At 47.9% G+C, this 133,377-nt stretch overlaps 4 protein-coding genes, 1 long non-coding RNA gene and 1 other non-coding gene across 26 annotated transcripts; 4 read left to right on the plus strand and 2 right to left on the minus strand.

Moving 5' to 3' along the window:
* Positions 1 to 7,439: 7,439 nt before the first annotated feature.
* Positions 7,440 to 18,503, plus strand: ZNF19 (zinc finger protein 19). 7 transcript variants are annotated; one of them, XM_053606652.1, is made up of 5 exons: positions 7,440 to 7,591; positions 10,048 to 10,109; positions 13,226 to 13,377; positions 13,626 to 13,733; positions 16,567 to 18,502. In XM_053606652.1, the coding sequence occupies exons 3-5, from the start codon at positions 13,278 to 13,280 to the stop codon at positions 17,667 to 17,669; spliced, it is 1,311 nt and encodes a 436-aa protein (XP_053462627.1). In that variant the 5' UTR covers positions 7,440 to 7,591; positions 10,048 to 10,109; positions 13,226 to 13,277; the 3' UTR covers positions 17,670 to 18,502. The 7 variants fall into 7 exon arrangements, with proteins under 7 accessions (XP_053462627.1, XP_053462603.1, XP_053462629.1 ...); XM_053606628.1 differs by lacking the exon at positions 13,226 to 13,377 and adding an exon at positions 13,034 to 13,160 and having other exon boundaries at positions 16,567 to 18,501; XM_053606654.1 differs by lacking the exon at positions 13,226 to 13,377 and adding an exon at positions 13,034 to 13,160 and having other exon boundaries at positions 7,442 to 7,591; positions 10,048 to 10,073; positions 16,567 to 18,501.
* An 8,101-nt stretch (positions 18,504 to 26,604) lies between these two features.
* On the plus strand, positions 26,605 to 39,845 carry ZNF23 (zinc finger protein 23). 15 transcript variants are annotated; one of them, XM_053606733.1, is made up of 6 exons: positions 26,605 to 26,639; positions 32,804 to 32,865; positions 33,478 to 33,527; positions 35,106 to 35,232; positions 35,861 to 35,974; positions 37,578 to 39,845. In XM_053606733.1, the coding sequence occupies exons 3-6, from the start codon at positions 33,507 to 33,509 to the stop codon at positions 39,377 to 39,379; spliced, it is 2,064 nt and encodes a 687-aa protein (XP_053462708.1). In that variant the 5' UTR covers positions 26,605 to 26,639; positions 32,804 to 32,865; positions 33,478 to 33,506; the 3' UTR covers positions 39,380 to 39,845. The 15 variants fall into 15 exon arrangements, with proteins under 15 accessions (XP_053462708.1, XP_053462687.1, XP_053462744.1 ...); XM_053606712.1 differs by having other exon boundaries at positions 26,619 to 26,639; positions 33,438 to 33,527; XM_053606769.1 differs by lacking the exon at positions 26,605 to 26,639 and adding an exon at positions 26,667 to 27,125 and having other exon boundaries at positions 33,438 to 33,527; positions 35,056 to 35,232.
* Positions 39,846 to 53,349: 13,504 nt separating this feature from the next.
* Positions 53,350 to 56,490, plus strand: TLE7 (TLE family member 7). Its single transcript, XM_053556271.1, has 9 exons — positions 53,350 to 53,660; positions 53,781 to 53,803; positions 53,983 to 54,041; positions 54,572 to 54,784; positions 54,864 to 55,105; positions 55,298 to 55,439; positions 55,564 to 55,717; positions 56,085 to 56,158; positions 56,386 to 56,490. The coding sequence occupies exons 1-9, from the start codon at positions 53,350 to 53,352 to the stop codon at positions 56,488 to 56,490; spliced, it is 1,323 nt and encodes a 440-aa protein (XP_053412246.1).
* A 5,129-nt stretch (positions 56,491 to 61,619) lies between these two features.
* TRNAM-CAU (transfer RNA methionine (anticodon CAU)) lies at positions 61,620 to 61,692 on the minus strand. The gene has a single exon. It is a non-coding gene; the product is annotated as a tRNA-Met (tRNA).
* Positions 61,693 to 61,888: 196 nt separating this feature from the next.
* LOC128596936 (uncharacterized) lies at positions 61,889 to 74,912 on the plus strand. Its single transcript, XR_008383177.1, has 4 exons — positions 61,889 to 61,993; positions 70,504 to 70,675; positions 72,224 to 72,356; positions 74,776 to 74,912. It is a non-coding gene; the product is annotated as an uncharacterized LOC128596936 (long non-coding RNA).
* A 17,351-nt stretch (positions 74,913 to 92,263) lies between these two features.
* CALB2 (calbindin 2) lies at positions 92,264 to 121,386 on the minus strand. The gene is made up of 11 exons (XM_053606812.1): positions 121,219 to 121,386; positions 108,568 to 108,644; positions 105,775 to 105,864; positions 103,642 to 103,722; positions 98,636 to 98,692; positions 98,000 to 98,077; positions 97,476 to 97,531; positions 97,120 to 97,159; positions 96,836 to 96,889; positions 96,077 to 96,148; positions 92,264 to 92,899 (listed from the first exon to the last, which is right to left on the minus strand). Exons 1-11 carry the CDS (start codon positions 121,310 to 121,312, stop codon positions 92,783 to 92,785), a joined length of 816 nt encoding a protein of 271 aa, XP_053462787.1. The 5' UTR covers positions 121,313 to 121,386; the 3' UTR covers positions 92,264 to 92,782.
* Positions 121,387 to 133,377: the final 11,991 nt, after the last annotated feature.

Here is a 133,377-nt window from a genome sequence, read left to right on the forward strand (position 1 = left end):
GCTCCACCCCCTGTCAGACAAGCTGAGCTTCGTCTGTGTTTCCATCTGCTGCCCATCACTAGCATCCGTCTGAGCTCCACCCCCTGTCAGACAAGCTGAGCTTCGTCTGTGTTTCCATCTGCTCCCCATCACTAGCATCCCGGTCTGAGCTCCGCCCCCTGTCAGACAAGCTGAGCTTCGTCTGTGTTTCCATCTGCTCCCCATCACTAGCATCCCCGTCTGAGCTCCGCCCCCTGTCAGACAAGCTGAGCTTCGTCTGTGTTTTCATCTGCTCCCCATCACTAGCATCCGTCTGAGCTGCACCCCCTGTCAGACAAGCTGAGCTTCGTCTGTGTTTCCATCTGCTGCCCATCACTAGCATCCATCTGAGCTCCACCCCCTGTCAGACAAGCTGAGCTTCGTCTGTGTTTTCATCTGCTCCCCATCACTAGCATCCTGGTCTGAGCTCTGCCCCCTGTCAGACAAGCTGAGCGTCGTCTGTGTTTCCATCTGCTCCCCATCACTAGCATCCCCGTCTGAGCTCCGCCCCCTGTCAGACAAGCTGAGCGTCGTCTGTGTTTTCATCTGCTCCCCATCACTAGCATCCCGGTCTGAGCTCCACCCCCTGTCAGACAAGCTGAGCTTCGTCTGTGTTTCCATCTGCTCCCCATTACTAGCATCCCCGTCTGAGCTCCGCCCCGTCAGACAAGCTGAGCTTCATCTGTGTTTCCATCTGCTCCCCATCACTAGCATCCCGGTCTGAGCTCTGACCCCTGTCAGACAAGCTGAGCTTCGTCTGTGTTTCCATCTGCTCCCCATTACTAGCATCCCAGTCTGAGCTCCGCCCCGTCAGACAAGCTGAGCTTCATCTGTGTTTCCATCTGCTCCCCATCACTAGCGTCCGCCTGAGCTCCACCCCCTGTCAGACAAGCTGAGCTTCGTCTGTGTTTCCATCTGCTCCCCATCACTAGCATCCCCGTCTGAGCTCCGCCCCCTGTCAGACAAGCTGTAGCATTAGATTCTCACAGGAGCATGAACCCTCCTGTGAAATGTGCATGTGAGGGATCTAGGTTGTGAGCTCCTTCTGAGAATCTAATGCAGTGATTTTCTTTTCTTTCTTTTTGTTTTTGAGACAGAGTCTCACTTTGTTGCCCTTGGTAGAGTACCATGGCAACATCATAGCTCACAGCAACCTCCAACTCTTGGGCTCAAGTGATCCTCTTGCCTCAGTTTTTATATTTTTAGTAGAGATGGGGTCTTGCTCTTGCTCAGGTTTGTCTCAAACTTCTGAGCTCAGGCGATCCACTTGCTTCAGTCTCCCAGAGTGCTAGGATTACAGGCTTGAGTACCATGCCTGGCCCTAATGAAGTGATTTTAAAAGAAATTTTTTTTCCCCTAATGCAGTGATTTTCAACCAGTGTGCCATGAGAGGATTTTAGGTCTGCCATGAAAAATTTTAAAGATCATTAATTAAATTATTTTTGAAAGAAGTTCAAAGCATAGTAAGTATATTCTTTTTTCTTACTCTTTTTTATCAACATAATTCGTGCCGCAGAAGTTTAACTATAGGTTCAAGAGCACTCTGAGATAAAAAAAACACTGGTTGAAAAACACTGGTCTAATGCCTGATGATCTGAGGTGGAGATGTAATGCACTTGAATCATCTCTAAACCATCCCCTCCCCCCAATCTGTGGGAAAATTGTCTTCCATGAAACCAGTCCCTAGTGCTGAAAAGCTTAGGGATCACAAGGTGTATGTTACTGGTGCCAAGATAATTTCTACCATTGACTGGAGGTTACCTGTGGACTAAGGTCCTGTGCTAGAAGATCTATTTACATGTCATCAATAAGAAGACATGTAAGTTAATAATAATAATAATAGCATTGAATTAAAGAACAAGCATATCAAACTTCTGAAACATTTTTTAAACTTAACTGCTGTATATAAATATCCACACATTTGAGTATGTGCTTCTCTGTCATCATGGCAGGAATTGCAGGTTGGCTCAAAAAACACCCTTCCCATCCTCTCCTGTTAAAGAAGCAAGAAAGGGAAAAATTTGCCTTTTAGATCTCTCTGCTATGAGGAGTAGCATAATTATGTGACATAAGTTAGGCCATTAAGAACGTAAACTCTAGGCTGGGAGAGGTGGCTCACAGCTATAATCCTAGCACTTGGGAGGCCGAGGCGGTGGATTGCCTGAGCTTGCAGGTTCGAGACCAGCCTGAGCCGGAATGAGACCCCCGTCTCTAAAAATAGCCAAGCGTGGTGGTGGGTGCCTGTAGTCCCAGCTGCTTGGGATGCTGAGGCAAGAGAATTGTTTGAGCCCAAGAGTTTGAGGTTGCTGTGAGCTATGATGCCACAGTACTCTACTGAGGTAGAGTGAGTCTAGGGTACTGAGAGTCTGTCTCAAAAAAAAAAAAATGTAAGCTCTGTGAGGATAGGGTTTTTGTCTATTTTGTTCTTTTCTGGTTAAAACTCATCAAATTGTGGGCGGTGCCTGTGGCTCAAAGGGGTAGGGCGCCGGCCCCATATGCTGGAGGTGGCCGGGTTCAGACCCAGCCCTGGCCAAAAACTGCAAAAAAACAAACAAACAAAAAAAAACAACTCATCAAATTGTATGCTCTAAAAATGTCTAGTCTGTTGTATATTAATTTGATCTAAGCCAGTGGTTCTCAACCTCTGGGTCGTGACCCACAGGAACTGTATTAAAGGGCCGCAGCATTAGAAAGGTTGAGAACCACTGATCTAAATGATGTAAATAATTAAAGAGAAATTGTTAACAAAGTTAACAGGAAAATTACAAATTGGTAGGAAAAAATATTGACTGTGCAGGAAGTTGAGGTGAGGATACAGAGGCTAAGTAGGACCCTGTCCTTAAATTTTGGGTGAATTGCAGAGCTATCTGAAATTTATCCAGCTGACACTAGATGTCACCATTGTGCTATGTAAATGCAGCTGCCCTCAGGTGTATTATTTAATATTTAGGACAGGGTCAGCTCTTAAGTGGTTTAAGTGTTAATCTCGGGATATGGTCTGATTCGACAACGACAATGACAACACTAATAGTGTTCACAGAATTTTTCCCAACAAATAAGATAATTCTGCCTAGTATGAGACCAAATCAGCATACATCACTAAAGAAGTATGTGAAAACGATTCAAGCTACATTTGAAAAGACCCCAAATCAAATGTTTAAGATGAAGTAGGACATAACATTACAAATCACAAATAGATGCACACTTTGGATCTGCTCATGGAAAAGGCGAAAAAGGAAAGACCTCAGGAATAAACAGTCTCAAGAGCAAAGTAGCTCAGAACACTATCAAAGACAATCAAGTAACATCCGAAAAAGCAGGAGGGCAGTTAATTACTACTTCAAGATAACAGGCTTGGGGGAGAACAGAATGAAATGATACACTGAAAATCTGAATCAAGTTGGTAAAAAGCTTGAACAAAAACACAATAAATTCGTGGAATTGGAAAGCTTTGTGCTGAGTGAAAAGGGAGAAAAGAACAATACCAGAAACATTGTCTTTAGGAAACAAGTTGCCTGAACCCATATCAAATTCTCTCCGTGCTCACTAGTATCTTCAAGGAGCCAAACTCGCTTGCGGTTGTGGTTTATTCCCACCATCCAAATCTGTGCAAGATGGGAATCTTCCAAATGATGGGAGAAGGAAAAAGAAATGTAAAAGAACAACATAAAAAACTTGAAAATCTAAAAGAAAATGCTAACATACATGAAGCTCAGAACTAAAAACCAAGGTGGCACTTTGGTCCAAATCTTGGAGGGGAAAGGTATGTAATGAAATCTCCACAAGTGAATTGAACAAAAGCTCTCCCTCTTTTTTGGTGTTAATCAGACTCCAGAAATGAGGAGACAGATTGTGATCTCATTATGATGGTCTGAATGGTCATTGTATCATTTTTCTGGAAAAATCAGGAAGCTTGTCAAATTGTTTCTTCTCCATATTTAAAACCAACCCATGGATGGAATTTATCACAGTGATATTTCAGCTCTTTGCAGGAAGATGATACATATTCCAAATATTCACCCAGGGAGTGACTATTTCTTTCTCTAAAATTGTTGTTTGACCCTACTAAGTAGGTGGAGAAACCAAATACATTCCTTTGAGGAAAGTCGAATGCTACTTTAAACTGGTTTGGACTATTGCATGTCTAAAGGTTTTCTAGAGTGTTATTAAAGTCCTTTAGAACATTTTCATTTTATTCAAGAGTCACCTTAGTATAAAAAAAGGATGGTCTCTGTGGATAGGTCAAATCCTGGGGATAAATTATTTCAAATGATCAACTTGGAGTCAGAAAAAAACCATTTGGTAAATTTTTGTTCTAATACGCTTAGGTTTGTTTCTAGAGCTTCAGGGCCTAGTCTAAGGTCTTCAACCCTAACTTTGTAATAGAGGTTTTTATGAATATAAATGGAAGAGAGAGAAACTAATTCTTCTACTACTGCCTGATTTCATTTTTTATATTTAAGCCTTTGACTAACTTAAGAGTTTATTTAGCTCTGAAGAAGTGTTAGCTTTTAATTTCCATAACATTATAAAATTTACAATGAGCTTCCAAAGTTAATTTGGAAATTAATTTTGCAACTTAGAATCCTTACCTAGTAAATCAAAATCAGTTTCTTTCATAATGGAGCAATTCTGCTGTATGCTCATGAGCAAAACAGTGTAACAAACAGAATCATTACAATATTAATAAATACCAAATGAAATTTTTTTTTCTATTTTATATCTAGAATAGCATGTCTCCCCTGACCTTTGATCTGGTTGAGGGTGTTTATAACTAAAGAAATGGGCTTGGGTCTCAGTCTGAATTAGGGGTTTTCAAACTTGGCACTATTGTCATTTGGAACCTGACAATATTTTTTGTGGGGGGTGTCCTGTGCATTGTGGCATGTTTAGCTGTATCCCTGGGCCCCCCTGGATAATCCAGGAAACTCTTATTAAAGTCAGCTTATTAACAACCTTAATTCCACCTGCAGCCTCAATTTCTATTTGTCATGTAACCAAACATAGACATATTTAAGGGGAACACCATTCCTTTTGCCACAGGGAATATGGGGAATCATATATATGACTTCTGATGGTTATGAGGGGTATTTTTGGATGATGAAAATGTTCTAAAATTGATTGTGGTGATGGCTTGTGCAAGTCTGTGAATACGCTAAAACCTATTTAATTTTACACTTTCAATGGATGAATTTTATGGTATGTTAATTAAATTTCAATAAAAGCAGGTGTGTGTGTATATTCAAACATTTTCAAACCAGAACAATTGTAAGTCAGTATCAGTCAGTATCAGAAAACTGCCCATGTTTTATTTGTTTTTGTAAAATAAAATTTAAACTCAAAAAAAATTTTTTTCAAACCAAAGTCTGTGTTCTGTGGTTTGACCTTTGACGTAATTCATTCATCTTCTTGGCCTAGTTCCTCTAAATGGTTACCTCAGTAAATGGTTGTGCTTATACTAAGGGGTTATCTAAGGTTTGAGGATTCCTTTCTCACAGTACCTTCATTCCCGAAAAAAGCTCCTATTTCTGAATTCCTGATATCAGCTAACGGCATCTTTGTCAGGTTGTTGGCTTTCAAAGGAGCGTCCTGTCTTCTAAAATGTCAGGGTTTTAGGCAGCTACTTGGGTCCCTGGTTCTTGGATTGTTCTTGGTCTTAAAATGACCAGAAACCCCAAAGTAAGGCAAGTATGGAACAAAGCTTATTGAACAAGAGAAAGATAGGCCTACAGAGTAAGGAAGTTTATAAAGAAAGATACCTTCACCATAGATAGAGAATGGAACTCCATTGCTAAGACAAGCAGACAAAGAGGCAAAGAGGCAAGGGTTATGGCTGGCAGTTCTCTTTTATACCACTTGGGTCAGGCCTACCTTGGGGTTCAGAGGTAACCTTGGAATTATAGTCTTATTGCTAAGGGGACAGCAGGAGCCTCTCTGAGAACCCAAGGGGGCGGTGGACCATATGATAACCTTAAGGCTGTTTTAGGTTACCTTCAAGACTCTATTGCAGTGGTTCTCAACCTTCCTAATGCCTCAAACTTTAATACAGTTCCTCATGTTATTTTCTTCATGTTCCTCAAATTATTTTCGTTGTTCACTTCATGCAGTAGCAATGAAAATAATTTTATGGTTGGGGGTCAACACAACATGAGGTAATGTATTAACGGGCCTTCACATTAGGAAGGTTGAGAACCATTGCTCTGTTGTAACTGTTGTTAAAGAGTCTTCTATATCCTTTTGCAGTTGGCCCTAAGTTCTGATTGGTAGATTGGGAGGGTGAGTCTGTCTTTGCCAGGAGCAAACACTTGGGACAGAATTAAGATGGGAGGCACCAAAATGGAAGCCTGGGGGTCCTGCCCTTGCCCTCCTTCCAGGAGAGCTGTTCCTAGTTAAATACTTAACAAGTTCTTTCAAACTTCATGGTTATCATGGATTGCTCTGGCTCCCTCATATTCATTTTTAAAATGTGTGCTGTTTTCCTAAATAGTTCCTTGATATATCCCTCTTCAGTCCCAGTATTTCTTACTGTGCCTGGATCTTCACTTCTAAGGAGGACAGCTTTCTTGCCAAATGACCTCGTTGGCTTTCTGGTGACACGTGTGGACCCCTTCAAACTCAATTAAAATACACTTCTATAATTTTTAAAAACTAACTTGTGGTACAGAAATTTAAGTACATCCTTACCAGTATGCTAAAATGAAATGATGAGATCTGAAGGTGGGCCCAATCAAACCGTAATAATTTCAAATTAGTGATGAGAATGAAATCACATAGAGAAAATAAGATGGAGTCTGTCAGGCTAGGGCAGAAATGACACAACTGGTCTGGTCGGTTTAGGTCCCACCTGACTTCACCCCCTTTCTCCCATTCTTACTGTTTTGTAAATTTAGCTCCCACCCTAAAGATGCCTATCAGAGTTTAGATGGATTGATTTAGGAGACTAACTTTTGAATTGGAATGTTATTTTGGATCATGAATTATACCGATTATTATTTACTATGGATCATGGGTTCGGCTGATTATTGTTCAGGATAAGGGTTAACGTGGTCTTCACTTTGATCCACTGTAATTTTGAAAATGGAAGAGCAGAACAGTGCTGGAGAGATTACTCCCACTGTTCTCCAGAATCCCAGGCTTCTGACAAATTAAGTTTCGTGGACCAATCCCCCTCTCTGCATATTGGCTGACAGTGAGAGGCAACCGACTCTTCATTCCCTAACAAGAACTGCCATATTTTGAGAAGTACATCAACCTTAAGATGATATGAAAATACATGATTTCTGTTGGTGACAAAGTCACAGGTACAACGGGTAACATTGCAGTTTGTTGTCAACACAACGGAAGGAAATGCTAACTTTCACTTAGAAATGAGCAAAAACAATTACATACTTTCTTTTCCACTTAGGGTCTCTAAACATTCCGGCTTAAAAACCCAGGCTACGGGGAGCAAAGCCGGAGGACCACCGAGAGGAGCGCTCTGCATCCTAGAGGGGAAGCACGCGGCTCCGGGCAAGGCCGGGGTGGTGACGCACTTCCGGCCCCGCCGCGCCCATCGCGTTTCGCTTTTGCTGAGGTGAGCGTTGAGGGTGTGCAGTCCGCAAGTTTCTGCTAGGCTCGGACTTTTCTCCTTTGCCGAAGGCTGTTGGCTTCGCCCCTGAGGCCGCGGTGGGGCGAGTCAGTAGACATCTCCGGGTCCGGACAGCGAAGGCAGCTTGCGGGCCAGTCCCGCTCCCCGTTGGGCGCCTTGGGTCCCTCCCGCCCTGGCCATTTTGGGAAATGGAGACTGGCGTGTGGGCTGCTGGGTGGAACCGGACGCGCCGTGTGCAGGACGCAGCCGGAGAGCCCTTCTGTTCATTGGCCAAACAACTAGTTACTGAGCGGCTAGATGGTAGATTGTGTTTTAGGGTCCGGGGACGCTGCGGGGAGTGACAGTAGGCGCGGACCCCGGCCCAGGAGCTTTCAGTTTAATGGGAAAGTCGCCTGTTAGTCATATCTGATCATTTCACTCCACCTGCTCGTGACCTATTGTAAGTCGAAGACCAAGTCCTTGACTTGTGCAAGGTGTGGCTTTGTCCTTTGTGATTTCCGAAGCATCATCTTGCAGCAGCACCACCCCCCTTGGCGGTGGTACTACAGCCTTCTTAATCCTTCACTACTAGAACATGTTTTTTGCACATGCTGTTACTTTAGTAAAGGTTTCCTGTTTAACCTAATTTATACCCTTAAGCCTTCCCATCTCGGATAGTTTTCCTCCTGGCACTAATCACAGTTGTGATCTTGAAGTTATTTGTGGGAATCTTTGATGAATGCGTGTCTTTCTTTTAGACTAAGCTCCACGAGGGAAGGGATCATGCCTTTTTTTGGTCTCTCTTAACTGCATCTCCTGTGTTTCAAGAATGGCCTGCTGTGAAATATGTATGTGGGAAATATTTGTTGAATGGAGAAAGCACAAGTCAAAGTATTATGTAATCTCAAACTAGGATAAGTGGTATATAGGAAAAGGAGTACAGTGCTAGTGGAGAGTGTAACGGGACTTGACCTGGTCTGTGGAGACAGGTCATGATCTGAAGGTGAAGAGAGTATAGGTGCTGGGGAGCATGGCAGTCAGAGAATATCTGAGGTAGGAGAAGAGTAGTTCATACAGAAGAACCAGTAAGTATGGAGGTCCTGAATTAGCATAGTAGAGGAGGCTGAAAGAAAATCAGTATAGTTAAACTAACAAAGAAGGGTGGCACAAGATGAAGCTTACAGGAAACTGAGTCATCCACTGAGTCTCTTTGGGAAGATGGTGGACTTTTTGTAGAGTTTCACTGTTTAACAAGAATACAAAGTATCTGTAGGGGATGATATGGTTAAAATAACCCAGAGAGAGGTTTTGGCATGTTGAGGTGGCCTTTCAGGGTCCTTTACTGATCTGTGACTAATTATCACTGGGTTCTAAAACGGGACAATGAACAAAAGCAATGCCTGCCCACAGGTCCAAGTAAAGAAAAATTATTCTAAGATTCTTGATGTTTGTTTATCTTTTTAACTGGACACTATTGAACCTGCAAGATAGGGTTGTGTTTTTTTTTTGTTTATTTTTCCTTGAGACAGAGTCTCACTTTGTTGCCCTTGGTAGAGTGCCTTGGTGTCATAGCTCACAGCAGCTTAGAGTGCCGTAGTGTCATAGCTCACAGCAACCTCCAACTCTTGGGCTCAAGTGATTCTCTCACCTCAGCCTCCTGAGTAGCTGGGACTAAGGTGCCTGCCACAATGCCCTGTGGAGGTATTTTTGTTTGTTTTTTTTTTTGTTTTGTTTTTAATTTCCTTGGGTATTCTTAATCTATTCTTCCCGAAGATAGTTTTGTTTTGTTTTTTTTTTAATTTTCCTGGGTATTCTTATCTGTTCTTCCATATTAACCTTAAAATAACTTTGCCAGGTTCTAAAAGAAATCCTGTGGGGTACAACTGGGAACAATTTAATGTAGTTATTAAAAGCAAGGCCTTTAGAGTCTGGGAGATGTGGTGTGGAATCCAAGTTTGTCCATTCACCAGCAGAGTGATATTGACAGAGAAAATTATTCTCTTAGCCTCGTTTTCTCATTTGGGAAAAAGAAAAGAGTAGGAAGAACATTGTGATTACTGAATAAGAATATATTTTTCATCCAAAAACATACTTATTTCTAATTTTCAACCTGTTATTTTTCTCAGTAAAATTTCATTTTTAAAAATAGGTTTTGCTGCAAGTTTTTTGGTGGTGTTTGCTTATTTTGCTTTTGTTTTTGCCTGATGTTGGTGAGTACAGGCTTTGGTGACCTAAGGCAAGTTACTTATCCTTTCACCGTCTCTTTCCTTGGAATTTCAAACCTCATGGTATGGTATAGATTAAGTACTTTTGTTTTCCTCTTAAAAGGAAGTATTTATATATCACTTACCCAGTGGGCATTTAGTATGTGATTGCTTCTACTGTTATTCTCAAGTTTGTTGATTTAAGGGAGAACTTTTTACTGGGTGGAGCTCACTTGGATTCTCTATTTCTTCCCACAGCGCCTGCCTTTTATGAGGGAACCCAGGTAATGGCGGCCTTGCCCCTTAAAGCTCGACACCAGGTGAGCTGTTGATCCCTCAAGTCATCCTTACAGAGATCTGATTTGTAGAAAATGTGGCGGGAGGATGTTGGAGGTGATTTTGGCAGGTCTTAGAGCCAAAGCAGTAGGAAGACCCGTGTTGACTTCAGTAGGAGTGGATGCTAGGGAAAGAGCTGATAGTCACTGAGCAGCCAGACATAGGGCTAGTGAAGGTAGAGACAGGAGAGAGTGTTCTGGAAGCACTATAGCATCCAGTATGCTGAGGATCTCTGGGGGCCAGAAGGTACTCAGATTCAGTAGCTCCCAGCCACAGAGGGATTGGTGAGAATGAAGGACTCAGGCTGGTGATGAAGGGATCCTGGATATGGTGGAGTAATCAAGATCAGCAAGGGGATGATCCCCTTCCTGGGAAGGGGTAGCAGAGGGATGGCAGGAAGAAGACAAGAAAAGGGGGGCCTGTACCATTTGTTCTCCAGAAGAAAGAAGTTTGGGCATTATAGTCAGGGAGCACATATCCTTCTCGAGGTCAGGGCAGCTGGCTGAGCAAGGCAGTTGACTGTCATGGTAAAACCTATACTAGGCCAGGACACCCTGAAGTTAGGGAGTCCATTAAACCTCAGCGGCATGGTGACCTTGAATTCGTCACGTAACCTCTTTGCATCTTAACTGGCTTCATTTGTAAAGTGAACATAAGTACTTTGCATTTTGGGGCCAGGGAAATTTATTTCTTGAAGGTATTTCATTTTTTGAGACGAAGGAGTTGCTGGATATTGCTTTATCATTTCTTCCTTTCTGAGATTTTCTTATCCAGTAACTTAGCATCCATGAACCATATCCCAAGTCCCAATGCCAGATTCTCAACATCTGTCACGTTTTTCTACCTGACTGCCCGACTACTTCCTCTTCCTTTTAGCTCTGACCCTTGTCTGATTTTTCTGCAAGTCACTGACATCACTGTATCATGGCCTGATCCTTCAGTTTCTAGATTGCTGGTAATTGTTGGCTGTGTTCTCCCTGGATACCACTGTCAGCCACCAAGTCATATTGTTTCTGCCTATAATTTCTTCCACTTGTCCTGTCTTACATCACCTCCATTTAAGGTTTGTTATTCTTTGGGATTTTGCTTGCAGAGCTTCCCAGGTAGTTTCTCTCTGTACAGATGTGCATCTTCCTATGATTTTGTACTGGTCACCTGATAACCACTCAGTTTTCTGAGCCTTTTTATCCTCTAATCCAGGGTTTTCTAACTTTGGTGTGCATCAAAATAACTGGAGGGCTCATCAAACCATAGATTACTGTCAGCACTGGTCCTGAGAATTTGCCTTTCTAACAAGTTCCTAGTGGGGTTGCTCCTATTTCTGTGGTTGGGGACCACACTCTGAGAACCAGTGTTGTGTGGTTATTTATTCAGGAGTTGAACAGGTGAAGTTGTCAGCCTGGGCATAGGGTGGATTCATTGTGGGACGAGCCTGGAATTGGAGTTGTTCAAGTGTCCCCAGCTGTTGAACTAGTGTACTGATTGTACCATTGTGAGGAAGAATCATATTCCAGAAATATTTAGATGATAAAATTGGCAGGACTTGATTACTGACTGCTTGTCAGCAATAGTAGTGTCAGGGGTGAGAAAGTCTAAGATGAATCTCGAGTTTCTAGCATTGGAGACTGGGCTGAAATTGATATTGTTAATGAGTGAGGAGAATAATTGTCACTTACTGCGCTGATTAGTTTATATGAATTAGAAAGGGAGCCAGTTTGGGGGAAAATGAGTTTGGTGTTGGGACATTCAGAGGCTGAGGCAGTGCTGGGATGAAGGGGCAAGTGGAGATGTGCAGAATCACTGAGGGCCCAGGGAGCCGAGTTTGATACCAAAGTCTGAGGAGTGGATAGTGGTTCTCAACAAGATGCTAGAACTGTCTGGGAAGGTAGAGTTGGGGCCATCAGGAAGGGGAAGGAGTGGCTATTGAGACAGCATGAGGCTTGGTTGGCAGAAGCTATTACCAATTGTTTTGGAGGTAGAAGGATCAGCCCCGAGTAGGCGCCATGGCTCACACCTGTAATCCTAGCCCTCTGGAAGGCTGAGGCAAGAGGATAGCTTGAAGCCAGCCTGAGCAAGAATAAGATCCTGTCACTATAAAAAATAGAAAAATTAACCAGGCTTGGTAGCTCATGTTACTCAGGATATTGAGGCAGGAGGATCACTTCAGCCCAGGAGTTTGAGGTTGCTGTTTGCTATGATAATGCCACTGTACCCTTGCCTGGGCAACAGAGGAGGCTTCTGTCTCAATAATAAAAAATAAGTAAATAATAAGCCCCTAAAAGAGCTACCCAGCAGCAGGAATTAAATTACAGAAGCTTTTTGTCCTAGGAAGACCTGGCAAGAAGCAGAGTGGATGCCTCAGCTGGCTCTGAGCTGTCTCTGCTGGGTATTCTTGAGCACAGGCAGCACAGCCCCTTATTCAAGCATTGGTGTGGATTGGATGAGACAGCTGATCAGGGCAAACCATGCTCTGTTCTTGCTATGTGGGCATGATGTTTGGGACAGAGTGAGCACTTGTGGAACAGATGGATTGGCTGGGCACTTGGAGCAGCAAGGCCACTTGAAGCTAATTGCTCACTTTACAATGAAAGACTGAAAGTACAAGTATTTGCAGAATCAGAGATTTTTCTGTAGGATGTTTAACTAATGGGAGACTTTTTTCCAGGGTTTTCAAAATGTTAAGTTACATTTCATGACAAATTTTGCGTCCTAATGGAAGCTCTGCTGTAGAGAAGTTTCAGACTTTTGGTGGTAGAAATAGCCATGCCGAATATTCAGTTCTTTCACCTTCCTCATTACTCACCCTCGCAGCATCCTCACTCAGGCCCTTATTACTATCCCCTCTGCCCCACACTCTGGCCCGGAGCCAGAGGATTGGCTCTGGGGCAGCGGGAACCTATTGTTTTAGGAGTTGGTGACCTTCGAGGACGTGGCTGTGTACTTCACCCTGACAGAATGGGCTGGCCTTTCTCCTTCCCAGAGGGCCCTATACAGAAGTGTGATGTTGGAGAATTATGAGAATTTGACTACTGTGGGTAAGGTCATTTTCCTCCTGCAACTTAAATCTGTACTTTCTGGTTTCCTTCTTTTCCTTTTACAGGCTGGGGATGTGGTGTGGACTAGGAGGAATTGTCTCTGATGTTCTCCACTGAATGGCTTCTGCACTGAGGCTCAGTGACCAGCTTCAGAGATTGCAGGATAGGGAGAGGTCTTGGGTCAGTTTGATCTCAACGAAGGGATTTGCTATCTTTGGTGAGAGTGTGACTCCTTCCCTGTGTTTGCACATGCCTTGCAGAATCTCACTAACTTACTTACCCTCAAGTGGTTTTTTAGGAAACAGTCACAATGCTCAGTTTCCTATTGATCAAAGTCTCTTTGGCTTTCTCTAGTCCTGAGCTGCCTTCTGTGGGTCTTACACTTACTGAGACTCCTGGAGTGTTTCTTCTTTTGACACAGCAGATTACAGGACTGAAAGTTTGCCATTTTCTTGTCCTTTTCAGGATACCCAGTTCCCAAACCTGTACTGATCTCACTTCTGGAGGGAGGACCCTGGGGCCTGGAGGCACAGGTTGAACCCACTGCAGAGAGGACTAGGGACATCTGTAAAGGTAAGTGAGTCAGGTATAGACCAACAAGTGTAGAGCTTTATGGAGCACTGTACTTGTTTGAGCCTGGCGTCACTGCTTACAGCAACTTTAAACTCTCAGGCTTAAGCAATCCTCTTGCCTCAACCTCCCAAGTAGCTGGGACTACAGGTGCCTGCTACACCTGGCTATTTTTTGGTTATAGTTGTTGTTGTTTGGTGGGCCCAGGCTAGATTCGAACCCACCAGCTCTGGTGTATGTGGCTGGCGCCTTAGCTGTTTGAGCTACAGTCGCCAAGCCAAGAAAATGTATTCAGTGCTGTTGGGAATGGGAGGGAGAGTGTGGAGGTAAAATTGACCAGATCTTATTAAAGATTGGCCATAAAAGAGGAGATCTGAGTCAGATAACACTGGAAGTTGCAACTTGGGAGGAGCTTTTTAAATTGATAGGAATGCAGAGCTGAGTACAAGGTGTGAGGCTTTCAGAATAGGTGAGTGGATGGCTGGAGCAGACCGTGGAGAAGGTGGGTGTAGAGTCCGGTATAAAGGTCAGGTCTTGAAAGGGCACAGTAGCAGAGTTGGGTGTGAAGTGACCCCTCCCTCCTGGAGATTAAAAAAAAAAAGGGAGGGCTGAGTCTTTAATATTAAAAGATACTTAACTACAATGAGAGAGGGAAGAGAAAGTGGCCAATCAGGTGGTCAGAGGAGGGCCACTGAGAGTGAACAGAACAGTGAAACTGAAGGCAGAGGCAGGGGTTTCAGTGCAGATGGTTTGCTGAGAGCAGGTGAATGAAAGATAACAAAGGGGCAGAACTTTAGCCTAGCCAATGAAAGAAATACAGTAAACTGTAGAAATGTTTGTCAGTTTTCTAAATTTGACCCTGAGTGTGGATTATGTTTTGCAGCAAAACCCTGTGCACTCATATGTATGTACATTGGAAAGAGTATTCAGAAACAAAATTTACCTTTGGTGTTGGAGTACTTGCGAATCTATTCTATTCTATTTCTATTTCTATTCTATTCTAAAATGCTAGCATATTTTATTAAAAAATTGTTGTATAACAATAGCAGCACACTTTATCCATTTTATGATTAATACAGTTTGGAAAACACTAAGAAAAAAATTGGAAATGATGGGGTGATTGCTAAGTTCAAGTTTGTTTGAAGTTGTAAAGGAGGAGCTTGAAAATGAAGCAAAGAGATGGCTGCTAGGGCAGTATGTCAGAGGACATGGGTGGAGGTGGCATCAGGGGTGTTTGGAAAGCCTGAGACTTGAGAGGGCAGTTGGGGATCTGGGGATGGGAAATTGAAGGGAAAAAGGCACTAAACTTGGGCAGCCTTGGTTTCTTTCAGCAGGAAGGAGGTGACCGTGACTGGAGAGCTGGGGGCTCTACTGGAGTTTAGGGAGAAGTGGTTGGTAGGATGAACTGCTGCAGGGTTCCTGATCAAGGTGAATGGCAGAGTAGGGACAGCAGGGAAAATGGACTTTGGGGGTTATCTAATCCTCGGTCCTAATTTTATGACATTTGCACAGCCTGGTAGCCAGAGAGAGGAGGGGTGTGAGAACAGACCACCAGGTACTCTATTCTCTGATCACTCCTTTCAGACTGTTGGTTACTGTGTTTACTTCGGTCTTAGATCTTTCCTCTTCTCATGAATTTCTCCTGAGGTCCCTTACTTGTTTAACTCACATGCATAGAATTAACTTGATTAACCAGCAATGAGTCCCAGATAATCCAAATTAATGTTAGAACAAAGTCAGTCCAACACTGTGTATGAAATAGATTGGCTTGAACTTAGTTCACGTGTCATCTAATCTTTCGGAATGCAAATGCCATTATGTTGGGCTGCTCTTTGTCTCCTTTTTGCTAATATGTGAAAGAATGCTCAGCCGTCTTGGTGTGTTCTTCCCTTTTCAAATAGTGAGTCTAGGACAGTAGTTTCTCTGCATGTTCGAGGTTCAAACTTTGAGAGTCCGATGACAGGATGTAGCAATTATCAGCAGTTTTAGGGTAGTTCCTTGTCTCCTTAACCATAATCTTGTCTGTGAATTGCAGTTAAGACCTCTGCATGAGGGTGATGTCCTCTAAGCACTGCTGTGACTTTCTTTTGATTTAGTCCCAACCTAGGGCCCTTAATGCTCAGTGTCTTCAATCTTGTGGAATCTTTGCAGACTATGGCATGTTAAAAAGAATAGCCTGAGCAAGAGTGAGACCCCATTGCTAATAAAAATTAAAAAAAAAAAATTTTAATTTTTAAAAATTTTTTATGGGGGGAGCCTCTAGTCCCAGCCACTTGGGAGCCTGCGGCAGGGGATCATTAGAGCCCAGGAATTTGAGGTTGTTGTGAAATAGATAGATAGATACATATAACATACATACATACATACATATGTATAACATACATACGTACATACATAAATAAAATAAACAAAGAACAACAGTTTATTCTTTGCCTTTGCTTTCTGACTCTGTGTTTTACTTTCTGACTCTGAGCCTTGCCAGCCACAGTGTCACTAATTTTTCTTAAAGCCTGAGTCGTCTTTGGTATTTTGTAGGCCTTTAAGTACATAAATTTAAAAGACATTAGATCATACTTGGAATGACCAAAGGCATTCAGGTATTATAGTGGGAAAGCTTAGGAAGCACTCTGATGGTGCCGTGTGCATGGGTACCCTGTTCCACTGGGTTGTCGTCTGCCCATGTGATATTTGGCATTTTCACACTAACAGCCTTACCCCCCCAGCAGGCTGTTGTGGATATTGGAGTGTTAATTTTCAAAGCTACTTAATTTTTGATGCTCTGTTGTTTCTAGTATCATTCTCTTGTGGCATTTGTGTTTTCTGTTTCTTATGGTAGATGCTAAGACCAGCATTGATAAGGAGTCCACATCAACACAAGGCATTTCTGGAGAAAGGGACGTGATAACGTCATGTGGGCTGAAGAAGAGTGTTCCTCAGAGAATTGACTTCCCAGAAGCATGTGAGGTGGAGAAGCACCAGGAAATCCCCACAGTGAAAACTATTCGAGAGAAGGTTCCAAGAATCCACTGTGCAAGGAAACGTTTCGTATGTGAGGAGTGTGGGAAACGCTTCATCTATTTTTCTTGCTATGTTAGACACCAGATAACTCACACGGGGGAGAAACCCTTTAAGTGTAGTAAGTGTGGAAAGGCCTTTAATGGCAATTCTTCATTAATTCGCCACCAGAAGATCCATGCTAGAGGGACACCCAGTCAGTGTGAGGAGTGTGGGAGAGCCTATACTTATAGTGCTAATCTGATCAGGCATCAGAGGACCCACAGTGGGGACAGACCGTATACGTGCCAGGAGTGTGGAAATAGTTTCTCCCATAGTTACGGGTTTTTTACACATCAGAGGATCCACATAGGGGAGAAACCTTATGAGTGTAACAAGTGTGGAAAAACTTTTGCGGGTAGTTCACCACTAATTGAGCATCAGAAGATCCACATTGGAGAGAAACCCTATGAGTGTAGTAAGTGTGGCAAAAGCTTTGGAAGGACTGCCCATCTTAACCAGCACCAGCGTATTCACACAGGGGAAAAGGCTTATTCTTGTAAAATATGTGGACAAGCCTTCACTTTTCGTACACAACTAATGTGGCACCAGAGGATGCACAGTGAGAAGAAACTGTTTGATTGTGTCAGTTGTGGAAAAGCCTTCAGTGCTCAGAAACAATTAAAAAGGCATCTAAGAATTCATGTTCAAGAGTCTTCCAGTGTATGTGATGAGTGTGGAAAAGTCTTTACCAATAAAGTAAGTCTTCTTCAGCATCAGAGAATCCATACTGGAGAAGAATCTTACGAGTGTAGCAAGCATGCAACAGCCTTTCAGACTTCTTCCCAGCTAGTTCACCTTGAGCATGTCCACTCTGCAGAGAAGCCTATTCTGGACATTCGTCATTTTGGCCTTCCGGAATTTTTTACCCCTTTTTACTGGTAATAGTGCTTCAGTTTCCTTTTAGATTCCATCTTCCATTCAGGAGTAGAATGGGTGACACAGGCCTGGCTCAGTCTCAGATCCTGCCCTCAAGCCACAGTTACTGGTTCAGATGTCAGTAGGTGACCCAACATGGTCCAATAAAAGTACCAGGACTTGGTAAGAACAAGAGCTTGTAGGAAGAAGCACTCTTTCTTCTTTTTCTTTTTTTGCCATTGGTTTTAAAGCTAGGAAGAGTAGGTTTTCATGGAGGCTGAGAATAAAGTCAGCACAGCAAAAGAGATACCTGAGAGTTGAAGAGCAATCAAAGGTTGAAGATACTGTTTGAATGGCTACATTAAACCACATCTGGAGCTGTAAATACATGTGGGTTTTTGAATTTCAGTAGCCAATAAATTTGTTCTGTTTTTTGCTTAGGCAAGTCTGAGTTAGGTTTTCTTTCCCTGAACCAGCATTTTGACTTATACAGAACATTATCAGTGTAAAATTTAAACATCTTCAGGGCGGCGCCTGTGGCTCAAAGAGGTGGGGCGCCGGCCCCATATGCGGGAGGTGGTGGGTTCAAACCCAGCCCTGGCCAAAAACCGCAAAAAAAAAAAAAATTTTAAACATCTTCAGGGATAACATTTCTGATGGTGGAGAAATGTCTTATGTGTATGATATGTGGGAAAGTCTTTAGTTAGAGTCATGATAGCCCCCAAACCTTATGATTGTAATGAGATTGGGAAATCCATTGCAATGTCGGAAAGCCCAGTCTACATTGGGATACCACCAGTGGGTAGAAATTCTAAGTTCTGTAATAAAAATTTTGATGTTACCGCAAATCCGTATCAGTGAATCCATTCTCAAGAAGAGTCCTAACTATGAAACTGAAAGCTTTCACTCCATAAATTTTCACTTTCTGTTTATACTCAGGTTTTATTTGGAATAGATGCTCTTCCTGGCATTAAGCTGGCAAATTTGGGGCCAGCTTAATGCCTAAAATAGCATGCCCACTCTGCTTTTTGATTTGGTTATTGGGCCAGGGAAATGCTGTGGTTCTGTCATAAGGCAAACTACAGAGATGTCTCAGTGGTGAAACAAACTTTGTTTGGGTGATAACATAATCTGCACTCTCTTTTCTCACATGTGTCTTAATGCTGCCAGCCACTGTTGGAGTCACCCTACAGACCACCTGCCCTTGGAGTGTGGCACCTGTGGGGGCTTCACCAGCCTCCCAGCCCCCTCATCCTTAATTAATTGCCAACAGTTGGATGAACAGTTGTATCTCTGGACAGACTAGTGAATAACAGGTTGGGGTAATTACTTAGGTAACATTGTTTTAATTGAAGTATACACAAAACTGCACAAGTTGTATAATACTAAGTTTTACAAAGAACATAGCCTTATAATTGCCAAGATCGAGAAATAGAACATGCTAGCACGTTAGGTCTCCCTGTACCTCATTGCAGTCATTATCGCTCACCATAACCTCTACGTCATTTTTAGTTATTTTGCCAGTTTTTGTACTTGCGTGAAGCAATGGAATCATCAGTTCATTTTCATTGCTATATATTATTCCATTACATACGTTGAATTATTTCTAGGGGTATCATTTTGAAGGCAGAAAATCTAAAAGTTACCTGGAAAAGAAACTGGTTAAAGTAACTGGTCAGGAACTGTTAGTTTCGCACGTTGCTGCAGTTTCAGCTACAGCTGCACTTTAGTAAATTGTAACAGCAGTGATGTTTTTTGGCAATTACCATATGCCTGACACTTTCCTAATCCCTACACATTTACTTATTACAACTATGAAGGTGATACTTAGCTCTGTGTTACAGTTGAGGAAACAGATTAATTAGACTGCCAAGGACACAGCAGGGTAGGAATTCATATGCTGCCTAAAGATCATTAGTTAAATTATTTTTGAAGTTCAAAGTACAGTAAATATACTTTTTTTTTTTTTTTTTTTTTTTAGAGACAGAGTCTCACTGTACCGCCCTTGGTAGAGTGCCGTGGCGTCACACGGCTCACAGCAACCTCTAACTCTTGGGCTTACGCGATTCTCTTGCCTCAGCCTCCCGAGTAGCTGGGACTACAGGCGCCCGCCACGACGCCCGGCTATTTTTTTTGTTGTTGTTGTTGCAGTTTGGCCGGGGCCGGGTTTGAACCCGCCACCCTCGGCATATGGGGCCGGCGCCCTACTCACTGAGCCACAGGCGCCGCCCTATACTTTTTTTTTTATCAACATAATTTGAGTATGCCATGGAAGTTTAGGTTCAAGTGTAGTGTGAGATAAAATAGTTGAAAAACTGCTGTGGAGGTTGGATGTAAAGTCTATCTTGGTGACAGAAGATGGATTGTTAGAGGAAAATGAGGTGCTTCTTAGGGGTGGAGGTGAGGATCAGAAACACGTCAAGATGGGGCAGTGCTGGGCTTCACAGAGTTAGATGGGGGATTGGTATCATGAGGGAAGCTGGAGTTGCGTGAGAGTAGTAAAATCTGTCTGGTACAGTGTCGTGAGAGTAGTAAAATCTGTCTGGTACAGTGTCCCAGTAGAGCTGTTTTGGGGGAAGTGGCATGCTATTAGGTTAGGCAGTTTAGACAGGAGCGGGGTAGATGGTGAATGTGGTTAGGCTGTTTTGGACTGGCTTGGGTCAGGCTGACCTGGGCTATTGTGAAAGTGGGCCTAATCGAGACCTTGCAGGTAGGTTGCCTTGAGGTAGAGACTAACCAATGTCCCAGGGGCTTTCTGACATGGACAGACAGATGTGGTCATGCTGACGGGTTGTTTCGGGAATAGCCTGATTAGGACCCTGCAGAGCTTCTAAGAAGCAACTGATAACCTCAAAAGTTGTATATAAAATCCAAGCACTGTGCTCTCCATGACACCTGCAGTACCTAAGACATGGCCTGGCTTGCTTAACAAGCCAAAGTAATAAACTTTCTTACTAAACTACTTGTTTTAATTATTTCGACGACTGCTTGGAGCTGTCACTGCACCACCCTAACTGTGCCTCTATAGATGAAGCAAGGGATCCATTTCTGAGCTTCCCCTGCTATTAGTGGTTGGGTAGCATCCAAAAGTTAGACGTCTCTTCCTCTCAGCCCCGTCTGAAAATGGGTGTGTTCATATCAAATATCTGAAAGAGCTGGCTCCCCTGAGGGCTTTGAGCTTGAGGTGGGACATCTGAGTGAAGTTAGTTTCCATTTGGGGGGCATTTACTATTGAGTAGTTAGCACCCTGACTCCAGTGCCACTGTCAGGAAGCCCCCTCCAATTAAGTGAATGTTGAATCAGTTAAGATTACTGTGTTTTTTGTCCTGGTCTGAAGCCACCATTTCCTGAGTACCTCAGTTGCTCCCTAAGTGATCTCCCCACTGCTTTTGCATCTCTATCTGCCAATCAGCAGCCAGAGTATGCTTTAAAAAACAAATAGCATGTTCATGCTTAAAACCTTCCAATGGGCTGGGTGCAGTGACTCACACCTGTAATCCTAGCACTCCAGGAGGCCGAGGTGGGTGGATCACCTGGGCTCAAGACCAGCCTGAGCAAGAGCGAGACCCTGTCTCTACTAAAAATAAAAAAACTAGCTGGGCATTGTGGTGGGCACGTGTAGTCCCAGCTACTCAGAAGGCTGAGGCAAGAGGATTGCTCAACCCCAAGAGTTTAAGGTTGCTGCGAGCTGTAATATCCCATGGGACCCTACCCAGTTGACAGACCGGGAAAGAAAACAAAAAACAAAACCTTCCAATGGATTCCTGTTGCACTGAGAATAAAATCCAACCTCTAATGTGGCTTGCAAAACTACCTGACCTCATGATGTATCACTTCCTTCTACCCACAAGATGTCAGCTTTATTTCCCTGGGGGGCCCACACATGTGTGATTCCTCCTGCCTGGAATGCTGTCCTCTTGATTATGTGCCCGGATATCTTACTCTTTCAGGTCTCAACTCAAGGTCACATCCTCAAGCCTTTTCTCACTTCCAAGTTAAAAATGGTATTCCCTTAGAATTCTCCCAAACACCCTGCTCTTTGTCTTTATCACACAAATGAAAGTGTGCTATGATGTATTTATTCAGTTGCTGATTTATTTAAAGCATGTCTTAACTTTTCAAAGCCAAATGGCTCATGTTTATAGAAATCTTTAAGCTGTAAGTAAGCTTCCCAGAAGAGCCTCTCTGAGGAGTCGTTTGTGTTCGTGAATTTGATGCAGGGTGACAGAAGCAGGAACAGGGTGGCTTTCTTGCTAACCAAGTTCAAAAGGAAGAGACAGGATGAGACAAGTGTCTGGAGATCAAGCTTAAAATAGAATCAAGAGGACCAGCACCAGGTTGGAGAACAATTGTTCGGAGGCCAGAGTCAAGACCTTGGAGAGTTCCGCGGATGCCCTGATGCAGTGGAGCTAGCACCCTGGACAGCACCACAGTCCTGGTTTCTGCTTTTTCCCTTTTACCCGAAAGCCACTGTAAACACATTGTGGTGGGCACTGCTAATTTCCTGGAACTTTTGCCTTCTGTGTGCCTGACAGTGGTAATCCCTTAAAGTCAGTCAGCCTTTAGAAGGCTCTTTGTGACAAGATAGGGGTTAGGATTCTTTTCCTTCTAGGGGGCTTTTTATAGTCACTGCACTGGATAGAGTGCAGTGACTATATGCATATGCCCAGTGATCTGCTGATTTTTCTATTTTTTTTTTTTGTAGAGAAGGGGTTTTTCTCAGGCTGGCCTCAAGCAATCTTCCTGCTTTGGCCTCCCAGAGTGCTAGGATTACAGGTGTGAGGCACCACCTCTGGGCCTAGGGGACTTCATTATCACAGCTAAAATAATGGATTCTCTTGGGAGGTCTGTAGAATTGGGACCCAGTACTGCAGTGTTAGTCTGGAGGCCCAAATTTGTCAAATTAGGGGGGAATGTCTAATACCTGATGGTACTGTGTAAGGGAGAATGCTCAGGGCTCTTTCTAGGCACATACAAGAAGGAAGCAGGGAACACGTGTAAGAAAGAAGGTTTTGTTGTATTCATTTGGAGAAAAGCTGCTTGATTCTTTTTCATAACTTCTCTTCCTCTGCTAACTCCCAACTGTTAACCTCTTTTCAGAAACATGCAATGAATTGGATCTGATTTCTCTATGCTAAGAAGCTTTGGAAAGTATAGGGGATTTCATTTGTGAGTATGGAGAAATTGTGTTTGCAATCTTGTGTACAGTTACTTTTCAATATTCCTGAAAAAAGTAAGCACGGGAAAAAAACACAGGAAAAGTGTGCCCGGGGGGCATCGCTTTCAACAGGTGCATACCGATAGGGGTAAGTTTGAGAGAGAATCATCTCTGAAACCCACTCATATGAATGCAGCCAACAATCTGGAGAACAAGAATTATAATGGCTTGGTGGTGATGAGCTTGCGTTTGAGGTGATGAGTCAAACTGCTCGAGATTGAAATTCTAGCTGCAATCACCACGTGACCCCCAAACAGGTAAATGAGTTTTAGGAATCTCAGTTCATCTGTAGAGTGTGTGGGGAGCTTACTTTTCATCTCCAGTGAACTGTTGCACATGAGCCAAGTTCTATAATGTCAGATGCAACAGTCGTGGCTATTAAGTATGCCCACCATGTTCGTAACATTTGGACCATGTTACACCAAAAATAGCTGTAACCCTGGAATTGTAGTAAAAGTAAGTTGCTCTTTGAGATATACTTGACTGGAGCATAAGAAAAGTAAACACTGATTTTCAAAACAAAACTGAAAGGTCTTCTGACTTGTCCTTGGTGCATAATGGAAAATATTTTAAGAATAGGGAGGTCTAATGGAGTATTCCTGGAAAGCTCAGGAACTTTTCCCAGATGAAACAAAGTAAATCAACTTCATGGCAATTTGGACTCATTAGTTTTTCCAAGCAGAATGACCTGCTGTTTCAGGCCCTACAACCATTTTGGGTGTCTCGGGTCCTCCAATTCCCCAATTATTTTGAATTTTATATACTTTCCAGTGGCATACAGCTTGAAGTAGCAATGTGTAAATTTTAAGGCAAAAAGAACTATTTCTGAAAAAAATGTGAGTTTAGGGGATTCCATTTATGAGTATGGATAAATTGTGTTTGTATACTTGTATGCTGTTACTTTTAAATATTCCAAAAGTAGCACGGGAAAAAAAAAAACAGGAAAAGTGCACTTGAGGGTATCCCTTTCAACAGGTGTATAACGAAGGGAAGGCTTCAGAGAATATATATATACACATTTTTTTGAGACACAGTGTCACAGTTTGCCCTGGGTTGAATGCGATATCATCATTACAGCTCACAGAAACCTCAAACTCCTGTCCTCAAACAGTCCTTCCTTAGCCTCCCAATTAGCTTAGACTACAGGTGCCTGCCACAACACCCAGCTAGTTTGATCAATGTTTAGTAGAGACATGGTCTTGTTTTACTCAGGCTGGCATGCTTTGCTTTAAAGAATGCTAGGAAATGTGTGCTTTTTTCCCCAGGCTGTCATGTACCTTGCTAGAGATTCTGATATCAGTTAAGAATGGAAGAAGAACAGCAGTTGATAGAGGTCTCTGTCTCTCCAGACCTACCACAGAGCTTTTGTATCTTGGCTTGAGTCTGCCCTGGTGATCTGAGGAGTAGGTATTTTGTGGGTTTTTAGGGGAACTTTTCTTATCTGTAAAATTAGGCAACTGATTTACGATCCAACTTTTTAGGGCCAGTATTTATATGATGATGTGATCTCCTAATTCCTTCCTATTTCTTTCATCAAGCTCTCACTCCTACCTAGAGGTCTGATTCCTGAGCCTAGGAAGAAGTAAAAACTACCACTTCTTGCCAAGGGCAATGTAATCCCAGTCTGGCCAGTCAGAGGGACCATTTTTCCATTTGAAATATCTGAATGAAAGAAACAACACAAAGTGCTCATTGTGGAAAACAGTGAAGATCTGGGTCAAGTCAAGGCAGAGAGAGGCTCCTAGCCATGGTCAATGTCATGATACCAAGCATAAACACATTGTAACCCCAATGGTACAAAAGTAATGTAGGGTTCTACCTAGGAATTAGGGTTGGAGCCTTTGGACCATGCCAACAGCAAATATTTATTGCTCCCCTTCTTTGTGTCCAGTTTCGTGTCCTAACTAACAGCGTCAGACAAGATAGATATAGTTCCTGGTCCCTGGAATTAACAGAGAAGACAGATATTGACAGAAACTAAGTGTATCACTGTTAAGTAGGTGTGTTTGTTCCAAGTCCTGAGAAAAACTGTGATGGCACATAGTGGGGGTGGGGATCTGCCTGGTCAAGGAAGGCTTGCCTCCCATGGGAAATAGGATTTGAGCTGATAGTTTCAGTAAAAGTGAAGATAGAGAGTAGGAACAGGAAGGGGAGGAAGTTCTAGGTTTAGAGAATAGCAGGTTCAGCAAGTGGGGCTGGAGAGGTGAGTATGGCCAACCACTACCTTCCAGCACAGCTGCATTGGAGGGATCAGAGCTGAAAGAAAGGGCTACACAATAAGGGTTGAAGGTGGGCTTTTAATACTTTCTCCCCTGCCCCAGGTTCATTTCTGAGTTTATGGGTGATATTTTGTTACATTTGATGGTAGTGGTGGCATTGTTACTGGCCATTAGTGCTACAAGTCCTGTGATGCATAGGACAATCCCATCTGTCCAAAACATTTCCAGACTTTGAAATGTCTTGCTGGACATTCATGTAAGTGAAACCCCTACTTGTAAATTACTTGAATCTAGAATCTGTTCTGGATATACACAATGTATTTTTGTACAGTTTTAACATATGCAGATGTTCCAGGAATATACTGTATAATCAAGAGAAGAATGTCCTGTGTTTCATTCAGAACTTCACCAAAAGTTTACTATTCTGGATCACACTTCTGTGATTTTGAAACACCAATGTAAGACACAGCTTCGTGGCAGGAGCAGTTCAGGCAAATTCTGCGTGTAAAGACAAATATCTGGCCACTTCATTAGGTCTCCTATAGCAGTCACAGGCAAACATTTACATATAGAAGTACGTAGTTTTAAATTACAGTACAAATTATATTCCCTTTATTTCTCCTTCATTACACTTAAGGCATCACATTGGTTTTTAAAATGTCGGTTCTTTATATTGTCTATTATTTTATAAGCCATCATTTATGAGCTTCAGGTCAGGAGAATTAAATGGACATTTTAAAATATTTGTTATCAAAAGGGGGCATCGAGCCAGGCGTGGTGGCACATCTGTAGTCCCAGCTACTCTGGAGGCTGAGGCGGGAGGATTGCTTTAGCCTAGGAGTTTGTAGTTATGGTGAGTTATGATGGTGTCTCACTGCACTACCGCCTTTGGCACCATAGCCAAAGCCTATCTCAAAAAAGTGAAAGAAAAAAAGGTTGGTCGCTGTGGCTCACGCCTGTAATCCTAGCGCTCAGGGAGGCTGAGGCGGGTGGATCGCTTCAGCTCAGGGGTTTGAGACCAGCCTGACCAAGGAGACCTCTTCTGTACTTAAAATAGAAAAACTAGCCGGGAGTTGTGGCGGTCGTCTTAAGTTCCAGCTATTGGGAGGCTGAGGCAGGAGGATCTCTTGAGCCCAGGGGACTGAGGTTGCTGTGAGTTATGATGACGCTTAGCACTCTAGCCGCCACAGAATGAGTCTCTGTCTCAACAAAAGGTGGGGCAGGCATCGGCAGTAGCAGCATGCGAACCGCTTGGTCCAGTCCGGAGATTCCCAAATATATTGCACCTGCAGCTTCATCAAGACACATTCTTGGCGCGCCGCCTCGGGCTGGGCTCAGTGCTCAACGCTGATTCCGGCCGGTCGGGAAAGAGTAACGCCGCTCCTCGGTCACACCGGAAAGAGGAGCAAAGGGAGCTAGGCTCCAGTGGGCAGGGCTGCAGCAGCAGGGGCGGGGACAGAACACCATAGAGAAGGGGCGAGCCTGTTCCTAGAGAGGCCCGACCGCAGTCTGGTGACGCACTTCCTGCCGCGCCGCGGAGCCGTGGCGCAGGCTGCGGAGGTGAGTGCGAGTGTGGGCCCCGTGGGCGGTGCCCTGGCGCCAAGGCTCTGGGTTGGTTTGGGACGCTCCTGCACTCCGGTTGCACTGCTAGAAGGCCTGGACTTGAGGAATGGAGCAGGGCAACGACCCGGGTCCTCTTTGCTTTTCGCTTTGATCTTGGTGGCTCACTGCGTTCCGTCCCTTGGGAGGCAAAGCCTTTGTTGATGTGGCCCCCAGCATTTAGTGGTTCATCTCTTCAGGGAAGATGGGTCCGTGCAGCCTGAGGGAGAGTATTTGTGGAGGTGAAGCAGCCCGAGGTGATACCACAAGTTTTTGACATGTTGAAATCTCGCATCTCTAGTTTGGAGTGTGTGCTCCCAGGCTGGGGCCATAGGGTCATGAATCAGGGTCAAGGGGGAGCGCAGAAAAAGCACGCCTCCTGCCAGTTACCCGGGAGCAGAAGCAGCCCAGCTTTTGGATTTACTGGCGCGATGCCAGGCCCAAAAGGTAACTCGGGCCTGACTCCTTTCGGGCTGGAGGATGCAGTGACCTAGAAATGACATCTACACTGTAATTGAAAAATTTGCTCAGTTCTAGAATACACATAAAATAGTTCAAGCATTGAGTACAATATCTGAATACAGGTCTTTTTGTCTTTACCCTTATAGTATTTAGTTAAAATACTATTTCCCAGTGTTAGTTATTTCTTCTCTTTTCCACGACTTAAGTGTGATTGTGTTATTCAATTGTAGTATAGTTAAGTTCCTCTGCTGTTGTTAGTATTACATTTTGGGTCGTTACCTTCACCTCATTTTGCCTGGTGTGTGTGTGCGCATTAAAATATGTTTATATATTATAAATGTATATATAGTAGTGAAATGAACGTTCGTGAACACAACCCCCAATTAAGAAAGAGAACATTGCCAGTACTGTGCTTCTCCCCAACCCAACCATCAGCCTCACATCCCTCAAGATAACTACTATCTTGAATTTGGTGTTAATTAAAATAGCCTTATTTTTTAAATACTTTTTATCACGTGCATGTAGGTGTAAACAATATATTTAATTTGTTTGTTTTTGAGCTTCATATAAATGGCATCATTGTGTTTAGTCATCTGGGACTCACATAATTCCTTATTATGTTCCCACATTCATGTTGTGTGTAGCTGCTGGGTAACATTCCACTGTAAAACTTAGGGTTAGGTGTTATCTCAAAGTTGTTTTGTTTTGCATTTCTCTGATGATTAAGGACAATGAGTATTTATTCATGTTAGTTGGCCTCTGGAGAAAAGTTTCTGTTCATATCTCTTGCCCAATTTTTAATGGGGTTGATTGATCTTTTCTTGTTGTTTTGCTTAAGTTCTTTGTGGATTCTGGTTATTAGCCCTTTGTCAGATTCATAGCATGCAAATATTGTCTCCCATTCTCTTTGCTTTGTTGGTTGTGTCCTTAGCTGTGCAGAAGAAGCTTTTTAACTTGATCACATCCCATTTATTTGTTTATATTTTTGTTGCTGTGATTCCCTAGGCCTATGAGATTAAGAGTTTTTCCTACACTTTCTTCTAGGGTTTTTACAGTTTCTTGTCTTAGATTTAAATCTTTTATACATTTTGAGTTAATTTTTGTAAAAGATGAGAGGTGCAGGTCCAGTTTCAGTCTTCTGCTGTGTCTAACAAATTTTCCCAGTACCGTTTGTTGAATAGGGATTCTCTTCTCCAGTGTTATGTTTCTGTTTGCTTTGTCAAAGATGAGATGGCAGTAGGAGAATGGTTTCATCTCTAGATTCTCTATTTGATAGATCTTTGTGTCTATTTTTATTCACTATAGGATTTTAGTATAGTCTAAAATCTGGTGAACTGATGCCTCCAACAGATTTGTTCTCATTTTGTAGAATTGTGTTGACTATTCAGGTCTTTTCTGGTTCCATACAAAATGAAGAGCTATTTTTTTCAAGGTATTTACAACGTGAGGTTGATATTTGAATGGTTATTGCATTAAATCTAAAGATTGCTTTGGGGAGTTTAGACGTTTTAACAATGTTGATTCTTCCAAGCCACGAATATATATTCTTCAATTTGTTAACATCCTCTGCAATTTTTTTTCTCACAGTTTCATAGTTGTTTCTGTAAAGATCCTTTACATTCTTTGTTAAATATATTCTGAGGTATTTCATTTTCTTGGATGCTACTGTGAAGAATATTGTGTCTTTGATTTGATTCTCAGCTTGACTGTTGTTGGTGTATATAAAGGCTACTGATTTGTGTAATTAATTGTATAACCAGAAATGTTTCTGTATTTCTTTATCAATTCCAGGAGTCTCATGGTTGAGTCCTTGGGATTTTCTGGGTATCAGATCATATCATCAGTGAGTGCTAATTTGACTGCCTCTGTCCCCATTTGGATACCCTTGATAGCCTTCTCTTGTCTGATTGCATTGGCTAGCACTATGTTGAAGAATAGTGGCAATAGTAGACATCCTTGTCTGGTTCCAATTCTAAGCAGGAATGCTTTCAGTTTTTTCTCTGTTCAATATAATGTTTGTCATAGATGACTTTTATATGTTTTAAGGAATATCGCATCTATGCTGGTTTTTCTAAATGTTCTTATTAAAAAAGCATGCTGAAGCTCGTCAAGTGTTTTTTCTGTGTCTATTGAGAGGATATTATCTTTGTTTTTACTTCTGCTTATGTGGTGAATTATGTTTATAGATTTTGTATGTTGAACCAGCCTTGAATCCTTAGGTTGAAGCCTACCTGGTTGTGAGAATTATTTTTTGACATAGCTGAATTCTATTTGTTAAGATTTTATTATTTTTGTGTCAATGTTTATTAATGATATTGATCTGTAGTTTCCGTTTTATTTTGTGTCCTTTCCTGATTTTGGTATCAGGGTGATAATTGCTTCCTAGAAGGAGTTGAGGAAGGTTTCTTCTTTCTCAGTGTTTTAGGATATATTTTGCATTATATGTACAAGATCTTATTTGGGGGTTTGGTAGAATTCTGGCCTGGTACTTTCTTTTGTTGGAAGATTTGTTATTATTTCAATTTTGGTGCTTAATGATGGTCTGTTCAAGAGTTTCACTTCTTCCTCATTGAGTCTAGGAGGTAGTATGATTCCAGGAATTTGTTTGAATTTCCTCCACGTTTTCAAATTTCTGGGTATAGAGATTTTTGTAGTATTTGGTGATGATGCTTTGTATTTTTGTATCTATTGTTATTTCCCCTTTTTTGTTTCTGGTAGAGTTTATTAGAGATTTTACTTTTCTGTTTCTGGTTAATCTGGCCAAGGGTTGTTGATTTTCATCTGTCTTTCACAGAACTAACTTTTTGTTTTGTTAATCTTCTGAATGGTTTATTTGTTCTCAATTTCATTAGTTCTGACCTCATTTTGGTTATTTCTTTTCTTCTGCTGTTTTTAGGATTAGATTGTTCTTCCTCTTCCAGTTCTTTGAGATGATTCATTAGATTGTTGATTTACACTCTTTCTGATATCTGGATATGGGCATTTAATCTGGATGAATTCTCTCTTAGGACTATTCGTGCAGTATCCCACAGTTTTGGTAGCTTGTAGCCTCATTGTCATTTTTTTCAAGGAATATAATGATTTCCTTCCTTACCTCCTCCTTGACACAATTATTGTTTAGCAATAGGTTGTTTAGTTTTTATGACTTTGGGGATGAGTGTTTCTGTTGGAATTGAGTTCTGATTTAATTTCATTGTGGTCTATAAAGATACAAGGTATAATTTCTCATTTTTAATGTGTTGAGGTTTGATTTGTGACCTAGGATGTGATTGATTTCAGAGAGTGATCCGTGAGCTGATGAGAACATATATTCATTAGTATTTAAGTCCATTGTTTCTCTGCTTAGTTTCTGCTTGGAGGATCTGTCCACTTCTGTCAGTGGGGTGTTGAAGTCCTTAGCTAGTAGGTGGTGGTGTTTATCATTTTGTTCAGACCTAGTAGGGTTTGCTTTGTAAGTCTGGGAAGATTTAAGTTGGGTGCATAAATATTTAGGATCAAAATATCTTCTTACTAGGTTGTTCTGTTGACCAGTATATAGTGTCCAACTTGCCTTTTGTTGCTTTAAAGTCAGTTGTACCTACAATAATCATTTCAACTCCCGCTTTCTTTTGGTTTCCATGTGCACAAAACATATTTTCTAGCTTTTTACCCTGAGTCTTGCCTTAAATGTGTTTCCTGAAGATGGCATATCCTTGGCTCGTATTTTTTAATCCAGTCAGCCAGCATGTGTCTCTTCAGTGAAGAATTCAAGCTGTTTCCTTTATTGAGAGGATTGATAAGTAAGGTGGAGTTAGTTGTGTGAACTCTGTTGCCTTATTTTATTAAATCTTCTGAATGGTTCATTTGTTCTCAATTTCATTTAGTTCTGATTTCACGAGGACCATTGTGGTAGCTAGGCTTTGTCCTTTGGTTTCCAGGTGTCTTTATTTTACTGGGAGTCCATTGTGTTGGTCTGGGTTTAGAACAGGTCTGAGTATCTCCTGCAGAGTAGGTCTTGTAGTTGCACATTTTCTCAATGATTGCTTATCAAAGATTTGATTTCTCCATCAAATATGAAACTTAGTTTTGCAGGATACGGAATCCTGGGCTGGAAGTTGTTCTGTTTAAGAAGATAGATGGTAGGAGCCCACTCTCTGGCTTGTAAAGTTTTTGCTGAGAAGTCAGCTGCTGCTTATGCCTGGCTGCTTACAGAACTTTTTCTTTAATTTTCACTTTGGCTAGGTTAATTATAGTGTGTCTGAAGCAGTGGTTCTCAACCTGTGGGCCGCGACCCCTTTTTAACAATGAAAATACATTGTGGCATTAGGAAGGTTGAGAACCACTGGTCTAAAGGATAATAAAACAATGATTCAGTTCAAGAGACAGGCTATTACCAAGATCTTTGACTCCTTTCTTGTTCTCTGAACAAGTATCACCCTCAGTGACACTGCAGGAGAATCTAGGCTGATTGGGCCGCAGCCCCAGCACACAGCAGGGGGAAGTCAGGCCTCAGGGAAACAGGGCCTGGAGAAGGGAGGGAGCAGTTGCTCCCTGACATTGCCCCATTCTTTCAGACCCTGGATGCTCTTTAGGGATCTTGGCAGGTCTGCCTCTGTGTGGCTCAGGCTTACCTTGAGGATTTGGACTGGAAGTGAGGTGCTAGGCTGCCTCCTCATACTTTCCAGCCTTTTCACAGCAAATAAGCCAAGGCTTAGACTTCTGCCAGCCACTAAGAAAGGAGACCCTAATAGCATTCCTGGAACCTCTTGTTCATTTTTCAAAAACACATGCACTGGTTATATTTTTTTCATTTTTTAATTTCATATTAATATGAGGGTACAAATGTTTAGGTTACATTGTTTTCATAGCTAAGGTAAAGTTCAAGTTGTAGTTGAGCCCTTCACTCTGGGGGTGTGCTGAACACCCTCACATTGTGCACATTAGGAGAGATCCTGTTAATCACCCTTCCTCCTCCTCCCTACCCTCATACCCCTCCCTTCTCCCCCCTTGCTAGACTGTACTATTTTTTTCTCCTTTAGTATGAATGTGTCATTGTTTATGTATTGGTTTTATATTAGTATTGAGTACACTGGATACTTTTTCCCCCCATTCTTGAGATACTTTACTAAGAAGAATGTATTTCATTTCAACTCCATCCAGGTAAACACAAAAGATGTAAAGCCTTCATCTTTTCATATGGCTGAATAGTACTCCATTGTATACATATGCCACAGCTTGTTAATCCATTCATGGGTTGATAGGCACTTGGGTTGCTTCCATGTCTTGATGATTGTGAATTATCAAGACATTGGAAGCAACCCAGGTGGACTGGTTATTGTCTGATTTTTACTGCTACTAACACAGTCTTGAAATTTTATATTTTCCTAAAATATATGTGTCCTGTCTCATTATTTTATCATCTCTTAGGCTGTGCACACATCTTATGTACACTCTTTTTGAATGTATGATACATGTCAGAATTGTAAAACCCTAGGTAGGTTTCTTGGCTTTGTCAGTGTCATAGGCACCAAGCCAGTGAACAGATCACCACCTTCTTGTGGGAGCTCCTGTTCATACTCCTGCTTGGATGCAGGCTACCATGTTTGGCATATTCTCTGAGGGGTGTGCTGCTCCTGATGGGGGTAACTTGCCTTACACTTGCTTCTTTCTGCCTTTCTCCTCAGCTCCAGTCCTGCTCTGAATGGGAGACTGTGATGCAGCCATGCTCCTGACAGCCTGGCCCCAGGTTAGCTGTGGGTCCTTCAGCTCTTCTTCTGGGCAGTTTCAGATTGAGGAGAAGTGAGAAGGAGTTGGTGATCCTTGGAATGAAAGCTGCATCTGTCTGCTGGACTAGAACTTGTGGGAGGGAGGCGATGTGGAGGGACGGTGGCATAGACCAGGATGGTGCCGAGTAGGAGGCAGCAGGAGAGAAGTCCAGAGGCAGAGGGTGGTCTTCTGCAGACCTCTGTGCAGGTGCATCCCCGCACAGGGCTCTAGGGTGGTGGGGACATGGAAGCTGCTTGTGTAGGATGCTGCGTGCACGATGCTAATGAAGGAGAGTTGTAGAGGACTGGAGCCTCGGTGGAGGGGGAGAGGGAGGTGTAGGGAGAAGAGTAGCAAGACCAGGTCAAAGAGAGAAATGGCTGTGCCTTGAATTCAGGGGTGGGGGAAGACAATGGGGAGTGGAATCGAGGAAAGGGACGGACAAAGAACCCTGTGGGACAGAGTGTCTCATTGTCCTTGTGAGGCTTTTAGGGCTTGGGATGCAGTGGCTCAGACTTTATGTCTCTGATAAGAGCTCTCCACTTTCTCCCCTAGAAAAATAAACCTACAAACCAAATTCTTCGTACACTTTCAGGGACTTCATGGACCCCCTGAAGCTCATCCATGGACCTCCATGGACTACAGGTTGGGAATAATCATAGTCACAGTAATACCAGTAACATCATTTGAGGCCCCTTTGCATAATTGTTCAGTCCTAACAGGTGCCCTCTGTGATAGGTGGTGTGTTAATCTCTTTTGGCTAAAAAGAAATGAAGGGAAGGAGAATAGAGTAACCTGCCCAAGGTCACAAAGTTATTGTGAGATTCATAACTGCTCAGCCATAAGACAACTGTGGAACTAGTGATGTTAACTTGGTCAGATTTGTGATGTGTCTGGAAAAATTTTTAGGGAAGTTTCAAAAGCAAGGTGACTACTTCAGAAAGAATCCCATTGGTCCAGGTAGGGTAGGCTTCATCAAGGATAGTAGTTAAAGAGGAGGGATCCAACTCAAGTAATGCTTAAGACACAAAAATATTGAGAATAGAGTCAAGGGTTAGGGCTGGAAATAAAGGACGGGGGTGGGGGGAGAGACAAGAATGGGATGGTCTAACTGCAGTTTCCTGTGGGGGTAGTGCTGACACCAGCTGAGGTGTGGGTTCAGGAGGAAGTGCCAACTTATTGGGGAAAAGAGTGATAGCAGGTGAAGCCTTTAATTTTGTGCAGAGAAGTTACTTGGTCTGTCCAAGGTCACACAAAGAGGACTCACAGGAACACCTAGACTAAGGTGGGACCAGAACTGTTGATTGGTAGAGGTCAGTAGCAGTAAGGAAGATAAGTCCTGGCAGAAAAGAGTTGACAGGCAAATCCCTGCCAGTGAGTCTTCAGAGTCTTCATGGAAGGCTCAAGGAACCAGCCAGAGGCTATGGTTGCCCAGGAGGGAGGTTTGGGCCTGGGAGTGATAGCCAGCATCAGTGCTGAGTGGCAAGAGTTTGTAGCTTAGTGACCATATAGCTTAGTGGCGTAAAGAAGAGAAGCTGAAAGGGTGGCAGGGTGGCTAGTCATTGGGAAGCCTAGTCTCTCTTCTTTCCCAAGCCTTCATGGAGAAACAGTGAAGTCTTGGGAATGGTTGGAAGGGATGAGGCTTAAATGAGAGAGGGTAATAGAAAATGCTGGGTTTTCAGGAGACCTTCTCCCCAACCCTCCCCAGTCTAGTGGAAGTGATCAAACAGAGGCAGATGGAGGCTGGATGAGATGGAAACCATGACTGTCTTAGCAGGTAGCTTGAGATGTGAGGATGAGAGCAAGGTATGGGGAGTAGAATGGAGCTGAGGTCAGGCACAAGGGAGCCAGGACCTCAAGGGAATGACACAACCTGGGAACTGTTAGTGGGTGGGTCCTGAGTCTACTAAGGAGGGAGTGACCTGTCTATAAGAGCAGAATTGGTTGCTTTGGACGAATTTGCTTATGGAAAAGTTTTTTTCTTTCAGCCCAGCTTACATCATCTCTTTCACTTTTATAAGTATGAAAATGGCATGGGGTTTCTCTGCTGTGGGAGAAGTCCGCTATCTTATGGTTTACTTTCCTGGTGCTTTTTCTCTTTCCCTTGTTACTAGTTTTGTGCTCTCATGAGCTTACTCCCAACCTCTTATACTGCCCTCTGACCCTCACTTAGGGCCTGAGCCATAAAATTGGCCCTAGGGTAGCAGGAACCTGTTGTTTCAGAAGTTGGTGACCTTTGAAGATGTGGCTGTGTACTTCACCCAGACAGAATGGGATGGTCTGTCTCCTGCACAGAGGGCCCTGTACAGGGATGTGATGCTGGAGAATTATGGCACTGTGGCCTCCTTGGGTAAGGTCTGTCTCCCCCTGGGACCCAGAGTCTGCCACTTGGGGTTTCTGGCTTCCTTGTCCCTTACAGTTTGCAGGTGGGGTCTCTGGTAATCCTTTGCTGAGTGGGAACCCCGGGGATGTTCTAATCCCTTAGACTTAGGGGTTGCTGGAAAAGGCAAACCCCACACTCTTTGTAGGCCTATAAGGGACTTAGCTGGAACTAATGTGCACTTTTGATCCAGTCTGTAGAAGCTATGTTTTGGACACAGTAGAATACAGTAACTTCCTGTTGCATGGTAGCACTTCAGATCCCCCCATCACCTCACCTGTATCTTGAATCTTTAAAGGATCTCAGTGGACTCTGAATATTTCAGGCTAATATCAAAAAATAGTATCCCTTTTGTGCAGAATCTCCTTGCTTGTCCTGCACGAGTTCCTGTGCCCACAGGCTGGGCCTTTCCCAAGCTCTCTTGTACTTTCCCACACTTCCCTTCCCAAGCCCCCAACCCTTTCCCATGGTCCTTAGGCTTGGGACCCCTGGGGTTCTTACCTTCCCTCCCCATTGCTAAGATGAACAGAGAAGAGGCTTAAGAACTTATATGTAGGAAATTATTTATCTGTATGTCCTGTTTACTTCCCCCAAACAGGATTACCACTTCTGAAACCTGCTGTGATCTCACAACTGGAGGGAGTAGGTGAGCTGGGGGGCCCATCACCATTGGCCGCTGGAACAGAAATAGGCCCCCAGGGCTTCTTGATTGGTAAGGGAGCACATGCTGCCCATTCTATTGGAAAGGTTAGTTTTTTAGGAAGAAAGCCAACTTTGGCAACATGTAAACATGTCACATTTATTGGCCAGCCACAGAGAGTAAAATTGGGTAAGTTTTGTTGATTTATAGAGATAGGTACAGTTTTGTCTGTCTTTGCAGTTTACTGGTGTAATTCCAAGAAGAGACTTTTCCCCCTCAAATACTTCATTCTAACTCTTTGCAATCCAAATTTTGGAATCCTGCCTTTTTCAGACAAAATTAATAAAATTAATAATTTTGGAGCCCCATGCCATTTTCTAAGCATTGTCCACTTAATGTAGAGGATATAGAATTAACAGTCTTCTAACATAGAAAAGCAGAAGTGAGCCTGGGCAACATTGTGAGACGCCATTATGGGGTAAAAATAAACCAGGCATGGTGGCACATACCCTGTAGTTCTAGCTTCTTGAGAAGCTGATGTGGGTAGATCGCTTGAGCCTAGGAATTTGAGGTTGCTATAAGCTATCATGATGCCACTGCACTCCTGCCCAGGCAATAGAGTGAGACTTTCTCTCAAAAAAGGAAAATAAAAGTAGAAGTGGTTCAAGTAGAAAAAAGTAGAAAGCATAGTCTTTAGACTTTCCTGAGGTCCAATCCCACTGTGCTACTTGCTATTTGTGTGACTTCGAAGTAGCTTAATTCTTTCAGTTTTCTAAGGTTCAGTGATTTCATTTCTGAAAGTGGGATAATAATAAAAAGGAAGTAATAGTACTAGTCTTGAGGATTGAGGATGAAATGAAATAATACATATCAAGTGCTAAGCTTATAGTGTGTGCAAAGTTAAATGTTCTTATTTTGTTGGTGGAGGGGAGATAGCTGTACATTATAGCAGAAGTAAGGTCAGAACAGAACCTTGCTTTACCCCCTTATAGGGGGAAAAATACTTTCAATTGCTTCTTAAATGTTAATATGTAAATGAATCCCTTGGGAAGGCTTCCTCTGGGAAGTCTGGGAAGTCTGGGACAGGGTGAAGAGTATGTATTTCTGATACAGTCCCAGGTTGCTTCTGGTTACTGACTACACTTGAAGTACCAAGGTTCTAATTGGCGCAAGCAGAGTAGCTGCCAGGCAACTTCTCCTTTCCCCTGAGGCTTCACTTTTATTTCCTGCACTTGGGGTTCATGAGATTCTCCTGCATTTTTTCAATGAATCTTCATTTTTCTTAACATGTTTTCACTGTTATGGAATTGATCACTTTGCCAGGTGATACCTGACCAAGGAAGGCATGTTTTGGAAATAGAGAATTTGCAGTATAATGTGCTTGATGAATAGGGGTTGGGGAGGTGATATTATGAGATCTTTAATGAAAGGAGTCTGGGTTTCATTCTATAGGCAGCAGGTTGTCCTGGAATCTTTGATGTTTCTGAGCAACCCAAATTAACCCCCACACTGACTACGTTAATGTTTTCTATCCTTAGCTAAAGCTGCATGATGGGTTGCTCAGAAACATGATTTTAAAGAGCTCCTTGATTATTAATGATCTTTTATAGTGCAGTTTTTTCTTTTTTCTAACTATGGTTCTTACATGACATTTTATGTTTTCTGTTTTTTATAGTAGATATTGATATCCAGACTGACAATAATTTGTTGGAGAAAATGTGTGAAGAAAAAGATTATACATCATTTGAACTTCAAAGGGATTTTTCCGAGGAAACCGATTACTCAGAAGCCTATATTCTAGAGAAACAACAGGAAATTCATTCAGCAGGGAATGTGAAGAAGGATGAGAGCAGCATCATTGATGGACCAGTGAAAAATGACACAAGCCCCATGGAGGAGTTTTTCTTTAGTCAAAGTCCGAACTTGTATCAGTGTCATACCATCTCCACTGGAGAGCAGCCCCCTGAGTGTACAGAACTGGAGAAAGCCTTCAGCTTTGACACAAAACTTGTTAAGCATGAAATAACTAATTCTGGGGAAAGACTTTTCAAATGTGAAGAATTAATGGAAACCTTTAGGTGTGACTCTCAACTTAATCAGCATCAAGAAACACACACTGAGGAGAAGCCTTATAAGTGTACGGAGCATGGCAAAACCTTCAGCATTAATGAAAAATTAACTTGGCATCAAAGACTTCGTAGTGGGGAGAAACCCTTCAAATGCGTGCAGTGTGGGAAAAGCTTCAGCTATAGTTCCCATTATATCACACATCAGACAATCCACAGTGGGGAGAAGCCCTATCAGTGTAAGGTGTGTGGGAAGGCCTTCAGTGTTCATGGGAGTCTAAGCAGACACCAGAGAATCCATACAGGAGAGAAGCCCTATCAATGCAAGGAATGTGGAAATGGCTTCAGCTGTAGTTCTGCATATATTACACATCAGAGAGTCCACACTGGGGAGAAACCTTACCAGTGTAATGACTGTGGGAAAGCTTTCAGTGTTAATGCAAAATTAATTCAACATCAGAGAATCCATACTGGAGAGAAACCTTACGAATGTAATGAGTGCGGAAAAGGCTTCAGGTGCAGCTCCCAGCTTAGGCAGCATCAGAGCATCCATACTGGAGAGAAGCCCTATCAGTGTAAAGAGTGTGGAAAGGCCTTCAATGTTAATGCAAAACTAATGCAGCATGCGAGAATCCACACAGGTGAGAAACCCTATGAGTGCACTGAATGTGGAAAAGCTTTTAGTGTCAAAGGGAAGTTAATTCAGCACCAGAGAATCCACACAGGTGAGAAACCCTATGAATGTAGTGAATGTGGGAAAGCCTTCAGGTGTAACTCTCACCTTCGGCAGCATCTGAGAATCCACACTGGGGAGAAGCCGTATGAGTGTAATGAGTGTGGAAAGGCCTTCAATGTTAATGCAAAACTAATTCAGCATCTGAGAATACACACTGGGGAGAAACCCTTTGAATGTAATGAATGTGGGAAATGTTTTACTTCTAAGAGAAACCTATTTGATCATCATCGAATCCATACTGGAGAGAAGCCCTATCAATGTAAGGAATGTGGGAAAGCCTTTAGTATCAATGCCAAACTAACTACCCATCAGAGAGTACACACTGGGGAGAAACCTTTCAAATGTACAGAATGTGAGAAAGCATTCAGTTGCAGTTCTGACTATATTGTGCATCAGAGAATCCATACTGGAGAGAAACCCTTTCAGTGTAAGGAGTGTGGAAAAGCCTTCCATGTTAATGCCCATTTAAATCGACATCAGAGAAGCCACACTGGAGAGAAACCCTTCAGATGTATGGATTGTGGGAAAGGCTTCAGCTTTAGTTCTGACTGTATTATACATCAGACAGTCCACACCTGGAAGAAACCCTATGTGTGTAATGTGTGTGGAAAAGCCTTCAGGTTTAGTTTCCAACTTAGTCAGCATCAGAGTGTCCATAGTGAAGGAAAGTCCTAATAATAAAGGTGTAGAAAACGCTGAAGGTTAATGCCAAAATGGATTGAGTATCATCAGATTTACCCTGATGGGAAACTCTGAGAGGGAAGTGAATATGGCAGAGTCTTCACATGGAAACAAGTGTTTTTTTTAATTTAATTTTTAATCAGAAAAGGATGAACAGTTAAAAAGAAATATCCAAAGTTAGTTTTATACCAGTGAGGACTGGAAAATACAATGAAAGAAAATATCCCATTTATCACAGAAAATACTTTCTAGGAATAAACTGATTGTGGCAGACCTATATGGAGGAAATTAAAAATCTCCACTGAGGATCACCAAAGGAAACTTGAATAAATGAAAAGACAAAACTTGATCTTGGAAAGGAAAACACATACTGTGTTCTACCTAAATTAATTTATTTCTGTTTAGTTTTCTAAACAATTGTAAAGAGGAAAAATAAACATTTCTTTAAAAAGGGAAAAAAGATATGAGTAAATAATTTTATTGTCATGAATAGAGAAAAACTTTCTAAGTGTCAGATGAAAGCTAGAAACTAGCCACAAGAGATAAAATCAGAAATTGATGGCTCAAAACTAAATATTTCTGTATGTTTTCATTTTTTTTTAAAGGAGAAGTCTATGTATGTTTTCATTTTAAATAATTCTCAGTGTGGTTAAAAGGTAAAGCAGAAAAGGTGGAAATGCCTTTATAAATTTTTTGAAATAAAGATTTTATAATTAAAAGAATATAAATAATTCAGTCAAAACCAAATAACACTAACAGGCAGCTATTAAAAATATGTAAAAGTGATTGAGATATTCAGTCTCAGCAATACTCTAAGAATTCTTGCTCATCATGGTATATATGCACACATGGAATGCTGTGCAGCCCTCAAAAACAACATGTACTATGGATGCCCTTTATGTAAGTGTAAAATGCAGTCAACAGTACAGCTTGTTAGAGGGTTCCCATTTTGCAGTAAGTGGAACTGTACCATACGTGTGGCTTTTGAGGTTCTGAGGTAAGGTGGCTGCCTTGGATTCCCAGTCTTGTAGTGCTTTTCAAGATCTTTGGTTTCATAAACATCTTGGAAGTCTAAAGATACTATTTAGAAGGAAATCTATCGTCCCTTTAAAAAAATTCCAAGAAATAAAAAGAACAGTCAAGCTGTCAGGAAGCCAAATAACATTTAGTTCTGAAACCACCAGAGGGTTTCTGAATGTGCCACAATTATTTCAGGTACTTGGACTGGGAATGTCACTGTTCCTTCAGATGCTCACGTTCCAGATTTTCTGGCAAGCCCCAGACAAACACAGAAAACCTCTGTGCCCTCTGTGTCCCAATGCCCTTGGCTGTGTGTAGAATACAGCTGGCTGCCTGTGATGCTTCTGCAAAGGGGCACCTCCAGAAGGAAAACAAGCTCTGCTTCTGAAAAGCCTCTTGACGGTGGTTGTCATTCTTTTCCAGGCCCCAGAGAGGAGCCCTGGAGGCCTGGTGCCAGTTACCCCAGCTGTGCCATCCCCTGCCCTTTGTTCCTCTCCCTGACACCCTGCCTTGTGGCCCCTTCTCTGCCTCCCCCCTCTGCCTAGACTCTCCCTTTACACCTGCCTCTCAATTCTGCTTACTCTCTCACCCCTACAGTTCTTGGTGGTCTGAGCTGTTTGCAGAGCCAATTCTAAGAGTGTGGGTGGGGGTACTGACACCTCCAGGCATCCATCCTGTAGCCCTAAAAGTTCAGGAGGAAACTAAAGTGGACAACTGGTCATTTTCTCGTGTGGCTGCTGGAGTGACCTGCACACAGTGGAGCAATGGCAAGGGGGTGGGCTCAGGATACTGACCAGGTATCCTTCCAGGTGTGGCCCTGTTAGAAGTGAGGTATCCCCCCCTTTTTTATTTTTATTTTTTTGTCTTATTTTTTTTTTCTCTTTTTTTTTTTTTTTTGTAGAGACAGAGTCTCACTTTATGGCCCTCGGTAGAGTGCCGTGGCCTCACACAGCTCACAGCAACCTCCAACTCCTGGGCTTAAGCGATTCTCCTGCCTCAGCCTCCCGAGTAGCTGGGACTACAGGCACCCACCACAACACCCGGCTATTTTTTGGTTGCAGTTTGGCCAGGGCCGGGTTTGAACCTGTCACCCTCGGTATATGGGGCCGGCGCCCTATGGACTGGGCCACAGGCGCCGCCCTCCCCCCCCCTTTTTTTTAAACCAACTTTTTATCTCTGTGGCCTCAGGCATGTCCTCCCAATCTGGGAACTCAGCTTCTGGATCTGTGGAACAGAATGGACAGGATAGAGACAAAGTCCCATCAGCCTTTGGCCTTCTGTCCCTAGTTAAAGGGACTGTGATTCTTAACTTTCAGCTGAAGTTGTGTCTGAAAGCCCAGCCTCTGCCACCTTGGGGTTGCAGTATCTGAGGCTCATTTGTAGTGCTGGGTCGAGGCCCTCTATTCTGCCCCCACCTGCCCACTGCCTGGGGTCCAATCTTGGAGCTCCCCAGCCTCAGAGACACACATGTAGGTGAATTGTCCAAGACAGAATTTTTTTTTTTTTGGCTTTTGCTAATTGAAGAATCAAGAAATGTCCCCTTTAAAGGAGCCATGTGTCATTTTCTGCACCCCCCTCCTTCCCATCTGTGAGCACAGCTACCACTCCCCAGCTGAGTGTCCCTTCACTGGAAAGCCACAAACACTCCAAGATGGACTCCTGCAGAATCATCTCAGATTCTCCACCCTGTACTGGGCTGGAGGCGACATAGTGGGAGGTGGGAGGATAGGGGCTGAACAGATGTCTTCATCCTCCAGCACAGCGGGCTTGGCTGGACTCCTGCCCTGAAAATGCTTCTCCCAGGGTCTTCAGCATGGCTGTGTGCAGGAGAGCAGGCAAGGGAGTATGGAAGGTGCCCTAGGCACCTGTGGTGTGGGATGGGGAGCTGGGACCACAGCACAACACAGACTTTGCTTACTAAGGATTCTAAGGGGCAGTAACAAAAGCAAAGTAGTATTATCAATAATAATGACCCTCCCACCCTGAGGATTGGTTTGATGAGTTACACATTTTTGCACATTTCAAACAGCCCTACCTGACCATGGCAAAGATGGTGAATGATTCTGGTTTCACAGTTGGAAAAGAATGCTCCTCAAAACCATTCATTGGCACCTGTTTCATTCATGAGTTTATAAATTTATTGGGGGAAGAAATAGATGAGAGAATTTGTTCAAGAGCATTAGGAAAGATTTGTATATACAGTTAGAAAAGGAAAGCCAAAATGAAGTTGCTGCTTTAGAAATGAGTCTTGCATGGCCACAAAACTAATCATTTAGGGTTGTTTTCTCAACCAGATAAATGACAAGAGTCCCACCCTAAAGTCTGCTGTAGGTTCATGGGGCTGTGGAAGGGCTACAGGGTAAGACAAACCAATTTCATCCCTTGGGAGAGCAGACAGGAGTAAATGCTAGGAAATGTGTGATATGTTTTTTTAAAAAAGCAACACAATCATCATTTTGCCTATTCCAGGTTTTGGATATGAGGAAACTGAGGCATGGAGGAGTGTCTTCAGGCCTCTATTCTATCATCTGTAAAATGGGGTGATGATAGAACCTGCCTCCCAGCTATGGTTGTGAGGACTGAATTACTTGAGGCTGGTGATGGCTCAGTGAGAGTGCTGCCCAAAGAGGGTGGTGGGTGTTGAGTGTGTGCACATCTGATACCTACATCACACACATGCACAGACGTATGTAGGCAGGAAACCCCCAAACCTCACCCACAGGCTAACCTAGATATACACACTGATCTTCCCACAGACACGCAATGTACCCCCACACGTACAGACGTGCAGAGGCCAGCCCCTCACACAGACACCTGCTCCTGCTCTCTGTGGCACACGGGCTGCCGGTTCAGGGGGTGGGTCTTGGTGGGGAGCTCGACCAAGATTGGACCCCAGGCAGTGGGCAGTGCCTTCGGGACTTTGAAGGAGACTTTTCCATCAGAAAGCTAGTGACATGGCATGGGACCTTAGTGGAGTGTCCCAAGGATGCCTTTCGTGTAAGTCTACCCCACTCCAGGCCTCCCAGGAGCTGAGCACAGGAAGAAGGAGTCCCCCAGATCATACCTTGGGGAGGAGAGACAGCAGGACCCTTTTCCTCCATGACCACCCAGCTCTGCTCCTCTGGGCAATTTCAGACCACAAAGTCACTGTGTGGTCCAAGGGCAGACTGAGGCACAGGGGTGGATGGGACACCCTCTGGTCCCACAGCAAATTAGCACTTAATGTGGTCATTTACCCCAGCCAGAGGAGTGGTCAGAAGGCCAGGGATCCCCCAACCTTCACGGGTCATGGGCAGTCAGGGGAGGGAGCACAGGGAATCCTGTGGCCCTGGCTTCCCAGCAGGGTCCAATTTCTCTGCTGTGGCAAGACCAAGGCAGGGACTCAAGGAAACTCAAAATATCACTGAGTACAGAACCTGATGTCCCAGATCTGCCACCAATGTCCTGTGTGACCTTAGTCTCCAGGCCTTGGGTTCCTGTGGTTAGCGCAGTGTGGGGCTGGTCCCAGTGTTCTAGAGGCCCTCCCCACACCCCTGATGGTTCTCTCCCAGCAGACTTCTTCCTTTTGGGGGATCAGAGGGTGAGGAAGGCACTTAAACACCTTAAAGCCTTGGGCAGTCACATGACCCATCATTCAGGAGTCCTGATATCCATAGACCCTGTAGTCACTGTCCCAGTCCTGGGTCCAGGGGAGGCCTTTTAAGGACAGCAAGCAGCCTTAGCACCAGAGGCCCCTGTTCCCACACAAAAGCACTTCTCTTTTCTGAACTGGAGCCTAGACGGGCAGGGACTAAAGGCTTTCTCCTTCAGTCCTGATCAGCATCATCTGTCCCTACAGTGCAAGGTGCCTCCCCTGCTCCAGCCTGTCACACTGACCCTCGGCGAACCTCTGGGCCTGCCCTGGTCAGACCAGGGGGAAAATCAGGGGAAGCTCAGAGGAAAACATGTTGCTGCGGAGCCTCCATGGGTTGGAGCACTGGCGAGCGGCTCATGCAGGGTGTCATGGGCTGTTTGATCTTGCACCATGCAGGCCTGTCCACAAGTGGCTCCAAAGTTCCTGAAGTGTGGCTTCCACCCCACTACTCGGCACCGAAATCCCACCCACCCTCTGCCAAAGCCCTGCCTCCAGGAAGCCTTCCCCATGCCAGGCCCACACCGAGCCTCTCTTCTCTGGTTGTCCACAGCGCAGGCCACCACCGTAAGGGGCACAGTTCTGCCGTCGCCCTCCTGCTCGCTCTACCAGTCTGTCTCTCCTCTGGGCCTCGTACCCGGTTACGGACGCAGCGTGGAAGGGGAACAGGACACAGACACTCGGCCTTGCGCCTGGGGTCCTGTTCCTCGTGCAGGGGCGAAGAGGAACCCCTGGAGCGCTTCCGCCCCCCCGTGGCTCCTGCTGCCCCCTGGCGGCCGCGGCTGGCCGAACGCTGCCAGCCCTCCAGAAGGGCGGGAAGAAAACCCAGGCGAGAGGCCGCCGGGGTCCCCTCCACTACACTCCAGCCCGAGGGGGTAGCCCTGCAACAACTTCCCACGCTCGAGATCGCGGTGGGGAATCTCTCACGGATCCGCCGGGGGTGAGTTAGGGCGGATATGAGCACGTGGAGGCCGAGGCCCAGAGGGACCCCTGACTTGGCTAAGCCGAGCGGGGGGCCACGCCGCACCCTGCAGGCCGGAGTCGGAAGGAACGGTTAGTCCAGCCACGCAAACGTTCCTTAAAATCCTGCTGAGAGGCCCACATAAGTAGAGCTACTGTCGAGGAGCATGTGGGAGGGGGAAGTTGCCGGTGGGCCCTGGGCGTGATCGGGCAGGGGGCTTTGCTTAAAATTCCCTCAGGAGGTAAGAGGTGGATCCAGGACAGAAATGGGAACGGTGGATTCGGAGTCCGAATGTCTCATAGCAGGGTGGGAGGCGAGGTGGTGGGAAGAGCAATGCACCGTGTGGGATACGCCACCCTACTGGTGGAGGATCAACGCTACCACGCTGTTGTGGGGAGGGCGCTCGTGAGACAGAAGGAGCTGGAGGTTCTCGGTGACACGGAGGGAGGCGCACTCGGACCGTGCGGAGGGCCCAGCCGTGCACTGGCCCTTTCACCTGGAGCGTTCTTGCCCTTCTCCACCCTATGCTCAGCTCAAATGCCACCTGCCCCTTGCCAGCCTCGCTGGTCCCTCTGGTCAGCAGAGTCCTCTGCGCAGTGTCCTCGCCAGCCCCCTGCTGTCACTCAGTCTAACCCTTAGCACACTCTGTCCCCCGACTTGGAGCTGCTGGTGTTCGGACTCGGTGAACCTCAAACTCACTTGCTTGGGAGCACGCTTCTGAAGCGTGGACGACGGCTGTGAATCCGTAATGGAAGAAGTGTTCTGTGCATATATGGTTGATACATTTCATCGACACAAGGGTCCGATGAATGCTTTGGGGGTGCTGTGCGGAAAGAGAACTCAGGGTTGGGAACTCACTGTCCCCTGAACGCAACTATTGAGTGAATCCGGCGGGAGCGCGGAGGTCTGACGGGTGGAAATTAGGTGGCTGTTCTCTTGTTTCCCACCAGAGGGCGCTCAGTCCCCATAAAGTTCCGTGGGGGCTGATGTTAGCTGTCCCCGCCGGAGGACCAAAAAACCTCCGGCCTCTGGGGGTGGCCCACCAGGTGCTGTGGGTCGCCCTCCCCATCGGACTGTAGCTGCCCAGAGCCTCCGGCAGGGGCACCTACAGCTGACTGGCTCTTCCAGGGGAGCAAAGGTAAGAAAACCACCAGCTAGACTTGAGTGTGCTGAAGAGGAAAAATGCTGTTGGGACTTGCAGAGCCTTTAACTCACGACACAGTGTCTGCTTTTGTCTCATTCTTGGGGTAAAATACACATAACATGAAATTTACCATTTTAACTCTGTTAAGGTGTGCAATTCGGTGACATTAGGTGCATTCACAATGTTGAGTAACCATTAGCACGATTTAGTTCCAGAACGTTTCCATCACCCCAGAAGGAGCCCCCTACCGGTTAAGCAGTCACTTCGCATTTAGCACCCCCACTCCCTGGCCATCACTAATCTCCTTTCTGTCATACAATACCTGGACTTCTGCGTCTGGCTTCTTTTGCAGTTTTTGGCCTGGGCTGGGTTTGAACCCGCCACCTCCGGCATATGGGGCCGGTGCCCTACTCCTTTGAGCCACAGGCACCGCCCTGCGTCTGGCTTCGTGTGCTTAGCCCAATGTCTTCAAGGTTTGCCTATGGTGTAGCGTGTATCAGTATTTTATTGCTTTTTTTATAGCTGAATAATATTCTATTATATGGTGAACCACCTTCGTTTATCCATTCATTTGTTGATAGACACTTGGGTTGTTCTCAGTTTTTGGATACCGTGAGTAATTCTGCCATGCACATCAGTATACAAGACTCTGTTGGACCCCTGTTTTCAATTCTTTTGGACCCATCCCTAAGAGTGGAATTGCTGGGTCAGATGGGAACTCTACTTTTAGCTTTTTGTGGAACTGCCAAACCATGTTCCACAATGGCCGCACCATTTTGCATTCTTCTGAGCAATGTGTGATAGTCCCAATGTCTCTACATTCTTGCTGACACTTGCTATTTTCTGTGGTTTGGGGGGTGGTTCCTGTAGCCATCTTAGTGAGTGTGAACTGATAGCTTATGGTTTGATTTGCATTTCCCTGATGACTAGTGATGTTGAGCATCTTTTTCTTTTAATTAGGTTCCAGACTTGCCCCCTCCCCCAGTCTGTCCACAGAACGAGTTGAATTTTCCTTCCAAAACAAGTATGATCATGTCTCCCCAGCTTAGAACCCCAAAATGGCCTCCAAACCTCCCCAGAAAGGGCACATTCCTGCCCTCCTCCCCCGCCTCCCCGTGGGCAGCTTTGTGCTCCAGCCCCTAGAAAATTCTCCCACTTGCTAAAATATACTCCTCTAAACCTTAGCACCTGCTCTTCCCCTCCTAGAACATTCTCTCATGCTCTCCTACACCCCACTAAGTCAGTCCTCCGTCCTTCACGTATCAGGCCTCACCCACTCCCTGCCACGTTCCACTTGGGGTCATGTGTCCTTCTCTGTGCTCTCACAACCCCACTGCATCCCCCACCACGTCACTCTGATTTGTTATCTTCAGTTCAGTGGCTAGTTTCCCCCCAAAGCCTAAAATTCATAATGTCATGTCTAGGTGGACTCACCTTTGTGAGCATATTCTGCCACCTGACCCCTGGGATGGAAAGGTGATGGGCCAGGAGAGAGGATCCACAGATGTGCTTGATGACATTTTGCCCTGTTTGCTTTCTCTGCCCTAAAACAGCTGCATCCTGGTTAAGACAGTTTTGGTCAAGGGCGTCCCACTGGTTGTACATGCAACCGAATTTCAACCATGGCACAGCCTGGGTCCCTCCATCCATAGACATGGTTCAGGTACAACAGGATGAGCTTTCTCTCTCCATCTAGTTTGTTTTCAAGCAGCCAGCTGCCGTTAGCTGCGTCTGGGTTTGAGAACCACTGCTCGCCCAAGACTGGCACCCTTCAGACTGCCTCCTTTCCCCCTTTTGCTTAAAATGTCTGAACTGAGGATACCCTCCCCCACTTCCGCGTCTACTCAGTGGCTGACACTTCATCTTAGCAATCTAATGTCTGGCCCAAGAGTGCACAGAAGCCATACTGGCCAGTTTGCTGAAGCCAAATGGCCTCCAGTCCCCCTCTTCCTCCTCCCTGCAGCTGGAGAGGGGGCCACACAGGTTTGTGCAGGCTGAACCTAGGCTTTTGAGCAAATTACTTACTATCTGCACCTCAGTTTCCTTTTCCTTTTTCTTTTTTTTTTTTGAGACAGAGTCTCTGTTGGAGTGCCCAGCCTAGAGTGCTCTGTGGCCTCAGTCTAACTCATAGCAACCTCAAATTCTTGGGTTCAAGCCATCCTGTCTCAGCCTCCCAAGTAGCTGGGTCTACAGGCATCTGCCACAATACCCAGATAATTTTTCTACTTTTAGAAATGGGGTCTTGCTCTTGCTTAGTTTGGTCTCGCACTCCTGGGCTCAAGGGATCCTCCTGCCTCAGCCTCCCAGAGTGCTAGGATTACAGGTGTGAGCCCCCACACTATTTCCTTACATGTAAATTTCCCTCCCAGGACAACTGTGAGAGTAAGCTGTGATAATTCAGACAAGGCAGGGCCTGTGTATACCCAACAATGCACCATATATGACCCTGTACCCCTTCTAGAATCCTTCTCTCCAGGGACTACACTCACTGACTACAAGGGCTCTCCCACCAGCTGCTCTCACTTCCTTTTCTCTCTTGAAGCCCCTAAGAATCTTTAACCCTTAATGGGAATTTACTTGAAATCTGGCATCATCAAAGCCCTTATTAACCTCTGGATCTATTAACCCGAACCTATAGAGAGAACCTATTCAAGAAGGGTGTCATCCTGCCAAATCCATTTGACAGATGAGAAAACTGGTAACCCTGTCCCAGCTCCTGCTGCCTGGAAGTGGTGCTCCGGGGCTGCTCACAGCATGCGTGCTCCCTCCCTGAGAGAGGCCCAGGCTTCCATTCCCTGAACCACCTTCCAGATATTGCCAGGGCTCAAAATCTCATAGGCATAAATTTGAAAGGTAAAATAATGAAGCTTTAAAGTAAAACAAAGGAGCATATAGCTTTATGGTATTGGGGTCAGCAGATGTTTCCCAAATAAGACAAGAAAAGAATTAACCTCAAAAGAAAAGAGAGACTGGATAGAACTTCTTAAGACCTGTGTTCATCCAAAGACACCATTAAGGAAATTAAAAGACAAACTACAGACAACTGTCACATACCTATCTGACAAAGGATGCACACTCAGAATATATAAAAAACTTCTATGATTCAATAAGGCTTGCTCATAAACGCATTTTAGAAGGTCCTCTAGGGCTGGACTTGCATCCTAGCCCCATCTTCTGTCCACTTAGTGGAATCTTGGACAAGTATGTGTAAGGTTCTAACCCTTCCCCTCCCAAATTAATCCCCACATTTCCGAATCGGAGATAAAACCTGTGCTCTGTAAGCCTCCCTATTGTGTTTCCTGTGAGAATGATAGGAGAGGTAATTCACCAAAAATGGATCACGTGTCAGGGTGGGGATTCAGGTTTATGTAAGCCCCCTCCTCCCTCTCAAACTGGAGCTCTGGCTCCTGGCGCCCCGCACACAGAGTGCATGGAAGCACATGTGATACGTGAGTAGGCAGGGAACAGCATTCCTGGATGCAGGAAGGGCATGCGCAAAGCCCGAGTGCAGAAATGTACACGCAGGGTTAGGTTTGGCAGGGTACGAGCAGGGGAAAAGTGGATGTTAAATACCAGGCCGAGGAGTCTGGATTATCTTGAGGACGGCAGGCAGCCACAGAAGTTTTAGGGACAAGGAATGTGAGAGGGGAAAGGGAGAGACAGGGCTTTGGAGACTGGAGGTCAGAGGGTAAAAAACTTCTAAGTAGCAGAGGATGACTGCAGGAGAAGGAAGCCGATGCATGAGAAGCCACCAGGTGGGCAAGAAAGGAGTTTGAGGGCTGATCCCAAGTGGGGGGCAGAGAGGCCAGGAGAGCAGGAGAGGTGTCCAGCGTCCCCATGCCTTCCCTCCTTCCAGAAAGGGACCAGCAGACCAAGGGGTCATGCAGAGACTCTCAGATGCCATCCTGAGACCAGGAGCAGCAGCACCAGTACAGTGAACTTGTTAGAAACACACTCAGGCCCCACTCCAGATGTGCTAGATCAGAACTTTCAGGGTTGGCCCAGCACTGTGAGAAGAAGCCTTCCAGGGGATAATGACAGTGTGCTCAAATTTCAGAAGCGCTGGGTGGGAGGACCACGGAAAAGAGGCTCCTCAGTCTTCACTTTCAGGGACACTGGTAAAAGATGACAGGCACAGAGCCAGGCAAGTTTGGGCCAAAACATGGGGAAGAAGAGGAAGGTGGGCCCATCTCCCTCCGGTAATCACCATTATTGGCTTCAGCCAGAGGTCAGCCTTCAGGACCAAAGGCGGGTCACCTGGAGAGGAGAACGTGCTTCTTGTGAAGAGCTCAACTCAACTCTCCGTCTTTGCCCAAACACTAGCTCTTGCGGGATGGCTCAACTCCAGTCTAAAGACTCAGAATTTCTCACTCCATCTTACCCCTTGCTGAGAACTTCCTCTGTGGGTCCCTGACTTACCTGCATCTAAGCACTTGATAGGAAATGGCCACCGGCACAGCTGGATATGGTCACTCCTGGGTGATTGACAAACCATTCAGGGCCAGATACCTGACCCAGGTTCTGACCCAGGGCTTGATGATCCATTAGACTAAGGTTTAAAAATAGCTGTGCTGCAGGCTGGGGCAGTGTGTGTGTGTGGGGGTGGGGTGGGGGTGGGGGTCCTGAGCCTCCCTAGGTCTCCGCTGACTTCCCTTCTCTGGGGTTTGACCCTCTGTCTTTGGAGGTGAGTTGTCTGCCATGGGGGATTTGGCTGAGCCCCCCAGAACCAGTATTTTGTGAGGCTTTGGAAGGAGTGTTGTCTGGTAAGGGGGGGAGTCTCTGGGAGGGAGAAGAGAGGGGGATTGGTAATATTGACTTCTGCTCTTTCTAGAAAGCCTTGTCTTATCCTTAGGGTGAAATTCTAGTTAGTTTGGAGTCTGATGTTCTGGTTAAATAGCTTCACCGCCTTTAAGTTTTACCCAGCTCCCAAAAGCGGGTCTGAGCAGCTGGCCCACCACTCCAGGTTGGGGATGTCTACGCCCCATCCTCAGCCCTGATAGCTCTGGTTAAGGGAGGCCTGAAGTGCATCAGGGAGAGCGTGTTGAGTCATTTAAATAATTAAGAAGCAGGGGGATTATCATTGAGGGGAAGATGAGAAAGAACAGACGTGGCTGAGAAAGAGGCTTCAGGTCCAACAGTTTTCAACTTAGGTTCAAATATCCACAAGTATGCAAAAAGGGTACCACGTGGTGCAGTGACAAATCTCCCTCCCATTCTCCTTTCCTGTTTGCTAATTTCCATCCTTGAAAGGTGACCACTCCTTCTAACTTATAATGTCCATATAAACATATACAAAGATAATTTTTAATTTCCATCCTTTTACATTAAAGTTCCATATTTTGCACATCGTTCTGAACCATGCACCCCCCCCCCCTTATTCTTACCCCTTGGAATTTTCCCTATCAGTTGCCCATGTCCTTGTCACTCTCAATAGCTGCACGTGCAGGGCTGCTCCCCTGTATGGCTGCACTGTAAATACTGCACCAGTCCCCTCCTGTGGCCATTTGGGTTTTGGCCAGTCACCTGCTGTCACTAACAGGGCTGGAAGGCTCTAGTTTGTATACTTATGGTTTTACGAATATCCAAGTGCCTCCAAAGCAGGAGTACTAGGTCAAGGGGAACTGCTGCCTTGGTGATTGTGGGTGTTGGCCCCCTGCTTCTTTTTCTTCTTCTTTTTTTTTTTTTGGAGACAGAGTCTCATTATGTCGTCCTTGGTAGAGTGCCATGGTGTCACAGCTCACAGCAACCTCGAACTCTTGGGCTTAAGTGATTCTCTTGCCTCAGCCTTGCAAGTAGCTGGGACTACAGGTATCTGCCACAACGCCCGGGTATTTTTTTGTTTAGCAGGCCCAGGCCGGGTTCGGACCCACCAGCCCTGATACATGTGGCTGGTGCCCTAACCACTGAGCTATGGGCACCGAGCTGCCCTCCTGCTTCTGATGGGGAGATGGCAAAGGATGCAGGCTGGAGCCAGATGGAACAGGGCTTGAACCTCTCCTTTGTGCTTTCTGGCTGTTTGATCATGGAGCCCAGGCTCACCTGCTCTGAGCTCCAGTTTTAAAAAGCAAACACAGGGCGGCGCCTGTGGCTCAGCGGGTAGGGCGCCGGCCCCATATGCCGAGGGTGGTGGGTTCAAACCCAGCCCCGGCCAAACTGCAACAAAATAATAGCCAGGCGTTGTGGCGGGCGCCTATAGTCCCGCTGCTCGGGAGGCTGAGTCAAGAGAATCGCCTAAGCCCAAGGATTTGGAGGTTGCTGTGAGCTGTGTGACGCCATGGCACTCTACCGAGGGTGATCAGGTGAGACTCTGTCTCTACAAAAAAAAAGAAAAGCAAACACAGAGTAAGAGCCATCAAACCTGTAACTTGCCAGTGCTTGAGGGCTAGCCAGTGGGGGTGGCTGTCAGGCCGTTGGCTCTAACTGGACGATCTCCACCCGCTCCCCACCTGTTGTTTTGTCTCTGAGGCTCTTAATATGTTCTGTTAATATTATAAAGCCCGGGGTCTCCCCAGGGCCTTCTAGGGCTGACTGTTAAGCTAAGGGATTATAACAGAACCTTCTACAAAAGCACAGCTATCTTCCACTTATATCTTTTCCTTTGCCAAGCATCCTACACGCGTGATTCCACCCACTGCTTGGAATGATCCCGTAGGGCAGGAAATACCACCCCCCCCCCACAAGCTGACCTCTTTATCTTTGTACAACCCTGCCCCACCCAAAAGAGCATCCCAACCTTCCCCTGACCTCTTGTAGTTCTCCATACTTTCCGCTAGGGGGCGACAGACCCTGCGGAGTTGTCTGCTGCCTTCTGCTTTATTTACCGCAGGATGAGCCCTCAGCAGGACTGTGTACGGCCAGAATGAAGGGTGTGTTTGATTCTGTATGAGCAGAAGTGCAGGTCTGTATGTAAAAGGAGAAACAAGCATCTCAAACTGTGTGTGAAACTTTCACCTGTAACCTGTGGCTGGCAACAGGTTACAAAAGTTAATACAAAAAGTTAGTTGGGGACCCATCTTTAGAGTCCTCTCACCAAGGGAAGCATCCTCTGCCTGTTCTAAATAGAGCCCAAACAGCACATCTGCATAGATGCCTCTGTTCTCTTTCATGCCACAGGGGATCAGGACACTCTGGGAACCCAGGATCTATTTGGCATGTTTACTTCTCAAGCCCTAGAACCGGGTGGCCCAGGACCTCACTGATCTAGGAACATGAGTGGAGAGAAGAAAGAGGTCTCACTCGGTATTCTCAGGGTTCAGAATGAACCAGAGGACAGGAGGAATGTGCCAGAAAGTTCTGGTATTTCCTCTCAGCATGAGCAACAAGGGCAGTACCAACTGGACAGTCCATGTGGGACAGCCCAGCAGCCCCCGGGGTCCCCAGTGCAGCACCACCCAGTCTATGGAGAGATGAGTGGTGTGACCCAGCAGCAGTGGGTCCCCCAGGCCCTGGACAGACCTGAGCTCCAGGCCACTTGTCTCTCTGCAGTGGAACCAGGAGAGGTAGCAGAGGCTGGCCCAAGGTGGGTCTCCCTTGAATGAGACTGTGTGGGGGCAGGAGCTGTCCTGGGGGTGGAGGAACCTGCCACCAAGTTTGTACCTCACACACTGTCTCCTCCCTCTCCCCTCTCCATTTGCCATAGCTCCCTACCAGGATCTGAGCTTGGTAAGTACCACTGTGATGATGTGGACAGGTGGGTGTGGCAGCCCGAGCTGGGCCCCAGATGGAGTACTGGTAATGGGGCCTGGTGTCAAGAGAGTAGCCTTCTCCCTATGTTGGGTGACTCTGCTGCTGCCTGATGCCCTCTGAGGCATCACTGGGTGGCTGTCACTGTTCCTCTGTAGGCCAGCCTTGCTCATCACCCCCTCCTAGTGAAGAGGTCTGCTCACTGCTCAGAGCAATTGTAAGTGTCTTATTTTATCTTATTAATTTAATTTTTTTAACACTTAGGATTCTTTCCCACCTACTCCTAATCAAGAAGCAATGTCTGCACTCTGATTCTCACCTACGGGTGTCCTAGGGCTCTTGCTTCTTCTGAACTAGGCCCTCTTCCCCTAACCCCTATCCTGAAAAGTAGGGCCTTCTGCTTGCAGGGTCACTTCTTTAAGAGCTATGACCTAGGAAACAAAGAGCCTGGCTCTGTGATTGGATGGTTTGATGGAAGGATGAATGGAAGGATAGTTGGGTGGACGGTTGGGTAGACAGTTGGGTGGATGGATGGTTGGATGGATGATGGCTGGATGGGTGGATAGAGGGTTTGATGCTTGGATGGATGGATGGATAGATGGATGGTTGGTTGGATGATGGATGGTTGGATGGTTGGTTAGATGGATGAATAGTTATATGGATGGATAGGAGTTTGGCTGGAGGATAGGGATGGGCTGGTCTCCTGTGAGGGCCATGGCCTCTCATTGTCACTTGTCCTCTTTCTAGCCCCCTTTTCCAGATGATGTTGTGGTTAGGCCCAGGGCCCCACGAAAATCCTGGAAGTCTGGCACACTCCGCCATGGAAAGAGAGTTTACGCTATTGCCATCAGCGGTTCAACACACCATGTGTACACCTGTGGTTCTGGCTACATCAGGGTGTGGGATGAGAGGGCTCTGCTTGCCTCAGACGAGCCCCCTCAGGTCCAGCTGGACTTTCAGGTGCGAGTATTCAAGCAGGGCTCAGGGAACCCAGATAGGGCTGATGGGGGGAACATGAGAGTGTGAACCATTCCTACAGGACCACCAGGACTGTGTCCTCACCTGCAAACTGTTGCCGGATGAGCAGAGTCTGATCACAGGGGGTGTGGCCCAAACTCTGACTCTCTGGGACCTGGCACCCACACCCCGAGTCCGGGCACAGCTGGAATCTACAGGCCTCATGTGCCACTCTCTGGCTGTCTCCTCTGATGCCCACATCTGCTTGGCTTGTTTCAGAGGATTTGTTGAGGTTTGGGATTTGCAGAACCAAGTCTTGATCAGGTATGACCTCTCTCCAGAGCCACTCAGGTGTACCTGGAGGGGCTCGACAGTGAGGCTTCACTTCCCCCTCTCCAGCAAGACTGGGCGAGTCTGTGAGGGGGATGTATGAGGGGTGCTCCTAGGGCCTTCCAGGCCCTGGAAATTCCAGAGGGCCCAAACCAGTCAGTAACCTCTGAGTTGTTTTCCCACCAGGAGGCAGGAACTCCCCAAATTTGGATCTCGATGTATTGACATCGCAGGCAATAAGTTCTGGACAGGAGGTGAAGACACCAACCTGTATTCCTGGGACCTGAGGAGCTACAAGAGGATACAGCACCATCATTTAGAGTATGAGGTGCCTAACTGAGCCCCAGGGGAGCTATGCTTGCCAGCAGGGGTGGGGTCTCAGTTTGAAGAGGTGGGCACAAAGGATGGTGTTGGCAACTTTGAGCGCTGACCCCAAACCTTCTTCTGTGCAGATCCTCAGCATTACCCATGACCCTGGTGAGGAATGGATGTTAGTTGGCCTGAGGACAGGTGAAATGGTCATCCTACACGCTCATCGGGATGAAAAGTTTAAGGCTGTCCTGCAAAGATACCTCCACTACCACAACATCAAGTTCGCCTCCTCTGGTGAGACACCAGTGACACCTCCCCCGTTGTCCTGTCGAACTCACTCACCTCTCTTCTTTCTCTACTCACCTTCTTTTCCTTCTCGGCTCCCTCTGTAATGGGACAGTATGACAGCCGGAAGACACAAGCAGATGGAAGAGGCACAAAGCCTCATCTGACTGTCCTTTTGTTCAGTGACACTCACCACGATGCCGTGCGTGGTAGGAGGGTGCAAGAAGGTTGGACAATGGCTTGTGGTGTCTTTCAGTTTCATAGGCGGGGAAACCCAAGGCAGGGAACAAGTTGCCCTTTCCCTAGTTGAGGACAGAGCGGAGTTAAGATTGCAGGCTCAGTCTCTGGCCTCTCCATCTGTTCTTTCCTTCTCCAGGGAGCTTTTTTGTGACCACAATGGATGAGACCCTCCGCTGCTTGGAGGCACCTTCATTGCGGAGGTTGTTTCAGGTACAGGAAGGAAGAATATCCAAACCCAGTTGCTCAGAGTGTATGACCCAGATCCTGTTGGGGTGGATCCCAGGGTGTGTTGGAAAATACCTCTGAGGTGGCATCCAGGACCATTTCATAGAGTGGGGAATGAAGACTGGAGGTCCTGTGGACTTGTGGGCTCCACCTTGAGCCCTGGGACCTGGCCCTGTCTTCAGATTGAGCCGTCGGTCCCCCATTCCCTATAGGTAGAGGAGCCTTTAGAAATCGTGTGTTGTGATGTGTCTTCTGACAACCAGTATCTGGTCACGGGCTCTAAGAAAAGTGCCACAGTTTACCAGCTCTTGTACTGAAGTCAGGAGCCATGGTCTTGCCAGTGAAGAACCAGTTTGGGGGCCAGTGTGGCTGAGAGGACGACTTCAGGGTGCTGGATAACTTCTGCCTAAGCCTCGGTGGCAGGTCATCTTCCCCCGCCCCTGCCCCTCCCCAGCTTACATGCCCAGAGTTTTATTATATGGCTTGCGGCGTTGTCCTTTATTTTTCTATCACTGATTTCTGGGTTTGGGTGGCGAAACTGTACGACATCTGGCCTTTGCTGCCAAATGCCAGAATTAGGATCAGGATTTCTCAAGTGTCAGATAAACGAGGTATCATGAAGTAATGAATAAAATAGCAAAGCAAAAACCAAAATGGCCTGCCTATGTGTCCGTTTCTTTCAAATGACAAACTCCTCAAGATGGGTAACTTTAGACCTTCATTCAACAAATTTTAGGGTGGAGAAGGAATTTTAGATCAGACTTAGTTTTGTTTGTAACCTTTCCCCCCCCTTTTGATCAAGAATTATTGGAATCTTTGGAAAGCGCCCCCAAAATGTAAGTAACACACACAGACTTTCAGATGGCAGCAGGGAGTGGACAAACCAATGACGTTCTTGACCCGAGAGAACCTGCAGGAAATAAACACATTCTGAGGGTGGGCTGCACTTTGCGCCTCATATCAGTGGCGGAGGAGCTCCCTGCTTTGTGGTACCTCGCTTGATCTGACTCTTGAGAAGTCCTGATCCTAATTCTGGCATTTGGCACTGGTCAGAGATGTCTTGCTTGCCATTACAAGACCACTTCCTCATGTCTGAGGACATGATAGTGCGATATTTTGTCTGGCCTGCTCCAGGCTGAAAAGCCTGAGCTCTGGAACAAAGCCTGCGTAGGCCGCTTGCTAGTTCTTCCACCTGCGTCATCTTTGCTTGGTGTTGGCACAGCCATGACAGCTAGCTGCCCACTAAAGTTAGTGGCTTAGTGTTGTCCCTGGGAGGAAGTTGCAGGGAGCAAGTGTGCCATCCTCTGCAGCATCTAGACGCTGTCAGGTAGCTATCTCTTACCTATGGATCGTGTGTGACTAACACGAGCCATCTCTGGGCCAAGCCTAAAGAAGTAGTGCCTTTTCCAGGGTCTCTTTCCCCTTCTGTCAACTCCAGGAAAACAATATGGAGGCTCTAGGGCATTGCAGAACTCCAAGGTAGAAGCATCCTGCGCGTGTGACTTAAACTTGGGGAAAAGCTGCCCATTTTGAGCTATTACATGGAAGGAAAATAAACTTGTATTCGAGTTGTTATTCAGGGGTCTTTTTGTTACTATAGCTCTAGAAACAGCAAACATTTTCTTAAAGGGCCAGATAATATTTTAGGCTTTGCCATATGAATTTTGTGGCAGCTACTCCACTCTGTTATTGCAGCATGAGAGTAGCCATAGATAAGACATAAAGGAATGAGTTTTATAAATAAAACTTTATTTATAAAAACAAGCAGTGGGACAGATTTGGCCTTTAGTTTGCCGATCTCTGCAGTAGTCAATGTGCTTCTAATCTAAGTACTGTAACTAGCATACATTTAAAAATATGATAGGAGTGTAGAGGCCACCAGTTGATCTGTCCTTGTAACAAATAGACGCCAAAATTTGTAGCAAGTGTCAGTCAATGAATGAATGGATAAACAAAATGTGTTATGTGTATGTATATGTATATTATTTAGCCTTGAAGGAAATTCTGACACATGCTACAACGTGGATGAAACTTGAGAACATTATGCTAAGTCAAATAAGCCAGTTACAGAAGGACAAATATCGTTTGATTCCACTCTTACGAGGCACTTAGTTAAATTCACAGAGAAAGTGGAATGGTGGTTCCCAGGGGCAGAGGAAAGAGAGAAAAGGGGAGGTGTTGTTTAGTGGTACAGAATTTCAGTTTGGCAAGAAGAAAAAAATTCTGGAAATGGATGGTGATGATGGCTGGACAACAATGTATGTATTCAGTGCCACCAATGGCACACTTCAGTGGTTAAGTACACACAAAATGGTTAAGATGGTAAGTTTTCTATTATGTGTATTTCAAACAATTAAAAGAAATCTTCAATTATAAAGACCACATTCAGAGGAGTGGTTAATCTCTGGGAGGGAAGAAGAGAAATTGGATCATAAAGGGAAGAAACAGGGCTTCAACTTCATCTGCAACATTTATGTCTTGAAAAATTGATCAAGATTTATGAAAATTAAAAATGTGTGCTTCGGCGGCGCCTGTGGCTCAGTGAGTAGGGCGCCGGCCCCATATGCCGAGGGTGGCGGGTTCAAGCCCAGCCCCGACCAAACTGCAACAAAAAAATAGCCGGGTGTTGTGGCAGGTGCCTGTAGTCCCAGCTGCTTGGGAGGCTGAGGCAAGAGAATCATGTAAGCCCAAGAGCTGGAGGTTGCTGTGAGCCGTGTGACGCCACGGCACTCTACCAAGGGCAGTAAAGTGAGACTCTGTCTCTACAAAAAAAAAAAAAAAAAAAAAAAATGTGTGCTTCGTGTGGGCACCACAAGGAAGAGAAAGCTAATCTACAAGAGAAAGCATTTGCAAATCATATTTGTGGTAAGAGGCTTGTATCTACAATATACAAAGAACTCTTACAACTCAACCATAAAGGACAACCCCAGTTTTTTTGAGACAGAGTGTTACTCTGTTGCCCTGAGGCTCAGGGCTGTGGCATCATAGTATGCAGCAACCTCAAGCTCTTGGGCTCAAGAGATCCTTTTGCTCAGCCTGATCTGTAACTCCTGAGCTCAAGCAATTCATCTGCCTTGGCTTCCCAGAGTACTAGGGTTATAGGCATGAGCAACTGTGCCCAGCTGCCCACCCCAATTTTAAAAAAAAAGGGCAAAGGATTTGAATAGACATTTCTCCATGGAAGATATATAAAATGGCCAATAGGCACATGAAAATATGTTCAATGACATTCGCCATTAAGGAAATGGATCTCCAACCCACAGTGAGATGCCACTTAATACCTGCTAAGGTGGCTAGAATAAAAAAGACAGACACCACAAGTCCATATGTACTGGCAAGGATGTGGAGAAGGTGAAATCCTCACGCATTGGGAATTTAAAATGGTGGAACTGTAAAATGTTTAAGCTACTATGAAAAAGTCTGACAGTTCTTCAAGATGCTAAATATAAATTGCCATATGTCCTAACAATTCCACTCCTAGATATATGTCCAAGAGAACTAAAAACAAAGACTTGTAAGTTGAGAGAGTAATAATTGGGAGTGTTACAATAAAATAATTTTAAAATGCTTTCTGGAAACAAGGTAAAAGTCCCAATTAATAGCATTGTTGATTAAGTCAAGGAACAATATAATCCCTAGGTTAATATCAAAAGAATATTAAGTGTACAGCTTCTGAACTAACAGGGAAAATACTGTCATAATATTGTATCTGAAAGGAGAAAAAGAAAAAAAAATAACACAGAACAGGCAGAACAAAAAGGAAAACTTTATTAAAATGGTGGATTTAAATTCAAATATGGTATAACAGTAACTAAATGTAAATGGACTAAATATTCCTATTAATATGTAGGGATCATATAACTGGATTAAAAAATCCCAACTATATATATATATTTTTTTTTTTTTTTTTTTTTTGAGACAGAGTCTCACTCTGTCACTCTGTGCAGAGTCCTGTCGTATCATAGCTCACAGCAACCTCGAACTCTTGGGCTCAGGAGATGCTCTTGCCTCAGTTTTCTAAGGAGCTGGAACTACAGGCACTTGCCCATGCCTGGCTGATTTTTCCATTGTTAGTAGAGATGTGGGTCTCACTCTCACTCTTGCTCGGGCTGGTCTTGAACTCAAGGGATCCTCCCACTTCAGCCTCCCAGAGGGGTAGGATAATGCTTGAGCCACTGGGCAGGCCACAACTGTGTATTTAAAAGAGATGTTAAGACATAAAGGCACAGAAAGCAAGACAAAGTATATAAAAATATAAAAGATACGTCACGTACATGCTACATAAATGAAAGCTAATGTAATATTCATATTAGACAACAAATACTGTAAAACACTATTTGAGATAAAAGTGAATACTTCATCAGTGTTTAATTCACTAGGAAGGCACAGCATTCTGTTTTATGCATTTGTTATTGTGGCCTCAAAATACATTTAAAAAATTGGTAAAACAGGCAAATTTACCTCTCACAGTAAGCAATCATTCAAACAGACAAAAATGTATACATATAGAGAAGATTTGAATAAGATGATTAGAAAATTTAGAGCAATGTAACAACCACTACAGAATGCACATCTCGCCTGGTACACACAACATTTACAAAACCAGCAGTTAGAGTTGTAAATTTCAGAGGGTTCAATTTTTTTTTTTATTGTTGGGGATTCATTGAGGGTACAATAAGCCAGGTTACACTGATTGCAATTGTTAGGCAAAGTCCCTCTTGCAATCATGTCTTGCCCCCATAAAGTGTGACACACACCAAGGCCCCATCCCCCTCCCTCTGTCCCTCTTTCTGCTTAATTTTTATAGAACATACTCTTTGGCCACAATGCATAAAGGTAGAAATAAATAACACAAAGAAAACTAGAATCTCTGTATTATGGAAATTAAGGAATATACTTAATAACTATTAGAGAAAAACAATCACAAAATAATTAGAAGCTATTGCAAACCGACTCATAAAAAAATGTAAAGAATCAACTAAGCTAGAATTAGAGCCGCGCCCCACCCAGCTCTCTCGGGTCACCTGACGATGGGCACAGACTTCCTGGGTCTTCCTGGCTCTTGAACGCTGCCGGGTCTGGAACGGAGCCGGGGTGGACAGTGGTCAGCGGTTTCTCCACAGCCGCCCTAGCACTGCGTTGTTTTCTCACTTGGGGATTTTAATTCCTGGACAAAGCGGCCATGATCCTTTTGCTGCGTTTCTTTGATTGTGAGTGAGGTTGAGCCGTTTGTGTGCGGGCCTAAGCGTGTATATATCCAGTCTTCTGGAGGGGAGCTGGGTACACTGCTCCTGGACACCTGGGTTACCCTCTGGTCCCCATGGCTCATACGCAGAGTTCTTTGGTGGGTGGCATCGCTCTTCCTACCAGGCCTCTTAAGCGCCTCTGCCAAATGGATGTTTATTATAATTTTCTTTAAATGAGATCGTAGCCCAGCAAAATACCTTGCCCTCTCTGAGGCTCGAACTCAGGACCTTCAGATTATGAGACTGACGCGCTGCCCACTGCGCTAAGAGGGCGTCTCTCTTCTGTCTCTTCTCCACATCTAAAGAGCAAATGCCGCAGCCCTCTCTGCCCGCCAAACCGCCTCCGCTGCGTCGCCCTCTCCCGGCAGAGACCCGGCGGCTCCGCGGGCCGGTGCGGACGCCGGGGACAGGGGTTGCTATGGCGGGAGCCCAGCGGCCTGGGCCGCGGGAACGTGTCCCGCGCGGGGAAGGAACCCACAGCCTTGGGGGACCCGGGACCGAGCCGCGGCGAGTCCCGGCGGAGGCGGGGTTCTGAGACCCTGGCCGGGTGGGGACCTCCTGGGGGCCCCGGCAGGTGCCAAGGCTCGGAGGCGGGACCCGGCAGGTGCGCAGCGGAACTGCCACGCGGCGGGTCAGGGGCTCAGGGGCGGCGAGGGCGGAGCGCAGAGGGGGCAGGGGCGGGCAGTGACCCCAGGGGGTGGTCAGTCCTGACCGCCACGGCCACTTGAGCGCCCGGGACGCGCTGACATTGCTGACAAATAATGAGTACGAAGTGGACATCGGGGCGATCGGCGAGCACCGCGTGAGGAGGGGCCTGGGCAGGCGGGTGGGGACAGGAGGGAGGGGCCGAGGGGAGCTCGGCGGGGGCTGGGGACAGGGTGCGGCGGAGGAAGGGCAGGAAGATCTGGGAGACGCTCGGACGTGAATTCAGTAGGGAAATGGAGGGAGGAAATTAAGGTTACCTTGGTTGCCAATTGATTTGTTGATTGCACTACGTGTTTTTGTTTTTCCCTTGTCTCTTTCAGATAATTTTGCGTCCTCGTTACACACCGGGCGTTCATTTCCAAGGGCGGAGGAGTCGCACTATTTCCTCTGAGCAAGATTTTACAATTTTTTGTTTTGAGAAAAGCAGCAGGGACAGAGGCGGCCGGGATGGGTGGGTGCGTGGACCGGGGCTGCACTGGACACCTGACGGTCTGGAAGGCGTTTCCTCCTCTCGCCTTCAGGGAAGCTGCTGCAGCTGAGGCCGCAAACTGGCACTTTGGACTCGCCAGCTTATTCATTCTCCAAGCCCTGTGGCATTTTTGTTTTTGCCAGAGTGATAACGAATTTTAATCCCTGGTAGGACTGGTCCCCTTCGCACACATCCCGCAACACACTTGCTCTTCTTTTCTGGGTTTTGAACGGGTTTCACGTTATCTCTTGTACCGCTGGGTGCCCTGATTCCTCCTCTTCTGATCTCCTATGGTGACTGACTGTCCTGGGCTTTGAGGTGATTCTCAGTCCTTGCTCGTGTGTCTTTTCCATTAGACGGGGACCTCGGATCCAGGGACAGGATCTGAGCCACCCCTGGGTGCATCACACAGCGCTGGCTCAGAGGACCAGGAGGGGAAGCTCTGGCTCCACCCCCTGAGCACCCTGCGCTGCTGCCCTTCTGGGCTGGGTGAAGATGGCCAGGGGCTAGGACAGGGTCACGAGCAGTTTCCAGCCCTTCCTCCAGGGGACAGCCTTTCATAACCTCTAACACCCAGATGCAGGGCAGCGGGTGCCAAAGGCCCTGCCTGGGAGACCTGGACTCAGCTGTGACACTCACTGGCCAGGTGATCTTGAGAACTTGCCTTCCCTCTCTGTCTGTTTCTCCTCTATGAAGTGGCAGGGTCAGTCTCTTCCAGCCTGTTCCAGGACTCCAGCGTCCCACAAATTCTCCTTTGGCTGGCCCATGTGACCTGGAGAGTGGAGACCTAGTCCCATCATTTTTGCCAGTGTCCTGGAAATGACTGTCCGTAGTCACAGGAGTGAGATGCCTCTCTTCATCCCCACAGCTGCCATGATTAGCTGTGTAACCTTTGACAAATTGTCTTAACCTCTGTGTTTCCAAAAAACAGTGATCATACCTGTATCCATCCTCTCACTGGGATGCTGGTGGGAGCTATTATTCTAGAGTGCAGGGATTATGCCTAGCAGGAGGGCAGCAGCAGCTGTCACTGACCCCTGGCTGTTGTGGCCACTCTGAGCCAGAGCACCCCTCCTGGCCCAGCAGAGCTCCCTCCCTCCACTGCCTGGTGTTGAGGGGCCACTGGGAAGTGGGCCTGGTGTCAAGGGCCCTGCTGGGAAGTGGGAGAAGCCTGCAGAGCTGCCCAATCCCAGTGTCACCTGTTATGTCCCTCCAGTTCACATCAGGGTAACTGAGCAAAGCTTGTTATTCATCCATATGAAAGGATTTATTTACAGTTTAAAATTTATCATTCATTTCTTTCTTATTTTGTTTTGAAGATTTTGTGGTCATAAAGCTGCATAAGATGCTTCCTTTCATAATGCCAATTTCCCTGGACTTGGAATCTCTGCCCTTCTTGTACCGTGTCACTTTGCAGGGTTGGTGCTCAGCACACCTCTTACTTACAGTCTGGAGGTTCAAATGTAGGAGCACAGTCCACATGGAGAGCCATCATCGATTTCTTAAGGAGCTTTAGGAGCTAAACTAAGAAGCAGCTCCTTCCATAGGAGGAAGCAGTTTTGAGGTAGTTTTTAGAGGGTACAAAGCAGGTTGTTTAAACCCCAACCTCAGATTGTTGTCTGCATGTACTGTCTTGGGTGACAGCAAGTTCTTATTTAAGGAAAGCACAGACTGTGTTTTCTCAAGGTTTAAGGGGAACTGTCAGTGGAAGGAGGGGAGGTGGGGGAAGTCCTCCCAGTGGGGTGGTGGTCTTTCCAGCAAGGTGGGCATCTTTGTCTTGTTGTGATCATGGAGACTGTAGAAACGACAGGTGCCCTGTGGCAGCCGACTCCTTAGAAGAGAGGATTTCTGGCCTCTATTGGGGGGACCCAGGTTGGGGGCATACACTGCCCTGAGGCTCAGGTGACCCCTAAGAACTGACATGGAGGCTTCCAGTCTAGACCAGGCCCCTCCAGCAGGAAGAGGAAGACCCCACAGGGAGGCAGGTGTTGGTGGTGGGAGGAAGATGTGACCTAGTCTGGGGGTTGGGCCGGAAGGACTCTGGTGGCTGAGGTGGCTGAGGGTGTCTTGCAGGAAGTCTCTGGTGACGGCCATGTCTCAGAGTTGTCCGAGGGACATGGTTTGCTGCAGAGTCTCTCTCTTGGTGTGTTTGTCCTAAAATCTGTCTAAGATGGCAGCACCCACTTTCTCTGTGGCAAGAGCTCTTTCAACATCCTGTGCCCCGGAAGGGGGTTTGTGCGTGTTCTTGCTTAGAATGTAGCTCTGAATTTTACAAGGCCTTTCTCGTTTTTCTAATTTTTTATCCAGGTCTAGGGGGTTTGGGTTATTTTCTTTTTGGGGAAAGATTTTGCTACTTTGCTTTCTAGTCTTTTCCCTGCTAAGTGAACTGACTTCGAAGACATCGTGTTTGCTGATAGTCTTCATTCAGATGCTGCGGGTGCCTACCTGGATCCCCCAGGAGGACATTGGCACCACCAAGCAAATGTTCTCTGGACATGGCAGTGGCTCTGCCATCCCCACCTCACCGATCCTCTCCCCCAGTGCCTGCCTCTCTCCAGCTTGCTCATTCATTTTTCTCTCTTCCCAGACCATGTTTTTCTGCAGAGCTGCAATTTTCTGCTAATGGTCTTCATGGGCTGCCTGTGCTGATTCACATGTATTTTTTCAGAAGAGTGTTCACTTTCTTTCAGCTGCTTTTCTTGTTCTTTCGGGGGCCATCTGTCTGACAGAACCTGTCTGCGTTTTGTCTGGAAGTATCATGTGCATTCTCCCACAATGGTTAATAAAGACTCGGTCAAAGTCATCTGCCACCTGACTTGTCAGAAACTGCAACTTAATCATTCTGTTAGGCTGCTGGCACCTCTCATGACATAACGTAATCTTCCAGAAGTGCATTTTCTTGTGTTTTGCCACGAAGGACTCCGAGGACTCTCTGAGATTGCTCATAGCATTGGATCAAGTCACTGAGTTCAGTGGAGGTCAAATCTGTGGGTCTCTCTTTTACGTTAAAGTTCTTCAAATCTCATCTTACCTTGGAAAGCGTTATTAAATCTTATATAAAGTCTTGTATTACTAATATTTCACATCATCTCTATTTTCTCTTGCTCCAAATTAACAAACATATTCCCTACTCTAATTTGATTTGTTCAAGAGCGGGCACTTCCTTAGTCTGATTCCTGTTTTGTGTCCTGATGGCTTCCAAGAATGTCCTTGAACTTTTGATCTTTGGTTCAAAAATTGACAGTGTATTTTGAATGTCACCCATTCCTTCCCATACATTTTGAGAAGTCAGTTCTTTCTGGGGATCAGTCTCTGGGTCAGGGAGGAAAATTGCTCCCCCCTTTTATCTGAAGCCCAGGTTCTAGAGTCTGCAAAGGGGGTGTCATGGAGCAGCCTCTTAGACTGGTAAAGAGGACACTGGTGAGGCTCTGTTCTGGGCACTCTCTTCCACTGAAGAGTGTCTGTCCATGACCCGAGGGGGACTGGCCACAGGGGAAGAGTCTTGGGAGGAATCCCATGTCCCTGGCCTTTCTCTGTGCAAGTTGCAGTCTCCTTCCAGGGGCAAGAGGCAAAGGCTGAGGTTACTGCAGCATCCCCAGACACGGGACAGTAGGGCCCTCATTTGCTGTGGCTCCTCTCTGGCTGTACCCCTGCTCTGGCACTCTGCATTTCTCCTCTGAGCAGTGAAGTGGATCTTGGGGAATGAACTTCTCCAGGGTCCCTGGGCCTCAATGGGTGGGACCCATGGTTATGGAGTAGTGGGAGCACTCTATGATTGGAGGCTGCCAAGATGGGGGCTGCTGGTATCAGGGGCATGTAAGGAAGGAAGATAACAGTCCAGAAAAGTTTCCTTTCTGCAGAAGGGAAGCCCGAAGAATTGGATTTGTCTGTAGATCTGCCACAGCTCGAAGCATACCTTTCCCCCAGTTTCCACTCCTCGAATCTCAGCAGAAGAGGAACAATAATGGCTGTGCTCTTGCACGATTGAAAGCCTTGGTGGGCAGGTTGCCTTTATTCTTCAATGGGAATAAGATCTTAGGGTCAGGGTGTTTTTTTCAAGGCCCCAGTTAATTGTCTCCTTGTGTTAAATGTTGTTATTGAGGAGCCGGCTGAGAACACCTGTTACTCCTCCCTGTAGGAGGGGCTTGACACAGGCTGCCTGACTTGCTCTCACATAGTTTCAGTCTGTTGTTTATTCTTAGAGATTTCTTGGTGTCGAGGCAGTGTGGTTGTGCATTCAAAACCTGCTGATCCATTCCTTACAGACTGTGCAGGCTGCAGAATTTGGCACCCCTGCGTCTCCATGGCCTTGTCTGCCAGGTGGGGATAATAACAGCACTGATTTCATAAGGCTCAATGGGGTGATGCGCATAAAGAGCTGTGGGCAGGGCCTGGGACATAGTAAGTGCCTGGTTACCCATAGGTAGGCATTATTATTACTGTCCTTAAAACACATCTCATGCAAATAATTTCTAAGCATGTCAAAAGCATACTGCAGATTCCCAACAGCAAGACTATAAGCTGAGAAAAAGACTGGGTTTCCTTTAACCTTGGCAGTAGTGCGTTTCCACAGGAAGATGTAATCTTGGATAAAGTTGTTTGGGAGCAAGAATGGCTGGTTTTACAGCCCTGCTGAGCTGGAGTGTCTTCATCAGGTATTTGGGGACTGGGACCTGTGTCACGGAGACCCCGGGATGGTGTGCAGAAAGTGTCAGTGCAGAGCCTACAGAGACAGTCCCAAAGTTCCTCAGGTTTCCATTTGGGGCATTTTTCTTTTTCACTAATTCATACTTCATGTTCGTTCTTCCCGTGGGCCTCCTGCTTTTAAGAGAGCTTACTGAAGGCTGGGCATCGTGGCTCAGGCCTGTAATCCTAGCACTCTGGGAGGCTGAGGTGGGCGGATTCGTTGAGCTCAGGAGTTTGAGACTGAGCAAGACTGAGACTCAGCCTGAGCAAGAGAAAGACCCCGCCTCTACTAAAAACAGAAAAAATTCGCTGGGTGTAGTGCCAGCGTGTCTATAGTCCCAGCTACTCAGGAGGCTGGGGCAAGAGGATCACTTGAGCCCAACAGTCTGAGGTTGCTGTGAGCTATGACGCCATAGCACTCTACAGAGGGCAACAAAATGAGACTCTGTCTCAAAAAAAAAAGCTTATTGAGACCTAATTCACATATACAGTTTATCTCCCAGCATGTTTCATCCAACGATTTTTAGTGTATTTGGGGTTGTGCAATGCTACTACCGTCAATTTTAGACTATTTTCATTACCCCCAAAGAAACCCCATTGCAATCGGCAGTAACTCCTCATTACCCACCTCCCATCCCAAGCCCCAGGCAGCCACCTATCTACTTTCTGTCTCTGTAGATTTGTCTTTTATGAGCATTTGACAGAAATGCAATCATGTAATACTCAGCAAACAGCTTTCAGTGTTTGCCTTATCCTTCATCCCATGGACAAATAATCTTCTATTGTATTGTTATATCAAAATGGAGCTATTTTAAAAATAACCAGTGAGAGATATCAGGTGGGGAAGTATAAACGAAGCAAGTGGTACTATATATTGGTAATTGTTGATGTTGGGTAGTGAGTAACAGGGGTGCATCTTACTATTCCTTCTTTGGTGTATGTCTGAAATGCTTTATAGTGAAAAACTTTATGCTGGGCTCAGTGACTCCCGCCTATAATCCTGGTACTCTGAGAGGCCAAGGTGGGAGGATCCCTTGAGCTCGGGAGTTTGAGACCAGGCTGAGCAAGAGTGAGGCCCAGTCTCTACTAAAAATAGAAAAACTAGCCTGTTGAGGTGGTGTATACCTTTAGTCCCAGCTACTTGGGGGGCTGGGATTTCCAGTCCATTCCACACATACTGGGCACTAGTAATTCTGATGGGGCAGAATGTGGGTGAGTTCAGTTAGGGGGTTGACTTGACCGTTGGTCTGTTGGAATGTTGGGGAAGTGGACAATCTGATTGGCAGTTGTGAAATGGCTTTGAGCAGAGAGGACCGTTGGGATTAGGTGGCTGTTGGAGAGGGACTGTTGAGGGAAGGAGGACAGTACTGTGAATCCAAAGAGGCAAACTGGGAGGGGACCCTGGTTGGAAGAGGTAAGTCCTGTATTTCCCATGCTTGGGTCTGTGGACAGACTCCCGAGGACAGATTCCTGCTCCTCAGGATCCCCTAGTCCAACGTGCAAAGGCAGCAGGGCCCCAACCACCTCTGCAGAGAACAATGGTGGTGGGCTAATCAGGGGACTAGGGTCAAGCTGCCCAGCTAGAGCCTGGGGGCTAGGAGTCAGGGCTGGTTGAGTTTCAGGGGAACACAGACATCCATATGGCTCTATCCCTCTGGCCTTGCGACCTGTGTGTCTGTTGGTCAGAGGAGAAGTTTCCCTCAATAGGTTGAGGAGGCTTAGAACAAGATTTGAGGATTGTCCCAATAACTGTTGGAGGAGAAATTAGGAAGGAAGAAAGTGTGGTGTGAGTGTTATGGAGTGGCCAAGGCAGAGTCTCGGGCAGTCTCCCATGGTGGCCCTGAGGAGGAGTCCCATTGGCAGAGACGCTTGAGCCAGTGAGCTGATTCAAATCCCCGTGACCCTCATGTGTCAGCTCTGTCCTTAAGTTTTGTCACCTTTAAATCCAGGAGTGAATCAAACCAATTGAAAAGCATCAGTGTAGGATTAAAGGAACTCATATATGTCAAGTAACATATGTAAAGCACTAAACAAATGCGACTGTTAATTAGGGAGCAGGAGAGATCAAAAGAGCCACTCCAGGGGCTACAGAAATTATGAAGACAGTGAAAAGTCACAGAAGCCTTGGGACAAGAAGACTTTAAGAAGTAGAATGGTGGCATCATGACACTGAGTACCCAGATACCAGGGATGTCACAGACACGTCTCACTGTAACCTTATAGGGGAACTTTGTCATTGTCACTCTACGATCTAACAAGCTCAAGGTCACAAGAGTATGACTTACATTTTCTGTTCTGCTCTGGACAGTATTGAATAGGCTTTTGGGTTAAAGGCTGGTCTCCCAGGAGATGTCATTCGCTGTGCGCCTTCCAACGACTAAGGCTCTGGCAAATGTTGGTGACTCTGAGACAGGCAAGTCTCGAGCTATGTCCTCAGTAAGCTCCGAGTATGAGGGTTCCTGTAGCCTCTTCCTCCTTGTGCAGTACTCCCTCCATCTCCAGTACACAACAGGGCCAACACCAGAGGTCTTTCCGAGGCCCAGACTCCTCTGCAGCTCCAACACTTTCTGTGGCTCCCTGTGGCCTCCAGCCCAAGGTCTGGATTGTCTCTACCTGGGCAGAAGTGCTCTGCCTACTTTCAGGGTCTGGTCACGTGGACTTTTTTTGCCACAGGAATGTCAGTATCCTTCATGCTTCTTGATCTTTTGGTCTGAAATGCAACCCCTTTCCTCCACCAGCCACTGAAATCCACCTCCCCACCCCACACACAGCCCAGACTGCAGGGTGTCTTCCCAGGCGACATGTGCATCCTGGGCTTTTCCTTCATTCTCCATTTTTCTGGATTTAGAGATAGTTCAGCACGACTCAAGGTCAGCATTGTGCTTGGCTGATGCCACCTGTGTCTGTCTTGTGTAATGAGGACAGAAGTTCCTCGAGGCAGGGACAGTATCTTAGCCATCCCCGAGATACCCACAGGCCATCTATTAACAGGTCTGGGGCAGTTTCAAGACTCTACTGGTCTTAGGGTGGAAGCTTACTAGGTGCTCACAGCAGGTTAGAGAATTTTCACACAGCAATTGGGGTAGAAATACACAGTTTATGAGAGAGAGAGAGAGATAATGCCTGTGGCACACAGAGAGAGGAGTTAAAATGCCAGACAGTTGAGGGAAAGCGCTGGTGTTTTAAATGGTAAGAGTGCCTTTTTGTCCCCTCTGCTTCAGCAGACAGGTAACAGGAGCAGCGGAGCAAGCGGGAGCGAGCAGTCACAGTTGATCCTTCAGCTTATTGGAGTCCTTGGCCTCTGGTGCTGGTGAGAACTGAGGCAGAGCATTGGAGCGGAGGAGGCACCCCCTGCTGTCTGGTTAGGGTTCCTCAATGTGGAGAAACATCTTAGAGGTAACAAGTTAGACCAGGGGTATGCTAATTAAACCCATAAAGGGGATAGTTGTGAGTTTTCTCTTTAGAGGGGCAATTATGTGCTGAGTTTATTTCTTTTACTTTCTGCTTATTTTCTTCTGTTTATTAGTAAGACCACTTTTCACCCACCAAACTCCTGCCACCATGTATAGCCGTCTTGTGCCCAGGCCCACCTCTGGGTTGGGGAGCAGGGTGCTGCAGGGGAAAGAGCACTGGACTTGGAGTCAGGGCTTGAGGTCTAAGCAATCCCATGTACTATGTGGCCAGTGACCTTGAGGGACTGGACTCTTCCCTCTGGGCTTGACTCTCTGCATCTATGAACTGTGGTTGTGACATTGGACCAGAGTCCCCTGAAAGCCTTAGAAACTAGGGCCAGAAGTTTTCCAAACTTTAATGTGCGCATGAATCCCCTGGAGAATCTGGAAAATTGCAGATTCTGAGTCAGTGGGTTTGGGCCGGGGCCTGAGATCCTGCATTTCTAACAAACTCCTAGGTGACTTTCCATGCTGGTGGTCCTTGAGTCCTGCTTTGAGTTAACAAAGGCTCAGCCCTGCATGTGGCCCTCAGTGCTGGCCCAAGAGTAGAAGGGGCTGAGAGGCTCCTCTCTCCCTTTATCCTCTTTTTTCTCTATTTTTATTATTTTTTGAGACAGAGTCTCACTTTATGGCCCTTAGTAGAGTGGCGTGGCGTCATAGCTCACAGCAACCTCAAACTCTTGGGTTCAAGCGATTCTCTTGCCTCAGCCTCCTGAGTAGCTGGGACCACTACAGGTGCCCACCACAAGGCCTAGCTATTTTTTTAGAGACCGGGGGGTCTCGCTCTGGTTCAGGCTGGTCTCGAACCTGTGAGCTCTGGCGATCCACCCTCCGCAGCCTCCCAAGGGCTGGGATTACAGATGTGAGCCAAAGCGCCCCGCCCTCTTTCTCTATTTTTAAATTAAAGTTCCTCTGGGAGCTTGCAAAAAGCCCGATGTTAGAGTCGCACCCAGGGTCGTTAAGTACGAATTCATGGGGGTTGGAACTGGGCATCGGTAGAGTTTAAAGCTCCAGGTTGAGTGCAATGGGCCACCTAGGCTGGGAGCCGCCGCGCCAAACTGTGCGGGCGAAGCCTTTGCCTCTGCTGCCCCCTCGTGGTCACACTGTTCACCACAGTCAGTTTCCCCGCGCGAGCCCTTTCCCCAGTCCAGATAGTGACCGCAGAACGGCCCGCAAAGTGACATGACGCTGCTGCCGGGGGTGACTGGCTTCCCTGTAGCTCCAGGAAGGCCCCCCCCACCATGGGTGGGCTCCTTCTCTGCCCCGAGTTTGAAGATAATCACTTATAGTCCGTATGAGTAGGGACAATTCTGCGGGGGTCAGCGGGGAGCGGTCAGGGAAGATGCAGATGCAGGATGGGTTAGTAGAGGAACGGCTGGGGCAGCTGGGCAGGGCCTGGGGCCTGAGTCCCAGCGTCCGTGTAGGTCAGAGCTGGAGGCGCTCAGAGGGGCGTCCCACTCAGGACTTCATGTGTCTCTATTTTGGTTTCCAGCAACATCTCACTGGAGCCCTGAGGGCTCCCCACAGCAAAGTAAAGGGCTCTCGCTGACTTGGGGGTCTGCACTGGCTGACAGAAGGCCCTGGAGAGTGAGAATGAAAGGGATTTTCTGAAAAGTTCTTAGCAGGTGAGTGGCAGACCCAGGGTGAAGACTCAGGCCCTGGGAGTCCCCACCTCATGCATCTCCATCCCCTTACTTGGAGCCCTTGTTCTGAGCTTGGGACTCTCCCCTGGTGCCGGGGGCCTGCTGTTAGCTGGACACTGTCCTCTCACTTGTCTGGGAGAGGAAGAATTCTGTCAGAAGGTCTGGAGGCAAGTCCCCAAGCTTGGGGAGGCAGCCTGTCCCCAGGGAGGGTCCTTGGGCAGGACCGAGGGGCCCTGTAGGAGCTACAGTTAGAGCCACTCTGCCCTTCCCTTGGTTGATAACAGACACTGCAAGGGACAGAGACAACCTCTGCTCTGGAGTCTCTATAATAAATTTTTTTTTTTTTTCAGATAGAGTCTGACTCTGTTGCTCAGGCTAGAGTGTCATGGTTCAGCCTAGCTCACAAAAACCTCAAACTCCTGGGTTCAGGCAATCCTCCTGATTCAGCCTCCTGAGTAGCTTGGACTGCAGGTGCTCACCATGATGCCTGGCTAGTTTTTCTACTCTTAGTAGAGACAGAGTCTTGCTCTTGCTCAGGCTGATCTCAAACCTCCCAGAGTGCTAGGATTACAGGCATGAGTGACCACGTCTAGCCAAACACATTTTTTTTTTTTTTGAGGCAGTCTCAAAAAAACTTGTTGCCCTTGGTAGAGTGCTGTGGAGTCATTGCTCAGAGCAACCTCAAACTCTTGGGCTCAAGCAATTCTCTTGTCTCAGCCTCCAGAGTAGCTGGGACTTCAGGTGTCTGCCACATGCTGGGCTATTTTTAGAGATGGGGTCTCACTCTAGCTCAGGCTTATCTTGAACCTGTGAGCTCAGGCAATCCACCCACCTTGGCCTCCCAGAGTGCTGGGATTAGAGTCGTGAGCCACTGAACTGGCCTACACACATTTTTTATAATGTTTCTTTCCTGCTCCCAACCTGAAATGGCTCCCAACTGTTGCTCAGGGTCACCAGCAGCTGAGTACATACGTTCCGGGAAGACATAGGAGGGAAGAAATGTCTTGTTCATGGTGGGCATGATTTTTCCATTAACAGGAAGTATAGTAATTTCCCTAGAGATTGTATAGAGCAGAAGGAGGAACTTCTGGGAGAGGGTGCCCCAAATGTAGCCCTTAGCTCTCCTGAGTAGGATCCTCCAGAAATCTTAGGTGTGGACCTTTGGCTTGGGCTGCTCAGCAGTCAGCCGGCAGGGGGCGCTTGGACCCCATCTAGAATGCTCGCATGGGTTCTCACAGTCCTTGTCCTCTGCACCAGAGACTGCTGGCCAGTGCAGAGGCCCTGTGGGAAAGACAGCTCAGAGCTCCAGGGCATGGCTGGCCCACCTTCTGTGCCAAGGGCAGGGCAGAGAAGATGCCAGACTTCACAGCCTGCTTTCTGCAGGACAAGGAATAAGAAGTTTCTGAGTTGCTGGCGCAGAAGTGCAAATGGCCCAGGCAGAGGCTTAGCTGAGTGAACTTGACACAGTGACCTCCCATTTTTGCACCTCTATGTACCTCTTCAAATGGCAGGATTCATCCCTTTCAGCCTGTTTTAGGATTGTGCTTAGAGGGTCTGAGTCAGGGGAATCAACCTGCTATAGGGGCTGGTCCTGGGCTGGACCTTGCCCATTGCCTTTCCCAAAGCCACCATTGCACAACTGTGGGGATGAGACACCAAGGAGAGGTGCTGGGGCCCTCCTAAGAGATGAGCCTGAACAGGCCCCAGATGTGGGCAGGAAGATGCCTTTTCTGCTAGCTTGTCAAGACACACCTGACGGCATGACAGGCTTGTTCTGGCTACATGACTGCCCCGTGACAGTGAGGAATATCCAGAGAAGGGGTACACGTCAGACTCAGATGGGGCTAATCCTGGGGAGGGAGGAATAGGAGTGTGGTGGGGAGCTTAGCTTTAAAATAATACTTTACTCATTGAGAAAATTGGGCTGGTGCACCTGTGGCAAAAGGGTGACACCTGCTAAATCTGGTTGGCTGTTGTTTTCTGCAACAGCGATTTTAGGTGTGAACGTGTGTATCTGTACACTGTAAGATGAAGGGCCTCTGAACAGTTTGGTTGATGTGGGTTCTTGAGTGTCACAGGCCTCTGACAGACGGACAGGCATTGTGTTGGGGGGTTTCAACAGCGATCAGGCCAAATGGCCACTTGTCAGGATGTGAAGACAGAGGACGAGCCTCTGGGGCTCAAATTCTACAACCCGGGGTCAGTCCCAGGCCACAGTGTCCAGCCAGAGGAGGCAGAATGGTTGATTCCTGCATGACCACTAGCCCACCTGGTCCCCAAGTAGCCTCTTGCTGCGGAACAAGAGCAGACAGAGCGACTGAGGAAACTGGAAGAAGTTGAATGGAGGAAAAATAAGGAGGCCTCAGGGACCCACCTTTACTCTTGTTTCATTCACTTTCAGATACGAGCAGACTGTTGGCCTCCCCAAGGAGCACAGAAGGGGGCCTGGTGGGCCCAGAAGACAGGTTTGGAGAGGAATGGGTGCAGGCGACGGCTCTTGGTGCTGACTTGCTTCACCTGCGCTGCTCACACTCACTGGTGCGGACCGAGGCCTGAGGCTTCCTGCCTGTGGTGACCAGCCTGCCCCAGCTGTGCCGGGAGAGATTCCCGCAAGGCATGGCTGCTTCCCAACAGTGTCTGGGAGGAGTGAGCTGCATCTGCTGCACACCTGAGCTGTCCACGTCCATGCGGCTGCAAGGGGAGAGTGACTGTCACTAGGGAGGGCTGGCCAGGTACCTCCAGGGTCTTTTCTGTGCAAAGGCTGAGCCAGACGTAAAGCTGGGCTGTGGCCTGAGGGTCTCGGGTTGACTGGGATCCCGTTGTGCCATTCCACGGAGCTCTCAGAACCTGGAATGTCGGGAGTTGTGTCTGAAGCTTTGCTACTCACCAGCCGTGTCACTTTGGAAAAGGTATCTACCCTGGGCCCCAGTCTTCTCTGCCCCATGGTGGTCATAAGTAGTCCTGAACTGAGTGGGCAGCTGCAGAGTCCAGTGAGGTCATATACAGGACAGCTTTTCTGGTCAGGGTTCTTTTATTTGTAAAGCTAAAAAAAATAATGGAAAACACCTTAAAATGAGTACCTGATCTGAGTTATCTTTGGGTGTCTGAGATTGAGAGGTGTTCATAAATGAGAAATAGGGATGGATGAACTTCACCATCCCCCCCCCCAAAAAAAAACTCTTTCAAGGCTTTGTATGTGTGTATGCATGTAGAAATATTTTGTTTCTCTTAACTAAGACCCTTAGAGATGTCAACTTTTCAAGACCGGATTCTGAGGAGGTTTCAAGTGCCTTTGTTCTAGGCCAGAGTCTCTCAGCCTGGTCACTATTGACACTGGAGGCCCAATAATTTTTTGTTGTGTGTGGGGGGCTATCCTGTGCATTGTGGAATGATTAGCAGCGTCTCTGGTCTACCCACTAAATGCCAGTAGCACTCCTCCCCACCCCAGTTCTGACAATGAAAAATGTCTCCAGCCATTGCTCAATGTCCCTGGGGAAAAGAGCGGGGACAAACTCACTCCCTGTTGAGAACTACTGCCTTGCCGCGTCCCCTGTGGACTGAACCCTCAGCAAATGGTTCCTGCCCACTGTGTTGAAGTCGAACGAGATTTCTTCTCTGAACCTTGGTGATCTCTGCCTACTTCTGTGCAGTGTCTGGAGAACTCCAAGCCATCAGGGGAAAGGGGTTTTTCCAACTCGATGGACTAGAGATCTTCGAACCCCTGCCCCGTCTGATATAAAGTACTGGTTCCTAAGCTTGGCTGGGCAGCTGCCTCAGCCAGACCTTGGTGCTTTCTGTCTTTTACTATTAGTTAAGATGGGAGAGACAATCAAAACAAAACTGTGGATTGCGTGGGGAATAAGATCTTGGGGTAAGCTTCTTTTCTGGTGGATAGATTTTTCTTGAACCACAACCCTAAGAATGGGTAGTTCTTCATTTGCAGGGAAGACTAGAGAGGGGTCTTAAGGAGGAGGCCCAGCAGGGAGCAGAGGTGAAGCATTTGAGGTCCTACTTGAGAGGGTGGCTTAAAAGATCCCAGGGTGGGGTGGGGCACCTCCTTCAGATGCCTCCTCTCAGCCAGGAAGCCCCCTGGCTGAGAGGAGGCTCTCCGACGCTTTCTTTGGTGGTTATGTTTAATCATTCTCCATGGATGAATTGGGTTCAGTTCTCCTCCTTTTGACTGTCCTTACTCCTGCTCTAAAATCTCCCCAGTGATTCTAAACAACTCAAGGACATGTCAATGCCCAGGAGTGGAGAATGCTCTTCTGGCTTTTGGAGGCTTTTTTGCTGAACGCCTCATGGAGCTTGCTTTGGGGCCGTCTCCAGAGACGTTGGATTGTTGAGATTGTTTCTGATGCATGGCCCAGGATGACAGAGGCAAGCTTTGGAAATGCAGTTGGTGTAACAGGGACTGCCAATAGGCCTCGGCTTAGGGAAGCAGCTGGGCTGCTGAGTTTGGGTGGAATCTGTCCATGACCCTGGCCATGAAGCTTGGCGTGGAGTGGCGCTTGCAGAGATCAGCCTCGGTGGTACTGAGTGTGTTCATTGGTGCCCCTTTTGTGGGCGCACGGATCTGGGTTATTTGTGCAGCTAGTCATGTGAGCTTGGTGCTTAGGGTCCAACCTGCACCTTGTAACAGCATGGTGCTGCCACAACAAACGGGGTATATGCTGAGATGGCTTGAGCCGGGTGAGGGGTGTGCACTGAGGACATGCTGCTGGCTGCTTCTGAGGCACTGCAGAGGCTTTTTGCAGAATGGAGGTGACTGTTTTCACAGGACTCTCTAAATAACGATTCTAGGATGTTGAGAGCAGCATGTTCTAAACCAAACCAATATTGTAGGTCATCACCATACTGGAGAGTCTGATTCCCTGTCTGAGTGTGGTAGCCACAGAGCTGGGGCATCAGATTACGAGTAAGTGCAGAGAAGTGTCAAACTGTCACTTTGAGTCCTTCCACTTGCTGTGCGTGCAGACCACACCACCACTGCTGGAACACATTCATTCTCGGCAGGCAGGGAGCTGATCACCCGATTCTCACTCAGAAGAGCCGGGGAGGGGTGCGGAGGAGCCGGGAAGCTGGTGGTCGGGCACTGTGGGTGGTTCCCTTTTGACATTTTGACACAGAGGCTCTTCTGTGCTTACAGCAGAAGCAAAGCGCAGCCAAGTGCAGACACGAGGTGAGGAGAGAACGCAGACCAGCCTTGGGACAAGGCATAGGAGCTCCCTCGGCAGACACAGTCTGTAGTAGAGACTACGCTCCCCAGGGAGGGATGAGGAGGGCCTCGCAGTACAGCTTGGTGGTGGTGGGAGGAAACAGTTGGGGGGTCTTCAGAGTGCTCAAAACACTTTTTTAAAAGCAATCCCGAACCTCAGATTGTTGCCTGCACATACCCTCTTGGGCAACCTGAGATTGCTGCCTGCACATACCCTTTTCTTATTTAAGGAAAGCACAGACTGTGTTTTCTTGAGAAGGTGTAAAGGGAACCAGCAGTGGAAGACGGGGAGGCATGGGGAGTTCTCCCAGTGGGGTGGTGGTCTCCCCAGCGGGGTGGGCACTTTGTCTTGTTGTGATCATGGAAATCATGGAAACGGCAGGCGCCCCGTGGCAGCTGGCTCCTTAGAAGAGAGGATTTCTGGCCTCTATTGGGGAGACCTCAGCTGGGCCAGGTGGGGGGCACACACTGCCCTGAGGCTCAGGTGACCCCTAGGAACTGGGGTGGTGGCTTCCAGTCTAGACCAGGCGCCTCCATGAGGAAGAGGAAGACCCCACAGGGAGGCAGGTGTTGGTGGTGGGAGGAAGATGTCACCAGGTCTGGGGGTTGGGCCGGAAGGACTCTGGTGGCTGAGGGTGTCTTGCAGGAAGTCTCTGGTGACAGCCATGTCTCAGAGCTATCTTGAGGGACATGGTTTGCTGCAGCGTCTCTCTTTCTTGGTGTGTTTGTCCTAAAATGTGTCTAAGGTGGCAGCACCCACCTTTCTGTGGTAAGAACTCTTTCAACATCCTGTGCCCTGGAAGGGGGTTTGTGCGTGTTCTTGCTCACAGCACAGCTCTGAATTGTAGGTTTGAGGCCTTTCTCATTTTTCTAATTTTTTATCCAGGTCTTGGGTCTCCTGCTTCCCATTTCCACTTCTCAAGCAGCTTCTGCTCTTTCTCCTTCCTGATCAGCTGTCTGTCCACCAACATGGCGTGTGGCTGGTGGCCTTCACGGAGGCCTGCATGGTGCTGCCGTCATTTTCCAGAGTAGCATCGACCAAATGCAGGGGACACGCAGGGGAGACTCAGCCCCTTCCCTGGCTTGAGAAGCCCTGGGGGGCTGCGTCATTTTCAAACCACTCTCTTCCCTGCTGATTCTGTTTATGTTGCTGCTTATGGCCGTCTAAAGGCTCTTGGCAGCCTCCGTCAAGTGCTCCTGCACCATGGCCTTCCTCATTCTCCCACCATGGCCCCGTGATACACTGCCTCCATTTGAAAGGGAAGAGGATGGTCACTTTTGAACCACGGTGGACAATGTTTTGTCCTGGGATTATCGTGATCTGGCTCGACAGACTTTCTGTATTTTCTCATCCTGGGATTCAATTGCTTCCTGACTTGTGGCAGGTTGGATGCTGGGGAGGGCGGGTGGAGGGTGTACCCAGGCCCTCGCTGGGTGAGGGCTGCCCTGGTGGTGTTGATGCTCCAGAACTTGTGGCCTTCCTGCTGTGGTTGGGCCATTTCTTTATATAATACTTTTACCTGTGGCTTTTCATTTTCACTTTCTTAGCGATGGACTTTGCTGTGGTTTGAACTGCTTATTAGTCTTTGATGAAATGTCCTGTCTTCTGAGGAGGGTCTACTGACTTCAGTGGTTTTTATGAAGCCAGAGGTTGAGAAAAGTCACACCCGGAAAGGGAGAGACTACCACGGCCCCTTCCCTCAGGACTCACAGGCGCTCCCGATGAGGCGAGGGGAGGGGCTCCCTCTGTACAGTGTCTCTGGCAGCAGCTCACACCCCTCCGTTTGTGCCCCTGCCCCCAGCTGACTGTGTCTCACTGGGCTGCCTCGGAGGAGCTGGCAGGGGCTCCCTCGCTGTCTGCCGGCCTCCATTCCATGGGGAAGCAGGGGTCTTCTGTGTGGTTTTGTGTGGTTGCAAAGGACTCTTCACAACTTTGGTTTTTAAATTAACATCCAGAAACCTTGCTCTTCCTTAACCTATAAGTTGAGTTTGCAGTTTCCTCTGATAACATTGTAGCAAGGCCTTGTAAGGGGCCTTGGTGAGATTGTGGGTGGTCTCCTGCTCAATCTGGGGGCAGGTCTGGGATGTGGTGGCCCAGAGGGATGTCAGTCCTGTTCTGCCCGGGGCTGGTTGAGGGTGAGCTCCTGCCTCTCTCCACACTCAGGAGGGGCAGGAAGCTTCAGGCGCCTGCGACCTGTGTGGCCACACAGGGCCTGCCCTTGGTTCAATGCTCTGCAGTCGCCGTCTTGAAATTCTTAATGACTTGGAGAAAGAGGCCCCGCATCTTCTTTTAGCTCTGGGCCCTTCAAGTCATTTACCTGGTCCTGAAGGGGCAGTTAAAGAGCAGAAGTGTGTCCTCTGATGGTTGGTAAGTCCTGTAGGTCCGTAACCATCATCCCGTGGGAGAAAAGTGTGTCAAAGAGACTGGGGTCACAGGGACAGTGGAGGAGGGTAGGCAGGAAGATGGAGCCACAGAGGAAGCTTACGGCAGGGTGAGTAGGATGGGGCTCCAGGCACCTCCTATGGGATTCCAGAAGGCAGGAGCTTTGCTGTGATGATTTGCCGTCTCGCCAGGCAGGGCTCCACAGGGGGTGGCATCGGGCTGCTCTTGTTCCCCGGGGACCCCTCGGCGTGAGGGGAACATGGCACAGTTGCTCCAAACACACAAAAGTTGTCAAGCAAGGAGCAACATCACAGCTGAGTCTAATGACAGTGGAGTGTGTTTCTTAGATAAACAAGTTTCCGGTCAGAAAAGCAGACACGGGGGCGGGGGAGAAGAGCGCTGAGTGCCCCTCTTGTATTTCTGCTACTGATTTAAGGTGATGGAGTGTGAGCCACTGGGGACGTGGCTCTGAGCCCTGGTGACCACTTGGTGCGTTTTGATGAACTTTTCTTCTGTCAGCTCTTTGTGTCCCCGCTGGGTCCCTTTATCCTCCCTGCCCCTGATCAGGGCACCCTGGCTTTCCAGTTCCTTGACGATGTCCCTTTAACAGGATGAGGGGGTGGGTGTTGGTCCCACCAGCCCCTCTGTCCCTCTCTGCCTGTTTCTGCCTTACTCACCCATGGTCAACTGACAGGCCAACACCCATGCTCTGTCTCTGCCACTGGACCGTTCCCTTTGTCACACAGTGGGCTGTGAGCAATCAACACGAGGTTGCCCACCACCTGCCTCCCTGTCCTGGGATGCTTCTCCCTCTGAGGCTGACTCTCCCCTGATCCTTGTCTTCTGTGGATTGGCTGGAGAAAATCCTGTGGGATGAGGCATCTTTAGGAGAGTAGTGATGCTGGGAACCCAGGAGTGGGTCTCTATTAGGTTCCAGCTCAGTCCTGGGCATCTGCAGTGGGGTGAGGATGCCAAAGGCGTATTTTTCTCCGAGGTGGAAGCCTTTGGGCCCAGGGTGAATTAAGCATATTCTGCAGTACATGGCGGGTCATTGTCAGTGGGCTGTGTGCCTCCCTTCTGTTTCCTGGGCCTCCCTCTGCCCCTGCAGGCAGCCATTTTGGTACGTCAGTGGGCACCCTTTTTAATGCTCTATCAAAGCGCTGTTGCTGTCTCATGTGAAGGCACTTTTAATTCACGTGGATAGTATCATTGCACCATTTCTTATTCTTTTTCCTTTCTCATTCAACACTATATTTTAAGATCTGACCTTCCTCCCTACAGTCTTAAAAGTTAACTGAGATTACCCAAAGAGCTTTTGTTTATGTGGGTTAAAACTATCGATATTTACTGCATTAGAAGTCAAGAGGAAACACTTAAAAAAATCGAAAATTTCTTCAAAAATAGCAATGACGAGCACATGGCATGTTAACATAAATAACATCTTAGCATTATTAGGAAGATAATGCTGACTTTGCAGAATCCTGATCCTAGTTGAGCGTCAGTTTGTTCCAGAATAGGAAGAGGCACTGTGAGGACAGAACTCGGAGAGAGCATTTTCTTTGTGTTGCTTTGTAATTCCTGAATCTGGAAAGAAACGATGAGATGTACTAAAGTTTAGCAAAATCTGCTCAAGTGTGATGGACTTGCCTTCTTGGAGGTTGATTGCCTGTACTAGGAAGGGGAATATATATTCTGGATAGCAAAGATTCTGTGTCTTACCAGAATATTTTATAATGTTTTATGTTGAATTTGTGATGTCCTACAATAGATTTTTTTAAATACAAAGAACAAAAATTCCTCATTGATGAACAAGCTATGTTTATTTTACTTTCTTCGCAATCCATGGGTTTTTTTAAAAAAGAAAACTGACATATTGCCTTCTTAAAAGAGGGCAGGTCAGTGGTTTTGAATAGATTGTTCAGCTATGCGAACATCACAAACTTTCAGATCATTTTCAAAATGAAATCCCGTGTTCATCGGCAGTCCCTCCGCATTACTCCCTCGGGGGCCCAGCTCTGGCAACCCCAAATCTTCTTTCTGTCTCTCTGGATTTGCCTATTCCGGACATTTCTTGTAAATGGAATTGTACAATTTGTGGCCTTTTATGTCTGCCTTCTTTTACTTAAGTCTAATGCTTTTGAGGTTCATTCACGTCTCATGCCAGGTATCAATCCATATGTCCTTCCATTTGTGACTGATGACTATTCCTTTGCGTGGATATTTCACATTTTGTTTATTCCTTCATCTGTTGATAAGTATTTAGCCTGTTTCTGCTTTTGGATGTTATGAATCATCTTGTGAACCCTGGTGTGCAAGTTTTTTTGTGGACCTAAGTCTTCAATACTCTGGAGTCTGTTTATTTTTTAATGCTTTCTTGTTATTTAAATCACTGGGTGCAGTGGCTCCTGCCTGTAATCTTAACACTCTGGGAGGCTGAGATGAGGGGATCCCTTGAGCTCAGGAGTTTGAGACCAGCTTGAACAAGAGCGAGACCTTGTCTCTACTAAAAATAGAAAAATTAGCAGTGTGTGTGGTAGGTGCCTGTACTCCCAGCTACTGGGAAGGCTGAGGCAGGAGGATCGCTTGGGTCCAGGAGTTTGAGGTTGCAGTGAGTTATGATGATGCCACTGCTCTCTCCAGGCAACAGAGCTAGCTTCTGTGTCAAAAAAAAAAAAAAAAAATGGGCAGCCAGGTCAGTCATGGTGGCTCATGCCTGTAATCCTAGCTCTCTGGGAGACTGAGGCAGACAGATCACTTGAACTCAGGAGTTTGGGAACAGCCTGAGTAAGAGCAAGACCCCATGTCTAAAACTAGGCAAGCATTGTGGCGGGTGCCTATAATCCCAGCTCCTCAGGAGGCTGAGTCAAGAGGATTGCTTGAGCCCAGGAGTTTGAGGTTGCTGTGAGCTATGATGCCACGGCACTCTACCCAGGGTGACTGAGTGAGACTGTGTCTCAAAAAAAAAAAAAAAAAGATGGGCAACCAGAGATTGTTTCTCAGGCACCCATGACCATATATTAATCACATATCCAAATCTCCTCTGACAACTCTTTTCAGAAGTGTCCAACTTTTTTTTTCTTCTGCTGTGCATTGGAAGAATAAGAGTTGTCTTGTGCCGTACATGAAATACACAAACACTAATGATAGCTGATAGGCAAAAAAAAAAAAAGGTCTGTGCATACTTTTTGTGATATCTGACACCACCAATAATCAAAAGTCCTCACAAAATCAGTGCAAGTTGGACACCCTTACTGTAGTGCTTCCCTTCCCAAATCAGATGGGAAAAGTGAAAGGGAACTTTTGGGATGTCTTTTCCATCGATAATGATTTCCCACAGAAACCTTGGATAATCACAAAGATTTGTTCTTTCACCCTATAAAAAAGAGAGGTGCTAGAAATAATTTGGTTTGTTTGATAGGTTCCTCTTATAAGATTTACATGGGAAGAATTCTCGGAAGAGACACTCAGCCTTCCTCAGGTTAAACTTACATAAACGAAGTTTTGTTAATGAATAAGTATTTCAGAAATATGTTTTATGGGAAGTCCCTGGCAATTTGTCCATGCCCAGAACATTTTTATCCTGAGGGGAAACATGGATAAAAACTCTTTTGAAATAGTTTATACTGCCCCTTGATAGAGAAAGTTTACTGTCCTTCATTCTGCTATGGTTGGTTATAATAATAAATTACCTGTAAAGTCTCTGTTGCCAGTAAGAGGTTTCTGATTCACTCTGATGCTCCCTCCACTCAAAGCCATAGGCATCAGTTCGTGTCGTCAATGGAAAAGGGCCATTGTAGGGCCCTCACGACTGTGCCAGGTACTTCAAACTGTCCTCGCTTTAAAGAAAAGACTCGTGAGTACAGACATCTGAGCTGACATCACTTTAGCGACTCTTAGATTATTAACAGTGGACAGAGTTAGGATTTCAGGGCTCTTTTAAATCCAGGAGCAGATGGCTTTATGAAAGCAGACTGCTAATCTAGATCCAGCCCGACAAGAACCAATGACATAGAACTGGGTGAAGTGACGTGGGAATCACATGATGGTTATTTGAGTCAACGATTGTACATTTTGTTTGCATGTCTTATTTTCAGGTTATGTGGGGAAGCCTTTGCTTTAGCTTCCTGTAGCCCACAACAATTGAGTGTATTTTGCTTTTGTAAAGTGAAATAAAACATTTCAGGTGATATTTGATTTTCACTGGTGTGCTCGGGTATATCTCACTGTGGCTTGACTTTGCATTTCCCTAATGGCTGATGATGTCAACCATCTTTGATATGTTTATGCACCATTCATATATCCTCTTCAGGGAAGTGTCGCAAGGTAAGATTTTAAAAGACACTTGCACACCAAGCTCCCCTTTCTACAGATGGGAGACTTGAGATCCATAAAGGGGTGTTCGGCCCAGTTCCCACTCCAGACTGTGGTCTCTGAATGGAGACAAAGGACAGGAACAAGGGGGACTGGGTACACTGTAGCTTTTCCTCTGCCCTGCCTTGGGATCAGTGTATGCGGGTCAGCTCTCCAGCCATGGCAGACACGGTTGTCCCCGTGGGTATCTGTGCAGTTCAGAGGACTCACATGCCCTAACCAGGAGGCAGTGTGCCTGGTGGGCACCTTGTCTGAGTGGTGGCATGGCTTCTGACCTGGAAGCTACCTGAGTCCCTGTGAGTCCCTGGGAAGCCATAAGCGCACACCTGGAAACACAGGAAGCATATTGTGAGATCAGAAGTCCAAACTGGGTCTCACTTGGCTACACTCAACAGGGCTGTGTTTCTCTGGAGGCTCCAGGGCAAGATGTGGGCTAGGTGCTGTTTCCTCTTCCCTCTTCCAAGCCAGCAATGGCTGGTGGAGTGTTTCTCGTGTAGCGTCCCTCTGATTCTGACTTCCACCTCCCTGCATCACATGTAAGGGCCTCCTGATTATGTTGGGTCCATCTGCACGACCCAAGAAACTCTCCTGTTTTAAGGTCACCTGATAGCGACCTCAATTCTCCTTTGCCATTCGAGATAACATTCCCCACACCCAGGGGTTAGGACGGAGGCATCTTTGGGGGCCTGTTCTGCCCTCTGCAGCCTGCTTGGTGCTTGGCCCCTGAGACTTGACTGTTTAGGGGTGTCAGGTGAGGAGGAGCGGCTGCCCTAGGCATGCGGGTTGAGTGGCTGTGGGCAGGAAGAGCGGTGGGTGAGGCAGCTGCCCTTGTGGGCTTCTAGCTGGGGGGACAGCCAAGGAACAGCCAAAACCTCTACCACGTGGGCAAAATCCATGGAAAACTAGTGCCAGGGAGGTGTGGAGTGTGTGGGGGAGGAACCCAAGCAGGCCAGGCCTTGCTGAGAAGGGACATGTGAGCCAAGGCTGGGAGGAAGAAAGGGGAGTGGTGCTACGGGAAGGGAAAAGAGAGTGAAGTCCAGACTCCCAGGGGGCCTGTGCTGTCACGTCCCGGTCTTCCGGGAACTTTCTCAATTCCCCTTCTGAACTTTTCTGTTAGGTGGCTTCCCCCAGGTGAGCCAAGCTACCTCTGGACTTGGGGCCACCCACTGTTTATGCTAATCTTTTTTTTTTTCTGCCTGATTTGGTTTTCTGTCACACCTTCTCCTGACCAAATCATATATATATGATTGTTTGTTTGTTTTTGAGGAGACAAGGTTTTACTCTGTCACCCCAGCTAGAGTCCAGTGGCATCATTATAGCTCACTATAACTTCTGAGCTCAAGTGATTCTCCTTCCTCAGCCTCCTGAGTAGCTGGGATGACGGGTGCCTGGCACAACACCCTGCCCAAATGCTCCATTTCTTCCAGATCTCAGCTCATTCATCACCTCATCCAAGGAGGCACCCCTGCTCCCCATCTAAGTTAGGAGTCCCTTCCCGTCCCCTTTTTGGACCCCCATGATCACCTTAGCACACTGAGTTGTTAGTTTCCTTATTCCAGTCTAAGCCTCCAGCAGCCACAGGTGGGTGACCCCTCAACCCCACACATTCTTCCTGGTTTTAGCCAGGAACTAAATCTGGCCTCTGTGCCTTCAAAATGACAAGAGCCCCTGTCTATATATGTGTGCCCCTGTCTATATATATGATCCCGTGAGAAGTGGTGGGCTGTCTCCCTGGGCTGTCTTCTCTGTTAGGTCTGGTGAACTCAACGCCCAGGGCCAAGGCTACTTTAGGGACCTGTGAAAATGCTCTAGTTTCCTTTAAAACCCAAAGAAGGTTAGTGTAGTATCTAATGCCTGTAATCCCAGCACTCTGGGAGGCCAAGGTGGGAGGATTGCTTGAGCTCAGACGTGTGAGACTCACCTGAGCAAGAGTGAGACCCCATCTCTACTAAAAATAGAAAAAGTACCCAGGTGTGGTGGTGGGCACCTGTAGTCCCAGCTACTGGGGAGGCTGAAGCAGGAGGATCGCTGGAACCCAGAAGCTGGAGGTTGCTAAGACCTATGTTCATGCCACAGCACTCTAGCCTGGGCAACAGAGAGAGACTCTGTCTCAAGAAGAAAAAAAAAGCCAAAGAAAAAAGCGACCTTGTAGATTGAAGAAAAAATTAACATATTCATCGTTATACCAGTACAGTCATAAAATATGTTTTATGATACTTTTTATGGAGGAAGGTCTACATCAAAGTGAAAGTATCAGGGTCTATGAAAACCTTAACACCGTCCTGCGCCCTCCACTTCTGTCTTCACCCCTACCCTGAACTTGAGGAAGAGGCCAGAGAAGTTTGTAATTTATTAGGACTCCAGCAGGAACGTGACTACTCTTTGGGAAGAAAGGGTTCTTTGGGATGAGGTTCTGGTCTCTCGGGTCACCCCCAGTCGTGTGCCTCTGGGCATCTGCTGTTCTGCTGTGCCCTTCCAGAGCTCCTGCTGCTTCCCTTAGGCACGTGCGCACGTGCGGACACACGTCCGTGCATGCCCACATGGTGACACGCTTCCAGATGTATCCTAACATCCCTTCCCTCGCCTTTTTGTGCAACTTGTCTATTTCTGTTGTTTTGCTCTTTCCTCCTCAATCTTTTCCTACTGCCAGTGGACTCACAGTCAAGAAGCCCTGAGCTCCAGACAGAACTCCGACACGTGGTGGTCTTGCGACCCAGGGAAAGAAACTTAAAGTTTGTGCAACTAGATTTTGTTCATCTGTAAGATGGGGATTTGTTGGGTGACTGCTGCTCTGCTGTGGGCAGGCTGCCCTGCTCTGGGAACTGGGTCGCCGCCCCCCTCAGTCCACAAATTGGGTTTCAAAGAGGAGCCGCCCCCACCGCTGTACCTGCTGGCCACAGGTGATTGGTCACAGGTGAGCACGTGACCTCAGTGGGCCAATCAGAGTTCCTCTCCCCGTGGCAAAGTTGAACTGGTACTAAGAGGAAGACGTGCAGCGCTCTGCCAGCGAGGCACTGAGGTGTGTGGCCTGGAGCCGATTAGTTCATTCCACAAATATTTGCGGAGTGCCTACTGTGTGCTTGGCAGCTCTAGCATCTGGGGATAGAGTCAGCAGAGGCCATGTTTCCTGCCATATGGAAGTCATCAGCCTGAGAAAAGCAAGCCATCAGTTAGACTAAAAGGGAAACGGGAGACAGACGCGTCCTGGCAGCGTTCTAGTTCCCAGCTCAGGTTGTCCTGGAGGACCTTCCGGATACACGAGAGAGTAATTTTGCCTGCCCTAGTTAGAACAGACCCGACTACTGCAAATAATGTGTCCTGAGTGGCTTGTACCCCGGGGGTCCTGGGGCTGTTGTTATTCCATCATTCCCTGAAGGGTGTCCCAGTTAAAACTCAGGCTTACACCCGCCCTCTTGGCCCGATAGTGGCGTGATTCATTCATTCACTCATTCACTCTTGCCTGCATACTGCTCAAAAGACACAGCCCCCACCTGGAGGAGTTCCGGTTATCCTTCCGGAGGACTTGGAAGCAGGCGCCCTTGGGAGCCCTCAGCCCTCTCTGCAGCGGCTGGTACCTGTGCTACCTTCCCTCCTCCGGAGACATCTTTCTCACTTGTCTTTTAGGTTTCCCTCTGTCTCACTGGCCATGCTGCCTTGCCTCCCAGCGCTCTCCGTGTGGGAAGTCTGGGGATCCTTTCTCCTGTTACCTCCGAGGGATCTCGTGGCATCCCCACTGGCTACAATCACATCACTGCACGAATGTTTTGCAAATTCACGTCTCTCGCCTCAACCTCTTCCTGAATTCCCGGTTCACATCCTCAGTACCTCCTACATCTCCATCCTTCTGAGTGTGTCGGTCGCCTCCCCGCACTCCTCTTCCCAGCTTCCCTCCCTTCCTCTCCTTGCTTTCTGGTTTTGAGGGGCCTGTAGGGACTCCACCCCCGGACTCCTGGCCCTCTGGCTTCAGGTGAGAATCAGGCGATGTGGACCGCTGGAAGGCAGAGGAAGGGACAGCAGCAGGTAGAGGCCGTGTGAGTTAGCCTGGGGCTGGCTGTGCACTAGAGCCACACACCTCCCTCTTCTGAGTCTGGTAGCCTCTTCCTCCTTTCAGTCCTTTGGGCCAAGGGGTGGAGACAGCTACTGCCCTGTCCCCAGTGCCACTCCCTCCCTCTCCCTGATGAGTCCCTTGTATTTCACCCACGTTTTTATGAAAGGCCTTTGTAAACAAATCCTCCTGGAGTGATAGAGGAAAGCGCCATCTGTTTTCAATTGGAACCTGAGCTGCACTGGTGATTGATACTGGAGACGGCCTGGATATTCTGGGACTGGGTCGATTAATTATTGAAGAAGGACAGACACATCCTCATCAGAGGGAAGTGGAACATGGACTCTCCATAGCGGGTGGTGGCATCACTGATCCTCAAATTGTCACTGGCAGTGACAGAGACCACACGCAGGTAGAGGGTAAAGCATTTGAGATTTCAAATAGTTTCTATGGCAACGAAAGGAATGTAAAGATTTCACCATCACCAGGATGGTTCTTAGGGCCCTAGAGAGAACACACAAGGAAAAGATAAAATTTAAAACTGCAAACACCACAGGGGGTCCTCCCCATGGGATCACATGTCCCAGATCCTCCCCATCCTCTCATGGAATATACAGCGGGTGTGTTTGTCAGGAAAAAATACAGGGTGGCCATAAAGTTCAGGTGCAATTTAAAATAGTGTGCCATTTAGAATCGTACACGAGCTTTATGAACACCCTATGTTATTGGCACTTTCCTTGGAAAGGGAACTGTGATAGTTCAAACCTTTTAAAGTTCCTCCCACTGACCTGGAGTCTTGGGGACCTGAGCATCCTGCTCTAGGAACATTCAAACCTTGGCCTTGGGTTCTTGAATGCAGCTAACGCCAGCTCATCCAGCTAAGGTTCTGAGTTCTGCCAGCTCCTCCGCACATACTGAGCAGAGCTGAGGCCCTGGCTCTTTCCTTACCCACTGTGGAGTGTGTCGGCTGGCCTCTGTGCTGGCAGCTGCAGCAGGTGACAGGCTTGCCTGAAGAAAGCCCAGCCAGAAGAGGGGTGACCTCTGGAAAGGTATCAGAGAGGCTTTGTGTTGCAGGGGCTGGCTGGAGTTGGCTGTGAGACTAGGGCCCCCCTTCACAATAGGGTTATATGGATTTGTGCTGGAATTTCAGTATCTTTCAAAAGGGAATTGTGTGAATACAGAACATGCCCTGGAGACCATCACCTTTACAATGGGGCTGCTCTATTCTTTACTTTACTTTGTGTTTTGTTTTGTTTTGTTAGAGATGGGGTCTTGCTGTGTTGTCCAGGCTGGTCTCAAACTCCTGGGCTCAAGCAATCCTCCTACCTTAGCCTCCCAAGGTGTTAGGATTATAGGTGTGAGCAATCAAACTCATCTTTACTTTTGGAATAGGGTCCCAAGCTTCTATTTGGAATGGGAAATGTTGGGATCCTGGCCTCTCTAGGGAGTAGGGAAGGGCTAGGATTTCCCCCCAAAAAATCATGTTTAGAGTTCAAGGAATAGATAAGCCTGCTCACCAGCACCAGTTAGGTGGCAACAAAGTGCAGTGTTTGTGGGATAAAAGGAAGTGGTTCGAATGAACCAAATACCACCCTGTTCATTTGGCATGGTGTCCTTAACATGGGAGAGGGACTGAAGAGTCACTAGTGATGGCACCGTGGTGGCCCTGAGATGGTTGCCCTCTCTTTGTCCTGAAAGGCAGCCACCTGGGACCAGAATTCCCTGTATTAGGCTCATTACAAAAGACCTCATCTTCTTGGCACAGGGTGTGGGGGTGCTTGGGAGGAAGGGGCCCAGTAAACCAAGGTCCCAGAGCTCCAACTGGGTGGGAAGGACCCAGTTCTGGCCCCAGCATCGATCCTGAACCATGGCAATGGCCTCACCCCATCTTGCCTTGAGAGCAATGGGGCGGGGTGGGGGTGGGGCTTTGGTTTGCAGCCTAGACTCCTGTAAGTGCTGCAGGCAGAGGGTCAGGGCTACCAGGAGAAAAGGGCACTGTGCTTAGTGGACAGGAGATGCTCTGTCAAGCTGGCTTAAGTAAATAAGGGTCTTTTGAAGGACACCACAGTGCCATCACTAGTGACTTTTGATGGCAGCAAAATCAGTATCAGGGGGTGCGCCAAGGCCTCATGGGGCCGGGATGTTCTCAGGCCACGGTTACCCTGCCCCTTCATTCTTTTTCTCTCCCTCCTTCCCGTCCTCTGTTCATTCGTCCTTTCTTCTTTGGCTTTTCACTTCCCATCTGTTTTCTCTGCATATTTCCCCACTGTCATCTGTCTGACTGGCTCCCTCTCCTGGGGTCTTAGCTTCTTCTCTTCCCAGCATCTAAGACTCCGCTTGGGATTGCCAGGGCACCACCTCTAGTCCCAAAGTCACTTTACCACCCACTTCCATGCCACACCTTCTGTCTGACAGCACTGGGTTCAACCTCAAATTTCAGGGGACTCCTACTGGCCCTGCTTGGCCCAGTCTTGGACCAGTCAGCGTGGACAGGCAGGCAGAGGTCTGAAGCTCTCTGGGATGGGTCATTAGACCATGCACCAGGTAAGAGAAAAAGAAATGGTTCAAATGAACCAAATGGCACCCTACATTCCCTGTCACCTCCACCCCTGTTCACTTGGCATCTCCCGAAAGGGGGTGGCGGGGAAAGGAAATGAAGGGCCATTACCCTCACTGCTCTATTGCTCCAGGTCTATATCCAAGTGAGGGCCATTTCCAAAGGTGACTTTGAAGTCAGCCCCCAGCCCATATTTGAGTCCTATCTTTGCCACTTAGGAGTTATAGCACCTTGAACAAGTTACTTAATGTCTTTGAGCCTTAGTTTCTTCAACTGAAAATAGTATCCATTCCATAGGACTGTCATGGGACTAAATGAGGTAGTGTTGTTAAAATGCCTCTTGTAGACAACCAGTAAATGATTGAATATGACAACCAGTTACCGCTCTATTCTAGGGTGTCAAAGAGCTCTGTAGACCCAAAGGCCAAACTGGCTCCACCCCAAGAGGCCTGTGATCAGCTTGCATTTTGAGGAGTTAAGTTTGTGTTAGTCTAGAACTGGCTGGAGGTCTCTCCTGCTAGGTGGAGATCACCTAGTCCCCCAACTGCCACAGCCTCTTGGTGTCCCTGTTATAAAGGCAGGCAATGGTGTAGGATGTGGATCTGCTAGATTCATACCCTGGCTCTGCCCTCAATGACCATGAGACATGGGGCTCCTTACTCAACCTTTATAATCTTCGGTTTCCTCATCTGAACAGTGGAGACAATCACATTCTAAAGGACTAAGAGATACTCCAGGCCAACTGTTCAGCACACCTGTTCAGTGAGATTTCAATGAACTTGCAAGTGCTATTATAATCTTGGAGATGTAGAAACAAACTGAAAAGAAGTGACTTAGGACCAGGCCTGGTGGCTCATGCCTGTAATCCTAGCACTCTCAAAGGTCAAGGCAGGTGGATTGCCTGAGCTCAATAGTTCGAGACGAGGCTGAGCAAAAGTGAGACCCTCTGTCTACTAAAAATATAAATAGTAGCTGGGCATTGTGGCAAGTGCTTGTAGTCCCAGCTACTCAGGAAGCTGAAGCATGAGGATCACTTGAGCCTAAGAGTTTGAGGTTGCTGTGAGCTATGATGCCAAGGCACTCTACCCAAGGCACTCTGCCTTAAAAAAAAAAAAAAAAAAAAGAAGTGACTTAGTTGATAAAGGGACAGGCAATGAATGATGAGTGAAAGCCATAGATCTTGGGGTCCTACACCCCAATTAGGTGGCCCCAGCGCCCTCCCCCACCTCATGAGAACAGCCCAACAGCCCTCCCTTCATCAAGAAGAGTAACTAGCTGCAGAGACGGGACCCCGACAAGAAGGGAGTGAGCTTGCACAGCAGAACATTTTCATTTTATTGTCTGTAAACTCTTCTTTGGTAAAACAAGAAACCCAAAGAGAAAAGGTGCACACAGAGCACAGAGGCAAGGAAAGGCTGAAGAAGGCAGCTACTCCATTAGCAGGTGGCAGGTGGAACTTGGACTTTTGGGGTGAGCGGCAGCACGAGTGGAAGGCAGAGGGGAGCGAGAGGGAAGAGTCCACTCGGTTAGACACAGAAGCCGAAATCATACAGCAAAGGAACCCATGCATCACAGCGGAGAGAGCCGGGGCCCTCCCCGCTGTGCCCCAATACTTCCGTGCAGGCAGTGACCACAGTGGGCAGAGCGTCTGCCTGGGCAGGACTGAGTCAGAGGCTCCTGGGAGGCCCCCAGCGGCCCGTCCTCAAGCTCTCTATTCCTGGGGTGCGGGGTGCAGGGACAGGGCAGGGGTGCTCATGAGCTCCGGGTCCGGGTAGAAGTGTCGGGGCAGCAGGGGCAGGGTCTGGGGGAGGTGGGGTGCAGCCCCTGCTTCCCCACTTTACACGGGGGGCTCGCTGCACAGCACGATCTCCAGGTCCTTGCGGTAGAGCTTCCCAGCCTCGGCCAAGGACATGACGCTCTTTCTGTAGCTGGTGAGCTGCTGGATGTTCATTTCCTATGAGACAGGGATGGGGCAGAGCAGGCTCGGAGGGGGCCTCGACCAAGGAACCTGCACATTCCCAGGCAACGCTTCCCTCACCCATCCCGCCTCTGTAAAACAAGGCACCGCCCTGACTTTGAGTCAGAAAGGCTGGGTTCAAACCCTCTCTCTCCCTTTCTGGCTGCCCTGCTTTGGGGAAAGCAGTCAACCTTTCTGAGACTTCAGCTGCCTCACCTGGAAAATGGGGACCCTAAGAGAACCCACTTCTCTGAGGTGTTAGGATGGTTACGCATGGGAAGGAATGTGATGACACTTAGCACGGTCCCTGACACACAGCAAGCACTACAAAGACACCATGGTTACTGTGACGAGTCGTTATCTATGCATAACTTGTATATTCCTCTACAACACTGCGCCTCCTTTTACGCTAGGCCATCCCCAGTCCCCTGCGGATGTGGAAGGGAGGCCAGGAAAGCCCTCTGGCCTTGTCTCCAGGCCTCCTGGGCCATGCTTTCCCCGCCTCATTCTAAATCCTGTCACCTCCAGCAGCAAAGCTTACCACCTATGGGTGTTCAGAAGCCGCTAAGATAGAGGACCTAGTCTCATATACCGCTAAAATGGAGGTTGAACTCTGGTTTGGTGCCACCAAGAGCACTTTGCAAGCATCTCTAGCTTTGAGGGTTGGGGAGCGTCTTCCCTAAAGTTGTGAAGACTCTGGAAATGCCACTGAATTCATAACACTGGGGCGTGCCTGATCTATCTGCTGCTCAACTCGGAGCCAAGGAAGGGACCCCAGATATTAACACCAAGCTTGAGATAACTCCCATAGTGAACCTGGCAGTGAGAGACTTAGCAGCATGGGAGTATCTGGGGGTGCTCCTTACTTTCTGTGTCCAGAAATTTTGCTTAAAACTGAGGAAGGCTTTAGTGAGTCACCACGGCCTCAGGAATGCAATACCAAATTCAATCCCATCAGCCTGTCCCTCCAGGAGCCTCAAATAATCTGTTCAGAAACCTTATCACAATCCATGCAGACACTTTCAGAATGGAACGCACATCTGCTATGTGGGTTTACCAAAAATGGCCGTTCCTTTCCCAACTCAGGTGCTGTTATTTAGAGTCATACAGCTCTCTCATTCTGCTGATCAATCCCCAGGTGCCAGATCTGGGGCTTGATACAGGTGGAGACTCTCAGGTAAACAGCTTTATAAATATCCTTGTTCTCTAAACTTCAGAGTTGTTTCTGAACCCCAGCACCTGAATCTTTTACTTTTGTTTCCATATCTGGTGTCCACCTGTGCAGAGTTTTCCCTTGTGTTAACCCACAAAGAGCCTAGTTGGTTGGTGAAGAGGACGTTCAGGTCACTGAGATTTAGTGGGGGCCTTCTGGATTTATAGTAAGCCTCGTCACTACAATTTCACTTAAAGATGTTTGCCATTATGGTGCCCCAAAGTCATGGACGCACATAGGCACATAAGTAATTTTCTCCTAGAATCTAGTTCAGGAGAAAAAGTTTGCTGAGTTCAAAGACTTGGTGAGTACTTCTGTCTTCCTAGGAAGTATTTGCTTCCTTATTATTTATTTTCTATCTCTTGCAAAAGCACTTGTAGCTAACAAAAAAAAAAAAATTGTGGATGAAATAAATGAAAGATGCGATTTAGGATAAAGATAAAGAGATGAGAAAGGGCTTGGAGAGAGAGACAGACTCAGAGGCTGCAGTAATTTTTTTCCTGAAATCGAACATTAAATTTAGCTCTTGCTCGGCAGCCAAGGCAGTTAGACAACTCAAGGAATTATAGAGCTTTCGTTGTCTAATTAAAGAAAGCAGCAAAACCATTTGCTCAGAGGAAGACATTTTCTGGGAGGTGAAGGAAGACGGCTGCCAAGGCTTGTCCCCAAGCTGCTGTTCCACCTGTCTCCTGCTCCTAATGCCCCACGCCGAGCCCCCTGCAGCAGGTAGAATAACGGAGTTCACTTCTCTGCCTTCTCTTGGAGAGAAACAAACTTCAGTGGGTCTTTTTGGCCCTTTCTCTGACTTCAGATTCTAAAGTTAATCAGTTCAGAATACCCTTCACTCCCCACTGCTCCCTGCCCTCCAAAATCTCGCTTTGTGTGGAGACTCTTTTTTTTTTTTGCTGGCAATTTGGCTAACACTTCTGCAAGCAGGGCCATATCACAACTGCCATTGCTCACAGCAGCCAGCAGATGGGAGCAACCCAAGTGTCCACAGATGAGCAATGGCTAAACAAAATATGGGATGTTCACACACTGCATCATTCTGCTATAAATAGGAGGTCCTGTTGCATGCCACAACACGGATGAGCCTCCAGGACATTATGCTAAGTGAAATAAGCCAGTTGCAAAAGGGCAAACGCTGTCTGATTTATATGAAGTACTTAGACAGTCACAAATAGAGACAGGAAGTAGAAGGGTGGAAGGAGGGGCTGGGGAGTGTTTAATGGGTACAGGTTCCAGGTTTGCAAGACAAAGACTTCCGGAAATGGATGGTGGCGATGTTGCACAGTATCATGAAGGTATTTAATGCCACTGAACTTCATAGTTAAAAAGGTTAAGGGCCGGGTATGGTGGCTCACACCTGTAATCCTAGCACTCTGGGAGGCCGAAGTGGGTGGATTGGTTGAGCTCAGGAGTTCGAAACCAGCCTGAGCTACAGCGAGACCCTGTCTCTACCAAAAATAGAAAAATTAAAATGCGGTGAAGGCTATGTTAACCAGTTTGATGAAAATATTTCAAATGGCATACAAAACCAGCACATTGTACCCCATGATTGCATTAATGTATACAGTTATGATTTAATAAAAAAAAATAGAAAAATTAGCCAGGTGTAATGGTGGGCACCTGTAGTTCCAGCTAGGTTGCTGTGAGCTATGATGTCAAGGCTCTCTACCCAGGGCACAGAGTGAGAGTCTGTTTCAAAAAAAAAGAGTAATAAACTATAAATAAATAGGTTAAGATGGTAAACTTTACGTTATGCGTATTTTACCACAATTCAATAAAAAAGAAATGTCAACCAACCAACCAACCAACCAGAAATAAAAACACAAAACCAAACAAACAGAAAATTGCCCTGGCCTCAGTCACGGTAGCTCAGAGGGAAGCGGGGTGCAGCCGGTCAGGGTATTCCTGTCCGCCTCTGGGGACCTGGCCCAGGCCTCTGGGTCCAGCCTCACCTTCTTGTTCTTCTCGTACAGATCCTTCAGCAGGGCATCCAGCTCGTGCTCGTCAATGTAGCCGCTTCCATCCTGGGGACAGGGACAGAGTCAGCACAGAGGTCTGGGGCCCAGGCCCAGCCACCCCACCCCTTCCAGGGAGGCCCAGCCTTCCCACTGCTCTGCTCGAAAGGAGCTGTTCAGACCGTGCCATGACAACGTAAGCGTCCCTTCCGTCTTTACCAGTCACCCTGGTAACAGGCAGTTCAGTGCAAATTTTGGGTGGCCCCTTGTGGTGGTAGTTTTCATTTGCATTGAAAATATAAATGAAGTTCATGAAGCACACAGTTATTCCCTGAGTTCAGGGGCTAGTGTAGTTTATGTCTAAGCCTCTGGTTATAAAGACCACTGGAGTCACACGGGCAGGGGACGGAAAAGGGAAGGGGGTCGTCTCACTCCCACTTCCCAGAGAAACAGCTGGCCCTAGTGCGAAGGTGTAGCGTGGCCCCAGGCAGTACTGAATGCCACCTCCCTCTAGCCCCAACCCTGGCTCTGAGCTCGGCCATCTCCCACTGATAAGTTCAGCTGCACCTTGAAGAAATCCAAACTTTGGGGTCCAAAGGCCCCACGTGGGGAATGACATCTGTGTAGAAGATGCTGCTGGGACAAACCACAGTCCTCGGGGAAGCAGATCTTTTCTTGTGGGTGGGGTCCGGCCCTCTGGCCAGGGCTCCCTAGGGGAGGAGCTTCTGCTTTTCCCTTCCGCCGTCTCCCTCTTACCTTGTCGTAAAATGTGAAGATCGCATTGAACTCCTGTGAGGTCAGCTTCATGCCCTGGAAGGACCAAGGTATTAAAGATAGAAGCAAAGGCCTTGGGGGCGTGTGTGGTGTGTGCTGTGTATATGGCTTGTGGTGTGGTGTGGGGCGAGGGTGCAGTTTGTGTATGCGGGGTGGGTGGCATGTGTTGTATGGTGTGTCTGGTGTGTTGAGCGGTGCGTGTGTGTGCTGTGCTTGCACTGGGGAAGCGTGGGGGGGGGGAGGGAAGATGGAAGTGGCTGTCTTACCTGGAATTTCAGCAGGAAGTTCTCCTGAACGGGCAGGAGTCTGGAAAGAACGTTAGACAAAGATTAGGAGACAGAGCACAGGCCACAACAGCTGGGCCAGGGTGGCAGAGGCAGTGTCTGCAGTTACCGACACCATCTCTGACCTCTGAGCACTTCCTGACCAGGAGTTACAGAAAAGTCAAAACAGAGCGAGACTGACAGGAGAGGTGCTGAGGTTCGACATTTGTGCTTCCACCTGGCTTTGTCCTGAGCTGCTTGACACCCAGACCTGCCACAGTCCCACCAACTGATCGCAGAGGGAGGGCGCCGAGGGAGTCTTGTTACATGGGACACTGGGGGTGAGGGCAGGCACTTACCGGGACATCTCAGAGAGGCCCAACTTGCCGTCCCCATTCAAGTCAAACATCCGTAGCTGTTGGGGACAGAAAGACGTGCCTGGGTTATTTGCTTTGACCTTTCCCTGCCATCCCCCCTTCTGCAGAGGAGAGGAAAGGGCCAAGTGGCATGTGCTTTGCCACCTCTGAGGTCCCCCGAAGGCCAGGGACGAACATGGCCTAACTCAGTCACTGGGGACAGCAGAGACTCAGGCACATCCTGCCTCCCTTCTCGGGCATGGCAGGCCAGCGCTAAAGGCCCCCTCCCTCCTCAAGTTGATCCTCTCCTGGAGCTGCAGAGGTTGCCATGGAGACAGATGCTCCCAACCTCACACTGGCCCAGGCATCAGCTCAGTGAGGACCTCAAAGGGTGTGAGGGGCCGTGAACTGGCACCCTTCTTGCCAGCTGCCACTGTGAGTCACTTCACCTGGGCCTGAAGAGTCAGCAAACACCAGACTCTCAGGGGCTCGGGCTCAGGGGAGGAGGGACTCTTGTGTCTACTCACTATGGTCTGGGTATACTCCTGCAGCTTGGGCTCATCATACGGCCGGTTTGCCTTCTTCAGCAGGTCCGACAGGAATCCCTGCAATGCAAAAGGCCTCTTCAGAGCTCCCGACTCATTCATTCAGTCCCCATTCATTCACTTGTTCAGTTAACATGTTTTTTTGAGGTCTGCCACTTCCATGGCCCAGCCCTGATAATGTCCTAACCGCTTAACACTTGGGGAGTGACTCTGAAGGCCTTAGTGGCTCCTGGGTGGTGCAAGCTTGTCCCACAGAGCAGGTGGGAGAGGCTGGCTCTGCCTCCCCAGAGCCTGGCACACAGGACTAAGCAGTAACTGGGTCTCACTGGATCTCAGGGGATTTGAGGGTGGATCTCCAAGCTGAAGGCCAGGCTTCTGGAACCATCTGGAGGGTGCCAGTCTTGGGCTCTGAGGGGCAGAGCAGGGGGGTTTGGCTGAACTCTGTGGCACTGTACCTCCGTGTTACTGATTTCACCTGGCTTCTCTGAACAAATCCAACAATTCAGTGCCAGGCTCAGATATTCCTGGGCTGACCACAAACCCAGGGGACATCTCCTCCTTCCCCAGGTTCCTTAAACTGCCACTCCAGCCCCCCACCCTCTTCAAGGTGCATCCTACCTTGAGCTCGTTGGCTTCGATGTAGCCACTCCTGTCTGTGTCATACTTCCGCCAAGCCTGCAACGGGAATGGCATATTTGCAGACACACATGGAAATCTACACACCTCCTTCCGTTTCCTTTTAATGGGCCATTAGGGCCTTGATATTCAAGCATTCCAGAATGGGATGGGGTCACAGAGATGGTGCAGCCCACTCCCTCAGTGCCACACAGGAGAAAATAAGGGAAAATGTCTCAAGAGGAAATGAGGGAAACTGCTTGGATAGGGTCTCCTTGCTCTAACTTGATGCAGCCATGGGTTCTTTTCTGGGTCCTCTTGTAATCAGGGTTGATACTTTCTAAGGTGCTAATTAGGCAGCTTCTACCAGGACTAGAACAAGGATTGGTGGATTTTATTTTTGCTTTGTGTATATGGGGTGTCCTTTTCTCACTCTGGAAGCTTCTCATACTCTAGGTGGAGACTAGGGGCAAGAAGAAGAACCCTCTGGAATGGGTGGGAACAAACTCTAGTCTACACCCTCCTCCATCCTGCCGTCATGATGCATATGGCAGCCATGTTGGGTGCCCAGGCAAAATTGGTAGTGAAATCAATTTTTTTCAGTCTATTCTAAAGCTAAAGCTACTTCTCCACTTTTTTGTTAAAAAGTATTCCATTTTTTTTAAGGCAATCACCCATCTCCCACTTTTAATCCATATGGTTCAAGGGAGGTTGAGCCATCTTCAGAGGTAGGCATGTGATTGAAGCTTAGCCAATCAGGTCCCTCCAGGATCTAATTCCACACTGGGTCTGGGCTCTGAGCTGAGCCCCAATTATTTGCTGCATATTTTGGATCCCTGTGAGGAATCAGGACACAGACTGCTGACCACAGCATCTGAAGGAGGGGGGGTGGGGATTTATCTCTTTAACAAAAGGAAGCAGAGTTTCAGCAGGTGACAAGAATCTGACTACCTCCTTCCTCTCTGTTCCAGCCATCTGAGCAGGAGCAGACATTACACAGGAGAAATAAGGAAAAACAGTTTTTGTGGTTTTAAGATGCATGACAACTTGTTCATAAATTCTTCTCCTCCCTTCCAAAGGTGGGACCTAATTCCCCTTCCTTAAATGTGAACTGAATTTAATGACTCACTTATACTGAATAGAACGTGGCAGCTATTACAATGTGTGACTTCTGATACTAAGCCACAAGAAATGTCATGGCTTCCTTCTTGCCGTTACTTGCCCCGGAAGAAGCCAGCTGCCATCCTGTGAGGATGCTCAAGCATTCCTCTACATCCTCATGTAATGAGCAATTGAGTCTTCCTGCCAACACCTAGCAAGGAACTAAGGCCTCTTGTGAACAGCCATACTGTTGGCTGACAACATATCTGGAAAGTTTTTGTTGGGTCTTTCAACCTCACTCCGGCCTTCAGATGACTGCAGCCCAGCTGACATCTCATGAGAGACATGATCTCATGAGAGACTCTGAACCAGTGCCATCTGCTAAGCTGCTCCAAAATTCCTGACCACAGAAACTGTGATATAATTAAGATTTGTTGATTTAGGCAGCCAAATTTGGAGGCTAATATGTTATGCAGCAATAGGTAACTGACACAATGGTCCTGAGAAAATATGGGCCCATATAAAACTTCTCTGAAAACCCAGCCTTCTACCCAAGCCATCTGGTGGGACAATGAAATGCCATGATGAAGGAGGTGAGGTGGGAAGGGTGCTGACTGTATTTGTGGCAAAGAGGCCCAGAGAGATCTGTTTCCCTAAACCTTTGCTCTATTTTAGCAGTTTATAGTCCCTAGAAATCCTTCCACGTTTTGTTTCCCTGACTTTTCTTTTCTTCTTCCCCAGTTCTAAACTACACACCTGAACACCAGCAATGCCTGCTTTTCTGAGAGTTGCAAAAACACGTACGAATCCTTTTCCTATATTTTCTTTCCTGACTTCCTCACTTCCCCACCTCATGTCCCCCTTTTATGGTCAGGAGTATTAGGATATCTAGAGTTGATTTAGATTTTATGGGAAGGGCCTTTCTTTCATGCATTTTCATGGTATATTAGTGCCAGGGCTTGGGAAATTAGGTCCTAATTTTATTTTTTTTTAAGTGATGATACATGAGCAAATCCCAGCAAAAAGGAAGACTGGTATGAGCGACAACTCGGGTTGATGGTATTTGATTAGAAGAGCACCTTTTCTCTGGAAAAAAATGGCTTGGGCTCCATCACCATCCTCCCTCGTGAGAGGCTGCCCTGGAAGAGGCACAAAGTGATTTGCAAGGGTTTCCAAATATGACTTCCCCAACAACCTGCAGGTACTTAGTGCATTAGAATTTAGTTCATCTAAATTGAATCTTGACTGAGAAAAGCAGCAGACCCCCTAAGTTGCCTAAAAGGGGGCATGGGATGACCTGAAGGGACCTCAGTCCACAGTCCACACACATCAAAGCAGTTGCTGCTGCCTTCCAGGGTTGGCCTGCACTCTCCCTAGGTCTCCCCACCCTCTCAGGCTCCCCCTCTTCTCTTCCCCTCCAGCACCGCGTGTGCATCCATCAACCCATGAGCACGTCCCTGTTCTCTTCTTATTTAAGGAAAAGAGTTCAAGAGACCTGTGCTTTGTGAAATCTCAAAGAAATCCTGAGGCCCTGATATAATTAGAAGTGAAAATGTGCTGAGGTGGTGAGGGGAACCACCTGAGAGCACAGTCTTTTAGGGCTACCGAGGGAGCGTTTCATGTTTCTGGCTGATAAAATTGGAACAAATGGACAACCCCAGGAGGGGACGGTATTGTAGGAGAGGGGCGGTCCCAGGAAACTGGGCGGGGGTGTCTGCTCTGCAGTAGTGCTGGGACCTATGGGGATAAGGGCATATAGGAATACGGGATTCTGTCAACCACCCAGAGGTGAACCACTAATAATTTTGTGAAAGAGAAAGAAAAAAGAGGGCTGGAGCAGAGGGAGTGGGATATAGGCAAGTGCTTTTAGCGCCTCTTTAAGCATCCCTGCCCCTGCAAGCTGTCATCCTGTTTCCAGATCAGAGGCGGAACTGAGGCCAGTCTTTGGATTTTCCTCTTTCAGGAAAGGAGGGGTCAGGCCTAAGCCTCCCTTTTCAACATACGGAAAGCTTGATACTCACAAAGGTAGCACCCTGACAAGTTATAAGCAGATGTAGAACTTTTTCTCCCAGACAGGCAAGACAGGGAAGGACCAAGGACAGAATCCAGAATGTCAATTACCAGCTTCTGGAATCTGGCCATCTTGGAAAAACCTAGAGAAAATCCTTTAAAGTATCATAACGTTAAATGGGTATCTGATGCTTAGGCAAGCTGCTGCCTAAAAAGGGACTCTTCCGCCCTGAGAATTGGTTCTTTCTAACCAACATTATGTCCATGAGACAAAGTCACTGCCGTGTGGTTTCTGGGCTAGCTGTCTGGTTGTTTTAGGCAGTGAATCACAGGGAGTGGATTACCGGTGGCCGGAAATGGATTTAACCCAGTGAATGGCAATGACAGTCACATTGAAGGCCAGTCATTATTTATCTGAGTAGGCAGTTTGTGTGGTGGGTACAGGTTGAATTTCACTCTGAGGGACACAGATGCTGGATGGCTTCAAGTGCAGAGTCCCACAAAACAAGTAAGAAATAATTGGTTGTTTGCTGGACACCAGGATGAGTAATATATGTGGTTGAACTGTACAGAGTTTCCAATTTTTGTGACTGAAATTGTTAACTATCAGCAATTTCATAGGGTTTAAGCTATCAGTGGATTATTTCTCAAAAGACACTGGAGTTTTAAGGTCATGTTTTATATGAGGATCTCAATGAGTTTTTTTTGAGACACAGTCTCACTTTGGCACCCTTGCTGGAGTGCTCTGGCATCATAGCTCACAGCAAACTCCTAGGCTCAAGAGACCCTCATGCCTCAGCCTCCCCAGTAGCTGGGACTACAGGTGCCCACCACAACACCTGCTATTTTTTTTCCATTTTTAGTAGAGACAGGGTCTCACTCTTACTCAGGCTGGTCTCGACCTCTTGAGCTCAGGTGATTCACCTGCCTCTGCTTCCCAGAGTGCTAGGATTAGAGGCGTGAGCCACTATGCCCAGCCTCTCAATGATTTTTTTTTTTTTGGAGACAGAGTCTCACTGTTGTCACCCTGGGTAGAGTGCTATGGCATCACAGCTCACAGCAACCTCCAACTCTCGGCTTAAGCAATTATCTTGCCTCAGCCTCCCAAGTAGCTGGGATTACAGGTGCCCACCTCAACGCCCAGCTATTTTTTGTTGCAGTTGTTGTTGTTTAGCTGGCCCGGGCTGGATTCCAACCTGCCAGCCTCAGTGTATGTGGCCAGCATCATAACCACTGTGCTATGGGCGACGAGCCTCTCAATGAGTTTTTACTGCAAAGAGGGCAATGCCCATTTTAAAGGGGGCCACTGAAGCCCAGAACATAAAGATCAGATCTAGAAAGTACTGGAAACTGGAATTCTCGCTGGGCTTTAGAATGGTACATAAGTCCAACCGTCCCAGGCCTGCTCATTGGAACTCTGACTTTGAGGGACCCTGACCCAATAATTACATCAGTGTCCCTCACACTGGCTCGGGGGAGACCTTGGAGCCAAGTGAGTGTAATGGGTTTCCTTACTGCAGGTTCCTCAGGCTGGTATGTGACATGCAAACGTCCAGGACAAACTAGCAGAAAGGACGTGGATGTTCATAGCATCTCCCAAATGGACTTGACCCATGCTTACTTCTTATCTTATTCTGAGCACTGTAACACGCACACACATCACCTGGGGCTCTTGTTATAATGTAGATTCTGATCAAGGGGGTCAGGGAGTCTGTCTTTCTAACGACATCCAGGTGATACTGATGCTGCTGGTCGATGGACCACACTCTGAGTAGCAAAACTCTAAGGTGGTTAGCATCCCCCAGGGACCGTTCCCAGGCAGGAGGATGAGCCTGGCTCTGGACATGGGAAGAAGGCAGGTGCGCATGTGCAGAGGGAAGGCAGCACAGTGGCCTCACCTCCATAAACTCCGCGCTGGAGCCCACGTGCTGCCTGAAGCATAGGAGGAAATTCTCTTCGGTTGGCAGGATCTGCGCCAGCTGTGGGGACACAGAGAATGGCATCAGTGTTACAGAAGGACCTGCCAGGGGGCAGAGAAGATTTTCCTATAGGAAGGATGGAGAGGCCAGCACTGAGGCAGTGTGGGGGAAATATTTGCTCCATTTTAATTCCTTCCTTGAGAACAGGGGCTGGTAGCCCTTCCAGGGGAACTGTGAAGTGCTTCTGGATTACCCCAACCCTAGGGGAGGAGAAGCGAGAGGGGCAGGAGGTGGCACTGCTTTAAAATGCAAGAATCAGATTAAAAAATACTTCACAGATGATTCCCCTGTGTATAAGATTCTGAAAAATATGAACTAATCTAAGCAGATGGGTGGTTGCCTGGGGTAAGAAGGCCTCCACCAGGATGTATGAAACTTTTGGGGGTGATGATGTCATGTCCTAAAATCTAAGTATAAACTCATGAAATTTCACAAATTAAATGGATGCAGTTTATTACATGTAAATTAACACCTCAATAATTTGATTTTTAAAAAATGCAAGTACGCTCTAGTAGCAAACATTCCTGGCTGCCGTCCCAACTGACTAGCCCTCTTCCTAGGCTCCTGGGAGTCTAGGGTCACAGGCAAATCCTGATTAGTCCACGTTAGTTTAGCATGATCATCTCATCCCCCTTGCCAGTGATTGGCTTTCAGGTAGGCATGTGACCTCATTCTGGCCAATGAAATGTGAGAGAAGGGCGGCAGAGGGCACCCCTGGAAAGTACTTAAGTTCTCTTAACCCTTTCTGCAGCTGGACATGGTGGCGTCTGGATGTGATGCCTGGGACTGCTGCAGCCATCTCGCCACTAGCCTGAGGATGGAGGTATTTGGGGGCAAAGAATAGAACCCAGAGAACTGCAGAGAAGCTGAACTGGAGCCCTGGTCTCCTTCACCTGGAGCCAGCCCAGGTTGGCTTTCTGTTAGGACCTTCTCATAGTGGTAAACTATGGCCAGACAAATATGGCACGGGGATTGTTTGTGAAGTTGCATTGGCACATGGCTACACCCACTCATTTATATACTTATCTGTGGCAGTTTTGATGGCAGAGTTAAGGAGTGGTGGCAGAGACTATATGGCCCATAAACCCTAGAACATTTACCCTGATCTGTGTTTTTACAGAAAAAGGTTGCCAGCCCCTGGTTTAAGCCCCCTTGAGTCTACAGTGGCTGCTCTTGCTGTCTCTACCAGCTGCTCTGTCACCAGACTGGCGTGGCATTCTTCAGCTGCTAGAAAGGCTCACAGAACAGCCAGGCCAGAGCTGCCCCATCAGGGAAGCCTCATCAGTCTGTCCTTTCCTTGCTCAGAGGAGAGAAGCCTCCATCCAATGACTGATTGACAGGGGGAGAAACAGACAACCCCCCTCTGTGGTACAGCCTGCACTCCAGAGTCCCCATGAGGTCAGGCCAATCCTGCCCCACCTTTTCCTGATGCCTTCTCTTCCCTTCTCTCCGGAGTCCTCTCTGAATAGGTCGCATCCACCAAATCTGTCACAAACTGTCCTAGGGAACCCAGCCTCAGGCAGCATCCCGACCAATATACCATCTGTCACCATCACTCTTGGTTCACAGACTGATTGCTGGAGGTCCTTGACGTGCATATATATATTGTGTGTGTGTATTTATACACGTATGACTGTCTATGTGCATGTATGGTGTATACAGATCATATGTTATATACATCATATGTGCTCATGTAAGTTATATATTCATAAACAAAAAATGTTGTCGTTTGATGCGTCCAGGTGGGGCATGGAGGCTCTTGTTCACCAATCCTTAGTTCCTACTGTCCTAAGCTGGGCTCACCGCACAGGTACAGTACCTGCTGGCTCCTGAGAGCTCACTCCCCCCTCTGGTTTGGGCGTAGTTTGTTGCTTCCTCTTTCCCTCGTGATACAAAGGAAAAGCCACCTCTTCTCTCTGGTCAGCCCAAGTGCTGGGGATGGGGGAGCTTCGAGGCCACCATCTATTTCAATCCCTGGAAAGATGCTCAGGGATGGGAGAGGGGACACAAGGCCTTTCCCCCACGGCTCCTGACTAGCACCACGGGACTCACCTCTGCCATCTCGATTTTCCCATCCGAGTTCTTATCATATTTCTGCATGAACTCCTTCATCTTCTCCCCAAAGTTGTCACTCTTTGATATCTGTGGAAAGGCAAAGGGGGCTGATTTTGCTGCTGTGTCCCACATGACTCATGATCTCAGGGTGGCAATTTCGGAAACCATCTCGCGTCCTGGCTACGTGGGCACGAAACTGGGTTGTGCCCATGTTCTGAGCGATCAGGGCTTCATCCTTTTCCTTTTCAAGTTCTTTCCAAATGGAGCCATCCCTTCTTTGTGGCTCAGTCAAATAATTTCCAGAGGAGGACAGGACATGTGGGTATGCTCTGCACCAGGTAATTAAACATGCCCTTCTGTCTTTCAGATGGATTAAACCACAACTCATTAAGAGGGTTTGGACTTATTCCCATCACTCAGATGCAAGAACTGAGGCCCCAAGTTTTACTGAGGCAGCTTGTAATTGAACCCAACTTAAACCAGTCCCCTTTCCATGGTAGGTTCTAAGTGCTCCCCTATAGCAAGATGGATTGCTTATTTCCTTTTGACTAACTGGCAATTCCACAACATTTTTTTTTTTTTTTTGCTCTGATTTCATGCAGGCAGGAATATAAGAAGAAAGTCATCACGTAGCTGAGTGATAATTTAAATGGCCTATTCAATTGCTCTGAGTACTAGAAAGCAAGGAATTATGAAGTTCCTTTAGCCCACTGATTTCCCAACTGGTATGTAGTGAGAGGAACTTTGGTGTGCCAGGACTATTTTCAAAGATCATCAATTCAAGTATGTTCAAAAGAAGTTAAAGCACAGTAAGTATATTTTTTATTTTTACTCCTTTCTTGATCAATATAATTTTAGTGTGCCACAAAGTTTAACTGTAGGTTGAAGTGTGCTGTGAGACAAAAGAGACTAAAAAACACTGCTTTAGATGATCGGTGCCGATTGTATACATAAGACTGGCTTAAATTTCCCAAACCTTTCTCTGGTTTGAGATGCTGCTGATTAATTATTTGTGTTAAGGAACTCTCCCTTTGCCCTGATCAATGATGAATTCACCTTGGGTGATGCCTCAGCTGCACTTACACATTGTCTTTCAAGAAGGTTGCATGCTTCCTAGGGTTGGGCCGAGGGAAATTCTACCCATTCTTTCTAATCCCCTTCTATGACTTTTTACCTCTGGAACCGGTATCAGTTTGCCAGCATTTATTTTTCAATATTCATTTCTTTATTCATATTGACAAGTAGGCATGGTCTGATTCAGACACTTAGCACAGATGGGGTCATCCTATTTAAGGCTTACAATGCCCTGCATGTGGTTAGTAGCCTTCTATTTTACACAGCAATGCAGGCCAAGATGACTTCTCTCGAGGTCACCTGGTTAGTACAGCTGGGATTTGAACTGGCTCTTGCTGCTAAGGCCAGTATTCTGTCTGCCACATAACAGCTGCTCTGAGAACTGGTTCTGGCTGATAGTGGTTGGGATCATTGTTGACAGACTCGAAAATCACCCCAATGCCATCTGAGGAAGGGAAATGACTATGAGAAGGATTTTAGATTTGAAGCACTTAATAAAAACACGTTCCTCCTCCTGGCCTGTGATCCCAGAATTAGTTTTGAAGCCTGTGCTTTCTGCGATCCAGGCTTCATTATCCTAGTAATGAGGGCTGATGGGGGAACTGTTGATAAACAAACCCATGGATCACCTCCAACCTTCCTAAACCCAACACTTTTGACCTTCTCCTCATTGGGGTGTGCTGCCGGGCTTTGGACCAGGAGCTCACTGGTGGATTCGTGACTCATCTCCCGTGCTGCTCCCTGAAGAGTTGCACACAAGCTATGATGGATTGGCCAACAGACATGCCCCAGGGGCAGGGGAGAGACCTCCAGGCCTGAGGGAGCTGGTGCAAAGGGGTGGGTCTGATCCATATATTCCAGAATCAGACACATGAATCACAGCAGATTTGCCCCAATCACCTCAGCTTTCCAATACTTTGAACACCTCCCCCGAAAAAGCTTTAGCAAATTCAGCATTGCCAGGTTGGAACCAGGGGAAACGACATTCCTGTCATTAATGGGCTTGGACATGATCTGGAGTCACTTTGGGGAGGCTCAGAAGATCGTGACCCCTCCGTGAATGGGGCCAGCCAATGCTGTCTGGTTCAGATATGTCTCAGAGCAGTTCTTGATTTTTCTCTGGGTTCTCACTGCTGATTCCAGCCTTTTCTAGTGTGGGACAGAAGTTCTCTACTAAGGATGAATCTTTCCCCATCTTCTACCCAGGGAATATTTGGCAATGATTTTGATGGTACTAGGGGCCTCTAATGAGCAGATGCAGAGATGCCTCTGAACACCCCACAGTGCACAGGAGAACCCCTCACAACAATGGATTAATTGGTCCCTATGTCAAAAGTGCTAAGGCTTGGAAACTCTGGTCTGGGCATTTGAAACCTCCTTGGCATCCACTCAATCTCGAGTCATGACACTTCTCATTTTAGGGACACTAGGGACTCGCTACCCTGGGGGAGGGGATGCTATTTACACACATATACTCAGACACAAAGCTTTGCAGTTTGGGGGAAGGTTCAGTGGGCCTGGTGTTCAGTGAACACCTCTCAATCCCACATCCCAAAGGATATTAAGGTACTCTTAGGGACTATTCTAATTTTTTTTATTTTTATAAATAAAAGAAAAAAAGTTAAGACCAGTGCTATCGGGCCTACGTATGGGATGCATAACTTGGGACAGACACTGCTGAAAGGTCTCCCCAAATGGGGAAGGGGCTGGGCTTACCATGCCAGAGCCTTTTCTGGCCTTCTCCAGCTCTTGGAAAAAGTTTTCTAGCTCTTTACCTTCAATATACCCATTTCCTGTAAAGACAGAAAAAAAAAAATCAGTTAACCTCAGAGCTAAAGAGTAAGACAAATCGGGGTTTGTGGACCTCCAGGGCTTCATGGAGGGCATCTTCTCCCCACTGGTCCACAAACATCTAGGCCATGGCATGACGGCTGTGGGTTCTGCCCTCAGGGTGTCTGGACCCACAGAGATCCAAGATGAGCAGCAATGTGTGCTTGGGACATTGGGGTGTTCTCAGCAGCTAGAGAATCCCAGAGGAAGCAGCAGAGGGGAGCAGAAGCTGGCGTCTGCGCAGGTGCTGAAGGTGTGACCAGAAGTGAGTCAGCAGCATTCAGGATCATTGGTGGGTGACAGGCTCCAAACAGGGGCAGCACTGGGGTCCCTGGGTTTCAGAGGTATAGTGAGTTGGTGTGTTCCCCTAGAATCCATGTCCACCTGGAACCTCAGAATGTGACCTTCTTTGGAAATACGGACTTTGCAGTTGTAATTAGTTAAGATGAGAGGGTTGGGAGGGCCCTGCATCCACTGGCTGGTGTCCTCATAAGGAGGCCATGGGAAGACACACAGACACATGTGAAGAGGAGCAGAAATTGGAGTGGTGAGTCTACATGCCAAGGAACACTGCAGGTGGCCAGCAACCGCTAGAAGCTGGGAGAGAGACGAAGGAGCTTCTCTCCTGGAGCCTCTAGCGGGAACCAGCCCGGCCAACACCTTGCTTTCACACTTCTAGTCCCCAGAAGTGTGAGAATAAATTTGTGTTGTGTTAAGTCACCCAGTTTGAGGTACTTTGTGGCAGCTGTCCTAGGAAACGTGAACAGAAGGGCATCTGCTATGGGACCTCCCACCCCCCACCCTCCCACCCAGACTCGGCCACAGGCATCTAGGAGAGAGCAGGCAGCCCACTGCCTGTAATGAAGAGAGGGGCTCTGAGGGCTGTGTGTGCAGATTCAAATCTGGGCCCCTCTGTACTTAACAACCGTGTGTCTTGGGACAGTCATTTAACCCATCTCATCTGTAAAATGGGTTATTATAATTACATCATGAGTGTGCCATAAATGTTACTATTGAGTCCAATTCACAGAACCACCATGTGAGACTAGAATGAATTTGAGGAAACATGATTAGAGCTAGATCCCAAGGTCAAAGCCTGACTTGAAAGCTAACATAAGTAGTGACAGGTCCTTTAGGTTCTCAGCCTTGAGAGCCTGGATGTCAGGGAGACCAGGGCTGAGCTGAGTCTGTGACCAAGGTCACTGGTCCGTGCTGTGATGGGGAGGAGGCATTTGTGGGTGGGAATCAGACATAGTTAAGGCTGTGCCTCCCAGACTTTGCTGCATGCTGGAATCTCCTGGGGCTCTTTAAAAAAAGTGTGGATATCTGCTCTGACCTCCAGACATTCTGATGCGATTGCTTTTGGGGTTGAACGAAACATTATGATTTTTTTTAAAGCTTCCCAGGTGATTTCCATGTATAGCAAAATTTGGAAACCATTGGCCTAAAGTCAAGTTCCAAATTTGATCTAAAGCCATTGAGCACGATTCCTGTAGAGGAGTTTCAGCTTGAATAGGAAGAGGGCTGGTAGCTTTCTTCAAGGGCAAATGGAATTACAAATGTAAAAAGAAAATTAAAAAGGAGCATTTACCCTGGCTTCTGGGGGATCGGGATGGGACATTTTCCCCAGTCTTTCTGGACCCCTGAGAATCTGAATTCCAAATAAATAACCTTAGTGGTGCCCTCTAGTGGAGAAGATGCCACAATCAATATTGCTTGGGGAGAGCCACACGAGATAATTGATGTATTTATCTGCAGGGAAAAGGTGTGATTGTAATGGTGGGGGGAGTGAAACTTGAGTTCCCTTTTCCCCTGGATGGGACGGTCGTCTTTCTTGTAGACTGCTTTGCAAAACTTCATGCAAGAGCTGGAATTTCAGGAGCCTATGAGGCCTGGGGGATGGGGGAAAAGAGAGCGGGGAAGGGCTTTGTAGGTAAAAAGGCAGAATGCTGAGTTAGAGAAGCAAGTCATTTATCTCTCCTGGTCACTTCCAGGGCCCTCTGGCTATTTTAGAATTGCTTAGGTGTGTTCTCCCCTTGGTGGAGAAGGAAAAGTTACGGTCTTCTTCTCCGAAGGTTTTGTAGAGTTAGACAGGGAGGTGGGAATCTGAGCTCAGCTCTGGGTCCATCTAAAGCTTCCAGAAGCCCAAACCAGGCCAGGAGGTGAGGGGCTCAGAGTTGGTGCTGAGTGTGGGTCAGAGGAGCAGAAGCCAGGGCTGGGCAGACAAGTGAGTGAATGTGTGTCTGTTTCATGAGGGTATGAAGAGGTGGCTGAACTTGGGGAGCGGGGATGGGGGGCCAGCCAGCAGCTTCCTCTCAGCTCTGATGGCGCCCCCTCACCACCGCCCTGCTGTTGAGCCCCTGCTTGGCACAGGGTCCCTCATGCTCTCTGCCTTTCTTCTCTGTCCCCTTCACCCGGACTGTTCAGAGGTCAGCAGAGTTACTGGCACCAACACCTGGTTCTCTGAATCTTCTCTTCCTTCTATTGTACCCAAACTCTGGATGTCGCCTCTCGGAACCTCAGTCTCTTACCTACAAAATGGAGATGTGACAGTGGCTTCCTCCCTGGCTGCTGAGAAGATTAATGGGGTAACAATACATGTAATGTGCCAGCCCACAGCGAGCCTCAAAAATGCAGGCAGGCATTACCTTTAGGGCTGGGGGTTTGGGAACACCTTGGCCTTGGGCTGCTTTCTTTAGCCTGGAAAGATTTGGGGGCGCAGAGGGAGGCCAGGGCAGGGAAGGCCAGCCCTGCGCTATGCCCCACCGAGCAATCTGAACCAAAAGAAAAGTGGAAAAACACAGACCTATAGGGGCCCCCTTTCTTTGTTTTTTTTCTAGGACTTACAAAGAATAAGTATTTTTACTCCATCTTGTTCTAGAAAGGGTTGATGGAAGGTTAACAACCTCGAGAAACTCAGACAATCAGGCAGTGCCTCTCCCAGCAGGAAAGTTCTGAAGGTCAGTGACTCCTGTACACACAGAAGGTCTTTAACTTTTCAAAGCACTTTGGCCCTCTTTCTTGGCTTCAACAGATGATTTAAGGCCTCACTATGTGTACAGCCTGCGTTGGTAGTTGGGGGGGGTGGATGGTGATATACAGGGTGTCACCCCTGCCTTCCAAGTGGTCACAGGCCTTCCAGGCACACAGCTCCCAACATGGCAGTGTAGAGCCCTTTCTAGGTGACAGAAGAAAGTGAGGCACAGAGAAGGTAAGCAACTTTCTCAGGATCACACAGCGAGGCAGGACCCAAACTAGAGTTTCCTAATTCCTGATCCAGACTTCATTCTTTCATTCATTCACTCCCGGAAGCTTTGCTGAGCATCCACTCTGTGTGGGCTGAGTGTGAGGTACCCGAGGGGCAAAAGGACTAGACAAGGTGCTGTGCTCATGGGGCTTACGTTCTAATGGGGTGGGGGTGGGGACAGACAATCAGCAGGGACAATCAGCATAGATTTAAACAGGTATTTCTAGGGAGTGTCAAGGGCAATGAAGGAACAGTGATGTCACAGAATCCAGAAGGACTTCCAGGGCTACTTGGACAGGAAGGGCAGGGAAGCCCATCTGTAGAAGCCCCAGCCACTGGGAAGAGCACAGAGAGAGGAAGGGTTCAAACTAGGGGCAGGCAAGGGGGCTGGGGCTGAGATAGTGGCACCACAAGACACAGAGGCTTGTACCTCCAGAGGCAGCGGGAGGTGCCAAGGCTGGACGAGCCCACCCTTCACCACTCTGGGAATCCCCCATCTCCCCTGTGCACCCCAACAGGGGGACGGAAATGTGGTTCTACCCAACACTCCTTTATTCCACTTCATGCCAAGTGCTATAACTAAGTTTTAGACATGGTCCATTCCCCGAGAGCATTTAACTGTCTGTTGGAGTGAGGCAGGCAGGCGGGCAGCGGGAGGCAGAGGGCGAGGGGCAGAGGTCAGACAGGCAGGCTGGGCCTGTGGGGCTCAGAGGGCAGGAGCCTGTGTCTTGTGGTGCCACCCCCTGAGTGGCCTGCCCTGCTTTGGCTTCTCTCAAAGCAACTCCTGACCCATTGCCCAAGAGGCCCCATCCCAGGGACTGAGGCAGAGGGTGGGTGGCCAACATCCTTCCAGGGAGGACGCTGACTCTGGACAGATGGTTTGCTTTCCCCATGACCCTCTTAGTAATAAGACGAACTGAGTGAGTAGCCACCAAGCAAGTCTCCCGCAGATGGGCATCTATAAGGATGGGAAGGATGTGGTTACCATGGTAACCATCACTCCTCATCTCCTTATCAAAGCACGTCCTGTGAATGTTAGGGAGAGGGGGCAAGAGGAGAGCAGGGACCCCACATCCTTCCTTAGTCTGCTCATCCTTCCTTGCTGCCATTCCTCACCACCGTCGTGCCTCAGTTTCCCCCAACTGCAAATGAGATGGTGCTTCTTTGGCGTCAATCTGATCGCAGACACTGGGGAAGCCTGACTGAAGGATGCCCCACCCCACCACAAAGATTCCTGCTTGTTCCCCCTGAGGTTTTTATGTATGGATTTTTCTAAGAGTTGAACAGTGAGAGGCAGAATTCCACCGCCAGCTCTATGACTGTCTATGTGGTGTTGGGCAAATCAATCTCTCTGAGCCTCAGTTTCTTTATCTCTGAAATGGGCATAACTGTGTCTGCTCTCGCTATAGTTATTATGAGAGCCATACAAGGTCCTGCTGCGAACGCAGTCCGGACAATGCAGAATCTCATGTAAGTAGGAGACATCAGCACCCAGCAGGGTGGGGAACTTGAGGCCTTCTGGATCCTGGGTGCAGCCTTTTGACTGAATTCAAATTGTACAAAACAAATCCTTTTAATAAAGTTTGGATTCAGTGGAGGGGCCACACTTGGGGATCTGGAGGCCTTGAGATGGCAAGATCCTCACCCTTAGAAACCTTCAGCTCAGTGAGTCTCAGCACCATTCTTCCCTTAGAGTTCTGGCACACAGCCCAGGCTGTGTATGAGACTCACCTGTGAAGATTTTAAAACAATACTGTTGCCCAGGCCCCACCCCTGAGTTTCCGGTTCAGCTGACAGGTGGGATGTTGTTTAAGCTCTCGGGTGATTCTGATGTCCATTTAGGAACGTTTTGGAGCTGTGCGCCTTGAACCATCCGGTAGGTACAGATTACCTGGGGATCTTATTAAGGTGACATTCTAATACAACAGCTTTGGAGGATGAGGGCTTGCTGTTCAGTGTAGCCTATGGACCAGAAGCATGGGAATTTCCTGGGAACTTCTTAGGAATGCAGAAACCCAGGCCCTACCCTCCTGAATCTGACTCATTGAGGCTGGTGCCCAGCAATCTGCTTATCACACTGTTTTGGTGAGTCTCCAATATGCTAAAATTGGGAAGCACTGTGGCTCTGTGGTCCCAAACTGCTCTCTGGGCCGGCAGCATCAGTATCACCTGGAGCCTATTAGAAATGCAAATTCTTAGGCCCCTCCCAGGACCTACTAAATACAAGTCCCTGGGGCTGGGGCCCAGGGCTTTGTGTTTTATTTTATTTTATTAGTTTTTTTTTTTTGGCTGAGGATGGGTTTGAACCCACCACCTCTGGCATATGGGGCTGGCGCCCTACCCATTTGAGCCACAGGCGCCACCCAGGGCTTTGTGTTTTAACTAGCCCTCCAGCACACTCAGGTTTGAGAACTGCTGGCCTAGAAGTGGCATCAGTCCCTTCTAATGTCCTGGTCTCTGTAGCCCTCTGGGACACCGGGTCAGAGGGGTCAAAAGAGCAGGGTCTTGAAGTTTCCACACCATCTTGTTAAGCTGCACCAGAATGTGTCTGCCAGGTCAGGCCACTTGTCTGTGTGTCTGGAGTTCAGATTTCTTGAAAGGCAAATCACCCTCTAATCTCCAGACTTAGGACCCTCTGGGGCAGATCAGATCCCTCTGGGAGAAGAAACTGGCCTCTTCCGGCTCTACTTTGGTATTAACATGACTTTGCATGGTGCATACCATGTAAAAAGAGCTTTCCTTGCCTGATCTGATCTCTAAGACTCTTCCAGGTAAACAGTTACCAACCCCATGTCAGAAGGTAGGAATCTGAGAAGGAGAGTCCAGCATATCCCTCTCTGCTAACAGAGGTCCTGGACTAGCCTGGTTCCTTCTGCCATTCCAGGGGCAATCTCTGTTTGATCTCTCTCTCTCTCTCTCTCTCTCTCTCTCTCTCTCTCTCTCTCTCTCTCTCTCTCTCTCACACACACACACACACACACACACACACACACACACACACACACACACACATTATTCTTCTGGTGGCTCCTTGTAAAAAAGAATAAGCCCCAGAACAAACAGCTATCCGGTGAATGTTTGGACACTTGAATTGCAATCTGTGTTTCTGGGCCGTGCTGCTTTGGAACGGTGGCTCTGGAGCTGGGCTGGGTCCCCTGAACCTGTGGACATCTGGCAGCCTAGTGCTGGGCTGAGTCCCAGACACAGGGGAGGCCAGAAGGATGGGGCAGATTGGGCGAGAGGGGAGACAGCAGAGAGTGAGGGGCGGGGGAGAGGCCTCAGATGCCCCCGGTGGGACCGGCTTGGGGAAGGAGGACAGGACCGCTGCCGCAGAGAGGCACTGTTCTTGGAGAGCCTCCTGCTGCTCTATTAATTCTGGCTCCCTGGGTATTGGAATAGAGTTCCCTGAGGGGTGTCCTTAGCCCTGAAAACCTCCCCCAGGTGCTCGACTGGTAAAACCCCTAAAGTCTGGAGGGGAATAAACAAGCTGAGCAGGGCAGGGCCACCTGGACCTGCTGGGTGGTGGCTGCCCTGGCAATGTGGGCTGGTGTCTTGTTTGTGTAACATGTCCCCTATGCCACCTCCCTGGGGAGCCTCAGGTCTACACAGACCCAGCTGCCTCCCGCCACCCTGGCTGGTGCAATCACGGGGAGGGCAATGGGGCACAAGATGCCTCCCAGAGGCCCCCAGCACAGGGCTGGTGCACGGTAGACACTCACTGTTCATGAAACAAGTAGGGAGCTGGGGGTGGACCCAGGGGGAGGGGACTCATTCTCAAGGCCTGGTGGGGCAGGGGTTGCTCCTAAAGGCCCGAAATCCTGACATCATGCTATGTCCCATCGAGATGCACACAGACCCCCCAGAGATTCACTAAAGGGTTAAGGGAAAGCCCTCCTCGGCCACTTCCACCTTAGTTCCCAGCACCAGACCCTGCTGACTTTAACGGGCTAAGAACCAATCGTTTTGATCAATCTGCTGATTATCTTATAAATAGCACAGTTAAGCTGCACTGTAAATGTTGAGGGTTTTATGTAAATGCTTGATGTACGCCGTGTATTCTGTTACCCTCTTTTGGTGTGGCTCCCGTTTTAGCTTTCCAAGAGCCCTCATGCTGTGTTACAACACCCAGGCCTCTCACCACCTTTGAGAGGCACTGCTGTTCTGGCCTTCCTGCCCCCACCCCCAGTTGGAGACAACACACTAGCAGTGACCAGTGCCCTGCCTGGGCACTCCCACCTGGCCAGGGGGCCTTGGAGCAGTGCGTAGGTTTGGAGACTACTGTCACAGCCACTGGGTTTCAGAGGACAAGAAGGGCTGACTGGGAAGACCCCTGCTCAGCCCTCTGTGGCCCTCTTGTCACTATTCTCAAAGTCCCCGAGTGCTGGGGACTTCAGTGGCCCACAGGGATAAGGAACGGGATTCAGTGCCTGTGCGAGGGTTTGAGAACCCCCTGCTTCACCAGGGCCGTGGAGATGGACAAAGGCTTAGAAGTCTAGGCAGAGTCCCCCACCTGGAGATGTGCGTATATTTCTTCTGGGGGGAAAAGGGAGGTGTCCATAAAATTACCGTCTTATATCTTTATTGTTTTGCTGATGACACAAGAAACACATGCTCTTGTAAAATTTTCAAATGCTACAGAAATTAACTTAGGAAGTAAAAGAAAATGCCCTTTAATTTTATCTTCACTCTTCAGAGAGAACCGCTATTGTTCAGTTGTAGTCTTTTACGTGTTCTCTGGCATACACATGTCATTAATAGTAAAAGCATGGCCTGGCGAGGTGGCTCATGCCTATAATCTAACACTCTGGGAAGCTGACACGGGTGGACTGCTTGAGCTTCGGAGCTCGAGACCAACTGAGTAAGAGCGATACCCCTGTCTCTATTAGATATAGCCAGGCGTTGTGGCAGGTGCCTGTAGTCCCAGCTACTCATGAGGTCGAGGCAGGAGGATTGCATGAGCCCAAGAGTTTGAGGTTGTTGCGAGCTATGATGCCACGGCACTCTACCCAGGGCATAGAGTGAGATTCTGTCTCAAAAAAATAGTGAAAATGGGATTCTACTGTAATAGTGTTTTACTATGGTTTATTATTCTTTTCTTTTCTTTTCTTTCTTTTTTTTTTTTGAGACAGTCAGTCTCAGTCACTCTGGGATTGAATGCTATGGCATTCAATTTCAAACTCCCAGGCTCAAGCAATTCTCTTGCCTCAGCCTCCCGAGTAGCTGGGACTACAGGCGCCCGCCTCAACACCTGGTTATTTTTTAGAGACAGGGGTCTCACTCTTGCTCAGGCTGGTCTTGAACCTGTGAACTCAGGCGATTCATCCACCCTGACCTCCCAGAGTGCTAGGATTATAGGTGTGAGCCACAATGCCTGGTCTTTCTGCTATGGTTTTAAAAAAGATTTTAATAGTACATCTTGGGTGTTTTTTTCCCCCATGTCACCACAAAAGCCACATCTCACTTGTGTTGGTTGCATAGTAGTCCATCATAGAGATGTCCGTAATTTACTTTTCTGTTTCCTAGTGGAGCACATTTCCCTCCCCTCCAAATTTTCAGAATTCTGGGCTCTGTAATAGACTCTGCCGTTCAGATCACTTTTTGTATATGCTGTCTGTTCATGCAGAATAGCAGACCTATTAGGCCAGATTCTTGGGAGTGAATGAGATTCTCTCCTTGGTCCCCTGAATATCTGCTTGTCTCTGGGAGAGAACCAAGAGTATAGGGGACACTCTCAGTTGCTTCCAAGAGGATAGCAAAAACAAAGGCATTTCTCTTCTAAGCCTCAACTTTGCTCCTTATAAACTGTCAGCAGGATAGGAGCCTGGTGGCTTGTCTGGCCCCAAGCTCACAGAGAGGGCAGTGTGAACTCCAAGCTGCCCACTTGGATCTTGCACAGTGAGAACGCTCCCGATAAAGAAGTGACCAGCCATCTACAGGGCAATGGGCTCAGACGTGTAAGGCCCCCTTAGGGTCACTCAGAGCATGGAGGTGACATGTGGGGGAGTCCCAGGCCCTACCAGGGCCATCGGGTGGGCCTGGCTGTCATCTTTCCTACCTTTGCCTTTGGGAGACATCATCTGAACCCAGATGTGCGGCCTTGGCTGACCGCTGAGGAAGAGTCTGTGGAGACGTACTGGGGACTAGGAGGTTGGATTCCTGCCCGCCCCCACCCCCCAACCGCTTTGCTATGTGATCTTGTGAACAATTTGCCTCTTTGAGTCCCAATTTCTCACTTTCCAAACAAATGCTCCTTCCTTTCTCCACCCCAAGGCTAATGAAATTTTGAAGCTATTTTAACTTTTGGGCAAAGGCACCAGGATCACCTCTCCTTGTTCTCTTGTGCTGGAATGGCCTGAGTGATGGGTCAGAGTCCCCTGCCCCCACCCCCATCTTGCCTCAGGATCCAGCTTTCTCCCAAGGTCTGCTTGTCTTTGTTTTCTGTGGGAGCCCAGAAGGGGTAGGGAGGTGGCTCCCGCTCCCTGGTGGCTGTGATTAATTGGGCTCCAGCGCTCTCTCTCCAGGGACCTGGTGAGCTACAAAGGAGAGTCCTCCCAGAGGTCTTCAAGATCACAAGCAGCAGGGGACTCTTAGGGTCGGGAAGAAAACCCAGGTTGAAAGCAGAAGCCAGAGTTGGTAGGAGAGAGGCCCAAATAGGTTTGATGTGTGAAAACACATCAAACAGTGCACTGCTGGGCTCACCTGCAGGCTTTGGGTGCTCAGGAGGGGACAGATGGGGGACAAGGAAGGTCCAAAGTGAAGGTATGGAGCAAGGCAACCCAAAGTCGAATTCTGGATCCTTGAGTGGAATTCCAATTTGACTGTATAAGTATTACCCCAAGTCACCTCTCTTCCACCTCTGACATTTTATTTTTTATTTATTTATTTTCTTGAGACAGAGTCTCACTATATTGCCCTGGGTAGAGTGCCCCGTGGCATCACAGCTCACAGCAATGTCAAACTCTTGGGCTTAAGTGATTCTCTTGCCTCAGTCTCCCAAGTAGCAGGGACTACAGGCGCCGCCACAATACATGGCTACTTTTTTTTTTTATTGCAGTTGTTGTTTACCTGGCCCGGGCCAGGTTCGAACCCACCAGCCTTGGTGTATGTGGGTGGCACTATAACTCTACTTCCTTTCTCTGTGGAGTCCATGGTCCTTTCTTGAGAATTCCCTGAGCTGGAACCCAGAGGGGGCAATGGGAAGCCTGGCCGATAGGGGTGCAGAAGGCAAGCACCAGGCTCCCTTTCACGCAGGGGCAGGAAAGAGCCAGAGGCACAATGGCTTTGGGGGGTTTTAAAGACTCTCGGGTCTAGTGGTAGCTTAGCTATATTCCAACCAAGCCAAGGACACCTTTCTGGGATAAGAGGAACTGCCCATCACCACCAAGTCTGGGTTGGGGGCTTTTCTGTGGATGAGTGGGAGGGAGACTCTGACCTATCATCATTGGAAAAAACCCTCTTCCAACCCAAGCAGGTGCCCAGAAACCAGAGTGGGGAAACAGCGCTGGCCAGAAACCAGTCCCACCACGAACTTGCTACCCAACCTTGGATAAGCCCCTCCCTGCATCTGTTTCCTCACTGGCACACGGGAAGTCATAGCGTGCCCAGGAGCCCCACAAGGCAGGACTCAGGGAGGTGCAACTGTGTTTTGAAAAGTACCATGTCTCAGATAAATGTAAGGATCTGCGTGATTCTTGAGAGCGCTGTTGGTTGTCCCTATGAGCATGGGGAAAAGTAGAATTGTGGAGTTCTCTGTTTATAGCTGACTCATCTAGCGGGAGGCCAGTGGTATAACCTTGGCCGCCTGGTAACTTTCCTTGAATCATGCGAGTCTCTGGTGCAGATGAACTGGCAGGCGCATCCTTAGGGAATGTACATGTCATCTGGAACACTGAGAGGCTGCAATCCTATTAGAGTCCTTTTTACCAAAGGAGTTTTATGGCACACGTGGGGGGGATTGAGTATACAGCCCCTTCTTGGCTCCATTTTACAGATTTTACAATCTTCCCACCTCCTTCAGTAATTTCACAGACAGATCACAGTCCTAACCCAGGGATCCACAAACCCAGTCCTCTGACCCTCCAGCTTTCTCTGTGGGCTCCAAGGAAACAAAATTTCACCCATTAGTGTCCCTAGACATTAACCCCTGCCTCCCCATGGTACTCTAGGCAGAAGATCTCTGTTTTGCCACCTTCACACTGAGCCGAGGTGGAGGAGGGAGGAAGATGGAATGGAGTGAGCCACCATCTGATATTGTTTCCCTGCCCCCTCGCTCTCCACCCCAGGATAAACACCTGAGCCGCCACCTTGCTGACAGATCTGAGATGATAGAACATTTTGGATGCCCACCTTAGGAGCTCAGAGAGGAGCGACAGAGGAAAAGTCTAGTAATATTATAAGCCTCTAAAGGTGTGGGGGGAGGGGGCTCCCTTCATGCAGGAGTCAGGCCAGACAGACCCTTGGAACGCCAGTGCTGGGAGCTACCTCTGGAGGTCATCCAGTCCGGCCCATGCTTTTTGGGTTACACAATGTCAAGACCACACACACCAGAGAGTTGGTCATTGAGGCATTTAAGATTATCCTTCCCTAACCCCAACGGAGTCATCAAAAGCACCCTGAGACAGCCAGGTTATCACTGTGAGGAAGCAACTGGGGGGCTGATACCCTAACCCTGCCCTTGCCACACCCACTGCCACTGTGGTCGGGAAACCCACATGCCCATGGGGAGTGGAAAATAAACAAAGGAGGCCCAGGAGGGTGTTCAGGGTCCCAGTGCCTTCTCCACTCCTGCTTCTGGCCAGCCGGTCTGGAGAGGCCGAGGTTTTCCCTCCAGGATCCCTCAACTTGTCCCAGCCTCCAGAATGGTGACAGGGCTAAGGGGGCACTCAACAAAATGGGAAGATGAGCAAAGAAATGAGTGGGCTTCTGAGACCTGTGGCTGCAGGCAGCTGAAGTCAGGAGTTACCCTGATGGGAGAGGTGTGTGTGTGGGTGGCCCTGGGAGCATCTCCAGCCCAGGCCTCCTCTCTGGGAAGGCACCAACTTGCCCAGAATGAGGCTGCAAAAGCGGGTGGGCTCTGTGTCACCTATGTCAGGGAAGAAAAGTTACTGGCAGTTGTCACCAGAGGCAGCCAGATGTCTTCCAAACTGAAGACCCCCGACTCCAGCAGGCTTTGCCACCAGAAAACCTCCTGGGGGGCCACGTCCGCCTGCTGGCGTCCCTCGGTGCCCCCCGCCCCTCCAACGCAGGTCCCCTGGGGGCCGATAGGCACAGAAGTTGGGAGCTTTACTGACCGTCTGCGTCGAAGTGCTTCCAGATCTCCAGGAACTGGGACGCTGTCAGCTCGGCCAGGTGCAGGTAAGGGGGCTGCTGCTGCGGGCCAGCCATGGCGAGCGGCTCAGGGACCTCAGGCAGCGTCGCGCTCCCGCTCCGCGCCGGCTCCGCTCGGGCTGGGCTCTCTGCCCGCGCCACGGCCCCCTTATATAGGCGCCGCGGCTGCGCCCGCGCCAGGCCGCCGGCAGGGGGCGCGCGCGCTCAGGGAATCGGGCCGGGGCGCGGCGCGGCAGGGGCGGCCGCGCGGGGAGCTCGACCTGGGTCCCCCCGGGCCCGCACGTCCGCACCAAGACCCTTCGGCTCCCGGCCAGCGACACTGGAGGCTCTTCAGAGAAAATAGGAGACAGGCTGCCCTTGCCTCGCCTCTCTGACCATCTCTAGTACGGCCACCAGGTATCGCTCGCAGCCAGTAGTGACAACAACGCTAATAGTAATGCTGATACAAAGTTGACAAATATTTGGCACTCGGACTTCAGAGGTCACTAGGTCTCTCTCATGCTTTCTCTCACCTGACTCTCTCATAGGAGGAACAGGGACCACTTTTCTGACAAGAGACTTGAGACTTAAAGTGATTTAATGATTTACCCTGCAAATAAGCGGAGAAGCTAGGATTTGAACCTAATGCTCTTTCCATGCTCCACTTGGGCCACTTAATGGGGTGTGGTCTTGTGGAAAAGCCACGAATTCTCCAGGCTGTAGAGGGAAGCAGCTAGAATCAGCTGCTCCCAGGGAAGGTTCAGGTGGGAGTGGGGGAAGGGTTTCTCCTGTCTGTTAGGTGGTGGCTGTCCTTCCCCTGGGAACCTCTCCCCACCCCTGGGACTTGGCTCACCCTGGACATGCTTTCAAACATTTGGCCGGGGGGCGGGGTGGGGGAGAGAATTAGATATTCCTGGACTAGGTCTTAACCTCAGCCATCTTGGGTCTTGGTAGAAATTTGCCTACACTGTCCAGCTCTGACCTAGGGATGTTCTCAGCTGGGCTCAGAGGAAACAGCAGCAGGTACCAATAGCACATCTTTCAGACAGCAGACAGGACTCCCCGAGCAGGGCACGGGGCCCTCCCCCCATCTTCTCTGGTGATCTGAGCCCTAGGGTGGGTCTGTTTTGGCCTTGTGTACACCCTAAGCCCAGAATGGCAGCAGCATCCCTCCTTTGTCCCCTCCCAGAGTGACTGAGACGTGAATTGATGCTCATTAACACGTGCTAATGAGTGTTAGCTGAACTGCCTTCCAAGGGGGGAGTGAAAGGGAAGGAAGTAGGTGAGAGCCAAAAGGAGGTCGCTGGGGGAGAGGGAATCTCAGGACCAGGAGGACATGGTCCCTTGGAAGGGGGAGTGAGTCCAGAGTGAGCTTCCAAGGGGCAATATGGAGTACAGTTTCCAAAATCACTTGTTTTTGCCCTAGGAGCAGACTAGGAGAGCGGAGTCTAGCTCAGGATGCCTCCATGCTCCTTGCTGCCAGAGGAGAGTCCAGGGCTGAGGACTTCACCTGAGCCACTGGGTTTCAGTGGTTAAGAGCAGGGACTCTGGGCTCAGTCTGCTGAGGTCTGAATCCCAGAATAAACTGTGTAGTCTTGGACAAATTAGACAACCTGTCTGCCTCAATTGTTCCCTTCTGCAAAACAGGCATCCTTAGAATTGTCCTGAGGATTAAATGAGTTTGTGTTTCCATTGCCCTTTGTGGAACCAGTGATCGTGTTTGGCTTGGCAAGAAAGTTTTTGCTCAGCATCCCTCCCTTGGGTTGGCTAATGGCTCCTAGAGGGGCTGACCCCAACATGAGGTGAAGACAGAAGCTGTCTCCAGAACACAAGCTCTTAGCCTGTGCGGCAGCCCTGACACCTATCATTCAGGCTCCTCTGACTCAGCTTCTGCCCCTCTCACCTGCCCCAGATCTAGGGTGGTGGTGGTGGTGACAGCTCATTTGCTGTCAGACAGACACTCTCCCAGACAGACGCTCATGGAGGACTGAAGAGCCCAAGCAAGTCCCTTGGTCCCTTGTCCTCAAGTTGAGTCCTATAGAGGCATTCACATTTAGGAATTATGAGTGCCTGCCCCGGAGTCAGAGGGATGTGTGTTCAGAACCCATTTGCTGCTTGTGAGGCCCTGGACAAGCTGCTCCATCTCTTTGAACCTTAGTAAAAATAAAGGTAATGATACTAGTCTTACAATGTCAGTGTAAGGACCAAAAATAATGTCATTGAGCAGTTAGCTAGCAAGAACCCCGGCAGCAGTAAGCGCTTAATTCAAAGGTGAGCATTCTTGCTAACACGGGGTGTTGGAAGGAATGTTTCTTGTTGCTCTGAAATAGTGGCATGGAGGTCACGCCTAGAAAGACAAGAGCCAGGTGCCTCTTATCTGTGTGGCTTGCTCAGCCCTCCAGCCTCTGCCACTGCCACTGCCAGCTAAGGGTGACCTGATTTGGAGAGAGACGGTAGAGCCTTGGCTTGTGGGGTGCAGCATTTTGGCTCCCCTGAAGCCGAGTTTTGTTGGAGGCACCTCTGGAAACCCCCTCCAGAGGCCGGCAGTAAGGGGCACTGGTGAGCCAGCTGGCTCTGGAGTGGGGGTGAGCCAGCAGAATTCTGGAGCTTGTTCCTGATTTGTCCGAAGGCCAAAAGAAGCAGCCTCCACTGTCTTGTCCCACATCTAGAAGGAAGATAAGCACTACCACGGTTCTGTGCAGCCCTTGGAAATTGCTGTGGCTCCCAGGAGAGGTGCATGGCATTTAAAAGCAGAGTCTGAGCCTAACCCTGCTCAGAGATGTGCAGGTTGTTTCGATCATCCAGTGGTTTTAGGAAGTTAGAGTGGAGCTGAAAATTGTTCAAGAAGACTTTTGATACACTGTGCAGAGCCCAGAACCCGGGAAGCTCCTGCAAATGATGGGTGACCGATAGGTAGGAAAATCTCTTTGACCCCACCAGAGAGAAGCTGCCTTGGGGTCAGCCCAGCCACCTCTCCAGGCTTAGTGCTAGAGCCAAGCCCAGTGTCCAGTTTGCTGTGGGAGAGGAGAAGAGCTGTGAACTGGAGAAGAGAAGGGAGTTTTAAGCTGGATTAGACCATGTTTAAGTAACTGAATCCATGGACTTGGATGAAGAAATTATCTAAGGGACAGGAAAGGGAGCTTCAAAGAATGTGTTTTAAAGCAGAGATGGCAGAGCCAGGCTCATGTTCACATCTTAGTAAATTGAGGCTCTTGTAGTATTTCTCCATGTTTGAAGTTTTGCTTTCCCCATCTCTCCCAGGACCCTCAAGCTTTATGATGATTATGGTGGTGTGGTGACCAGGAGGATACCTAAAAATGCCTTTACAGAGGGATTCACAGTATTTTGCTTTGTGTGATCCTCACAACTAGCCCATGAGGTGTGCAATGCAAGAATTGGCCCATTCTAAAGATAAGGAACACAAGGCATAGAGATATGAACAGCCAACCAAGACCTAGAACCAACTGACAATTCTTGGCTCCTCCAGTTTCCCTTGTGGAGCAGATGCCAAGTTCCTGGGCACTGTGTCTATAAAGTTCTTCTTCCCAGATCTTGGTCACCAGAGCCACAGGACCTCTCTCAGTGGCAAAGAGTGATGCCATGTTTGGCCCACTGTTTCTAGGCTGCTCCCCAGCTCTCTGATGGCTGGTTCCCCCTTCTCTAGAAGGACAGGTTGGGAACCATCCTCACTTTTGCACCCACCAGCTGCATCCCGAGTGCTGTGATCCACCACTACAGATTGGCAGGAAGACTTGTTCAACACTGGCCCTCTGCCCCAGGCCCCCGAGTTGCTCTCCCAAGAAGGGAGGGAGGCCCGGTGACTGTGAGATGGTGATATGCCAGAAAACAGATGACAAACAACTTTCCAGCCAGTATCCACTGGGCTGCGGTAATTGGCAGAGCTCCTCAGAGCACCTGGTGTTATTTTGGAGCACATCAAAGAAAAATAAGAAAGCCGACCTGGTCCCCGCTCTGCCTGGAAATGTTTCTTCCGGATATTGCTTCTTTGGTCTTTATAATGGTCAGGCCTGACTATCAGAGCGCCAGAGAGCTGGCCTTACTTCCCAGAAAGGAGGATAAAAGGGATGCAGGAGCCCAGCAGTTTCCATGGAAACAGATTGAGGTGGTGGGGAGGAAAGACAATCCAGAGGAATCCAGAGGTGGGAGCAGGACTTTAGAATAACTCGGTCTGAAGCTTGAGATCTGTAGACAATTCCCCCTGGGCAAGGGGTCTGGGTCACCAGGGTAGCAACAGGAGGTGGAATAGCAGTAGCAGGGGGCTACTGAGTGACCCATCCCCAACAGGCAAGGGCACAACCTGAGATCTCAGGCTCCAGAATCCCACAGGCCCCTTTCAGCTCCTGGATCTGCTGCATATCGGCAGTCCTGCCATGTGTTGGCTGTGTGACCCTGGGCAAGGTAACCACCCTCTCTGAGCTTTGATGTCCTCATCAGTAAAATGGGGATAATCCTAGTAACTACCTTGTGGGCTTTGGTGAGCATTAAGAATGTAATGCATGTAAAGGGTGACACAGGCCCCGGGATATAATAAGTATTCAAATGTTACCACATAGGAGAAAACGACAAGCATGTAATGGGAAATTCAATCCGATGAATGCAGCCCATTCCCATTTTAGCCAAAACAAGTGGTTCATGGAGAGGCAATGAGAGATCAATCATCTCCCAGAACGTGAAGGAGCTATTGGCTCTCTCTCTAATTTTGCAGACACTCTGGGATGAAGTCGTGAGGTCTGGAATTAGTGCAGCCATCTTGACACCATGAGTGAAGAAGAGTCTGGCCTGGCCAGAGATGTGAGAAGGCCCAGAGCAGAGGTTGAGGCTGAAGCCAATAGTGCAAAAGGCGGGGCAGAGAGACTGCAAGAAATTGGGTCATGGGTGACATTATTGGAATTGCTGGATCAAGTTGAGCCTGAGATACCTTTGGATTTCTCAGTTCTATGAGTCACTATACACGCATTAGTGTTTAGTTCATTTATGGTTTGTTTACTTTCATTTGCGACCAATAAGGCCTAACTGACAATTCACAAAGAAGACAGTTGTCCTCGGGAGTTGGGTAATGTTTAGCAGCCAGAGCTTCTCTTGGTCTCGGAGCACCAGGGCTTTTCCCTCACAGATTGTGTCTCTGTGTGCACAGTGCCTCCATTTTCTTCCCTCCCTCCTGGCAAGCATTGTCACAATCTTGCCTTTCCTGGTCACCAGCCCTACTGTCCTCAAGACTCTCCCTTCCATTTCCCCTAAAAGCCAGGGCCTCTCTTTTCCCTATTTTTCACCCCCAAGGAAAGACTCTGGTTGGTCTGGCTCATCCTGAAAGTCACACCATTGAAATCACAGCCGTGCAAGGCCACCTGGGGCTGGGCACCCATCCCTTGGTCCAGTCAGCTGTGGTAGGAGGCAAGGGTGGGAGAGTGGTGAGCAGTGCAGAGAGGGGCTTGTTCCCCTTAGGAGCAGCTATGGGCATGGGCGTTAACTGACACCTCTAGTATTGGGTGCTCCACACGGGAAACTCAACAGGGAGTGGGACATGTTTTCTGTAATCCAGGCCAATGGATCCAAATTTAAAAGAAAGGGCCTGGTGGCAGAGAGGGGTCATCTAAAAGGTGGGTTGGCCAACTTTTTTTTGGTAAAGGGCCAGGTAGTAAATTATTTTGGCTTTGAAGGCCATAGGTTCTCTTTCTTAACTATTCAACTCTGCAGCAATGGCACAAAAACATCCACAGATGATACATAAATAAAGAAACATGACTGTTTTAATAATGTTTTTTTTAAAAAAAGATGGCAGCCTGGATTTGACCTGTGGGACTTAGTTTACTGATCCCCAATCTAGTAAATGAATTCTAGGAGCTCTCTCAAATCTCTAAGCCTTAGAGGGGTTCTTCCAGAAGAAAACAGGGACCCTGATAGAACCTACACAGAAGGATTGTTGTGATTCAATAAAATGACGGATAGAAATGACATAGCACGGTGGCTCACACAGAAATGGTTACTGGCCACTATTTTTTTTTTTTTATTTTGGGTGCGATCTCAGAATAACTGGATTCTAGATCTACCAATCTGTTTTGTAAATCTAGAAGAGTCCCTTAATCTCCTCTGAGCTGAGGTGGAAGCTGATAACTTCTCTCCATGAAGGAGACAGGATTTCTAAGGACAGAAGGTGGAGGATAAAGAGAAAGCCCAGACCCGGGCAAGGAGGACCAAAGGAATTATAGCAGTAAATGATTCTGAATCTGCAGGGCATCGATATGAGGCGGGCTTGGCCCTGCTTGGGGACCTGGCAGGGAGCCCTGCCTGGGCTTGATTTGCAAACAATTTGCTCTATTTCCTGCCAGAATAGGACTTCCAGGTGGCTGGGAATTTGGATCCTTTTTTACCAAGGATGGGAAAAGTGTCCCTAGAGGGGCAGCGTCCCACTTCTAGGATTCCCCAGGATGTAGCAGGAATGTTGGAAGGAGACACTAAAAGATAAGGGCTGAATTTCATTTGCTCATGAACTCATTTAAGAGTCTGTCCATTCATGCTGTCCAAAAATAGCGATTGACCAATCTACTTTGCATCAGGCACTGTACTAGACCCTAGGGATTCAAAGGTTAGCAAGACAGAAATGGTTCTGCCCTTTAGGAGTTTAACGTCTAGGGCAGTGGTTCTCAACCTTCCTAATGCTGTGACCCTTTACTATGGTTCCTCATGTTGTGGTGACCCCCCAACCATAAAATTATTTTCATTGCTACTTCATAACTGTAATTTTGCTACTGTTACGAATTGTAAAGTAAATATCTGATATTAGGTGACCCCTGTGACAGGGTCATTTGATCCCCAAAGGGGTCACAACCCACAGATTGAGAACTGCTGTTCTAGTGGAATAGAAAGGCATTGACCCAAACCACACAGTTGATTATAAAAGTGAAAACAGGATGAACAACAGGATCTGACCCTATCTAGCATTGGTAGGAATTAACCCGGGAAAGGGAAGAGGTGAACATTCCTGGGGTTTAAATTCCATGCCCCAAGGCTCCGTGGTGGAGGAACTGTAAGGAAAAAGGGTGACAGATATGAGGTGGGAGTGGGGTGCTTGGGGGGAACGCTAGAGATGTGGACAGGGCCAGATGCTACAGCTGGGAGCTGCCAAAGGCTTTTGTCTCGGGAATAAGCATGATGGGGATTGCCTTTTTACAGGCTCACTGGAGGTCCTGGGCTTGGAGTGGATGCGTAGAGGAAAGCTTAAGTGGACACAGCAACTGCCCCAGCTGTCCAGGACAGCTGAGCACACCTGGGAGTTGGGAAGGGATGGCGGATGTGGAGAGCAACGTCTAGGAACACTGTAGCAGCAAATAGGACTTGGCTGTGAGTTGGATATGGCTGGCGAGGAAGAGGGAGCTTCTCCCCTTGACCTGGGTACCAGGAGAGGAACAGATGCTTCCTGGTTGGGGGATGCTGATGGAGGACTAGATTTGGGAGGGAGACCCCCGTTTTCTTGGATGTGTTGAGTTGGAGTCGTCTTTGAATCAATGTGCCATAGACTCAATGTGTCCCTTCAAAATTCAGATGTTGAAGCCTAACCCCTGGTGTGATAGTGGGTGGAGGAGGGGGCTTTGGGAGGTGATTAGTCGTGAGGGTGAAGCTCTCATGAGTAGGGTAGAACCCTTAGAAAAAGGAGGAGACACGGATCTCCCTCCCTCTCTCTCTCTGCCAAGTCAGCCCCACACCAAGATGGCAATTGGCAAGCCAGGAAGTGGGTCCTCCCGATGCCAGATCTGCTGACTCCTTAACCTTGGTCTTCCCAGCTTCCAGGATTGGGGGAAGTAGATTCCTGTTGTGTAAGTGACCCACCTCTGATATTTGTTACAGAGGTCTGAGCTGACTGATGTGATCTAAAGGGAGGAATCGACCCAGCAGGTGGATTTGTGGACTCAGAGCTCAGAGGAGAGATCTAGGCTGGAGGGGTGAGTTTGGGAATTGTGGTGTTGAGAGTGCATGGGGCTGGGTCTCCTATACTTGGCTGCTCTTGGCCATGGGGGCTTTCTGGGGCCGTCTCCAAGCCCACCTCCCACTCAGGGCGGTGGTGATGGCTCCAGGCTGATGGCGCCCATGGCCTTCCACTTCAAGTCCTGCATCCCTAGTCTCACCAAAAGTGAAGGTGGCTCCTCTTAAGATGGACTTTTTGGCAAGCACCATAAATTGGCAAGTTTAAAGGGTTTCCTCACCTCCTCGCCTTCCCACCAGGATCGGGGCACTTGAGAAGATCAGACCAGTTACAGTTAAACAAAGGAACTGTCTTCCTTGCACACCTATCTGAGTGAGCTTGCTGCACCCAGGTCTTTTTCCTCTCCCTGCTATAAGGGAGGCAGGGACTTTGTCTATTTTGCTCATCGCTTTTCCTCAGCTCACAGCTCAATGCATGGCCTGTGTGCACTCAGAGAATTGTTGAATGAATAAAGGAAAGAATGAAAGTCAGAAGGGTAGAAGAGGATGTTCCCACTTATGGAGTCAGGACCCCTCTGCAAGCGCTAGAAATGACCCCTTGCACAGACCTGGCCAGCTCAGCTCCTGGTGATCAAGTGCTGGGCCGCGAGCCCACTCAGGCTGCCCTCCAGAGGCAGCTGCTGGCCCTGCTGGGGGCCACAGCACCGTCTGCTGCCTGGCTCAGGGCTGCCTTTCCGCCTGTCTTCCGGAGCACGGAACACGTCAGTGGGAATCCCCTCTTCAGCAGGCCCCGGGAAGGCGGACAGGATAGCAGGCCGGGGCTGGAAGGGCCCGAGTGCTTCCTGGAGCCTTCCGGTCTGGCTGTGATTGCCATAGGTCTGATACAGGGACTGGAAACCTGAGCCTCAGCCAGCCCAGTCCCACCAGGGCTGGAGGGGAGCAAAGGAGAAGCCCCCGCAGCAGATAGGGAAGGGCAGGGCATGTGACTTTCCAGAGGTTCTAGGGGCAGTTAGTAGGATGCCTGGGCCTCCTGGGCCTCCAGCTCACGGTTGATACCAATGGCACTGTGTGCTGAGGTACCTTCTAAAAATAGTGTGTGTGCCTTTCCCCAGTGGCTGTGAGCGCTGGGTGCTGGGGAATTGTCACCTTGCCCAGAGAAGCTCCCTCCACACCTACCCCCACCTGGGGACAACCAAAGATGCGGGTATCACGGCCTGGCCCCTTGCCCTCCAGAGCTTCCTGCAGCTCAGGCTGGTCAGCTTGGCCCCTTCTCCTGCTGTCAGAGCCTCGGCAATAACTCAACTGCATGGGACTCTGCGTCTCAGGCCCTGCAGGTTGGACCTGCAGAGTCAGACACGCTGCTCTCACTCAGAAATTTGTCTTGCTCCACTTATTGGAAATACAAGTGTAGGACATTCATTGTAGGACCCTCCCTTTCTGAAGCTTCCAGAAACATGTCCATTTTCATAGGAGGGCTGGGTGGTGCCAGCATCTCTGCATGTCAATGGCACGCCGGCAAAGCATGCTCACTTCACGCCCCCGATATCAACTGTGCGTACTTGGACCAAGACTTTATTTTCTATTTCTGCATCTGGGGAATTGGGATCCTAATACAAATTTGGAGAGATCCGGGCAGGGGACCCCAGCAACAAAGAACCTGGCTTTAGAGTGAGACAGAGCTACCCTGCTCTGTGACCTTGGGCATACCCTGTTTCCCCCAAAATAAGATGTCCTCCGAAAATAAGACCTACTTACAGGAAAGATAAGACGTCCCCTGAAAATAAGACCTAGCGCATCTTTGGGAGCACACCTTAAAATAAGACACTGTCTTATTTTCGGGAAAACAGGGTAGTTAACATCTCTAATCTCCGCTTTCTTGTCCAGAAAATGAAGTTAGTAATAGTACTGAAGCCATAGGTCCCTGTGCGCTATGGCATGTAAAGCGCTTTGCACAGAGCCTGGCCCACTTGTGAGCACTTGCTATAGAAAGTCTCTGCAGTGCCCGGCCCAGACAAAGTACTCAGTAAAAAGCGCGTGCTGTTATTTTTATTAATGGGGATGATCTATTGAAAGACAGATGGTGATAATAACAATGAATCCCCTTGGTAGTTGAGAGAGGCACCTAAAGAGTGACCCTGGAGTGTGGGGATGAGCCTCGCGGTGCCTGATCCATCAGAGGTGGGCTGGGGAGGGGCCGGCAGATGGAGCCCACCTGGACTCGCTTCTTAGTCAACCAGCATGGCCCCCAAGGCCACTGTTCTGCATTGCTGCCCATTTGTCACTGCCATTGCCACCACGCTTGAAAGCAGATCCCCAGGGACACTGGGCAGAGCAGCAGAACAAGGAGTTGCTTTTTTCCCCCCTAAGCCTGGAGAAGGGGAGGAAAGGAGGGTGTACTGCAGAGAAAGACTAAGGGCAGGTCCTTGCAGAGAGGGCATTTGGATGAGATCTGGGGTCAGCAAAGTGTGGCTCACAGGCCCATTTGGCCACGCTTGCATTTGTGTGGTCTGCAAGCTAAGAATGGCTTTTACATTTGTGAATGCTTAGGCAAAAAGGTGAAAGAGGAACAGGGTATTGTGGTAATTATAAGACATGAGCATTTTCAGTGTCTACCGATAAAGTTTTATTGGAACACAGCAGCATTCATCCCTTTATTTACGATCTGGGGCTGCTTTTATGCCGCAATGGCAGAGCTGAGTGCTTAGGATAGAGACTCTAGGGCCCACAAAGCTGAAAATGTTTATTATCTGGTCATTTTCCCATAAAGTTTGCTGACTTCCTTCTAAGACTATTGGGCTGAACAAGACAGGGTAGAAGGAAAGTTGCTTCCTCCCTGTTTGCACCCCCCTGTCTCCCGAGGTCCCACATCTTCCAGTAAGCCTTCCCTTCAATGCCTGGGACTTTCTTAACACCCGGTTAATGCACTGGGAACAAGTCAATGAGTTCACACCAAGGTGTTAGTGACTTAATACATTGCACTCTCCGTCTCCCAGGAGGTTGGACTGAAGGAATGAATCTGAGTGGTGGAATCTGAGGACCTGTAGCCTGTGTGTGCCTGTGTGTGCGTACATCCATGCAGTGTGGGGAGAGAAAGAGAGATTTGCAATTACAAAGGGTAGCTTCAGGGTCCGGGACCAAAGGAAATAGATAAATAGATTCTTCCAGGGGGTGAACCACCTGGGAATGGGTAGCATGTGCCCTAGTGGCTCCCAGAACCTCCAAGGACAGGTTCCAGGGGTGGACCTAACTCTTGATGGCAGAGGCTCCTTTGATAGGGTTAAGAGTACAAGGAATCTGCGAACATGTCAGGACAATGGGGTTGGCACTGCTCCCCCAAGGCAGTACCCAGAAGGCCAGCCCCCTAGGCTTGGCCCAGAAGATAGGCGACAGCCAGCTTCATGCCTTTGCTGCCCTCGAAGCTTGCTCTGCCTGCCGTCAGGGCTCTGGGTACCCACTGCTCACCTCTGTCCAGCTGTGTACCTTTGTCCTCTTCTCTCTGCTGCCTGGATCTGAAGGGCAGTCACAGTGAGAGCAGGGTCAGGTCAGCCTGACCACTGCTGTTCTGCACCCCACAGATTGCGACATCAGCTATTCTTACTTCAGGCCTTAATTGGCTGGACAGCTGCAGTACACTTTCACCCGGAGGCTGCCTCTGGTTTCTGTTCTCCAAGTTGCACTCCAAACCAGGGTAAGCTTTCTGAAATGCTAGCCTCACCACAGAGCTCCCTGTGTAGAACGCTCACCAGCTTGGTTACCTTGGATCTGTATCCTGTACAGCCCCCCTACCATTCTGGCCCCCTTTGGCCTAGTAGACACCTAAACCAGATTTCTTCAGGTTGCCAGAATGTGACCTGTTGTCCCCATTGCTAGCTTTTGTGCGAGCCATGTACTGTGTCCTTCCCCCAACCTGGCAACTCCCATTCTTTCTTCCAGATTCCTCAGAGCCTCCTCTGACCCCCCTGATAGAAGCACCAATGGGGGCTCAGTTAGTTCCTCCCAGTTACATGCTAGAGTCCCCAGTGATTCCTGCATTCCCCAGCTCAGCACACAGCCACATTCAAGATGCATGTCCCTTGCCCATAGTGTGTGCTTTCTGCGGGGGCAGAGGGGGGCTGAGCACCTCCCTTGCACGCTTATTTACTTCTCAGCTGCAAAGTGGGCATCACACACTTCCCACTTCTCAGACTGTGCCGAGGAGTAAACTT

Source organism: Nycticebus coucang, chromosome 2 (assembly GCF_027406575.1).
Source record: "Nycticebus coucang isolate mNycCou1 chromosome 2, mNycCou1.pri, whole genome shotgun sequence".
NCBI lineage: Eukaryota > Metazoa > Chordata > Mammalia > Primates > Lorisidae > Nycticebus > Nycticebus coucang.

What these genes read in the sequence shown, in the direction of transcription:
- ZNF19 (XM_053606611.1), top strand. Translation starts at nt 7,795, where the DNA reads ATGGAGACTGGCGTGTGGGCTGCTGGGTGGAACCGGACGCGCCGTGTG. An exon ending in CCCTTAAAGCTCGACACCAG is followed by an intron (nt 10,110 to 13,033) that starts GTGAGCTGTTGA and finishes CTATTGTTTTAG; the next exon opens with GAGTTGGTGACCTTCGAGGA. An exon ending in TGAGAATTTGACTACTGTGG is followed by an intron (nt 13,161 to 13,625) that starts GTAAGGTCATTT and finishes TGTCCTTTTCAG; the next exon opens with GATACCCAGTTCCCAAACCT.
- ZNF23 (XM_053606692.1), top strand. Translation starts at nt 32,821, where the DNA reads ATGGGAGACTGTGATGCAGCCATGCTCCTGACAGCCTGGCCCCAG. An exon ending in TCCTGACAGCCTGGCCCCAG is followed by an intron (nt 32,866 to 35,105) that starts GTTAGCTGTGGG and finishes CTGTTGTTTCAG; the next exon opens with AAGTTGGTGACCTTTGAAGA. An exon ending in CCCCCAGGGCTTCTTGATTG is followed by an intron (nt 35,975 to 37,577) that starts GTAAGGGAGCAC and finishes TGTTTTTTATAG; the next exon opens with TAGATATTGATATCCAGACT.
- TLE7 (XM_053556271.1), top strand. Translation starts at nt 53,350, where the DNA reads ATGAGTGGAGAGAAGAAAGAGGTCTCACTCGGTATTCTCAGGGTTCAG. An exon ending in AGGTCCAGCTGGACTTTCAG is followed by an intron (nt 54,785 to 54,863) that starts GTGCGAGTATTC and finishes CCATTCCTACAG; the next exon opens with GACCACCAGGACTGTGTCCT. An exon ending in CATTGCGGAGGTTGTTTCAG is followed by an intron (nt 56,159 to 56,385) that starts GTACAGGAAGGA and finishes CATTCCCTATAG; the next exon opens with GTAGAGGAGCCTTTAGAAAT.
- CALB2 (XM_053606812.1), bottom strand. Translation starts at nt 121,312, where the DNA reads ATGGCTGGCCCGCAGCAGCAGCCCCCTTACCTGCACCTGGCCGAGCTG. An exon ending in GGAAAATCGAGATGGCAGAG is followed by an intron (nt 103,723 to 105,774) that starts GTGAGTCCCGTG and finishes GTGTCCCCACAG; the next exon opens with CTGGCGCAGATCCTGCCAAC. An exon ending in ACTTCCTGCTGAAATTCCAG is followed by an intron (nt 96,890 to 97,119) that starts GTAAGACAGCCA and finishes TGGTCCTTCCAG; the next exon opens with GGCATGAAGCTGACCTCACA.